Here is a 144179-nt window from a genome sequence, read left to right as displayed (position 1 = left end):
TTGAATAAAAAGATATATTATCAGATGTATGGAAAATCTTGCTAAGTGTTATTAGTCTTAAATGTGACTGTTTGCCAGGAGCTAAATTTAGGAAGAAGCCATTCCTTTTTGTGCAGCTATAGAGAAAAATCTAAGGGGTGATGATTTCATTAATTTTCCGAGCATTACAGCCAGCTGGCAGAGGCTTTACTATATTATTGTAGCTTACTGCCTTTGAAATTACTTTCTATTCTTAAATTAACCTGTCTGAGCTAAAATGACACAATAGTGATAATAGTGTGATAAAATTGACTTCTTTGTGTAATCTTAAAGCATCTTAACTAACTTAAATAATAGTATTCTGAGTTTATGACTGCTAAAACTACTCCATAAAAAGAGATTGGTGTTAGGAACATTTATAGAGCTCCTCATTAGTTTTATTGATAGATAAAGAACCTTTAAAATTGAGTCTTATATACATAAGAAGAGACAGAGATTTTAACCATCAAGAAGATGGGATCTATCTATGTAAAACCTCATTATCTCATGGCCTTATTTGTACTGTAAAGAGCACCAAGCTTAAACCAGATGGTCCAGAGTCAGGTGAGAGTCCTGTCATTTTGTCTGTATGAACTTTGGTCAGAGGGTAAACTTCTTTGGGTCTGGAGACTTTCTTCTGCAAAGTGGGGATGTTAATACTAATGCTACCTTCTTCACAGGGCATTACAAAAGAAATATTGGAAACAAAGGAAGCACTGCCTCATGTAGCTCTAAGGATTTATCTCATGGAGAAGGACAGGAGAGAAGATGGTTGTAGTAGATGGTTACAAATACCCTACAGGTTTCCCAGAGTCCTGAGCTGGGAGAGAGATATATGTGAATAAAAGGAGAGAAGATGATCAACAAGTACACAGAAGAAGATGAGTGTCATGAGACTGTGAGGAGGGTGCCACCAGGGAAGAGGCTCAGTGAAAATTTATTAGGGTAAAGGAGTCAATACACTAGTGAGTGGATAGATAGAATCATGGACAGGTAAGCCTCTGCATTTCCCTCCAAAGAAACCATCAGATATAATCTTCTTTGGAATACCTGCTTAATAGACAAAGGCTTTAGGGTGGCCTATAATCATTTAGGTTTAACATTTAACTTCTTGTATATTTTAAACTATGTGTGTAAACATATATGTATGTGCATGTGTGTGGGTATGTGGAGACTAGATGTCCACCTAGGAGTTGTTCCTCAGGAACCTTCCACTTTGTTTTTCAGAGACAGTGTCTCTCACTGGCCAGAAACTCATCAAGTAGGCTAGGCTGCCTGACTAACTATCCCCAGGAATCTTTTTTCCACCTTCTCTGCTCTAGGATTACAAATATTTACCACCACACCCAGATTTTTATGTGGGTTCTGAGGGATCAAACACAGGTCCTCATACTTGTACAGCACACACTTTACCCACTGATCCCTTAAACTTTTACATAAATTCCAAACATTGGTGTTTCTTGGATATGGCTAATGGTAGGTGAGCTAGCGGAGCTGTGTTACCCTGAGGAGATGCTCTGCTTTAATTAAGTGGAATTGGAATCTTTCCTTGGAACATAATTCTGCTTTAAAAGTGACAGAAAATGTCTCCTCTCTTTGATACATTGAAACGCTTTTCCAGTGAGCATGTGAGATGCCTAGACAAGTGGAAGTCTTTTCTATGTGTCAGCTTGTGATTGCCAGCATGTAAAGTTGCCACAAAACATTACAATTCATGTTTAACCTGCAACAATAAAAGTTAGTTTCCATTTTACATTTCAGAGACCCTCCAAATTATACATATGAGAAGTAGATTACTAAGACTTGCTTGAGTCAGTGTTTGGAGATAAGAATACAGCCAAACTTCACAAGGTTCCAAAGTGTTACTTCAGGAGCAAATACATCCACAAGAATCAGTTTTCTGTGTGATGCTGGTGAGATAGAGTGCTAAACTATTAAAAGAATACAACATCAGGGACTAGAGAGATTGCCTAGTAGTTAGAGCACTTGCTGCTCTCTCAAAGGACCAGAGTTCAGTTACCAGCACCCATGTCAGGTGGCTCACAACTACCTTTAACTCCAGCTCCCCGGGATTTGAGAACTTTTTCTGGCCTCCATGAACATCTGCACACATACACACACACACACACACACACACACACACACACACACACACACACACACACAAATAAATAAATTAAATATTTTAAACAAAACAGTACCTGTCCATAACATGTTCTCATTGAACAATGAAACACCATCCAAAACCATGCACTACATTTTTCATGATGTGGCCTAGGAATCCTTATCATGAATAGTCATGATTCCCACCGTTAACATTCATCCACTTCTTTCTCTGTACACCATTCATTTCTCAAGCACCAATATGTACTACAAAATTCTTACTATGTACTAGACTAGTTATGAGCCCTGGAAATAATGGGCCCCTGGTCTGAAAGAGCCTGGCTACTGGTTGTTTAAAGCAGGAGGTCACATGAGTTGTGTCTTAGTTAGGGTCTCTATTGCTATGATGAGACACCATTACCATAGCAACTTTTTTAAGGAAAATATTTATTTGGGGCTGGCTTAAAGGTTAAGAGGTTTAGTTCATTATCATCACAGAAGAAAGCATGGCAGCACACAGGCAGACATGGTACTGGAGAAGAAGCCAAGAGTTCTACATCCAAGCAGGCAGGAGGCAGAGGAAGTGACACTGGGCCAGGTTTGAGCTTCTGAAAACTCAAAGCCCACCCCCAGTGACACACTTAATCTCATAAACTAATGATTTGTCCTTTCAGCTGAGTCTGGTTAGCCCAAATAAGATACTTAGCTCAAATAAGAAGACTTAAAAACATAAAAAAACAAGAAACCTTTATTCTGATTATACTTTCTGGAAGATATCTTTATTTTCTAGACCAATTGCTCACTAATTAGTATCCCAAGAGTGCATGTGCTCTAAATTGTGTCCTTGTAATTTTTAAGAGCTAAAATGGCTTGGGAAATTTTCTAATTTGATTTCCAAGAAAACCCAGTACAAATATGGTCAAAATGAGATGTCATTTTAAGACTAAATTTAATAAGAAACATTTAGTATAGTAAAGTCTATTTTTGTACTAAATATTTAATATCATTTACTAAAAAATTAGTATGCAATATAGATTTTAAAGATTAAGCAAGGTGCCTTTGTAGTCCTTCTTATATCCACTTACATTGTACGCCATTCATTTATAGTATCCATTCAGACATCAAATTAGATAAATCCCATTTAGTAAATCTCCACTTTTTTTCCACTGTTAGAGAAAATATTGGCCCCAGAGCACCCAGTAAGTTACTGGTAAAAGAGAATTCTAATCTGTTGATGATTGACTTAAAATTTTCTCCTGCATTTCCAATATCGACATGGATGGTATGTGCACAACCAGAAATAGATCTTTTTGATGATGTCCCAAACAGGAAAGACAGACAGATATACAGAAGGATAGAAAGAAGTGAAAGAAAACAGTGTTTATAGTTGGTATTTCTCTTCCTTCAAGCACCAGTGTTGATGAAGGTGTGGCTCTAAAGTAAGCTGTTATTTTGCTGCCTCTTTGAATGGCAAGGATGAGGATGCAATGGGAGAGGCCACTGGGGTCATCATCTCTGTAATCATCAGCCTCTTCAGCAACAAATAGGCTGCCCTGTACTTTTTGTAAAATGTTACAAGTGGGGGAAGAATTTTATCTCTTTGAAATTTAGTGCCTTCTCATTTTTCTATATCATTTGGAGGAAAAAAAAATTAAAGCAAAGTGTTCTGCTTTAAAGGTACTGAGTGAATTCTTTTTTTTCATGAGAAAAGAAAAGCAATTTTTAAATGATAAAAATAGCTTCTTTGTACGAATATATCACATACTCAAAGACATTTATATAAGAAAGAAAAGACTCATCCTCTGAATTAATATCATTTAAATATACAGGAGGATAAATGTTGCAGACAGAACAGGAAGGAAGTAGTGTGGATAAGCTGAGAACACAAACCCTTATGTGCAGTCACCTAGTCCCAAAGTCTGGACACTGATCATGTTTATGAGGCTTTAGGCTCCTGGTAGGATCTGAGACTGATAATCAATGGCCTGAATCCATGTCTTGAAGAGACAGGCATTTCTAAGCTTTTTAAACTTTTTAAACTTTTCTGCCTTTCATTTCATAGTTTCCAATGTCATGTTCACCACTAGGTAAAGCAGGAAGCAAGGTAGATATAGAAGATAGCTCTCACCTTTGAGACAGAAACAAAATCTTACAATTTTCTTTGTCTTTAAATCTTCAAATCATAGTTACACTTTGCACCCATATACTTCAAGGAGACTCTTTATCTATTATTTACATATAGCCCACTATCAACCAGTACCGAGTATCTTGATGGAAAATGTCACAATCATACCATCTTCATGTGGTCTTCAGTTTTACCAACCCCTGTGCCAGTTCTACAGCTGTACCTGTTTTAACTCTAAAATGAAGATCACTGGCCTTTTAAAGACATTCCCACCAAGATAAGAAGCAATAAGAGCACACATATTTTATGATTGTTCTTATGGATCCAGTCATGATAATGAATGCCAGCTTGTCTTTTAGCTGATACACTGTTGCTTTGGAATTGGGCCATACTAGAAGATGGAAACAGTAGAATGGGGAATGTTCTGGTGAAAGCTTTAAGTGTTTTCAACCCATTGTTCATAGAATTTTGATCTATGAGGAAGCTAGCACCAAGGGAGCAATCTCATAGGAAACCCAAGGTCAGAGCAGAAATTTAGCAACATTTTTGTCTGTGGTAGTATAGAAAGTAAAAAGCTATGCCTAATGAGCTTGAGGATTTAGCTAAAGAGATTTCCAAAGAAAGCTGTTAGTTACTATCCAGCTTCTTTTTGTCATTTGTACAATGTGTGAGGTGAAGAAGACCAGGGAGAGGGAAGTTAAGTCTGAAAGCTCTAAAATAATTCACTTAAACCAGCCTACCAAAACTTTTCAAAGCAATGAACTAGAAAATACTTTGAGTAAAGGTCAAAAGGCAGGACCTGGCATGAAAAAGGCTAGCCCAGAGTACAAAAAGAAGTCTGATGTGTGACTGTAAACCTTTTTGTTAGAACCTCACAAATCTTAGAGTTGAATCCATCCAAGCTGAAGACCACTTAAGGAGATGAAGAGTGTACTAAAAAGATTTTTCCAACCAGACAATAGAGCTCACAGGAAGTGGAAGGGTATGGCAGAAGCCAAGAAGGTTACCTAGAGAAAGTTTGTGAGCATGTTTTTTGCTGTTGTTTTTATCTAATAGATTTAGTCTCCACATGTTTCATAGAAAGTCTAGAAATTACTCAGAAGAGACATATACAGAAAAATGAGCTTGAGGATTTAACCAAAGAGATTTCCAAGGAAAGCCATGAGGTACCACCCAACTTCATTTTATCATCTATACAATGGTTTAACCACTTTGGCCAAGGTTTAGAATGAAGCTAAAACTTTAGCTTCTCAGAATTTAAATACTTGCTTTTATCGAAATAAATACATACATACAAAAACAATAAAACAAGTAAAAATAAAAATAGGAATGAAATGAATGCAAAGGCTAAAATGGTGAAACTGAGAGTCTAGGGGCCACCATGAGAAAGCATGAAGAATTATTTCAGAGATTAGGTCTAACCATTACCCTCCAGCTTTTGACTCGCTGAATTGTAGAATTATTAAAGATAACACTAGTATCTTCACTCCTGTTGTACTAAACAGAACTTTACAGAGTGGTTATTTTCTGCCTGTACCACAGCTATATGTTGACAGAGAAATGCATAATTTGCCTATTTTTGTTTCACAGTCCTGCACATGACAATAGATGGCACTTAAGTAATTCTTCTTTACTGTTGATAAGCAGCGTCTCCTGCCCGTGTTGTATATTGATTTTCTCCAAATTGAAACATTCCCTCTTGGAAGGAGGCTGGTGAAACTTTGTAGAAGAGGGATTGGAAAGCTTGTGAGAGCTGCAGGACCAGGAAGTGGGCTATGAGATTGTGTCTCCTTGAAACAACATGAAAACTTCACTCAAGATACTCAAATAATATGGCTACTTAAGTAAGACCTAAACAAAGATAGCACCAATAGACATGTTGTTACTGAAGAAGAAATCCTACAACACTATACCCCTAGACTAATAACTGCAGTATTGTGAGTTGATAGTACACTGTGTGAAAAATGTATTGCTGTAGTTGATATAATAAAGCTGAATAACCAATAGCTAGGAAGGAGGTGTAGGTGGGATTTCTGAAGAGAGGATTCTAGGAAGAAGGACGGAGTTGACAGCCATACAGAGAGGAAACAGGAGGTACAAGATGGAAGAAAGGTAATACTATGTGATAGAATGTAAATTAATATGAATGGGTTAATTTAAGTTTTAAGAGCTAGTTAGGAACAAGCCTACACTATAGGTCGAGTTTTCCTAATTAATAAGAAATCTCCACGTCATTATTTGGGAGCTGACTGGCAGGACAGTAAAAGACTCATTATACTAAGGCAAAATTAGTCTTTCTCTGGGGTGAACAGCCTAATTGTTTCATGTGGTAGTTTGAATGAAAATGCCCCTCATAGGCTTGTAAATTTGAATGCTTGGTCTGCAGTTAGTCAAACGAAGGATCAGGAGGTGTGCCTTGTTGGAGGAGGTGTGTCTCTGGGGGTGGGCCTTGAGGTTTCAAATGCTGGAGTTAGACCCAGTGTCATTCTCTCTGATCCGCAACTTGCAGATCAGATGTAAACTCTCAATTACTCCAGAGTCATGTCTAGCTGCCTGCCACCATGCTTCTCACCACAATGATCTTGGGCTAGCCCTCTAAAACTGTAAGCAAGTCCTCAATTAAGTACCATCCTTTATAAACTGTCTTTGTAATGGTATTTTGCTAAAGCAATAGTAACCCTAACTAAGACAGTTATCTAATACCAAGTGGTTAGCTGTGAGGACATTACAGTAAGGTCATACAAACAGTACTAAATTGACTTAGCAGGTTGTATTTATATATTTATAATTATATATATATATATATGTATATAATACTGTATTTGTGTATATGTAATAATAACAACCAAAGAAAAGAAGCCATGAATAGGAGAAGGACTTAGGGGCCCTTAGAAGGGTTAGAGGGAAGAAAGACAAGGAAAGACAAGATGTAATTAATTGTATTTTAAGCAAAAATTTTAAAATTAAAACTCAGAGCTGGGTGGTGGTGGTATATGCCTTTAATCCTGACTCTTTGGGAGGCAGAGGCATGTAGATCTCTGAGTTCAAGGACTGCTTGGTCTACAGATACAGTTCCAGGACAACCAGGGCTACACAGAGAGAAACTCTGTCTGGAAAAACAAAACAAAACAAAAATCAAAAAAACTAAAACACTTGAGTAGCAAGTGACACTTAGGAGGCCTGGGAAATAAAGAGAAAACACAAGTCTCAAGAAGTCCCCAAACTTAAAGGATTCATAAAACTGCTCTGCAAGGCTATATGAATAGTAACATTTGCTGTAGAGAAAAGACTGTCCTCAATGGGCTGAGCTTCCTGCAAGCTATGCAGGCAGCCGATGGACACAGGTTTTCTGAGTTCTGACCTACCTTGGAGTGGCATGCTATGGGCTTTTTTGTGATGCATCTGCTTTTCAGTCATCCAATGTGGTAATATTTTGTTTGTGCTCTAACAAATAAAGCTTGCCTGGAGACCAGAGTATGGAGCTAGCCACTAGATGCCAGATAGTGGTGGTACACACCTTCAATCCCAGCACTTGGGAGGAGGAGGAAACAGGAAGTGATTAGGGGTAGAGACAGGAGCCTTGGCCCTTTCAGTTTGAGGATTCCTAGAGGTAAGAAGTCTTTCTAGTGTCTGGCTGCTCTGCTTCTCTGATCTTTCAGCTTTCACCCTCAATATCTGACTCCAGGTTTTTATTAAGACCAATTAGAATTTGAGCTACAATCCATACTTCTTTAAGTAACTCTTCACCCACATTCTAGTGAACTCACTTGTTCATTCACTTAGACTTGGGTGGAATCACTTTTTTGGCTTATAATCTGTGCTTTATCTGGGTAAATGGATGTTAGCTAGCACAGTCTGTGCTTGAACTCCCTATGTAACTGACACTGGCCTTGAACTCCTGATCCTCCTGTCTCTACCTTGTAAGTGTTAGGATTATAGGCATGTGCTACCATGCCCCTAGAAAAACTATACTTGAGGAATTCAATCCACACTTGGTCTAGCTTACATGAAGAGATTTTTGGACTGTAAATTGTTACTGTGGTGGGGAGAGTTTAGAGGTCCTAAGAGCAGTGAGTAGATTTTGGATTTGAGATCAATTGATTTTGTTGCAGCCAGAAAATAGATATGATGGACAGCCTCTAATATGGCCCCTACTGATCCTCACTTCCTAGAATTTATATCCTTTTTATGATTCCTAACTGTTGTGTGAGCTGAGCTTATTGCCTCACATCTAACAAACAAAATGCTGCAGACCATAGGACACTCTATTACTTTTCTCATCACTATGACTGACTATGTGACAAGAAGCAACTTAAGGAAAGCAAATTTTATCCTGGCTTTTGGTTTGAGGCTAATCCATCATGTTGGAAGGGCAGAGAGGTTGGAGTAACTGAAAGCTACAGTAGGAACTTATAGCTGCCTTGCCATATCTGTGTGGATCAAGAAGTAGGGTATAGGAAGTGGGGCCAAGCTATAAACATCAAGGTCTATAGATCTACTTTTCTAGTTAGTTCCCATTGTCCAAAGGTTCCACAGTTTCCCCAAAACCACCATTAGCTGAGGACTAAGAGGTCCAGTATGGTATCTGTGGGGGACATTTTACATCTAACCAGTAACAGATGTTAATTTTGCTGCCTGATAGCCTGGGAAGCTCTCTTGCATGACTTACCCTGTGGGAAGTAAGCTGTCATGCTATAAGGCAATGGCAGGCCCTTGGGAGTGAGCTTGAAAGCTGTTTTTCAGAAGCCTGTTAAGAGTTTTGAGAATAAGCTCAGGAGAAAGTCCTCCCATAGCCAATCCTTGAAATAACTGCAGCCCAGCCAAACCTTGATTATAGCTCGTGAGGGAACCAGATCCCAAAGTACTCAGCTAAGCTGCTGGCCGACTTCCACTGCACAGAGCTTGTTGAAAGATAAATATTTGCTGTTTCAGCTTTTAAAAGATGAGACAATAATTCATGCAGAAATGAATAAAAAATACATTAGCGTTTTAGACGACATACTATACTATAATATTCTAGTTGCTATTATGCAATGTTCTGTGAGGAAGCAATTCGCATCTGCTCAGTAAGATGACATTATCAATCAGTTCATCATCCTCCAAAGAGCATCATTTTCTAGTTTGTTGTCTTACATCTCTGCTGGCTTCCTGAAGATTTTGTTTTACTGTTCTATTAGTTACAAAATGATAGCTAGAGGGCTGAAGGTATAGCTTAGTTCATAGAGTGACTACCCAGTCATAGGTTTGATGGTCAAAGCTCCAGAAACCAGACACAATGGTATACATTTGCCTTTCCACTGGGGAATCGGAGACAAGATCAGGAGTTCAAGGTCATCCTTTGCTATGTAGTGACTTTGAGGATGGCCTGGGCTACATGTGACCCTGTTTCAGAATGATAGAAAGAAAGGGAGCATTGATTGCTATGTGAGATCACCTTAGACAATGGATACCAACTTTAAAGGGGGCTTTCCAAGAGTCACACCTTAGTAGGTCGTAGGCTGGAACATTTTACTCTTGTGGTGTCGAACATCTGACCTACAGCCTCAGAGCAAGTGCCTACTATGTAAACCTCTACTACTATGGGTCTGAGCTAACCTCCACTACTGTGGGTTTGAAATTTGAGCCCAGTCCTGACAAAGAAGGCCTGAGCTCATCTGCTCTGCAGGAATAGAGCAGAGAACTGCGAAGGTTGTTGGTTCTGCCCTTGAAAAAAGGTGGCAATAGCTGACCTCAAATGCTGTTCCCCATGTGGGAGATGCTTGAATTAGCCAGTTGCTTTTGATTTTCAAGATCAGGAGCACCTGACCACAAGGGAAAATCAGAGAGCTGACTGAGGCATTTGGCCAAATGCAATGGAAACTCCTGGTGATACCTGTAACCAAGACAACCATGCCAAGGGACAGAGGGTGGCCATGTGAGAAACCACCATGTGCCAGAGCACCTAGCCAATGCCTCACAAATCCTGGGTCATCCTGACACTGGTCATAGCTTCTGCTATTTTAAGGAGGTGGTAGAGTCTAAAAATAAAACAGAATTTCAGATTTGGTTTTATTTGAAGAATAACGTTGGTTTTTTGTTCTGAGACACAGTTTCTCAAACTCACAAACTTCATGTTTCAGTATTCTAATTGCTGATTGCTAAAATTAGATGTGTATCTACCAAACTGATTTGCTGTTCCCTCCCCCACCATTCCCCTTTTCTTGCATTTCTCTTTCTCTCTCTCTCTCTCTCTCTCTCTCTCTCTCTCTCTCTCTCTCTCTCTCTCTCTTCTTGTTTTTGTTTTGTTTTTTTCCAGACAGGGTTTTTCTTCAATGACTCAGGATAGTAGAACTCATTATAAGGCTTATGAACTGGCGGCAAGCCTCCTTCCTCAGACTCCTGAATTTACAGATGTACCCACCATGCCTGGCAATAACATCTTTTTAAAAGACACTAGGAACTAACATGATTTTGAAGTAGGATTTCAGTTTAGCTTTTTAACTAAATACTGATTTTTATTGTTTTCTTATTAATTTTACAACAGACTTAAATTTCTCCAAAATTAAATCCCTTATATTTCTTTCTTTTAAATTTTAACATAGTTTTAAAAATTAACTTTCGGAGACATGTCCCATTTATTATTATTGTTATTATTATGAATCATTTGTCATTGTTCTTATACCTAGGCTATACATTCAGTTACAGTATGATTGGCAAGCCAAAATTTATCTTTTCCACTGGAATCTGAGGTTTTTGAAAAAGTTATTTCCAGTTTCCTCGTCCTCTTCCTCCTCCTCCTCCTCTTCCTCCTCTTCCTCTTCTGTCTTCCACCTGTAAAGAAAATTGTTTCTGGTAAGATAGCTAAGAAAATAGCACATGCAAGCATGAGGACATGAATTTGATCTCTAGCAGCAGCACCCAAGTAAAGAGCCAGGCATGGTAGCATGTGTTTATGAACTCATCACTGGAGATGCAGAGGTAAACAGATCCTGGTGTTTGTTCTTCCAATCAGCCTAGCCTTTTGGCAAGCCCAGGCTAGTGAAAAATCATTGTAGGAGGGAGAGGGAGAGGGGAGAAGGGAGGAGTGTGAGGAGAGAGAGAGAGAGAGAGAGAGAGAGAGAGAGAGAGAGAGAGAGAGTAGATCCTTAGATACAATACCAGCCTTTTGCATATGTCCATACACATGTGCAAAAACATGCCTGAGCACCAAACACAAACAAACTTTGCACACACAAGAATAAGTATGCGTAGATGCTTGTACATGCACACACACATACACAGGAAGAAAAATTACAGACAGATAAACACATACACACATACACACACACACATATACACAGAGGAAATAAAATTAATTGGGAAGGAAATATGAGCAAGCTTGTTTCATTTCTTTTCAACTGCTCAACTCTCAACTGCAAATTCTCTTCCTTCTTTATTGATATGTGCAAGACACAGGAAAGCTGTGGCTGTTTGAGAGTAGGCAGTAGTTAGATGGAATTGCAGAGACACCTACCAATCTGTATTGTGTGGAGTCTTTTAATTGTGCATAGGAACCTCTAGAAGCTTGCTGGAGAGAATTATGGTTTGGAAGATTTATGTCACATTTTAATAATAAAATTACTCAGGAAAAAGTGCTTCCCTGTAAATATTCTCTAGATTTTCACAAATATCTGAGACTTTGCGCGCAAAAATCAGGGCAAAATTTGTATCAATTACATACTAACATACACATATGACTCATGCATTTGATCATCCACATGCCTCTCAGATTTATTCTTATCCTCTCTGGAAAGTTTCATAAGAATAATTCTACCATCTCCTTTCAAAGCCTGTTATATAGACCATGAAAACAGTGTATGGAAACCCCATATTAGCTATGGGGGTTCTGTTACTATGGTAGAGTGGCCATTGAAGTAACTCAGTTGGCATTCAGGTAAGCTATATGTCCCGTAAGAGTTATTTTATTTGTGAATATAACACCACAAGTGACTTAGTTAGAGTTTCTATTGCAGTGAAGAGACCCCATGACCGTGGCAACTCTTGTAAAGAAAAACATTTAATTGAGGTAGCTCGCTTACAGTTCAGAGGTTGAGTCCTTATTGTCATCATGGTGGTGCACAGCAATGTGGCGGCAGACATGATGCTGGAGAGTAGCTGAGAGTTCTACATCTTGTGCAGGCAGTAAGAAGTGGTCTGAGACACTGGGCTGTATCTTGAGAATATATGAGAACTCAAAGTAACACATTTCCTCCAATAAGACCACACCTACTCCAACAAGGCCACACCTCCGAATAGTACCATTCCCTTTTGGGGCCATTTTCTTTCAAACCACCACAAGTGACCCAAATCATACAGTATTAAAAACCTTAGGCAAAGTAAAATACTTTCTGAGTAAGCATGAGGACCTGAGTTCAATTCCAACTATTCAAGTTAAAATCTGAGAACAGAGCTGTGTACCTCTAGTTCAAGCTCTGGGGAGGTGTAGACAGGAGGATCCATCCATAAAGTACACCAGCCAGCCTGTAGCATAAATTCTAATTGGTCTTAACAATAAAAACCCAGAGTCAGATATAGGGGTAAATGCTGAAAGATCATAGAGACAAAAGAGCAAGTCTCAGCTACTTCTTACCTCTAGAAATCCTTAGACTGAAGTGACAGGAAGTTAGATGGCTGGGCAGAAAGAGGAATATAAGGCAGGAGGAAACAGGAGCTCCCTTTCAGTCTGAGGATTCCTAGAGGTAAGAAGCTTCACAATGGCTAGCTGCACTGCTTCTCTGATCCTTCGGCTTTCACCCTGATATCTGACTCTGGGTTCTTATTATTAAAATCAATTAGGAATCACTCTACACCAGCAGTTTATTCAAATTAGTGAGCTACTTTTAGTGAGAGACCTGCTCAAAAGACAAGATAGAAAGACTGAGGAAGACACTTGGAACTGACCTCTGACCTACACATACATGCATGTATACACATTGCATCCTTGAACACATGTATATGCACACACGCAAACAACTTGTGACAGCACATTTGAATAATTTAAATGTTCAGTTTTCTTCAGTGTGAGATTTTGCATACTTCTTAAGTGAGATGACTTTACCAAAAAATTCCCTGAGATTATTTTAATAATCCGAAGTATGGGTTGGAAGTTTTGGTTGTTTTATGTGTCTATCTTCTTGGAAGTTCAAGCATACAGTTGGAATATTTCTTGGAAGAAATGTTGGTTAATATTTAATAAAAATAATACCACTAAGGTTGTGCAGTCACGGCACTTGGGAGGCTGAGACTGGAGAATTGTTATGAATCCTGGGCTAACTTAGACAATTACATAGTGAATACTGGCCAGCCAGAGCTGCAAGTTAAGACCCTGTTTTACAAATCATCCCCAGATGTAGCATGAATCTTAGAGGGCCTTATTAATAAAAACAAACCCAGAGCCAGGTATTGGGGTGAATGCTGGAAGATCAGAGAAGCAGAACAGGGCACAGCCACCTCACCTTGCCAGTTCCTCAGCTGATGGACCTCAGCTGAACTGCTTTTCAAAAGCCTGAAATCTTAACCAGACCCAAAGCTTCTAGTGTCTGGTCTTCATGCCTCATATACCTTTGTGCTTTCTGCCATCACTGCCTGGGATTAAAGGCTCACTTTCTGGCATTAAAGGCATGAGTCACCATGCCTGGCTATTTCCAGTGTAGCCTTGAACTCACAGAGATCCATGCCTCCAGAAGGCTAGGATTAAAGGTGTGAGTGCCACCATGTTCTAGCCTCTGTATCTAGTGGCTGTTCTGTTCTCTGACCCCAGATAAGTTTATTAGGATGAACAATATTTTGGGGAACACAATACCACCACATTTTCCCTTTTTTGTCTAAAATTTAAAAAAGCTTATAACTAATACAAGAAAAACTATACCCAATAAGTATATATAATATATACAGTCAAGAATTACATTAATGATGTCTAGTCCATTAATATTTGACAAATTCAGAGAAAATAATTCCATTATCTATCCTATTCTGGTAAGTCCAAAATGTACCTGATTCACTTTCTATCCTAACTTATATTTCTAATAGAACTATCTTATAATGTCTTTCAAATTTATACACTTACACCTCTTTAGTGAGTTTCTTTTCTGAAATCCTTAACAAGAAAAACTGTAAGAAAAACTACTAGCAACAAACCTGCACATGATTGTCTGTAATTGACCATGACAACCAATGGACAAAGTGTGATTGAAATGCTACTTTCCCTGTAATGATGGAACTGATGACACAAATCTGACTTCAGAAGCCACCTCTCTTTCTAGATCAGTAGCCTGGTGATGAAAGTCCTCATGGCCTGAGAGCTCCCCCCAGAGGGAGAGCTGGAGAGAGGCAGCACAGTTCCCCTTCTGATTGCTCTGTATCCCAGTTTTCTCCTCCCAATATGAATCAGAGTGAAGTGGGAGGGCCTCAGCTCCAATAGTATAATGCTCACCAGGAAAACCTTAGAGAATGTGTTTAAGAGAACATAAAAGCTGTTAATGAGGCTGGGAGGGGAATAGGCAAGATAGAGAGGTCAGTGGAGGGGTGAATAGAGCTATGGTATTCATAAAATATTCCCATGGTATTCCTGAAATTCCTGAAAATTCCTGACTCCTATGTCCTCTCCATAAAAGGTGTATATGGTGTGATGCTTGGGAGCCCAACTTTTACTCTTAGGATTACTCAGCAACACTCACTGAAGTAGTTTGGCACAAATTGCCCAGGCCATTTGTTTTTCAAGACCTTTTCAGTAATGGAACTTGGAACTGCCGAAGCCCTGCACTGGTCTGGGTCAGTGAGTTTATATTAACAGTCCTGATTCTCCACTGCCAGGTCTCCATGGTGTGTGCATGTGTGTTCCTCATATGGCAAACAAAGAAAAAACAAAAATACTGTGTTTGGAAACACAAGTAAACAGTGTGAGGACTTCCTAAATTTAATCTTAAGATATTGAGAATGTTTCAAGTTTACAGTTTAATGTACAGGATGTAAAAAAAAATTAGGAAGCATATTCAAAGTTGTCTTAGCACCTTCTTGGTTTGGATTTCCCATCATGAGAGACCACTTGAACAGATCAAGGACAGCAAGGCAGGGGCTTCTGTTTGCTGGCTGATAATTTGATAATATTGACACCTGTCTCCTTTCACAGTCTAATTCTTCTGCCCCTCATAATATACCACAACTGTTTCTTAGAGCCACTTCATACAGAAGCCTGGAAGAGTGAAGAAAGATCTGATTGATCACAAGATTTCATCAGATGTCAAAGCTGGCCCTGGCTAACTTCTCATCTACGCAGAACTGTCATGTTTAATTTCTATGCTAGCATCTTCTCTGTGCTGGGAGTTCTATATGCAAGCCCTGCATCAGCATTGAGCTATGACCTACCTGTGTCATGCTCCATTCATTTCAGCTGAAGGAAGGAAATTAAACTAGATGGTTGAAAGCGGAAACCGCTCAAAATACATACACATTAACTGAAGCCTTTTGTGTGGGTGCATTCGAGAAGCTTGAGCAATCATTAAAAATGATATGAAAATGGAATTGATCTAGACTTCACTGGTATAACTTGGAAACATGCCTCCCTCCACTGTTCCTTGGTCTATGCATTATTCTTCCTGCCTCCATTTCTAGCAATCACATGCAGCTGATCTCATTAAGGTTCAATGGGAAAGAGGAGAAAATTTCATAAATTTCCTAGTTTCCTTAGAAATGGTACCTTTTAGAAAAATTCATGATTCTCTATAATCTGCACAGTAATTAATTGCTGAAAACAGAGAGAGCTGATGAACACACATATGCAGCTCTTTGCTTACCACCACCTTTCACAAACTAAAAATTAGTCAAAATTCAAAATTTGGGTAATGTCTTATATCCATCAGGACACACTCATGTAGTATAAATCTGTACATTTGGGATCTATTTCACAGAACTTCACATGTCCTACCATCAAGCTAAATTTCCAGTTTTAAGTTCTATTTTTAACATTTAAATGCTCTGGGTCTTCCCATTGGCTTTTTAATAGCATTAACTATGTTGGCAACTAAGTAAAAGACTGATTCCTTAGATACTTGTTATCAAATACACTCAGAAAAACAAAACAAAACAAAGCACTGTGTTATTTGCTAGAGGTTCCCCAAAGCTATGGGACTGAGGTCATTAGATATCAATGTGCTGAGCAGTTAGCTGCATTTGACCCTGTTCTGTCATTCACTTCTGCAGCTGCGTGTTTATAATCTAATGTCAGCACATTGATGGCATCCAGGTGGGGAAGGCTTCTCTATTATTTGATAATGAAAAAATATCAGCCAGCATAGATAAGGATAGAGGAAGGGGAAGAAGGGGAAGAGAGAGAAGGAGAATAACAGACACAAAATAAATTGGCCAGGAGTAGTCATTCTGAAGCCCTCAGTGATGTCTATTCTGTTTGTATTTATACTTTGGTTCTGAATGTGAATCCCACACTGGTTTTGCTTGAGAGAAGAGCACATATTTCATTGTTGTGGTCATCCTTTTTTTTTTTTTTTATCCAAACAGTATCTTCTTACATGGAAATGATGGTTTTAGCTTGCTAATACTATAGCCATGCAGGAGGTTTTTTCTTAGAATATTTTTAAATTATTACAAATTTTATTATGTAAAACATTTTATGCATCCATGATTTTCTTCATATTTATTAATTTGGAGGAAAGAAAATATGCTCATAACATATATAACATATATATATATATATATATGTAATTAAAACTGTTATGTTTTCTTCATACTCTTATTGGAGTACCCACTTGGAACTAACTTTCCTAAATTACCATCTACTTTTCCTTTAATCTATATTTTTACTTGTCTTATATGTAATATGTGCAGTAGAATGCATGCTATAATATATATTAATGTTATTTCTTGGTTAAACTAATTTTTTTTGGACTTAGAGAAAAGCATTACTTCTATGTCCATATGGAGAGAAAGTTCTGAGCATCAGAAGCCTTTCCAGAATGCTGCTGGAATAACAAGTTTTCCAAGTAGGGAAGTGAAACAGAAGCTTCTGTCTTGTTTCCAGTCATACCTCTCTACACACTCATCAATGTTATTATTCTAGGCAGGATATGCTGAATCTGTGTGCTAATTCACTCTCCACCATGGCAAGTAGGAAATAGGCTTATTGCTTTAATGCCACACTTGGAAGCAATGGAATTTTTTGAAATGGCTTAGTGGTTAGGGTTTGCTGCTCAGGCATGCGGGTCTAACTGTCCATGTCAAACCTGCCTGTGTCCACATATGGCTGTTATCTAAGTACTGGACATCAAAGACAGGAGGAAACTGGAGGCCTACTGGACAGCCATCGGAAACTGTGAAGGTCAGTGAGAGTCTGTCCCAAGAAATGAGGTAGATAAGTGATTTAGGAAGACATTCAGATGTCAACTTCTGGCTTCCACCTGCACAGGTGTGCTAATTTGTCATTCACAATGATGGCCACTGGCTTCTGATGGCAACTGAACATATGAAATGTGCCTTCTGTGATTCAGCAACTGACCACTAACTTTATATAATTAAAATTGAAATTCATTAGCCACTCACAGCTGGTGGCTGTTCCTGAGTTATATCATTATCAGAAACATCTTAACACTTTGTGAGGCAGAGTGTTGACTTTTGGTTCAAGTTCATTTCATTGAAAATTAAATATTAGACAGTGAAGAACTCAGTCTTAAGATAAAATACAAGGAAAGATACCAGTAAATGGCTCATGTGGTGACTTTCATGTTTTAATTTCTTTCAGGGAAGAGGACTAAATACTTCAAGCATGCAGCAATGGTCTTTGTGGAACCATCTACCCCATGAAGAGGAGCTGGCAAAGGACAGGACTGTCTGGGTTCTATAATCTCTTTTGATGCTGATAGCCACCTACTAGCATACCAGTCACAGGTACTTGATATTCACACTAAAGAGTATGGAGCAGATAAGTTGACTTTATCAAATATAAATTCCTATGGCTTTATTCTCTTATGATTGGAATCAAATGTTACCTTTCTTTTTTTCTTTCTTTTCCTTCTTTCTTTCTTTTTCTTCTTCTTCTTCTTCTTCTTCTTCTTCTTCTTCTTCTTCTTCTTCTTCTTCTTCTTCTTCTTCTTCTTCTCCTTCTCCTTCTCCTTCTCCTTCTCCTTCTCCTTCTCCTTCTCCTTCTCCTTCTCCTTCTCCTTCTCCTTCTCCTTCTCCTTCTCCTTCTCCTTCTCCTTCTTTCTTCTTCTTCTTCTTTTTTGGTTTTTAGAGACAGGTTTTTTTTTTCTGTAGCTTTGGATCCTGTCCTGGAACTCACTCTGTAGCCCAGGATGGTCTCAGACTCACAGAGATCCTCCTGACTCTGCCTCCCCAGTGCTGGGATTAAAGGCGTGCACCACCACTGCTCAGCTGAATGTCACTTTTTTTTATTGCTCCAGTAATGTGTACAAACATCACTCAAATACCCACTGCCAGTGTATCTTTTATGCAGTCCATATTTGTTGAGTGAATGGATGCATTTGTAGTCTACTTGGATATACAACTCTATTAGCCCTCTAGTCACGCTTTAAAAAATTATTTTCATTTTATTCTTATGTTTTAATGCCATCTTCCACACATGTGCAGCACATGTATGTCAGTGCCCATGGAGACAAGAAAGGGCTGTTGAATTCCTTGGAATAGGGATTACAGGCAGTTGTAAGCTATTCTACATAGATACTGGGAAATGAACTCAGGTCTCTGCAAGCTGCTCCAGTCCTAACTCTCTAATCTTAAAGCTTAACATTTCCCTATACCTGAACTTGAACAGTGGTTTTAAATATGAGTGGTTTTGATACAGGAGAAATATATTGCTTCTGAATAAAAGATTGATGAGCACAAATTTCTGGTTTCCATTTGCTAGATAGGTCTACTTCAAGAGCTGGCCAGAGGTGTGTGGGCTTCCAGTCCTCGGCTGACCTTGAAGAAAAAGCCCTTAGGATGCTCTCACAGAACAGGAGATTGGGAGAAAGCAAAGAAGTGCCAAAATGTATTGGAAGCTTAATTTCCTAGACTGCTCATCTTCACACCCTGTCTGAAAGGTACTTTCCACACCTCAGTAGTATTCACTACTTTGCCCACTCCAGTTCAGTTAGTAAATTTCTCTTTTGTTGTATTCTGAAATAGATATTTTACTTATGAGTGTTTAATATTGCTGTTTTGAGAATTAATAGTTAATTTTTAATAAGATTATTTTTAATACAACAAAACTGTTCAGTTTGGCAATGACGGAGATTGTAATAGTTTCATTTCTACGACTGAGATAAAACACTGTAATCCAGGCAATCTATGAAAGAAAGCATTTATTTGGAGTTATGTTTCTAGAAGATTAAAAGTCCGTGATAGCAGAAGAGAGGCAGGGTGGTTGAGAGCGCACTTCTTGAACCATAAGCAGGAGGTAGAGAGGGACTGAGAATGGGGCCAGTCTTTTGAAATCTCAAAGCTCACCCCAGTGACACACCTTCTCCAACAAGACAACCACTTCTAATCCTTCCAAACAGTGCCACTAACTAGGGCACAAGTATTGAGACATCTGAGTCTATGGGTGACACTCTCATTCAAACCACCACAGAGATACTGCCTTTATTGCTGGCACAGTGTTCTCTGTATCTCACTAACAGTGTAATCTACTCTCTTCCCCAGGATCAAACATATGTGAAAATACTGAGAAAATAGTGTGCAAATATCAATACTTAATATCATGATGAGGAACAATGCTGAGGATAATTTAATAATCATGTTTTATGGTGCATAGCAGTCTTCCAGTAAACCAGAAGCTGCTTAACACTTACTCTGAGATATTACTATCATTGCTTGATCCCCAGTACTAAGTTAAGTGAGGTATGGTGGTGCACGTCTACAATACAGCACTTGGGAGATGGAGGCAGGGAGATTAGAAGTTCAAGGTCATTCACAATTGCATGATGAATTCTGTGAGTTCTAGGCCACCCTGTGGATAGAGACTTACCAAAAAAGAGGAAGAGAGAAAAGGGGAGGGTGGAGAGGGAGAGAAGGGAAAGGGAGAGAAAGAAAAAGAAATGAATATCTTTGTGCATATGTAAATATATGCATATATTTATGTCTATCATAAAAAAAAGTAGAAGGAATTTACATGCCCAACATCAGAGAAATTTGTTAAGAATTCCACCAGCAAGGAGCACATTGATAATGTGACACTGAACACTACAGAAAAATGCTTTTGCTGTAACATTAGGCTAATGAGGAAAGCAGAGTACAGTACCTGTGGACAATGTTGAAGTGTGCACCTGTGTATAGAAGGTACATTCTTCAAACACAGTTACTTCATTTAAAAAAGGTTGACACCTGTAAAGACTCCAATCTTGAGGTCAGAAGTGGGTTTGAAGCTCAGTACTTCTATTAGCTGTGTACCACTGGCCAGTCAGAATCCTGTCTGAGTATCCAGTTCCTTTTCAGGTCAGCTGTTGTGTGTATAGGAAGGGGTAAATTACATTAAGCAGTTTTTTGTTGTTGTTTGTTTTTTCTGAGATGGGGGTCTCATGTAGCTCAGGCTGGCCTCAAACTCTGAAGGTAGTCAAGGATGAACTTGAACTTTGATCCTCCTTTCGCTACCTCCTATATTATAGGTGTGGATCACCAAGTCTGGTTTGGATGGAGCTGGGGATCAGACCCAGGGCTTGTCCATGCTAACAAGTTCTCTGCAAGCTGAGCTGTATCTTTAGTCAAAGCAACTTTGTTTAGAATCCAGGGCACCACAGTGCTCACTGCCAATCCATTTCCCTTACAAAATACCAGCGACTTTCCAAACCTGAGAAATTTCCCTCAAATTTTATTCCATTTTGTGGCAATTTTCACACCTGGATTTTTTGGTTGTTGTTTTGTTTTGTTTTTCGAGATAGGGTTTCCTCTGTGTAGTTTTGGTGCCTGTCCTGGATCTCACTCTGTAGACCAGGCTGGCCTCAAACTCACAGAGAGCTGCCTGGCTCTGCCTCCCGAGTGCTGGGATTAAAGGCATTTGCACCACCTGGATTTTTTTTTTTTTTTTGGCTACATCTCCTTGGATCTCTAGCAGATGACAAGAAATCAATGGTTAGTATGATAAATCTCCCTTAATTGGACAATAATCTTTGTCACTGAGTGGATTTTAGAATGATATGAAACACCTCCGACTGAAGGTCAGGTCAGTCTTAATCTACAACAGAATCTGGACACCTCAGAATGCTGTATAATCTGGTTTTAACCAAGAACCAGTACAGTTTATATTCTTTGAATCCTGCTACACTATAATCTAAGGTGTACTTAGATTATACTCTTTACTCTGGACATTTTTCCCCAGGATTTGAAGGAGATGGTGAAAGAAGCAAGCAGATGCCATAACAGGCTGCTTAGTCTTCTTTCAGAGATCAGGCGTCAATTTCAGTTTCCTGAGACTGAGCAAGCAGTTTCTGGGAGGGCCATACACAAAAGAAAATTAATCACTGATGCCCCTGCCAGCAGGGAAAGGGAGATAGGATGTACCAAGCCTGGGCCACTGAGCTAGTCCCCACAGTCAGTAGTTGCTAGGCCAGCCTGCCTCCACAGCAGCTCAAGGACAATGCCTGGAACTTGTCTAGGCCTGCCCAAAAGTGGGTAACTGTAACTCCCAACTAACCCTAGTCAAGTAAAAGTTATTAACATGATTGCCTTTTGCATAAACCAATCCTGAATCTGTTCCTATGTAGTCTGTAGACCCCAAGACCTCCCTTGCTTTCCCACTACAAAAACTCTGTCCCATTGCTAGTCAGGGTCTCTCCTACTCTGCTGCTGCATCAGATGGACTGAGAGGCCTGGGTTAGCTCACAATAGTAAAAATACTCCGTTTTTGCATCAGATTTGGTCTCTTGATGGCCTTTGGGGGACTCTGGGTACAACATGTGGGATGTCTCCTAAATATACAGCACTTTCAAGATACCCAGAAACTTACTACATAGCACATATGACTGTGTGAAATAAATTAACTTTATTAGTGAGAAATAAAGGGTGACATTAGACAATGTAACTTTGTCATGTAGTTATAGAGATCAGAGAGAGCTTGAGAAAATCAAATGAAATTAAAATTATTTTTCCTGTAAGCATATATCTTGAATTACTGAAGGAAATTAGTAACTTGTTTCTGTGTATTACTGCATGTGTTAATGGATATTTTCATTGACTTCGTGTTGAATTATTTCTGCCAATTTTTTATAATTTGTATAATCTAAATTGGTTTCTTGAAAATGGTGAATAAAAACATTTTAATTTATATGTTGCTTTTGGAATTGATCTGGGAGAATATAAAATCCACTGAAATGTTTTCTGTCTCATATGGTCCTAAATTCTGTTTTGTGTACTACTTAAAAAAAACACTAAATGCCTATAACAAAGGTATTTTCAGAACAATTGGAAGAGCTGAGGTTGCCAGTCACACATTCTTTATTCCATTGGGAAACTATAGATGTTCTTGAAGCAACAGAAAAATCTTTTAGGGCTCCCCTTTTTTATTCAAGATGGAAAAATAAAACATATGAAATTGAGAAGTGATATGCTATAAAATTCTGACAAATTACCAAGTGCATGCTTCAAAAAATCCAGGAAGTCTCTAAGGAGATGACTCCACAGTTAAGAGTGCTTGTTGTGCAATATGATGCCCTGAGTTAGAGTCCCCAGCACCTAAGTTTGTTTATTTGTTTGTTTTGCTTTGTTTTTGTTGTTTTTTAAGCTGGAAAAATGCAGGTGTGTCTGTGTGCATGTCTGTAACCCCAGTGCTATGAAAAGCAGAGACAGGAGGGTTGCTAGGCTTGCTATCTCTTGTCTCTATCACCAAGTATTAAAGTCTTTGTCTAATACCATCCTCTCTTTTCACTTATAAAACAAATTCTTTAAAATACTCAAGTGTGCTAAGTGGTAAGCTTCTAGGTGTGTTGATAATGCATTATATGTTGGCGATGTTTCATCTCTGAGCCTTGGGGAAGAACTCCCAGGTTTACTGAGGGACTCTTTCAAGGGAATAATACAGCAGGACACCCTTTCTTCCCTGGAATCCAAATATGCTCATTGGTACACATATTTATGTAACACACACACACACACACACACACACACACTCACACACACATATATGTGTGTGTATATATATATATATATATATATATATATATATATATATATAGAGAGAGAGAGAGAGAGAGAGAGAGAGAGAGAGAGAAACCAAACTTATATTTGAAGCATCAAGGAAAAGTTCCCTGAGTCCTCCATGCACCTGTGCTAGTGGAAGAAAGAATTACATCTGGCAACACAAGGTTCCAGTAGTCAAGAAAGATGACTCCAAGTGTTGGTCAGCATACTTGTTTTGGACCTGTGAGCATTGTTTTCCTCCTCTGACAATATACATTCTCTGACTTAGGGAAATTTAAAAAAGAAGGGGTATGAGCCTTCAGATTCTGGGCATGAGGCTGGCATTGGTCTTTCCTTCCTTCCTTCCTCAATATCTGAGTCTTCTCAGGTGTCTTTGTGCCAACTATCTGCTTTCACAAATGCAGTCACTCAGTTCCTCCACTCTCTTTTTTTAGAATATTTTAGCTATTATCTTCTCTTGTGACTGATTAGTTAGTAGTAAGACTATAAAATGTCCCTTCTCCACCTGAAAACTATCTATCATGTTTCTGCTGAGAAGACATTACAACCTTTGTTTTTCTCTTGACTATCTTACATTTTATGAACCAAATTTCTTTGTTTTAATCAATTTCTGGTAATTCCCTCCTACAAGCCTGTTTTAGGAAGCCCTTGCCCTACTCCACTTGGTTTTCATTAATTCTCATTTAGGTATGCACATATGCAATGGGCTCTTCCTCATTACATACTGCAACTTTGCACATTCAAATTTGATTCTGCCGTTAGCAAACAAGCTCTTTAAATTGGGTTTTATTTTTCTTTCTGGTTCTTTGTAGCTGGAACACATAGTAGGTCCCCAACACAATAACTTAATTAAACTAAAGCATAATGAATAAATTATCATTTAGATACTATTGAAAATTAATTGGATTTTTAACAAGAATAGATTTCCAAGTTTCAATTTTATGCTCCAAGATTACAGATTTCATGTGAGGAACTTTGGAGCTGGTAAGCAAGGTGATAAAGTCAGTGCTTATTTATTTGATTCATAAGCAGAGAAGCTATTCTGTAGTTGAATTAATGGCACAAAAATACTTTCCCCTGTCTTCCACAGACAGGCCTGTGTCTTCCGATTATTGCTATAGTCACCTTTCAAAAGCTTCATTCTTGCTTATTAGCTGTAAATTTAGGACACTCTGGAAGTTGCGGTAGGTGGAAATGTATATGTGGATGTAGGGAGATCCGTTTTATTTCTTTTATTCATGTTTTAAAACTAGCTTTTAGTGCTATTTGGCTTGCCCACTGCCATCATTGTAAGAGAAAAATAAAGGCAATATTATTATGATTTTTAAAAACTGAAATTCAGAGACTGAGTGTTTGACTTTGCTGATTCAGAAACAAAATTTCAGGGCTGGCAAGACAGCTCAGCAGCAATTCTTGGGTATTTTCAGGTTTCCCTTTCATTCTTGGGTATTTGACTCTGGTCTTTTCTGATCAGTTCTGAGGAGGCATCCCTGTGCATCTGTCAGCAATCTTTTGCTTGTAATATCAAATCTCAGTTTAGACTAGTGTGGAGTAGAAAGGATTTCCTCCAGCCCATAGGGCAAGACCAGAGCAGGAGCACAAGCACATTACCACTGGATTCTTCCTTGGTCTATGCTCTTTTTTCATATTTATTTTTTCTCTCTCTCATATTGCAGACATGATTTTTGTTAGTATTAGTTAATTGCTGTTTTGACAGAAAGTGGTTTCTTCATTGATTTGCAAGGAATTCATCATTTTTCAGAAGTCCAGCTCACACAAACAGCAATGTCAGACCCATTCCAGACTCACAGAGAAGAAAATTGATTTGCTCAGCCTGATTCAGGTGCTTTTGGCCAGGCAAATCAAACATAATCAGGAGGTGGGGTAAGATTGTAGTATAAGAAAAGACACATACTAGCCATGTATATTTTAAATGTTGGAGAGTACCTTGGACTGGCCCAAAATTCAGTGGTTTGATGCTATTTTTGCCTCAAAATTTTGTTAAATGAGCCATTTAACATTTATCTCATCATTTGAAAGTGAAAAAAATTAATTTTCAGTTCTCATAATTAACTTAAAAATAGAACTTCCTCAGATACCTTTTCTTCCTCTTTTTATAGAGGAAAACAAAACTCTAGTTCATGGTTGTTTTTCCTTCCATCTGTTTTTCTTTTCTTTTTTTTCATTCTCTTTTTTGTGTATATGTGTGTGTATTTGTGTAGGTATATATGTATATATTGATATGTATATATTTCACATATACATGTGAACATGTGTGTGCCCTTAGTGAGATCTGAGGATGACATTGGGTCTCTTTCTCTTTCTCCACTTTAATACACATGAGTGTATGTGCGTTCATGTGTGTGTGCACAGAGAGAGAGAGAGAGAGAGAGAGAGAGAGAGAGAGAGAGAGAGAGAGAGGAGGGAAGGGAGATGGAGAGAGAGGTCTCTCACTAGCTCACCAACTTACTAGACTGGCTGGTAGTGTCACTGAGATTACAGGCACAAAGCAATCATACTCATCTTTTTACATGGATGCGAATATCCATGTCTGGGTCCTCATGCTTGCACAAGAAGTGATCTTCCACACTGAGTTATCTCTGAAGCCCCACAAAATACCACTGTAATGATTGCTGATGGTTTCCAGTTAAAGTATCTCAACTTGTATCATGATGAATGCATGAAAGCACCAAGAAACATCTCAGATAGTCATGGAAAGCTGCATACTTGTTCAAAGCAATTAATAAGGATAGAGTTAATCATTACAATATAAAACTATAAACCCTGATTAAACAAAGGCTTTATCCAAATTTATGCTAATTTTCTGAAATGCTTTGGTGGACTAGTTCTCATTTCTTGTTAGAAATAAAAATGAACATGAATATTGTTTAGGAACAGATTCTCAAGATCAGCACAGGACTTGCCATTGAGCTCTTCCAAGGAGGAATTTCAGTGTTCCTATATGGTCTCAGTGTTTAGTTAAACTGGAATTGGACAGTCTCTGTCACACTCTTCTCATTTCTTTAAGTGAACCCTGGGGAGCTTTTGGATTCACAATTGTGACATCATCAGAGCTGAATTCAACATAACAGAGCTGGGAATAATGACCTATTTGCTTCTCCATAATCAGAGTCCCACAGTTGAAGGGCCCAGGAATATAAAAATATAAAATTATAAGCTTAAAAGGTAAAAACTGACAGTCATCAGCTCTAAAGTTTAACTGTTAACAATGGCTCTCTGCTTTATAGCCAGCTCCTCTGTCAACAGCCAGGGGTTAACTTTTAAACCCCTTGCCCCTTATAGCCAACAACTACCTGGACCAAAGTTAACTTTTAATAGTTGTTTCTATGTGATTCCTAGCATGCATCCCATACCTGATACTATAAAAGGGAGCCAGTATCCACCTCCATTGCCACATCCCCAGAATTCCAACATTGGCTGTGGTCTCAGCTAGCTGGTAAGCTTTTGCGCCCCCACGGTGTTTTTTTTTTTTTTAATTTTTTATTTTTATTTTGATGGAATAAGGTTTACTTCTGGTTTAATAGACTTTGGTGGTCTGTCCCTCATTATTGTGTGACCCTGGACCCAACACAGTCATCCACATCCCATTCTGTTTTGGTTCTATTTGGCATCTTTTCAAATCTTCTTAGAGTCAGGTCAACTGAGGCAGTTTGAGAAGAAAGAGAACAGCTCTATATTCAAAGTCTGTGCTGATTTCTGAAGACAGAGCCATATTCCATGTGGCCTTAAGATTACCCCAGAGGTAGAAGAAGGAGAAGCACTGAGGAACTGGAGTTGGCCAAGAGCCTGAGGCTTTTTCTGTCCTCATTAAGCACTGTTTATACTCTTACCTGTGGCTTCAGGCCCACTCACCTCCTTAAGACTAATCAGACCTTGGATGGGAGGCAGAATGAGGCCTTACCCAGGCTCTGGGGTATGATTTCCAGGCTGTTCCTAACACCGTGTCCTGGCTCTACCTCTACATAATAGAGTCTGATATTTTAGTCTTTCCTGATCAGTGTAGTAGTATAGGATATTCGTCCCCTGGAGTGCCTAAGGATACTTCTAAAAACTGTAGATAATGAACTTCATTCAGGACTATTAGATCACAATACCTAAGCTAGTTTAAAAAAAAAAGTATGTTGAAAAGTATGTGCCAGTCAAGTTTTAGTTGATAGTTGGTATTTCTAGTATTTTAATATATATAATATTTTCATTAATTATTTGAGAATTTTATACATGCAAACAATATATTTTGATCATAGTCACATCTCCACTACTCCCCCAAAATCTCTGGCCATTTTTCATCAGTCACTCTCACTTTTGGAGAAAGGTACAGAATAGCTCAGAATTTGTAACTTTCTCTTTGATCAGAGATACTCTTTTAAGACATCACCTATGAATTTGACTCTAGGTACATTGCTGCCCTCATTAGTCTTGTTATCAACTTGACATATCTGATAAGACGGAACCTCAAATTAAGAATTGTCTCTAAAATCTTGTCTTGTGGATATGTTTATGGGGAATTTTCTTTCTCTTTTTAAAATACTTTAATTCTTTGATAGTGTTAATACAACATATTTGGATCATACTCACTTCCAATCCTTCCCCTCACTCCTCCCAGATCCACACTCCATAAGACTTGCACAACTTCCTGTCCTTTTTAAAGTTATTATATCTTATTGACTCCAGTTAGTGTTGTGAATATACTAGATGTGTTTTCTGTTCATATTTCAGTGTTAAATTTATTGTTGACATTTACTTAATGATCCTGTTCCTCAATTTTGTCTTCCTTCCCTGATTTTTTTTTGCATTGCATATGATCCATTCTATTGGTGAGGCTTTCCACTGAAGTTTTTATTTGATGTATTGTATTTTTCATCTCCAGCATCATTCAATTTTGTGGTTATCATCAGTAATTTTGTATTTTCATATCTTAGATCAATGTCCTTATTTAATTTACCTTGAATTTTATTTCCTTTCACATGCCTTCTTAGGATTGATTGTACAAACTTACAATAATTCCTTTGAATTCTTTGGTAATTCTTCCAATTCATTTTCAATTGGTACAGTTCTTATGGGGAATTAGTGACTTGAAGAGGAGATGTTATTTTGGTTTTTCATGTTGTTTCGGTGCTGTTGATTGCACATATGGAGTTAGTGCATTGGCTGCGTTTTCCTTTCATTCATATATATATATATATATATATATATATATATATATATATATATATATACACACACACACACACACACACACACACACACACACACACACACACATACATCTTGGTTTTTCGAGACAGGATTTCTCTGTGTAGTTTTGGTGCCTGTCCTGGATCTTGCTTTGTAGACCAGGCGGGCCTCGAACTCACAGAGATCTGCCTGGCTCTGCCTCCCGAGTGCTGAGATTAAAGGCACGCACCACTGTCAATTATAATTAGCTTTTTTTTCTTTCAGTACTGGTACTTGCAGTGTTCAATGTGAAGAGTAAGTCTCACTAGGGTTGAATTGTCCTTTCCCTTAATGGAGCTGGTTTTTAGGGCTGGGCTTCATCTATAGTCTTCTTCTGAGGATCAGGTATTGCCTTATGTTAGCTAACACTACCTTGTTGAATTTGTAGCTTTCTCAATCAGTTGTAGATCTCTCTATATGCCTATGGGACTTTCCCAGAGTCAGATCTGATCCCCACCGTAGGTCCAAAGCTTTCTCCAAAGCCACTGCAAACTGTAAATTTCCCCTAGCATCCATAAACCTTGGCCTGTTCAGGACTCATCCACTCCCTGTGTCCTCAGCAGCTACTGGAGGTGCTGGGAAGTGTGGAGATTGCAGCACACCTCTGTGGGGGTATTTGTTGATTGAAAATTGATGTAGAAGAGTCAGCACACTGTGAACAGTGTCATCTCTGGGCAAGTGGACCTTAGCTGTATAAGCAAGGTAGCTGAATATGAGCCTGGGAGAAGTCAGTAAGCAATGTCTCTTCATTGCTTTCTATTTCCTTTGATGATGAACTGTAACCTGTAAGATGAAAGAGACACTTTCTTTCTCAAGTTGCTTTGGTCATGATGTTTATTATAGCAACAGAGACAGAAACTAGGATAACTGTGCATCTGTGATGATTTTGCAAAACCCTCTAATATTCTAACTGGAAATATATTTTGTATTGCATGTTGACAAAATTTAATCATGTTACTTATTATACCCACACATAAACATTACAAAATGCAACACCAATGAAGGGCAATTAATTTTCATTATTATAATAATAATTATTCATTATTCTCATTAAGAGCAATTAATATGAATAGCAACTTAAATGACAGCAGTAACAATGGTGATTGCAACATCTGGAATTTTCAAGGCATCTTTCTCTATGGAGCCTAAATATGATGAAATAACTGAATGATGTTTTTAAAAACATTTACTAAGTGCTTTCCAGCAAATGACAATTACATTTATAAGAAACATATAATTGCCTACAAGACACCTCTGTGATGAAGAAACTGTTTTCTCAAAAGTGAATGGAAATTAGAAAATTAGCATACCTTATATAAAATCAAATAGTTGCAAGTTTAATAAGCAGAAGTAAAAACAAATGAAATTATGTTTATTACACAATAGTCAGAGCTGATTTCAGCAAATTCATTTGCAGTGCTATAGAGGTTAGGCTGTACAGCTAAAACTTTTGCAAAATGTTCTTGTACCAAGACTGACATAAATTTGAATCGGGGAGTCACAATATACATTCAATAAAAAGACAGATTAGAAATTATTTATTTAGTGGTTTTAAATCCGAGAAGGAATTTTTTTTATTTTTACTTTTTGGATTTTTTACTTTTCCTTTTATTGAAAATAGACTTTTATCCTCACACATTATATCTTGATTACAATTTCCATTCTCTCTACTCCTCCCAGTTTCTCTCCACTTCTCCTCCCACTCAGATCAACTCACTTTCTGTCATTCATTAGAAAAGAATAGACTTCTATGAAAAAATATTAAATATAACAAAAGAAAAGATACTAATATAAAACAAAAATTATCACATAGAAGTAGGACAGGACAAACCAACTGAAGGAAAAGAGCCCAAGAAAAGACACAAGAATCAGAGACCCATTCATTCGCTTACTCAGAAATCACAGAAAACCACTAAACTGGAAGTCATAATATACATGGAGGACCTGATTCAGATCTCTGCAGACCCTGTGCATGCTGCTTCAGACTCTGTGAGTTCATATGAGCTTTGCTCAAGTTGATTTAGAGGGTCTAGTCTTCTTGATGTCTTCTATCCACTCTGGCTCTTATACTCTTTCTGCCTCCTCCCTGTATGGTTCCCTGAGCTCTACAGAGAGGAGTTTAATGGAGACATCCCATTTAGAGCTGAGTGTTACAGGGCCTCTTTCACTTTTTGCACAATGTCTGTCTGTGGGTCTCTATATTGTTCCCATTTGCTTTATGTGGAAGCAAGAAAGAATTTTATGCCTTTATTATAAGAAAAGGGCTATTTCTGTTTTTGTAAGTGATACATTTAGGGAGATGTTTATGTCCCACCAGAAACTCCCAAATACCCAGCAGCCACTTCCCAAATAATTGAATTAGAGGCTTATTATTACTTATAAATGCTCAGCAAGTAGATCAGGCTTATTCCTAACTAGCTCTTACACTTAAGTTAACCCATAATTCTTATCTATGTTTAGCCATGTGGCTTCGTATCTTTTCTTGGTATGACATTCTCATCTTGCTTCCTCTACGCCTGACTGGTGACTTCTGGTTCCACTCTTCCTCTTCCCAAAATTTTTAGTTTGATTACCTCACCTACACTGCCAGCCTGGCTACTGGCAAATCAGTATTTTATTAAACCAATTTGAGTAAAAATAACACAACTCAGATATTATCACTGAACTACTTAGAGAAATGTAGGAAGTTTTCTCACCCAAATAAATATGGTAGTGTAGGATGAAACAATTCTAAGAGTCCCTACTAAGATTTATTCCTCACACTGAAAACTGCAAAGTACCATCACTGAAAGAAAAAAGATAACAAGAATTTTTAAATAAAATATACAAAAGAAAAAAAAGGAAAATTCAACCAATGAACTAAGTCCACTTCTGGGTCATCAAAGGCCAAGTGGAACTTAGTTTTGTCTTCTAAATATTTCAAATATCTTCCTATTTAATTTTTTTATAGATGAGATTATAATCTGTTTGAGAACACATTAAAATTTTCTAGATACAGCATAAATGGCTGGGTATAGTGGTTTAAGGGACATACAAATTTGTTTTTAGAAGTTACAATGCGGGGTTAGAGAAATAGTTCAATGTTTAAAAATAATTACTGTTCTCAGAGAAGATCTGAGTTTTATTTCTAGTACCATGTGGTGATATTTTATTTATGCTCTAACAAATACAGCTTGCCTGAAAATCATAAGGAGGAGCTAACCACTAGTCAAACATAGAGGGCTGGAGTTCTGTACAGACAGATAAGAAGTGATAGAGCTGGGCAAAGTGATAAGGCAGGGTGGAGAGAGGAGCTTGCTCTCTTTTTGTGGAAGGTTTCATAGGTGTAAGAACTAGTGGCTTACTCTCTGCCTCTCTGATCTTTCAGCTTTTACCCCAATATCTGGCTCTGGGTTTTTTATTAATAAAACTATTTAGCAATTCATGTTACAGCTGACTAAAGGATAGATTATTGAATCTATTCTGAAAAGGAAAAAAAGAGAATATGGATATGATAAGACAAAAAGGTAGACTATTGAATCTACTTTTAAAAGGCAACTACTAATTTTAAATATTTTAAATTGGATTAGATTCTTGTATATTGTATACAAATTACGTATATTGATACAAATTTGAGATTTATTTTGTTAGAAAATACTGTACATATGTTTCTAATCTTGTTCAAGGTATTGTACCTATACAGTTCATTTAACAATGTAATGCAATTTTCTAGTCCTTGATAGTTATTACCAACTATTTAAGATAATAAAGAAATGCAGGCTAGTAGTTAGTCATAACAATTGAACTTGTTGTCATATTAGGTATGTTTTCAAGATCAAGCAGAAATATATTTTAGATAGACATGCCATCTTCAAACACTTCAGAGATCTATAAAATATGTCATGTAAGATGTTTTTTTTTTCTTTTTTTATATGAGACATATCTGCTCCTGGCAGCACCAATCTACTTCAAAGAAGATGATGGGCACTGAAGACACTCCATATGGAGTTTACTTTCTTTGTGGCAAAAGTTAGCCACTGGGCAAGAAAATGCCCTTGCATCAACTGCTGACAGTATGCTGTCCAAAATGGACAAGCAGGACACAAAACAAAGGACTGCTGAACCTTGCCAAGACAAGATAGGAAGGCTCTTTAGAAAATCTGACTTCACAGATGAGTCTGTAAGATATGCTAGGAATATAGGCCAAATAAGTATGCCCCAACATTGCAGAGGAAACTTGGGTGACTGTCCAGGAAGCTAGCTGTTTCTGTCATTTCTCACATTTTTTTTGGAAGTCGCTTGTTTGCACTTCCTGCTTAATTAGTTAATATTATTTCCTTCTCAGGTCTCTGAGGGAGTTGAAGAATAGATGTTGTAGTTATAGTTTTCTTTGTTAATAAATTCAGAAAAGAAACTCATTACAGAAGTGTAACGTGTTTCAGTTTGAAAGACATCAAAAGATTTTCAGTTGGTAATGCAATTTAGGATAAAAGGTGAATTAGATACTGTCCTTTGGATTCACAAAGATAGGATAGATAATGGAGTATTTCCTCCAAATTTGTCAAATTCAAATGGACTAGACATTGTTGATGTATTTATTGCCTATGTGTATATGATGCTATATATATATATATATATATATATATATATTACTTATTGTATATAGCTTTTCTTATATTAGTTATAACCTTTTTTATTTTAGACAAAAAAGTGGGAAATGTGGTAATATTTTATTTGTGCTCTAACAAATAAAGCTTGCCTGAAAATCATAAAAAGGAGCTAACCACTAGTTAACCATAGAGGTCTGGAGATCTGTACAGACAGACAGGAAGTGATAGAGCTGGGCAGAGGGAGGAAATGATAAGGTAGGGTGGAGAGAGGAGCTCGCTCTCATTTGGCAGAGGATTTCATAGTGGTAAGAACTAGTGGCTTGCTCTCTGCCTTTCTGATCTTTCAGCTTTTACCCCAATATCTAGCTCTGGGTTTTTTTTTATTAAGACCATTTAGCAATTCTTGTTACAGCACCCGTCTTCTTTGATACCATTTTCTAACTTCTGTGGGCATTCACACACTCATGATCCACTCACATACTAATGAAAATAAAAGTGAATCTTTAAAACACAAAATTGAAATAATTATTTTTATTATAACAATAGTATTTAATTCATAATTTTTTGTATGCATAATAATTTTTATATCTTTGAGATAAACTTTTTAATATGTCTTAATCATATTATTTTCTCCAGCAACACAGCTCTGAGATTCCTGCTTCCAGTGATCATATATTCATGAGTATCCATGTTACAATAATCAATGGCTTGATATAGGAGAGAAGATTTTCAGAAAACCTGCTATGTGTTTGAAAGTCAGCAAATGTATCCAGGCTGAAGAGTATGACTGTTGTCCTTCAAGGTCAAAGTAAAATTTCTAGGCTAGAAACTTTGTCATTCACTCACCTGCTCCTTCCTCCAGCATTAATTGACAGCTTTCATGTGAAAGGTACTATACTAGGTGCATGGGCCACAGACAGGAAAGCAGCCATAGAAGACCTCAACGAGCTTGTAGTTTCAAGGAAGATGCACTCAACACTAGTACGAGGTGGTATCTATAATATGACAACATAACCAAGGGGATACACAACAACTGACCCTTTAACATCTTCTCCTGGTGGTAAGTGCAGCATCACATGGTGGCTGAGCATGAACTTCAGAGTCAGATACTTATGTTGAGACCCTACTCTGTGGTTTATTACCAGTGGACCTAGGGAAGTTACTTTATTTCCCTTTTGCTGTCTTCAACATCTGTGAAATAATAATACTGACCATTGTGACAAAACTTAAGTAGGTCAATCTATGCTTTAGGTTGAGCCATACAATGTTGCTGATTTTATGATTTTTGATTTAACAAATGACATTCAAAATACACTCACCTTTGAAATTAGACTTCATCAAGGTTTATCAAGAAAAGCTATTAAGGCCGGGCGGTGGTGGTGCATGCCTTTAATCCCAGCACTTGGGAGGCAGAGCCAGGCAGATCTCTGTGAGTTCGAGGCCAGCCTGGGCTACCAAGTGAGTTCCAGGAAAAGGCGCAAAGCTACACAGAGAAACCCTGTCTCGAAAAACCAAAAAAAAAAAAAAAAAAAAAAAAAAAAAAGAAAAGCTATTAAGAATGCCAAAAACAAGCCACAGATAAAAGAGTCAATAGGAACAAGGCTCCAAGTACAGCATCAGAAGAGGTTTGAACTTCCTTGTCTACCAGTCATGGCAGGCACAACAATAACCCACTCAACATTGTCTCTTACCCAGGGCAAGAATGAAAGTTTTAAGGAGTTCAAAGTCGCACAAGGAGTGGGCATTTCTTTATCAGAACCATCAAGTCTGTACTCCTCTGAGATGATGGATATATTTCTGTGCCCAGTGTAATGAGGCTCAAGTGGCAGTTCTATCAGTGGGATATTACTGGCTTAATCAACAGATTGAGTCCAGACAAGTGTTCATTATGGGGACCAATATGAAGGACCTGGAAATTCAATCAGCAGTCATGATTCACATCCAGAGTTTTTAATCTCAGATAGAGGTGTCCTTCACCTGCCAGTCTCAGTTTTCCAAGTGGCAGGTGAAATGTTCCGACAATTGACAACTAAACCAGTCAGGAAAAATGGAGGGCAGTCAGTCCAGAGAGTTTTCCCTTTTAGCCACTAAATGCAAGGGCCACTTTCACTTTTACAACTGCATAGCTGGTGTGGAGGGAACCATGAGAGAAAATCAGTAGATACTGTCATGTTTTAGCTTAATCCTAAGTTTTAGAGAAACTTCTTCCCCATAGAGATAGATGCCCCCTTTTTCTGTGAAACCAGGATGTCACTGATACCATTTCAATTGTACAAGACATTTATTGAGTCCTTCTTTTCTCTGTCATGCCTGAGTTCAACTGCACTAAAGAGGAATACTAAGTTGCATTCCAAAGGCCTTCATCAATCTGATGTCCCAGTGTCCAGGAAACCTCAAAATCAAATAGTTGCTTTTGAAAGTCAGGACCTGGTTGCCATGACTGTGAGACAGCCCCATGACACCCCTCCATAAGGAGTCTCCTATTGTGTGAAGCTTGTACTGGTGACATAATTAGTTAGAGGCTGCTTTCTTAAGTGGGTCATTAGGGCTGTTGGATCTCCAAAGTGAAAAGTTTGAGACAACTTCTTTCCACTAATCCTTTGGAATTGTGATTAGCTCGTGTTAAAAACCAAGCAGAGCCGGGCGGTGGTGGCGCATGCCTTTAATCCCAGCACTTGGGAGGCAGAGCCAGGCGGATCGTTGTGAGTTCGAGGCCAGCCTGGGCTACCAAGTGAGTTCCAGGAAAGGCGCAAAGCTACACAGAGAAACCCTGTCTCGAAAAACCAAAAAAAAAAACCAAGCAGAACAACCAGGTAAGACGTGCTGACTTCACTACCTGGTAAGTTGAAGTAATGTGCTCAGCTTCTTTGATAATGGATACCTCCACCATTCCCATACCATGACTCTTGCTTGTAATTGTCTCAGGAAGATGCAAGCCAGGGTAAGGTAATTGGCCTGGGAAGCTTAGAATTCAGTCCTTGAAGAGCTTCACTGATGTTTGGTTTTGGTTCTGGAGTCATTAGGAGCCAGCGAATCATATCTTAAAATTGTAAGCCCCATTCCCACCCCAAGGAAGTCAGGCAAGAGTCTGGTTTTGGAGGTGTTAATTTGCATCTGAAAGAGACAGTCCTGTATTCTTTTGCCATTTTTGGAAATTCAAACTACTTACTGTAGGACAGGGCTTCTCTGCCAGTCAGTCACATCCAGATATCAGAACATCAGACAGAGAAGGCAGGAAAGATGACTAGTAACAAAGTGTTTCTGTGAACTTGTGTGAATTTTATTATCATATGTGATATGTCAGTTGAACATTCAGTTTTGAATTAAGTTGTCAAACTATTTCCAAAGTGCTGGAACAATTTGTTACTATCTCCAGCCATGCATGGGTGATTCAGTTTACTTACCCTTGTGGATTTTAAGTATTATATATCGGGGGGCGGGGGTGGAAATGCTTACTAGGTTATTAGAATTTTAATCTTTCAGGGAAAAATGCTTTTCTTTTTCTCTTGTATAACCTTTAATTCATTGAATTGGAACTACAGGAGTCAAAAGAAGAACAGAAAAATAATTTTGCTTGAGAACCTACAGTTTCCCAGTGGAAGCAGATCTGTAAAGGATAAGCATGAAATAATAAAAGTAGGCAGTGCATTCTCTTTTTTTGCAATGTGTAGTGTAGGAGCAGCATGAGATGAGGAATCTGTGGGTTAGTTTGATTCCACATTTCTATATTGTATGCATAGGCCACAGTATCACATGACCCCCATAAACATATACAACCAAAATTTATCAAAAGTCAATGCAAATTTAGATATAAATTAAGTCAAAGTGCTGAGAGCAATTTTCTGAGCAATTTTTTTTTAAAAAGGTGTAGGTACAATTGAAAAATAAATAAAACAGAAGTAAAAAAATGTTTAAGACAATCTGGCATTAGAAAGGTGTGGACCTTTCATGGTAACACACACCTGTGACTCAGCACTTGGAAGATGGAGACAAGAGGACCAGAAATTAAAAAACATCCTAGTCTATCTAGCACATTCCAGGCCTACCTGGGTTCTATGAGATGCTGTCTCAAAAACAAACAAACAACAGCAACCAAAAATACAACAAAATAAAAAATATATATTAAGAGAAACAAGATATTCTGATGAGGGTAAAGCCCTGGAAGAGTGGAGGGTTAAGTAGAGGGATAAAAGGAGAGAGAATTGAAGAAAGATCATAAGCCATTGGAAGAATCTAGGAAGACTTTGCTGAGTTGATATCACAGTATCATTGAAGTTGAAGAGTATATGCAACACTTGACTTGCATTTTAAGCCACTGACAAAATTGTAATGAAATCTCAAGTGATCAAAAATGAAGAGACTTGTGGGGGAGCAACTGGGATAAGGGGAGCAAGGGATGCTGAGAGCAGAGCTCACTGGAAAGGCTTTAGAATGCCTCAGCTTTCCTTTTTCTAAGTAAACAAATAATACAAGTTGCAAAGACTAGCAACAAATTTTTATCAAAAACATTTTACAAATGTTCATTGTAGTTATTTCTAAGTAAGAAGACTAAAAGCTAGTTTTGTTTCTTATTTTCTGTCATTTTCCTATTTACAAGCAGCTTGCTGTATAAAACTACAATGCTTACCTCTTAATTTGTCTGTAGCCTACTCTGACATCCTCTTTTGTATACACAAGACTGACCTTCAGTTTGACCCTTTGTGATGGTATCCATCTACTGTAAAAAAGAAGCTTTTTTGTGAGGGGTGGAAGCTACACATACTTGTAGAATAAGGATGAATATTTAGAATGCAATTAGAAATTGCACTGGTTTGAGAAAGTGGAAGTATTAGGTTCTATGGCCTCACAAGTCAAGGGTATCTGGTTGGGTTTACCATATCCTCATGTTCTCTGTGCTGACAAGTAGATTTATATAGACATCTTTGACTAGTGTGGACAGGCTGCAACCTTGATTTGCTCTATTCCTCCAGTTCTTGACTATGGTTCTATGAGAATCGTTAATAGTCTGGTCCTTCTTAGCTTTGTTTGCCTAAGGAAAGTTCACTATGGAAAATAACTGTTCAAGTCTTACCAATTCCATTACAGTGTCTGAAGAGTTCTTTCTCTTCTATGTGCAAAGAAAACAAAGCTTGTAGCTTTAGCCACACCCTTCTCCATCAACCTTAAGCAAATAGCTGGGCACAGATTGACTTTTCAAATATTCAGAGGAAAACTACTACCATGTTACCAATCATTAATAACACCTTGAAAGCACACATTTTTTTTGGTTGTTTTTTTGTTTTTTTTCGAGACAGGGTTTCGCTGTGTAGCTTTGCGCCTTTTCCTGGAACTCACTTGGTAGCCCAGGCTGGCCTCGAACTCACAGAGATCCACCTGGCTCTGCCTCCCGAGTGCTGGGATTAAAGGCGTGCACCACCACCGCCCGGCGAAAGCACACATTTTTAAAATGGTTAGTTACATTTTAAATAATGGAAAAGGATCAGTGATACCAATATTCATTTCATGCAGTCTCACAGTTATTTCAAAAAAGAGGATGTTACCAAGAGCATGTCAATATGTCCTGCTAAACACTGAGGATCTTTCTCACCATTCACCATGTGTTAACAGAAATGTCTAGGTTGTCTCAAACAAGTCATAAACCTTGAATTCTCTACTTAAGGATCTGAGTTGAAGTAAGAAGAACTACATCCATTCATTACTGCTCCTACATAGGTGTTGCAATTAAATCACTCTTACTATTCTACAAAATTCCTGATGGGGGAAATATTATCATTCCTCATCTTAGAGAGGAACAGTTCTCAAAGAGACTCTTCAGTGGCAAGCAACAATAATTGGGTGTTTCTACAAGGCTCATGGATTTTTATAGCATGCCACAGCACTCCTCTCACATCTATATCCTTTTGTTCTGTTTTTCTTTTTGTTTTGTAACCCACTGAGCCTAGCCAGGGCTGCCAGAGAGGTCATTAGTGTGAAACTACCCATGAGGGATGAATGACTCATCTGTGACTACCTCACTGAAGACAATGACTTCCTCTCCCTTAGCAGCCCTCCATTTCTACTCCTAGGAGCAGTAGATCCCAAAGACTCGCTTCCTTGTGTATGACTGAATATAGCTGGATCTGGTCTTGTGCAGGTGCTCTGTAGGTCACCACAACTGCTGTGAATTCAGGATTGTAGTTGTAACACCATGCCCATATGACATCATTTCCAACATTCTTCCCCAAACCTTGAGTTGTGCATTCTTTCCACCTCTTCTTCCATGTTCCCTGAGCAGTGGAAGAGGTGATAATGAGTGGTACTGGTGAGGTCTGAACACTCAACAGTTACTTGTTCTTACCACCACCACCAGCCATGAGTATATATTAACCACTATTAACAGGCTTCTCTGACCAAAGTGAGAGATGCACTATTGACTCATTTTTCTTGATAGATTTTTCTTTTCATTGACTCTATCAACTTTCCCTGTACATTTTTTTAGATTTATAATTTATCTTTTGGTTTTATTTAATAAAATAATCAGATATACTAAATAGCTAAATGTAAAATAGCTGAAGCAGAACAACTGTAAATACATTGTGAACTGGTATTGGTTGTCAGCAAATTTTGTAAACATGAATCAACAAAAGAAACAATCAAGAAGAAGCACAGACTGAGGTACAGCCTCATTTGAGCCATTTGCTTTTCAAAACATTCCCTGAACATAGTCTGATAAGCAGTAATTATGGAGCAGAACATAAAGTAATTATCATTCTGAAAAACATACCCATAATGTCAACTTTTTTCCCCAAAATTAGTTCTGCTATTTTATATTTCTACTTCCCAGGAAATAATTGTCAGAGTGAATCAACAGCACACGCCCAAGCTTTCCTAGAAACAGGATTTAGAGAGGTTAAAACAAACAAACAAACAAATAAACTTTAAAAATCCATTTAATAAGGGAGTAGATTATTTGTGTGTTACCATAGGCTGGGATACTTTACTATTTTTGTTTTTCTTTTGTGTGAAAGTGTATATTGTGTATGTGCTTGTTGTATGTGGATGCACGTGTGTGTGGGTGTGTGTATATATAGACTTGAGATCAGTGTCAGGTGTCTTCTTTAATGGCTCACCACCTTCTATTTTTTAGAATTTCATATACACATATTGTCTTCATTAGGGTTTCTATTGCTATACAGAGACATCAACACAATCTCAACTCTTATAAAGGAAAACAGTTAATTGGGATGTGTAGATGTAACCAACGGTCTTATTAAATAAGAAACACAGAGCCGGTTCAGAGAAGAAAGCCAAGAGGTCAGAGCTAAGAGCCTCACCCTTCCTGATTCAGGGATCCTCTTCAGCCAAGAGAGCTCTCCGAAAAAAAGAACCTACTTCCTGTATGTGTCTTTATATAGTCTAGCTGTTCTGCCTTCTCATTGGTTGTAAACCCAAACATGTGACTGCCTTGTCACTGCCTGAATGTACCACCCTCCAGGTCCTTAAAGGCGTGTGCCACCGCCACCATGCACTTGCTATGGCTCTAATAGCTCTGACCCCCAGACAACTTTATTTATTAACATACAATTAAAATCACATTTCAGTACAAGTAAAATACCACCACATTTCCCCTTTTCTATTTTAATAAAAAGTAAAAAAAAGAAAAGGTTATAACTAACAAAAGAAAAACTATATACAAAAGTACAATGACTATATACAATATATACAAGTAATAAATGTCTAAACAATGTCTAGTCCATTTGTATTTGACAAATTCAGAGAAAATAATTTCATTATCTATCCTATTTTGTTAAGTCCAAAATGTATCTAATTCACTATCTATCCTAATTAATCTTAAACGATAACTAACTAACCTTCAACTATAACTAACTAATCTTCAACTCCCTCAGAGACCCAAGAAGGAAATAATATTAGCTAACAAAAATAAAAACAGAAAGTGCATGCAAGCAACTTCCAAAAAATTTGTGAGTTGACAGAAACAGCCAGCTGCCTGGACAGTCACCTGAGGTTTCTCCGCAATGCTGGGGCATCATCTTCAGCCTATAGGCTTAGCATATCTGACAGACTCATTTGTGAAGTAGGATGTACACAAGGTCAACAGTTCAACCTCACATTGGGTGAGAGCAGTCCATGTACCAGAAACACCTGAATTCCACTAGTGTCATGTCATGATTCAGGATTTTAAATTCTGGAAATTGTTGATGGTTTTTTAATTCAGCTGTCCATTCTTCTTGGCTGTGTATATATATTGCTTCATCTCAGCATCCCGTTCTTCTCCAAATCCCTCTGTCAAATGCCAGTTTATTATTGGGAGGCATGAGCTTAGTTACTCTTCAAGAATAACTGTTTCAGCTGTTGTTCCATTGCACATCAGAAGCCATCGGCCCACTGCCTATTCAGCTGCTTTCGAAGAAAGGGGCACTGAACCTTTTCTGAATTGCGAAGGCCATTTCAGGGATGGTGCCATATTGTCCTGGCCTCAGAAGATGCCTTTTGATAAAGCCATAACCACACTTGTTTTGGCAAGAATCAGTAGTTTTTTGTTTCATGTCCTGTCTGTCCATTTTGTCAGCAGTTGATTCGAGGATACTTTGTTGTCCAGTGGCTAACTTTTGCCACAATGAAAATTAGCTCCATATGCAGTTTCTTCAATGCCCATATTTTCTCTGAAGTAGATTGGTACTGCCAGGAGCCGACATGTCTCATAATCATAACAAAAAGAAAAATTTTCTAAGTTATTAAAACATTTTAAATGCCATATTCTGTAGATCTCTGAAGGGTTTGAAGATGACCTGTCTAAAATATATCTGCTCAATTTTTAAAACATATCTAATATGACTACAAGTTCTATTGTAATGTCTAACTACTAACTTTCATTTCTTTATATCCTAATAGTTGGTAATAATAACATTCAAGGATCAGAAAATTGCATTGTTAAATGAATGGTATAAATACAATTAGAGATATACATATAGCATTTTCTAACAATATCAATTTCAATATATATATAATTTGTATACATTATAAAACAATCCAATCCAATGTAAAGTATTTAAACTAGTAATTGTCTTTTTCTTCTTCTTTCTTTCTCTGTTTTTTTTTTAAACAACCTTAAATCTAATCTGCTTAGCCTTTGTCCTAACCTGTAGCTAGAGTTTTCCTGACTGGCCCACAGTCAGGACAAACTCTCTCACCCGCCAGTCCCACAGGCATTCAGACCCAACCAAATTAACACAGAGACTTATATTGGTTACAAACTGTATGGCCGTGGCAGGCTTCTTGCTAACTGTTCTTACAGCTTAAATTAATCCATTTCTATTAATCTATACCTTGCCACGTGGCTTGTGGCTTACTGGTACTTTACATCTTCCTTGTCCTGATGGCGGCTGGCAGTGTCTCCCTCACCCAGCTTCCTATTCTCTCAATTCTCCTCTCTGTTAGTCCCGCCTATACTTCCTGCCTGGCCACTGACCAACCAGTGATTTATTCATTGACCAATCAGCAACACATTTGACATACAGACCATCCCACAGCACTTCCCCTTTTCTTTTCTTAAAAAGGAAGGTTTTAACCTTTACACATCTCCAAAGTCAGCTTGGTATATTTGGGAATTTGGGGGTAGCTTCTCTTACTACTTCCTGCTAGAGGGGGGTGCTGTATCTTATGGGGACACAAAGAATATTTTAGGATTATGGAGTAGTCCATGAGGGTGTATCGTCTGAGCCAGTTGCCTTGAAACAGTTCTGGATATTAGATCATCTGGGCCATGGTGTCATTGGAGAACTTTCAGGTGGTCTTGGCTGGTCAAACCTGATGTATCTTAATCTGGAACAGATCCATAGCCTCTGGCTTTCTGTGGAAACAAAAGCAGAGTCTCCTTTCCAAAGCAACATATCCTTACATCCAAATTTTGAAGTCAAGGTACCTTTAAAATATACATTTTGGCATAACTCAACAGCTTTTGTAATCAAATGTTTTTCTTTAGTTACGAATATCAAAGAGAACATAATCCAGATTCTCTGTGTGGTAGCCATCTTTACGTGGCTTATTTTTTTATATTAGCTTGAGCCTATTGCTTTAAACTGCAGCCTTGTTAGCCTGAAATGGCGCTGGCGCTGTGGCTGCTGGCTCCGCCCACTTCAGCTTCCCAAGATGGCGGTGATACGTTTTCCGCCAGCTCTGGGAGCCATCAACTCTCAGAAATAGTGGGTCTATGCTTCTATCAAAGCAGCGTGTAGCCCAGAAACCTCTTTTTTGTTTTGTTTTGTTTTGTTTTGTACTAGCAAAGGCTAAATCCACCACACAGCTTAATGTGCCACTTGCAGAGGCCTCATTCCCGCCATACTGCAGGTCGAGCATGCACGCACGCTAGGAATCTGCCAGTAGCTCAAACCGGCAGCTGCCGCTCATTTGAGAGAGACAATTAGGAAGCTGTTTTTAGCTCCATTTTAGAATCTTTTTTGTCAGTTTTTAGGTGGAAACTCTTGCTACCACGTTGGACGCCATTTGTAGCTAGAGTTTTCCTGACTGGCCCACAGTCAGGACAAACTCTCTCACCCGCCAGTCCCACAGACATTCAGACCCAACCAAATAAACACAGAGACTTATATTGGTTACAAACTATATAGCCATGGCAGGCTTCTTGCTAACTGTTCTTACAGCTTAAATTAATCCATTTCTATTAATCTATACCTTGCCACGTGGCTTGTGGCTTACTGGTACTTTACATCTTCCTTGTCCTGATGGCGGCTGGCAGTGTCTCCCTCACCCAGCTTCCTATTCTCTCAATTCTCCTCTCTGTTAGTCCCGCCTATACTTCCTGCCTGGCCACTGACCAACCAGTGATTTATTCATTGACCAATCAGCAACACATTTGACATATAGACCATCCCACAGCACTAATCCTTGACAAAAACTTGTAAACAACTCCCCTAAACAATGAAAATTATCCCAGACCCAAAACCCATTAAAAAGACCAAAAAACCACCTGCCCCACACCACCTCTTTGGGAATGTGGGCGTCGTATTCTTAAAATTGCTTCCTGCTGGGTATGGGCGAAGTTATCTTTATCCTGAAAGAAATATTTTAGGTTAATTGTCAAATTCTAGGAAAGGTAACTATGTCCTTCATTATCCAGTCTGTGTATAATGCCAAAGTTCAGGGTTTATCTCAAGTCCTTATTCAAGTAGTCTTTGAGACTAGATCATCTCAGCTAGTCATCTCAAAATTGCTCTGAGCACCTTGTAGTTCAAAGCTGATCTGTAGATGATGTTTGTCAGCTTAGTGATATTATTATGTCCACGTGGAATTGTTGTTGTTGTGGGGCCCTAACTTCTTCCTGGAGACTTCAGTTGATGTTAGGCCTGGCCGTGATTTCCTGCAGAAAACTGATAAGAGACTCGAACACAAAGACATATATATGCAGCTAATTGAAGCCTTTTTTCTAGAATTAATTAATACTCTATATGACCATTCATATCTTAACAAAGGTTAAAATGTATATATATCTATATATCTATATATATTAATCTTGTAAATTTTGATATAAAATTTATACTTTAAGAAAAGTTTAAAGAATCAGAATAGAATCAAAGAGTTGAGATTAGTAATAGAATAGTCCCTTACTTAATTTGGCTTTTCTCCTGTCCCATAGCAGAAGATGGCTCTTTTATTCTGGCATGATACAGGGGGTTTGCATTTTCCTTTTAACAACATGCTTGAGTTTAAAGAAGGAGAGAGCCATTCTCCAACTCTAAAGTCAGCTTTAAATTTTAATTGAACTGGGACTGTTAAAAGACCAACAGTGTTAAATTTTTAGAGAAAAGCAGGAACAAACATTTAGGAAGACATAAAATTTTTTAGATAATATATACCCATACGCTGTTTCACTCTGTTTCCTGGGATAGATGATTTGTCCCTTTTCTTCAGTTGTCTCATTTGTCCAGTGTTCTTCAGATTCCTTAACCTTCATTCTCCTAAAAGACAAAAACAAACACCTTTCCCCAAGACTAATTTTGGGGATGTTCCTTTTTGGCAAGTTATTATCTGATTAAATGAAAAGACATGTGTTACTGGTAAGTTAGTTTAATTTGGATGTTCATGCTGGTTGAAGAACTATCACCTCCTCTAATTAAGAGGTTTCTCTTGTTCAAATCGAACCTTTATCAATTTTGATGGTACCCACAGCTTATCTTCTCCTGTAGAAACAAAAGCAAAACCTCGTCCCCAACGTAACACATACCCTGGTTTCCATTCTGAGGTCGGCACATCCTTAAAGTATATAGGCTGATTTAATTCTGTAGTTTTTTCTATTATCCAATGTCTCTCTGCAGCTGTTTTCCTTTCTCATTGGTATTGAGAAAATTCAAAGTTAATAGACCATTATGCAGTCTATTTCTGGGGGTTTTTGTTACCCCTCTCTGTTTATTTAGCATATCTTTTAGAGTTCTGTTTGATCTTTCTATAACTGCTTGACCTATAGGATTATGTGGTATACCTGTAATATGCTTTATATTGTAATAAGCAAAAAACTGTTTCATTTTAACAGAGACATATGATGGAGCATTGTCAGTTTTGATTTGTGCAGGTATAACCATGATGGCCATAACTTCGAGCACATGAGTGATTACAGAATCAGCTTTTTCAGAACTCAAAGCAGTTGCCCATTGAAATCTTGAATAAGTATCGATAGTGTTGTGTACATATTTCAGTTTTCCAAATTCTGCAAAGTGAAACACGTCCATCTGCCAGATTTCATTCCTTTGAGTACCTTTTGGGTTACATCCAGCTGGTAATGGCATTTGATTGTAGAAGGAACAAGTAGGACATTTCTTTACTATTTCTTTGGCTTGTTGCCAGGTTATGGAAAAATCCTTTTTTAAACCTTTACTATTGACATGATGTTTTTATGAAATTCTGAGGCCTCCAGCACATTTCCGATCAATAATTTATCAATCTCATCATTGCCTTGTGCTAGAGGGCCTGGCAGACCAGTACGGGATCAAATGTGAGTTATATATAAAGGATGACTCCTTTTTCTGATTGTATCTTGTAATTGAATAAATAGTGAAGTTAATTCTGAAGCATCAGGGATAAATTCTGCAGTCTCAATATGTAATACTACTCTTTCAGCATACTGAGAGTCAGTTACTATGTTGAGAGGTTCTGAAAAATCCATTAATACCAACAGAATAGCATACAATTCTGATTTATAAGGACTTTGAACCACTTTACTTAAATTTTCTGATTTGTAACCTGCCTTTCCTTGTTTGTTGGCATCTGTATAAAATGTACGAACTCCAGATATGGACTTTTCCCCTACAATTCGAGGCAAGATCCAATCAACTCTCTTTATAAGATCAATTCTATCGCTTTTGGGATATTTGCTGTTAATTTCTCCCAAAAAATTGCTGCAAGCTCTTTGCCAAGGTTCACTTTCTGTCCATAATTTTTCAATGTCCTCCTTACTTAAAGGTATGACAATTTCTGCTGGGTCTATTCTTGCCAAGGCCAATTCTTTCTCAGCTTCAGGTGATAATTCTCTTGGACTATTTAAGTCCTTGTCACCTTCTAAGGTTTTGAACAAATTATGCAGTTCATCATTTTTTACCCCAACAATAGTTCGTAGATGAGAAGTGTCTTCAAATAATCTTTGAAAGTCATTAAGTGTCTGTAGTCGATCTCTCCTAATTTGCACCTTTTGGTGTCTATTTTTTTTGTAGCTCTATTTTATATCCTAAATAATTAATAGAATCTCCTCTTTGTATCTTTTCAGGAGCAATATGTAATCCCCAGGAAGGCAAAATTTTCTTCACTTCTTCAAACATTCTTTCTAAAGTATCTGCATTTGAGTCAGCTAGTAAAATATCATCCATATAATGATAAATTATAGATTTAGGAAATTTTTTATGTATCACTTCCAATGGCTGTTGTACAAAATATTGGCACAGAATTGGGCTATTCAACATTCCTTGTGGGAGGACCCTCCACTGAAATCTTTTAACCGGTTGAGAATTATTATAAGTAGGCATTGTGAAAGCAAATCTTTCTCTGTCTTTTTCTTGTAAGGGTATTGAAAAGAAACAGTCTTTTAAATCAATAACTATGAGAGGTCATCCTTTTGGTAACAGAGTAGGCAAAGGAATTCCAGATTGTAGAGAGACCATTGGCTGAATTACTTTGTTAATTGCTCTAAGGTCTGTTACCATTCTCCATTTACCAGATTTCTTCTTAATAACAAATACAGGAGAATTCCAAGGGCTGGTTGATTCTTCAATATGCTGAGCATTTAACTGTTCTTCTACCAGCTCTTCTAAAGCCTGGAGTTTCTCTGTTGTTAAAGGCCATTGCTGGACCCATACAGGCTTGTCTGTCAACCATTTTAAAGGTAGGGCTGTTAGTGTTTTTGGAAGATCATCAGTTGTTGTGCCCTGTTCTTGTATAATATGGATGGCTGGTGACCACTCAGAATAATGCCTTCTAATATTTCTCTCAGAAACATGTGCTAGTTTATGATTTGTTTCTGAGATTGGAGGGATGTTAATCTGAGTATTCCATTGTTGTTACAAGTCTCGACCCCACAGGTTCATAGCTATGTTAGCTACATATGGTTTCAATTTTCCTCTCTGTCCTTCTTGACCTATACATTCGAGCCATCTTGCACTCTGTTTCACCTGAGATAATGTCCCAATACCTAACAGTTGAATGTTTACCTCCTGAAGAGACCAAGTTGGATGCCAAAATTCTGGTGCAATTATGGTATCCGCCCCTGTGTCTACCAGACCAGACAACAAAACACCATTTATTTTTATTGATAATTTTGGTATTTGTTCATTAATAGAAGTTTGCCAAAAAATTTTCTTTATGTTTTCTCCTGAATTTTCTATTCTCTGTTTCATCATCCTGACCAGCATGACTTATTCCAATAGGCATTTGGTTGTTTAATTGCTCTGAGTAGGGGTTTCCTCTACAACTGCAGAAAAAGTTTGAACTGGATTTGCTATTGGGGCCTGCATGAGGCCCCTCTGGGAGTTTCCCGAAGACTGAGGCAAAGGATTACCCTGTCTGTCCCTTGTTGATCTACATTCGTTGGTCCAGTGTTTTCCTTTACCAGACCTTCTGCATACTCTAGAAGGAAGGGGCATTCTGTTGCCATTGTTCCTTGAAGAAACACTGTTTCTAGGAATGACCTGTTTATAGTCCCTTTTCAAATGTCCTTGCTTTCCACATCCAAAACATCTAACATTCCTCAAACCTTTTGAAATTGCTTCTCCTACCCAGGTATCATCATGCTCATGAGCTTCAACATTAACCATGTCTCTAATCCAATCTTCCAAAGGTGCAGATCTTGCCTTTAATGGCCTGATTATTGTTTTGCATGCTGCATTCTCATTCTCAAATGCCAAAGTTTCAATTATTATCTTACTAGCTTCTGAATCTGGGACCATTCTCTTTACTGCTGAAGCAAGTCTTTGTAAAAAATCTGTGAAATTTCTTTTGGGCCTTGTATAACCTTTGTAAATGACTCAGTTTTTTTTCCTGGTTCCTTAACTCTGTCCCATGCATTCAAGGCTGCTGTTCAACATAAAATTAGGGTTTGGACATCATATAAACATTGTGCTTGTGCTGAAGCATATTGACCTTCTCCAAAGAGCTGATCCTGGCAGACTTGTATTCCTTTATCCCTCCACTGTTTTTCTATGTTTTTAGCTTCATCCTTGAACCAAGTTAGCCATTGAAGCCTTTGACTGGGTTCAAGAACAGCTTGTGCCAGCTCCCGCCAGTCCTGTAGTACAGTTCTATTATATGTTGACCAAGAGTTTAACATTTGCTTTACATGTGGGTAATGCATGCCATAAGATACTATTGCCTCCTTAAACCTTCATAAATCTAACATTTCAATTGGAGCCCAAATATTTTGTGTAGTCATTTGATCAGGCATTGCTGTACGGTTACTGGACAAACTAAGGGTGACTGTGTGAAAACAGGCTTTCTTTCTGTAACCCTGTGATCCAATCTTGCAGCAACTTCACTGTTAGTTTCTTCTGTCTGAGTTTTTACAGATTTATCAAGTTTTTCTAAAGCTGTCACCCTGGCACTTAAATTGACTATCTTTTTAAATACTAAGATGAGGATAAGCATAGTAATAAACTGCATAATTCAATCAACATTAATCTTCTCATATAGCTGTTCCATTGTCAGACTGCTTAAAATTGCAAACAAAGCCCAATTTTCTTCCAATGTACACAGAAAACCCATTTTTTTTAAATGTGGAAAAAAAATTTCTCTTTTAAATAGTTTTCTTTAAAATATTGGATATGTTAAGTGACTTTCCAAGTCCTCGTAGAATAATACAAATCCGAGGGAATTTCAAAACAGCCACCTAGTGTCCGAGGTGTGAATCCAGAGAGAGAGAGAGAGAGAGAGAGAGAGAGAGAGAACACGCAAGAACCATAGCCGCAAGTTCTGCCTAAGAGCTTGAATCCAGCCACGTGTTCCCGCTTGAGCCTAGTCAAGCCTTGGCTCTGGCTACCTTAAGCTCCAACCATGTGTGTTGGCTTTACAGGCAGGGGCCCTGTTCGGCAGGGCAGGCCTGAATTGTCTGTAGCACCGGCTTTAAGCAAGTAGCACAAAGTTAGTCTGGCTTGAGGCCAAGCCAACCTGGGCCCGGGCTAGGGAGCCAGCCGCCCTGGCGGGAAACCGGACCTGCTGCCAAGCCAAGTTAAGCGGTTTTTAATGGATTCTTGTCACGTTGGGCACCAAATGTAGATGTAACCAACGGTCTTATTAAATAAGAAACACAGAGCCGGTTCAGAGAAGAAAGCCAAGAGGTCAGAGCTAAGAGCCTCACCCTTCCTGATTCAGGGATCCTCTTCAGCCAAGAGAGCTCTCCGAAAAAAAGAACCTACTTCCTGTGTGTGTCTTTATATAGTCTAGCTGTTCTGCCTTCTCATTGGTTGTAAACCCAAACATGTGACTGCCTCGACACTGCCTGAATGTACCACCCTCCAGGTCCTTAAAGGCGTGTGCCACCGCCGCCATGCACTTGCTATGGCTCTAATAGCTCTGACCCCCAGACAACTTTATTTATTAACATACAATTAAAATCACATTTCAGTACAAGTAAAATACCACCACAGGGATGGCTCTCAGTTTTGGAGGTTCAGTCCATTATTATCATGGCAGGACATGGCAGCATGCAGGCTGACATGGTGCTGGAGGAGTTGCTAAGAGTGGAGAAGGAGCTATATCTTGATCCCGAAGGCAACAGGAAGTGATCTGAGACACTGGACATGGCTTGAGCATATATGAGACCTCAAAGCCCACCCCCTTAGTGACATATTTCCTCCAACAAGGTCACACCTCCTAATAGTGCCACTCCCTTTGAGTTTATGGGGGCCAATTACATTCAAACCACTGCACATATACAATATGTGTTTTAATCAAATTCACTCCTATTTTCTCCTTCCCATCCAGTTCTTCTCCTATACCTCTTCACATTTTTTCCTCACAAGTTCAAGTTTCCTATTCTCAAAATCCATGGAGTCCTCAGTGCTGTAATTTTCGTGGATGTAGGGCTGCTTACTGGAGCATGGGTAGCTTCTTAGGGGGTCACATTCTGAAGAAACTGACTATCCCTCCTCCCCCAATAAACATCAATTGACAATAGGATCTCAGCTAAGGGTGGAAGGACGTTCATGAGCCCCTCCACAAACCATGTTGGAATCTTGTCTGACTGATCTTTCACAGTCACAACCTTTGTGCATTCTTGTGTGCACTTGCCCTGTTATGTTCTGAAAGTACTGTTTCTCTGCAGCTATTCACCTCTTCTGTCCCATAAAGTCTTTTTGCTTCCTCTTTCATAATGATCCCTGAGTCTTGGGGGAAGGATTCATCTCAGTTTTAGATACAAAGTCTCTCACAGAATATGGAACTTATCATTTCATATAGACAGACTGTCCAGCAAATCCCCAGATCCTCCTGTGTCTGCTTCCCTGCACGATGGTTACAGGCACATGCCACTACACACATTTTTATTTTTATAAGGCTGCTGCAGATCAGAATGCAGGTTCTCAAGGTTGCTTACACAGGGATGTATTGCATAGCTGTTTTACCTTTGACCTGGAAGTACTACCCCCATTGAGGCTTCCAGTCATTGTCACACCTATGAGGCAGGGCCAAGAGAGGACCCTTAAGACCTGAGATTTGGATGTGCCAGCTCTCTTGGTTCCTGGATCCTGGACACTGGAGGTAGTCCGAGCAGAGTTTTCCAGAGAACACTGATGGACAGCACTACACCTTTCCCAGACCCTGTAACCTACCCCTTTACTTGTAAGTTACCCCACAAAACAACCCTCCCTTTTAACTACGTGGAGTTGCCTTAATACTTCCACCAATAGAGGAAGCATTTTCCAATTGAGTTATCTCTCCAGCCTCAAGCTAGGAGATTTTAAAGTGAAAATGAATGAGGTATCTGTGATCATGTATGAATCTCACAAACATGGTATGTTATCAAAACAGATTAGCTGCTGTGAGGGCGAAAAGCTAACCTATAAGCTGATCTTGCGAAGATACCTTCCTGGAATATAGGGGATGAAGAGGGGGGACTGTTGTTCATATAAGATAACAAGTCACATGCTTTCACTTCAATAAACAAGTTTGGTTGCCCAAACTGCACAGGATGTGTTTGATCACATGTAGGCAGGATACACATAAGCAGGAAGTAGGTCAAGATGCGTGCTTGCCTCAAATTGGACTGAGGTGAAAAGTACATAGCCTTGTGGGTTTGGCATTTATAGGAACCTGACTAACCTCACTCAGTACCATTTCTCTGGGTGTCCCAGATATGGACCTGGCCAGTGTCTATCTTCCTGGCCATACCAAATAAAGCTTGCTTTAATTGGTCAGTCATGGATTTAGTCTTTCTCCTTGCAATTTCAGGTTTAACAATACATAAAGTCCGTTCAGTATGATTCAATTTATGTAAAATACACACACCCTGAACAGTAATGTGCTGGAGACATGCAAAAATGTCTTAAATTTACAAGGAAGGCTGAGGATAGAAATACACAGAACAATGTTGTTCAGATCACGTCTCTTCAACCTTACTGTACATTAGAAGGAACTGGGGAGCTTTTAAAAGTATTGATGTACAGGACCCAGCCCAGAAAATTAAGTTAGAATCACTTTACTCAGCAGACTTACAGTAAACAGACACTTAGAGCTTCATTGAGGAAATTGGGCTCATCCTTTCTTAGTACCTCAAGGTCTCTTCTACAGTTATCTACTACCTATCATCAGCATTAATTTCCCCCCTCACCACAGTGTTACTCTTTTTGGAATACCCATGTACCTTAATTTTGGAGAACGTCAAAGAAACAATAAAATGGAAGAATAAAACACAGTCCCTGGATATGGTGGCTTTGGTCCCTGTCTTCTAACCTATTTGTCTTTGCTCTTGAAACCATTGTCCTGCAGCCAGCCAGAGGCTGCAGGCCTGGCCTGCCACTGGGCACCACTATGATGCCAATATATGGTGAAGAGGTGGGAGAGAAAGAGAAGTAGAGAAGTTCAGGTGCTGTGGAGGGAGGCAGAACTGGAGGTTCAATGGAGGTGAAGAATAGGCTGATGTGAGAGGCCTGCACTGCCACCTGAGGCCATGTTGATGTCTGAGAGCCAGACTGAGGTGGCTCTGTCCCTTGCTGGAACTAAGAGAGCTGACTTAGCCCTTCACAGGAGAACTGGCCCCAGTGATGTGTATGTGAGAGAGCTAGCCCTGCCCCTCATGGGGGTGTGTCCCATTGGATGCCTGGGCTTGCCAACCCAGCTACCCTCAAGCCCACATCCAGAACTTTAAGTTGACTTACCCAGATATCTACCCCATCTATAACCTGCTGGAGCATGTAAAGGGACCAGTCCTGTGGAGCCATAGCTGCAGGATCTCCATGATTCTGGGCAACAACAGGGTACTGGAGAGTAGTGTAGGTGAGGGTTCAGTATTAATGGTGTAGCAGAAGCCAGAGGCCTTGATCCAGACCAACAACTCATTGCACTAAGCATTTACAAGGAAAGCTATGTGGACAAAAGCTGTATGACACGCTGCAGCTCCCAATGCCACTGCTACAAACAAGTAAGTGATGGAGAAGCAGGAAAGATGGAAAAACAAAGGTTTTTTTTTAAATTTTTTACTTTTACTTATTTTATTTGCAGGAGAGGACATAGAAGGACTGGGAAATGAGTGGGATTGGGGTTCATGATGTGAAATTCCCAAAGAATCAAAACCAAAAAAAATCTAAAACCAACATTTAAAACAAAAACCAAAAACATTGTCCTGGAAATAATTGCTTGTGCCGTCGCATTCAGCTTGCTTATTCCACTGTTCTCTCAGTCCATTCAGGGTTTTATCTGCAGCACAGGCCCAAACAGCTTTCTTTAAGACCAGCAGTAATGATCCTTTGTGGGATCCATGGCCTGTTATTTAACTTAGTTATGTTCAGCCTTTCAATGTAAAAGGTTGATAATAGATTCTCTCTTTTTCTTCTAGATTATGGGTCCCTGTGCTGGGATCTCCCCACTTTGCTTGACTTTAAACTATGGATGTAAGCCCTTTCTAATACTCAGTGAGGCTGATAACCTTCTGTCCAGAGATGAGGGAATTCTTTGTGTGCCTTTTGAAAGTTTGTTGTTGGGTTTTTTGTTTGTTTTTTTTTTGTTTTTTTTTTTCATCCTGATAAGCCTCTCCACCAATGCAGTAATCCAAATAGGACCAAATCAGACCAAATTAGAAAAAGCCCCAGTTTCATGGATAAAGCATTCCGGGTGATTCTCCAGCCCCCCAGAGATGAGACAGGGATGAAAGACTGGAAAACCACGTGTCTGTTTCCTGGGATACAGTTTAAATACCCTGTGTAAGTGGTCTTGAGCATCTCTGGGGGAAGAGCCATGTTTGGTGGGCTTTGAGGGGGTGAGTTTGGGGAAAGAGATGAGGGAGGGGAGTTGAGATGAAGCTTCCACCAGAACACCTTTCTGCTGTGGGATGGTCTGTATGTCAAGTGTGTTGCTGATTGGTCAACAAATAAATCACTGATTGGCCAGTGGCTAGGCAGGAAGTATAGGCAGGACAAGGAGGAGAATAAAGCTGGGAAGTGGAAGGCTGAGTCAGAGAGACACTGCCAGCTGCCACCATGACAAACAGCATGTGAAGATGCCGGTAAGTGAGCCATGTGGCAAGGTATAGATTAATGGAAATGGATCAATTTAAGCTATAAGAACAGTTAGCAACAAGCCTGCCACGGCCATACAGTTTGTAAGCAATATAAGTCTCTGTGTTTACTTGGTTGGGTCTGAGCAGCTGTGGGACTGGCAGGTGAGAGAGATTTGTCCTGACTGTGGGCCAGGCAGGAAAACTCTAGTTACAAATGGCGTCCAATGTGGTGGCAAGAGTTTCCAACTAAAACCTGAGAAAAGATTCTAAAATGGAGCTAAAAGCAGCTTCCTAATTGTCTCTCTCAAATGAGCAGCAGCTGCCGGTTTGAGCTACTGGCAGATTCCTAGCATGCGTGCATGCTCGACCTGCAGTATGGCGGGAATGAGGCCTCTGCAAGTGGCACATTAAGCTGCATGGTGGATTTAGACTTTGCTAGTATAAAACAAAAAAAGAGGTTTCTGGGCTACATGCTGCTTGGATAAAAGCATAGACCCATGATAGCTCCCAGAGCTGGTGGAAAATGTACCACCACCGCCATGTTGGGAAGCTGAGGTGGGCGGAGCCAGCAGTCACAGCTGCTGTAGTTTAAAGCAATAGGTTCACAATAAGACAGATTCAGATGTAATAGTTTAAAAATGTGTGTAAAATATACGTAGGCTTGAAAGAGACAAAAAAGGTGATATATACAGTTATATAAACAAATACATAGTTTTAAAAAATAAAGTCTTTAAAGAGACAGTAAAATTAATAAATAAAATAAACCATGTAAAGGTGAATATTACACAGAGAATCTGGATTGTGTTGTCTTTGGGATTCTTAACTGTAGAGAGATATTTGATTGTAAAGGAAGCTGAGTTAAACCAATATGTATATTTTAAAGATACCTTGACTTCAAAATTTGGATCTAAGGATATGTTGCTTTGGAAAGGAGACTCTGCTTTTGTTCCCACAGAAAGCCAAAGGCTATGGATTTGTTCCAGATTAAGATACATCAGGTTCGACCAGCCAAGACCCCCTGAAAGGTCTCCAATGACACCATGGCCCAGATGATCCAACATCCAGAATGGTTTGAAATCAACTGACTCAGACGATACACCCTCATGGACTATTCCATAATCCTAAAATTTTCTTTGTGTCCCCATAAGATACAGCACCCCCCTCTAGCAGGAAGTAGTAAGAGAAGCTACTCCCAAATTCCCAAATTATATGTAATTTTACTTTGTTAAGGTTAAAACCTTCCTTTTTGAAAAAAAAAAGGGGGGGGGGGAAGTGCTGTGGGATGGTCTGTATGTCAAGTGTGTTGCTGATTGGTCAGTAAATAAATCAGATTGGCCAGTGGCTAGGCAGGAAGTATAGGCAGGAGAAGGAGGAGAATAAAGCTGGGAAGTGGAAGGCTGAGTCAGAGAGACACTGCCAGTCACTACGCTGACAAACAGCAAGTGAAGATGCCGGTAAGCCATGAGCCATGTGGCAAGGTATAGATTAATGGAAACGGATTAATTTAAGCTGTAAGAACAGTTAGCAACAAGCCTGCCATGGCCATACAGTTTGTAACCAATATAAGTCTCTATGTTTACTTGGTCGGGTCTGAGCAGCTGTGGGACTGGCAGGTGAGAGAGATTTGTCCTGACTGTGGGCCAGGCAGGAAAACTCTAGCTACACCTTTCTTCTCGCATATTGCAGTTCAGATGTATCTTCTCAACTTGGTCTGAAAATCCCAACAATAAACACAGACTATCTAATGTTTAATTCTTTTTTCCTTCTTGTATTTCTATATTTCTTTCTCACTATTGTAGCCCAGACAGGCTACATGTTTTTGATCCTCCTACCTTAACCTTTAAAATGCTAGGTTTATAGGTATATGTGGCTATACTTAATTAGTATTGCATTCTAATCATAAACTAGTTCCTATCATTCTTCCAGTTGCTTAAGATACATGCCAGTGACATCCAACTTATGCACAGATCTTCAATTTACCTTCACATTATGCAGTGCAGTGTCTCCACTCTGTCCTGCTACTATCTCAATGTTAGTTCATCTGAACTAATTCAGCAGCTCCTGAAAATTTTTGTTGTTGTTGCTGTTGTTTTGTTTTGTTTTGATTCCTCTCTTCATTTTCCTCTGATTTTCCTAAAGCAGTTGTCTTTCTTGTTTAAATCAAGAACAACAAAATAAAAACCCTCTGGCACTGTCTCAAAGTTGATCTCACTGTGGCCTATAGAGATCTGACCACACCCACCTTGGTGCTGAAGTTGCAGACCCAACAGTCCCTGGACCTCTAGGCATGTCTGGGCATGCCTGGACTTTCTCATCTTGGTGTCTAGAATCAATTATTTATTTGTTTGTTTGATTGATTATTGGTCTGGGATTGCTTCTTTCCAAACTTCTGACCTAGCTAACATTTATCCTGTGAGTAGTTCAGGCCTCAGTTTCAATGCCAGCTTTTCAAGTGCATCTCCTCCCTCTCCATCCCAGCTCACAGGATGCTTGCTCCAATTCACCCTCGCACACAACCTCCAAAACTCTGACCCTTTTCTGTTGTGATGACTATACTGCAGCACACAATTATTTATTCAGATATAAGTGTACTTGCTTTTGCCTCATTAGATTACCAGCTCCCGAGAAGGGAGGCATTTATCTTCATTCCTAATGTACCCTTAATATTTACAGCAGTGCTTAACAATCATTAGGGTTATGATAAATGTTTTGAATGGATAATATACACTAAATCAAACCAACCTTCCTGTTCCTAAATGTGCTATTTGAGAATCCATGTTTTATTTCTATACTGGATCAAGTTCCTTTTCTCATTTTATTTTATTTGCAAACTTGCACGATCATTTCATAAAATGCTAGAGTCACAGCTCATTTCCTGAATATTAAACATTCAATTTACTCTAATGTTGCTCCTCATGGAAAACCATAACTGAAGATATGTTTCTGAAGCCCTTTTCCCCATCTCTGAGGTCACAGTCTGTGATTCTCAGCACCCCTGTTATACATTTTCCTGTTTCTGGTTTCTGTCACAGAGCCCTACCCAGCTACCCTCCCCCCACCAGAGTGCACTGACCTTTGTCATTCACTGTCACTCTTGCTACCTCACTTTCTTCCTTCTCCAGTGCTTGCTTCTGTTGTCATTGGCCTTCAGGACTCACGTTCTACATAAACATTCATTCTTTTAAACTCTCTAAATCAGGAAATAAGTCATGCTGCTAGATTTGTGTTCCTTTCCCAAACTTTGAAAGCATGGACTCATCTTTTGAAAGAAAGTGTAGGTATCCTGGAGATACCACCATGAGATATTTTACAGGATGAACTTCGGATATCAATGGAGATATTAGTGAACGGTCTAGTGTACCTGCACACCTGTGTATGCATATGTGCATATACATATGTATATATATATATATATATATATATATATATATATATATGCACGTTCATGTGCAAATGAAGGCTGGTGTTACAGGTCTGGTACCTTCTTCAATCACTTTCCACCTTATTTTGGGGGACAGCATCTCTCACTGAATCTGAAACTCACTGACTCAGCTGGTGTGGCTGGCCAGCCAGCACCAGTATCTCCCTATGTGTCTCCAGCGTTGAGATTATGGGTTTGCACGTGTGCTCTTAGGGCTTTCTGTGTGTGGTAGAGATTTGAACTGAGGCCTCTGTACTTGCATGACAAGCACTTGAGCAACAGAGCAGTCTCAATAGCCCAGTCACAAGGACATGGCATAGAGGTTTGAATGAGATGTCTCCCATTGTCTAAAAGCAATTGAATATTAGATCCAAAGTTTGTGGTATTGATTGAGGAGGCTTAGGATATGTAGTCTTTTTGAAGGAGGTATGTTACTGGAGGTGGGCTTTCAGAGTTTATTTTTATTTTATATGCATTGGTGTTTTGCCTGCATGAATATCTGTGTAAGGCTGTCAGATTCCCTAGAACTGGAGTTACATACAGTTGGGAGCTGTCATGTGGGTGCTGGGAATTGATCTGGGTCCTTTGGAAGAACAGTGAGTGCTCTCAGTCACTGAGCCATCTCTCTTCTTCAGTTTTGCTCTGTTTTGTCCTCAGCTTCTGTTCCAGTCACAGTGCCTGCTGCCTCCTCTCCACCATCATGCATTCTAACCCTCTGGAACCATGAAGCCAAATTAACTCTTTTATAAGTTGCTTTAGTCATGGTGTTTTTATCACAGCAATAGAGTAAAAGTAACTAATTACACATGGTAATCCACTAGTGACACTTAAGACACAGGCAGGGCTTTGGGTGAATAGCTCACTTGTCTCTAACTTGAGATGAATACCAAGTATTATTTTAAGACGTAAATGTTCCCAAGTGAACCAAATGGCAATTGTGTGTACTTCTTAGAGAAAGGATTTATACATACATTGTAAATTATGAAGCATGCAGCAATGTTCTTATCACTTACTTCATATTGTTTCTGCTAAAAATTCCCAGAAGGCCACTTAGAATATACCAGCAATTGAGTTATGGTACATATGAAAGATGTAAAATATCACAGAGAAATAAAAATAAAATACAATATATATTTAAATTGTAAAAATGTTATTTCAAAGATTATAGTCAGGATATATCTGATGGCTAATTTCTCATATGAATATAAGATTTCTTCCCACACTTCCTACTGAGAGCTTCAAAAGGCAGTGGTTAATGCCTCAAATGTCTTTGTTCTGGGTGGCTAAATATAAAATGTCAAAAGTCTAAATGTCACCCTCAATTTCAGGATTATGATATTTACAAACAAAGAAAATACTGAGACTGCCATTAAGCTAAAAAATTACTATATTCCAATGAAATATAGCTATTATTGTAGTGGATTATGATAGAAGGGACAAATTACCTCTACTTTTCTGTATTTGAAAAAGTAAATGTGAGAAAGAATAATGTTTTGTGCTGAGTACAGATAAAAAAAATGGAACTGTTCCTCTGCAACCATCTTGAGTGTCCTGGCAGGCAAACTTTTGCTCAGGAACTAAGGTCCCACTCATTGCCCAAACTCAGAAAGAGTGATGTTGTAGACTCCATTTGTCTTAAGTGATGCCTTCCTAGCTTTGGCCATGGAGTATCTTCCTCTTCCTTCCCTACTCCAGCTCTGTAATGAATAACACTTTTATTTTATTCTTTTCAGATATCATTACAGTGAGCTCATATTCTTCATCATTTAAAGAGATCCTTTAGAGCAGCGACTACCTGATTTGTCTGGTATGAAATACTTGCTGATAGCTAGGGCTCCTTGATGATTACATTGATTTATTTAACACTGACTACTAACAAAGGGTCTCATGCTAGCCAAGTGGCTCTTGATTAGAATAGAAAGTTAAACAGTGAAGGACATAGAATGCTTTTAATGCCATTCCTCTGTGGAATAGTAAGGACATCTAATAAATGATAATGTCTATAGTAATAATAGGAAGAAGAGCAAATTTTATTGTTATTATTAATAGTATCATCATTGTCATCACAGTCATCATCATGAGAGACAGAGCCTCACTGTGTAGCCATGGGTGGTTTGGGACTTGCTGTGTAGATTAGGTTATGGTTGAACTAGCATAGATCCTCTTGCCTCCACCTCCCTAGTGTTGTGATAAAAAGAATGAGTCCCCATGCTCAGACTACCATTGAATTATTTTAGCATTTAAATATAGCATTAGAATATTAAAACCATTAAAAATAATCTATTGTGTCTCAAATTCCTCAATCAGTGTATAGCATATGTTTGTTTGGTTTAATAAAGATTCACATGCATGAAGTGTCTCAGTCTGTGTTTTTGCAGCATCATGTCTGTGCAGGAGTCTTCAAGAAGGGACCAGAGAACATTTTGCATTTCCATTATTAGAAGGAAGAGGTCAAGTGGGAGGACAGGAAGGAATAGGGAATTCAATCAAGATGGGGCTTTTGAGTTCATGCAGGGTTTGAGAGTCTAAGATTCCTCCCTATTGGTTGCTCTGATTCTTCAGATTTCTTGGTTTGTGGAGTCTGGATGATTTTAAATATCTCTGTCTAGATATTCTGTTTTTCTTCAACTGCTTCTAAGTGAATTCCCCAGCATCCTCTAACTCACTTTTAAGCTAGATAAAACACTTTTCCTAGATGCTTACTGAGGTTAGCTGTGGCTAGTAGTAACTTTAATTAAGGATGATATTGCCAAATTATGGGCAGAAAGTGAACCTTGGCAAAAAGCTTGCAGTAATTTTTTGGGAGCGATTAACAGCAAATATCCCAAAAGTGATAGAATTCAACTTATAAAGAGAGCTGATTGGATACTGCCTAGAATTGTTCAGGAAACACCCATATCTGGAGCCTATACATTTTACACAGATGTAAACAAACAAGGAAAGGCCAGTTACAAGTCAGAAAATTTAAGTAAAGTGGTTCAAAGTCTTTATAATTTGGTTCAAAAATTGGAATTGTATGCTATTCTGTTGGTATTAATGGATTTTTCGGAACCTCTCAACATAGTTACCGACTCTCAGTATGCTGAAACAGTGATATTACATATGGAGACTGCAGAATTTATTCATGATGAGTCAGAATTAACTTCACTATTCAGTTACAAAAATATAATCAGGAATGGGAAGCATCCCTTATATATAACTCAAACTGATTCCATAAGGGTCTGCCAGGCCCTCTAGCACAAGGTAATGATGAGATCAATAAAATATTGATAAGAAATGTGCTGGAGGCCTCGGAATTTCATAAAAAATATCATGTCAATAGTAAAGGTTTAAAAAAGGATTTTTCCATAACCTGGCAACAAGCCAAGGAAATGATAAGAAAATGTCCTACTTGTTCTTTTTATAATCAGACTCTGCTATCAGCAGGATGTAACCTAAAGGGTACTCAGAGGAATGAAATCTGGCAGATGGATGTGTTTCATTTTTCAGAATTTGGAAAATTAAAATATGTACAGCACACTGCTGATACTTATTCAGGATTTCAATGGGCAACTGCTTTGAGTTCTGAAAAAGCTGACTCTGTAGTCACTCATTTGTTTGAAGTTAGGGCCATCACGGGTATACCTGCACAAATTAAAACTGACAATACTATAGCATATGTCTCTGGTAAAATGAAACAGTTCTTTTGCTTATTACAATATAAAGCATATTACAGGTATACCACATAATCATACAGGCCAAGCAGTCATAGAAAGGTCAAGTCTAACTTTAAAGGATATGCTAAATAAACAGAAAGGGGTAACAAAACCCCCCAGAAACAGACTGCATAATGGTCTACTAACTTTGAATTTTCTCAGTGCTAATGAGAAAGGAACAACAGCTGTGGAGAGACATTGGATAATAGAAAAAAACTACAGAATTAAATCAGCCTATATACTTTAAAGATGTGCTGACCTCAGAATGGAAACCAGGATATGTGTTACATTGGGGACGAGGTTTTGCTTTTGTTTCTACAGGAGAAGATAAGCTGTGGATACCATCAAAACTGATAAAGGTTTGATTTGAACAAGAGAAACCTCTTAATTAGAAGAGGTGATCATCAGAAGAGTTCATCAACTAGCATGACCATCCAATTTAAACTAACTTATACCACTAACAAATGCTTTTCATTTAATCAGATGTAACCTGACAAAGGGGAACCTCCCCAAAGTTAGGCTTGGGGAAGGGTCTTTGTTTTTGTCTTTCAGGAGAATGAAGGTTAAGGAATCTGAAAAACATGGAACAAATGAGACATCCAAAGAAAAAAAGGACAAATCATCTAGAAAAAATATCCCAAGAAAAAGAGTAAATTGGCCTATTAGTATATCACATATAAAATTTCATAAGTCTTCCTAAATGTTTGTTTCTGCTCTTCTCTACAGACACTTAACACAAATGGTCTTTTTGTAGTCCCAGTTCAATTAAAAATTAAAGCTGGCTTTGGAGTTGGAGAATGGCTCTCTCCTTCTCTAAACCCAAGCATGCTGTTAAAAGGAAAATGCAAAATCTCTGTATCATGTCAGAAAAGCCTGTTATGGGACAGAAGAAAACCAAAAAATTAAGGGACTATTCTACTGCCACTAATCTCATATTTTTTTTGGTTCTATTTTGGTTCTTTTAACTCTTCTTAAGTTATAAATTTTATATCAAAATTTATAAGATTTATATATATATATTAAACTTTTGTTTATTTTTCCATAAAAATAATAGCAATATGCTATGGGGTTTGTAGCATATATTAGAAGTACTATAGCATATAATGGTGCAACTGCTACAAGAAGTGAAATCACAGAAAATTATACTGTGTGTGAAAATTGTACAGTGTGTCTTGAGGACAGATTTGACAGATATTGATGACTTCAGACTCCCAGCTGAGAAAGAAGGACATAGAAGGCTTCTGTGGCAACCCCTATCTGAACCCTCCAACAAAATAACAGTCTAGACAGAAAGCCATCAAATAGAACTCTTAAACATTATCATAAAGATGCTGAAGTATAACTCTCCACAATTCATGATTTCTGGCAGGGGTGGAGGTGAGACAGGACTCAGTTTACTTTAAGGGTCTGACTACTGGGAGACTGACCATGCTTCAGTGACTACGTAAACAACACAAACTGAATTTTTCTTCTTCTTTTTTTGCGGGGGCAGGTAGTAGGGCACAATAGTTGGTGAACGTACCTGAGAGGATTGAGAAGGAAGTGTGATAGGGTGGATGGGGTGAAATTCTCAAATAATCAATGAAAATATTATGTTAAAAAAGTGAATAAAAGCAATAGATACTACAATAAACAAGCAAAGAAAAAATAGAACTTCAAAAACATTTCATACAAAGTAGGCATAGGAACAATGAACACAATGGTCAAAGACAGGACAGAAAGCATAGTAAGCTAAACTTACCATACTATAAGTTTTATTAAATATAAATGGGCTAAATATTCAACTATAGGAAAAACAAACACCATCATCACAGCTTATAAAAACATGATTCAACTATATGATACTTATAAATACTTTAAATATGAAGAATAAAAGAGGTGAAAATTAATAGGCTGAAATGTAACACCACTCTGAAGAAAGTCAGAGTGATCATATCACTGCAAGACAAAAATAATATGAATATTAACCAGGTCAATAGAAATTATTTCATAATGACAAAGACATGCATTGATCAGAAGTATACAATAATTCATGCATTTAGTAACAAAGAATGATATTCATGAAGAAAAATATATAAATCCATAATTGTATCTTGATATTTCAATAACATCTCTAAGTACTTGGTCTAAGTGCCAAAGGGGGGAAAAACCCACAGCATATCAGTGTCTATACGATGTCATTTAAAAATTATTTAGAGATAAAGTCTTTAACATTAAATGCTCATAACACAACAAAAAAAAAATCCCTCCAACATATGATCTTAGCATCTATATTAAGAATCCAGAAGAGCAGAACAAATGAAACCCAAAATAAGCAAAAGAAATAAATGTGAAGATCAGGATATAAGTCAATGAACTAGAAAACAAAATAAAAGAGAAAAATCAATGATCTCAGAATCTGATATTGGAGAACAGAATAAATTAATAAACCATTAGACAAATTGACCAGAAAAAAAGTGACATAGGTAAAAAGATGCCTGTATTATAAATGAGAGGAGTGATACCAATATAATTATATAGATAAAAAGTAAATGGGATTATTATTTTTAGAAAAATTTAAAGTAATACATTTGATAAAGCAAATTAAACACACGAAGTAGTTAAGAGTCCCAAAATTCCACATATCAATCTTTCCTTGAAATATATCACTTGAGTGAGCATGTTGACTAAAGAAATATATTCTTGGGTCAGAGAGATAGCCCAACTGTTAAGAGAGGGTGCTGCTCTTGTTTGCTACTCAGAGTTTGGTTCTCAGCACCAATGTAGGCTGCTCATAACTACCTGTAATGTCCAGGGGACCTGACGTCGTCTTCTGGCCTCTACTAGCATTGTACTCATGTGCACAAAGCCATACACACCTACACATAATTTTCTTTTTTAAAAATCTTAAATATATTTATGGTTAAAAACTGTTCCATGAGAAAAACTACAGTTTAAGTGGCTTTTATGAGGAAGTCTACCAAATACTTTAAAAAGAAACAATAATATTTCTATAACTTTTTCCATAAAATGAAGACTATTTCTTAGCTCACAGTATAAGATTAGCATTATTCATATCCAAGAACCAAACAAATTGTAACAAAAGAAATGAAACTAATGCCCCTTAGCAAAGTTGACACTCAAATCAATTTTCAGCAAAGTTTTAATAAATAAAATCAATCTATATTTAGCAAGAATAATACATCATGATCAAACAGAGTCTATCTCAGGAATGCTAAATTGGTTTAACATTTAAAAATTGATCAATGTAATTCACAATATTAACAGACTACAAAAGAAGAAAAACACATATAATTACTGTAATTGACAGAAAAATCTTTTGAAAGAATCCATTTCATTCCCCATACAAATTCTCAGCAAATTAGAAACAGAAGGTAGCTGCTATACCTCAACAGTATGAGAATTAAGACCTGCAAAAAGATTGCCTAGCTTGGCATCCTCAAAATGTAGGAAACAAAACTTAAATCAGAAACGAAGGAGCAAACCCTATTTGTAGCTCACATGTTTGCCAATACAGAAACTCTGGTAAACACCAAAGAGACTTCTATAGCTAATGAGTTTAGCAATGTTGCAAGATATCATATTGAAATCAATCAATATTCTATACACAAGTAATGAAAGATTAGAAATTCTAATGCTAATTATTCTTTTGAAAATAGTACATAATACAGCTGGCATTAATGACTCAGTGGGTAGCAGTCCTTGGGCAAAGGCCTGATGACCTGAATTCTATTCCCAGACCCCATAAGATTAAAGGAGAGAACTCACTTCCAGAAGTTGTCCTCTCACTCCCTTATGTTTCCTGTGATGTGCTTACAACTGTACTCATACACACAAACACACAAAATTAATAACTATATAAAAGTAGTATAGAATACGGCATAACTAACAATAAATCTGACAGTTAAGAGCTGTAGAAAGCACGTGTCAGTTTCATGTTTACAACTGTGATGAACACACACAAAGCAGTCCTGATATTCATCCCCACTAGAAAGCTTGCAGCATCCCTACCTGTCAAACTTACCTATACTACAGGAATTATCATTCTATCTCTAGATATTATTGGAAGAAAAATAGAGGTTCTTGTCCACATAACCCTCCAGACAAATTTTCTAGGAGCTCTTTGTTATAGCTACAGATTTCCCTGATTTGTTTTTGTTGCTTGCAGTGCTGGGGATACTGAGGGCCTTGTTCTACCACTGAGCCACATTCCCAGCCTATCAGACTTTGTTTTGTTTTTTAAGACAGGGTTTCTCTGTGTAGTGTTGGTGCCTGTCCTGGAGCTCGCTCTGTAGACCAGGCTGGCCTTGAACTCAAAGAAATCCACCTGGCCTCTGCCTCTGAGTGCTGGGATTAAAGGCTTGCACCACTGCCACCCAGCACAAATGTGCAAACAAAAAAATGCTTAAGGGGAACCCAGACTGGGAAACCAGAGCTAATTATTTGGAACAACCCATCATGTCTCTCATTCTTACCCTCCCCTCTTAGATAAATAATTGAATTCTGTGTAGTATCTCATCTTCCCATTTCTGAAATGCCTCTTTACTTAAACCATTCTCTTGAAGCCAGAAGTCTAACTAATAAACTAAGTTACTGCAGGCTCTGCCCAAGTAATTTCTGGCCCACATTCCACAATCCTAAATTCAAAAGCTAATTGGTTCTATCTCATCAGATCTCAGGGCTATTATTCAGCTCAAAACATCTTGGAGCAGTCCCTGTTTTAGGTACTATAATGGGATGGACACTGCTAATATCAAAAATAATCAAGATAGTGTTGGAGCAAACAACCATGAGCTGACATAACACAAGTGTGAAATGCACAGCAGAGCAATGATTTCAAAACCAAACCCCATGAAAAAGATGGTAGCATTTTCTTACCTTCCTAACCCTACAAAGGGAGCTTAGGATAATCCAGCTATATTGAAACCCTTTTTCTGTCCCTCTACAATGGTCTAACCCCCCAGTGAGTAACATATCCCATCTTTACCAATATTCTTATATTTAATCTGGCTGTAGTCAGAACCTGTGGGTTCTATCTTTGGAGGCAGCATTGCATATTTTTGCTTTGCTGTTCTTTGATCTCCCACTTTAATTCTCAGAGCAAGGCTTATTCCTTCAAGTTTTTGAGGGACATCACTTTTTATAGCCTTCTGCACTCACAGTTCTCAGAAGTTTTAGTCTTTTCTAGTTCACTGTAAGATGAGGCTTTGGCACTAATTGTGCAAAGAAAAGGCACCTGGAATACACAGACTTTTACCCATGTGACTGCTTAGCATGTCAAACTTGGTGGTAATGATGCTTCAAACCTCTTAATCTAGTTAGGAACTATCAGTGATTATTATTGCCAGTAAAGGCTCCCATCTTGGCTAGTCTTAGCCAGTAGAGGCAGGTGGGATTGTGGTAGCAGTTTAATAGTAGTGAAATGTATTATATATTATATAAATGTGATAGTAGTGAAATAAATACTCTTGACTCTTTTATGATGACCACTGTCATTTTATTGTGGCTTGAATTAAAATGTGCTTTGGGCAAAAGAGCAAATTAAACAGTAGGGAGACACAGGAAATAAAATCTTTTTTTATTTATTATTTTAGATAACCAAAAGGATGTCTTCTAATTTCCCTTTTAAAGGAATTATTCTTAGAGCTGGAAAATAGTTCGGTGGTAGAGCAGTTGCCTAAAATATGTGAGGCCCTAAATTCAATTCCCAGCACTAAAAGAAAAAAAGGAGAAAGAAAAGAAAGAATCTCAAAATAAACCTTCAAATCTAGAAAAGTCTTTAACAGGTTCATGTATTTACTTTCTTGTCTTAATCACACTTGTGATAATTTGTTCTTAAAGGCTGTCAAGACGAGAATTCTTGGCATTAATGTTTTCAAGTTGAATCTCTCAGATTGCCTGTATGTCTATGCTAAGTGTTGGTTTGGTTAAATTTTGTCTTATTTTCTGCTTTCTTCACAGGAGAAGATCCAAATTTCAATTGTTTTATTTCTGTATACCCTAAGAATTTTTCATGAGTTGTTTTCTCTTTCTTTGTGAGTAACCATAGCTGTATTTTGTCATGTTTCTTCTAAAATGTTTTCTTTTCATTTCAGTAAACCCTTTCCTAAGGATAGGATTGGAAGCTATGAAACAGTAGTCTCAAATGAGCTTTATTTATTTAGATAAAACCCTATTTAGCAACATCACTATGCCATCTATACATTTATTATAAATTATAATAAATTTTGTTATAATAAATTACTTGTTATCCATTTTAATATCGGCCATCTTGGGTAATCACTCAGCATCTGATATTATAAAAGCAATTTGAGGTGTTCTCTGTTCACTTAAGCAATGAGCACCTTGCTTCAATTGAGGTTTGAGGATGGCGGGAGAGGGCAGAGAGAGTGGCGAATTTGGTGAAACTACTGACACCAGAGTTTCAAATGACAACTTTCTTTTCTTAGTTGTTCAGTTCCTGAAATTCTCACAAATCCTTTCATATGAAAAACACTTCATTGCAAAGTAAGGTCCACAAACTCACAACTTCTGAACATGGAAAGGCTACCTACTGATTATATATAGAGAGGAAACTAGCACTTCTGAGCCTGGGCTGCACACAGACGCACAATTGCTTAGAAGTGACTCTACCCAGCTCATCCTCGAGACAATTAAAACAGAAATTCTAAGCATGGCTCTCCCAACCACATGAGCATTTTATACACTCCTGGTCATTCAAATATGGGATCTGCTCCTTTGCTATGTTTGCAAGTGCTGAGTATACTTTGGGCAGTTTGAAATATCTCCTTACCTTCATGTCTGACAAAGGCAGTGCTGCCATCTTAATTTTATTTTTTACAGATAATAATTATTCTATAATCATTATTTATGTTAGTTTGATTAATAATGTAACTTAATAATAGAATATATATGTGCTGGATAACTTTAATTGTCAACTTGACACACCTAGAGTCATGTGAAAGGCAAGTCTTGTTTGAAAAATTGCTGAGACCAGATTGTGTTATGGGGCATGACTGTGGTAGATTGTCTTATTGTTAGTTGAAGTAGGAGGGCACAGTCTACCATGTGTGGTGCCATCTCTAGGCAGGGATCTTGGGTTGTGAAAGAAAGGTAGCTAAGCCTGAGTCTGAACAAGCAAGTTAGTGAACAGAGTTCTTTCAGTTTCCTCTTCAAGTTTCTGCTTGAGTTTCTGCCATGACTTTTCTCAATTATTGAATATAACCTGGAAATGAAAACCAGATAAACCCTTTCATTCAGTACGTTGCTTTTGGTCATAGTGTTTTGTCACAGCAACATAAAGGAAACTAAAACAATGCATTATCTTGCATTAATTCATTTAGATATGATTTATTGTGCCTAATATGAACCAGAAAATGTTCTCAACACCAACCAGAGTACTGATAATAAAATGTGGAAAGTATCAAAAAGGAAGTGATAAAGATAGATGGGGGGGTTGGGGATTTAGCTCAGTGGTAGAGTGCTTGCCTAGCAAGAACAAGGCCCTGGGTTCGATCCTCACCTCCAATAGATAAATAGATAAATAAATAAATAAATAAATAAATAAATAAATAAAAAGATAGATGGGGGAGGACAAGGGTCTTTGAAAACACTGCTATGGGGAAGGTCTCTTTGAGGAAGCAACAAAGACCAGGAGGAAGAAGGGGAAAAAAATCATTCCTGTAGAAGTTATATACTGAGCCATTTGAAGTTTTCTTTTTCTTTTCCCCCCCAGAACTTCAAGGGGCAAACTTCAAGAGCAAATTCAAGGCACTGTGACAATTATTTCTCTGCATTACCTGCTTTACTCTTGAGCTAGGTCTGGATCTGACTGAGTAGATCACATCTATTATCAGAGTTTAGGCCAAGGTTTTTTAGCTCTAAGTAGATCTCCATACTGTATTTCAGCATCCTGAGTGAGTGTTTCCTCATGGGATAGATTACGATAGTCACCAGTAGGGTATTGTTCTTTATTGTCCAAATAGACTAATAGCATGGTTAATATAAAGTGTCCTTATAGTTGGAAGGTTTCCTGTGTTCCACCTGGCCTGTGGTTGGGACAAATCTCTTACCCACAGCCTTTTATAAAATAATCACAGGAGGCTTAATATTATTTATAACTGCTCGGTCATTATCTGTGGCTTATTACTGATTAGCTCTTACACTTAAATTAACCCACAATTCTTATCTATGTTTAGCCACATGACTTAGTACCTCTTTTCAGTTCTGCATTATCATCTTGCCTCCTCTACTTCCAGCTACATTTGCCTGCCCAACATGTTGGCTCAAATTTCCACCTAAAACCTTAGAAAACTTTAAAAAGATTCTAAAATAGAGCTAAAAACAGCTTCCTAGTTATGTCTTTCAGGCAACCCATGAGCTACAGTATGGCAAGTTGGCAGTGTGTGGGCTTGACCTGTAGCATGGCAGATTCCTGCCATGTTACACAGAGGTGTCTCCAAGCCATGCTGTATGCTGCATAGTGGATTTAGCTGTTGCTAGTACAGACCAAAAAAAAAAAAAAATAAGGTTTCTGGACTACACACTACTGGTTGGAGGCATGGATCCACTGCCTCCCAGAGTTGGTGGAGAGCATGGCTCCCAGAGCTGGCGGTGAATTACCTCTGCCATATTGGGAAGCTGAGGTGGGCAGAGTCAGCAGCAAAGTCTGCTGCCTTAGCCCTAGCCATGCAGTTTAGCAGTTTAAAATCTCTCCTGATCAGAGAAGGATTATAGATTCATAATGAGACAGATTCAGTTAAATAAAACTCTAAACAGTTTACATTGTGTGTAAAAATGTATGTAGGCTTGGAAGAGAGAGGAAAAGGTGTATATGCAGTTATATAAAAAATAAATAGTTTTAAAAAATAAAGTCTTTAAAGAAACAATAAGAATAATGTAAAAGTTAAGCCATATAAAGATGGAAATAACACAGAGAGTCTGTATTATATTGTCTTTGGGATTTTTGCCTGCAGAAGACATTTAATTATAAAGGCTGCTGAGTTAAACCAATATGTATATTTAAAAGGTATCTTGATCTCAAAATTTATGTCTAACGATACATTGTTTTGGAAAAGAGGTTCTGATTTTGTTTCCACAGAAGATGAGAACCTATGGATTGCTTCCAGGCTCATATGGTTTGACTAGCCAAGACACCCTGAAAGGTCTGTGATGATACAATGGCCCAGATGATCCAACATCCAGAATAGTTTCATGGCAACTGGCTCAGAGAATACAGCATCACAGACTACTCCAGTTAGGACTTGACCATAAGTCTTCATTTTCTCAAAATCTCCATAAGAATGCAGCACCCCCAACCAGTAGGAAGTAGTATGAGAAGGTATACCCAAATTCCTAAACTATTGTTTATGAATGTTTATTTTTATTTAAGGCAGGTTGATTGTAAATAGAATCTATTTCTAAAGAAGAAAAGGGATGATATTATAGATATGATAGGATGAAAGGGTAGATTATTGAAGCTACTTTTAAATAGCAACAACTTGTTTGAAATGTTTTACATTGCTACAGATTTTAGTTTATTGATACAAATTTAAAGTTAATTTTGTTATACTGTATGTATATTTCTATTGTTGTTTAAAGTATTTTGTTTGTGCAACTCATTTAAAATTGTAGTGTATAGTTGAGAAATATAGATTAATAATTAGTCATCTATGATAATCAAATTTATAGTCATGTTAGTTAAATTTTCTAGGTATACATAGTTATATTTCATTTAGGTAGGTAATCTTCAAACACTTCAAAGACATATAGAATATAGCATTTAAAGTGTTTTAAGAACTTAGACTTTTTGGACAATGAGACATGTCTGCTCTTGGCAGCACTGATTTACTTCAAAGAAGAGGATGGTCATCAAAGACGCTCCATATGGAGTTTATCCTCTTCTTGGCAAAAATAGCCATTTGAGCAAGAGGCTGCTCTTGCCTGGACTACTGACAATATGTTTTATAAACTGAACATGCAGGACCCATAATAAAATAACCACTGAATTTGCCAAAATGGGGCAAAATGATTCTTCAGGTTCCTGCTTCTCAGAGGAAATTGCCCGACATTCTACAGGACACAGAGAAATGTGACTGGGAGACTCTAGGCCTGTGGGCTGAAGATGAATGCCCAATGTTACAGAGGAACTTTGGATGACTGTCCATGCAGCCAGCTGTCTCTTTCATTCTAGATTTTTAGAAGTTGCTTACATTGCTCTTCCTATTTACTTAGGTAATATTATATCCTTCTGGGGTCTTTGATGTAGTTGAAGACTATATAGTTATAATTTTCCTTGGTAATGATAAAGGTAAATTAAATATGAAACTTTAGAGTCACAAATATAGAATAGATGGAATATTTTCTTTTATTTTGCCAATCTCAAATAGACTAGATATAACTGTAATTCTTGCTTGATAACTGTTCTATTATATGTAGTTTTACTATGTTAAAGTTAAAACCTTCCTTGTTGATTAGACAGAAAAGGGGAAATGCTATGGGATAATGCTTTTGTACACTTGTTTAATAAAACACTGATTGGCCAGTAGCCAGTCAGGAAGTATAGGTGGGTTGAGCAGACGAGGAGAATTCTAGGAAGAGGAAGGACAGAGTTAGGAGAGATGCCAGCCACCACTGAAGGAGAAGCAACATGCCAACAGACTGGTAAAGCCATGGAATACATAGCAAAACATAAATTAATAGAAATGAGTTAATTTAAGATATAATAGATAGCTAGTAAGAGACTGGGTAGGACATAGGAAAACTTCCAGCTACATGTCCTTAAGTTGTTGAGTGATCAGTTCCCTCATGATACTTTTAATTTGGTTGTCCAATACACTTTTTTCCATTGGAAATAAGAAATCACTTATTTTTAAGCTTCTTAAATATCTCTTGATTTAATTGACCTCTGTTCTTATATTGTAGTATATTTCTCTATGTTGTATCTGCTGTCTACCAACCCCAAATCCTTTCTTCCTTTTTAACAGAATTCCAATTTTGTCTGTGGTGTCATAGCATGAGGCTAAAATTCACATTAATCCTTCAAGCATCCCCTGCAGGCGTCATCTTGTCCTAATGAGTAAATGGAACTCACTGGGTGACAATACAGGGACAGCTGTTGTTCTTGATAAAGTAGGCCAGACAGACTACTATGTAATTTTTTTTAAGATGGGTTCTCTAATAGCTCAGGCTGGCTTCAAACTTAGACATAGTAAAAGATAACCTTGAAGTCCTCATCCTCACTCCTCCTGCCTCTGCTTCCCCTGTGTTGGGATTACAAAGGTGTGCCACTGCCATGCCTTGTTTATACAATGTTGGGGATAGAATTCAGGGTGTTTGTATCCATGCTAGGTGATCACCTTATCACCAGAACTATATCCACAGCCCTCTATTTTGTTATTTTTGCCCTTTATCCTTCATCCATTCTTGTTTAGTATGATGGCTCAATGACCACTGAAGAGAACTGCATCTTGTAATCACAAGGACCAAGGGCTTAGTGTAAGGAGATTAGATCAGAAGTTATAGACTGCCTCATTGTGTAATGACTTTGTTGATCCACCCAGTGGGAGATGGGCTGGTCAGCTATGGACACACTCTGTAGAAGCAAAATGCTGAGTCACTATGAGTTTTAGTTGTCTTTAGCTAAAGTCATTGCTAACTGAGAGAGGACTGACTGCCCCCTTATTTGGGGCTTGGCTGCCTCATAATGCAGAAAGTACCCCCTAGAAGCAGACATTCCTGAACTCATCCCAGTTCTGCTTCTCCTTAGCTGTGTGATCTTAGATACATTGTATTATTTTAAGTTAGTTTTTATCATGTGAAATTATCACAATATTAAAAGAAATACTACAGGTAAAGACATTTTAAAAGAACATATTCTATTCACATCCTTTCCAATGTCACCCAGCAAAACACTGTTTTAACATAATTTAAGAGTGTTTACTAACTCCATACTAGATAAGGCTCTTGGCTTGAATGTTTCTAGAACACTACCTCATTATATATAATATGAAACACTGGGAGCTAAACTATCAATTAATGAGCCTTTGCTTTCACATAAACAAAAACCATATTAAAGAATATTTTGATCTAAAAATAAGTCTTCCCACTGAAATAGAAACACTTGATTTTACTGTTATTAATCTCTATTTCCTTGAAGTTTTTGTCATAGAGACAGAGGTAACTGCATATAGGCTGCTACAAAACACCAAATAATACAACTGCTTTGAAGTAAAATATTCCTTTTTTTCTCTTGAGACAGGATCATGCTGAATAGGCCCATGACATTATAGAACTTGAAATCCCCTGTATCCCCCCACAACTGGAATTTCAGGTATGTGCCACCATACCCATGACAATTCCTTTCAAGTAGGTAAAATTCTCTTCACTTCAGGAAGTGGGAAGGAGTAACTTGAAGGAAGCAAAGAAGGAATTTTGGTCCCAGATACCCAAGATCCACAAGAAAAGAGAGTAAGGGAAAAGAAGGAGGGATTTGAGTACCAAATGACTCTTAAGTTGTACCTGGAGTTTTGGCATTTCCTAGCTATTTGGCCAGATAGTAAGTGTCTATTCAGTGGAGCCACACTAAATGTTTAAAAGGATAAAGATTAGGAAAAGATAGAGTATGTTTTAGTATGAAGTATTCATTTAAGTTTAAAGAAATGCTGTTATGATTGTAAATAAATTCAGTAGGCATAGCAGATACAGACACTTCTGTGTACTATGGGATGTTTTGAAAGACACACTGTTCAGGCAGCAGCATTTAGTCACTTTATCTCACTGTGTAAATCTGACCATCCAGACAATTAACACTGTGATTTGCTGGAGTTTGATACTCTAAAGCATTTCAAATTGTTTCTAAATCCATATCCATTAAAAACATAAAACTCAGTCCTTGAAAACCCTTGGAATGTTCTTCCATTAAATTGACAGGAAAGGAGAACATAATTTTAAATTCCTTTGGTGGATATATATATTCTATATAAGAAAGGGAGATAGAAAGGTAAGCAGGATGGCAAGAAGGAAGACAAGAAGGAGAGGTGGCGAAGAAGGGAAGGATAAGGGGAGGAAGGAAAGGACTTCTATTTGAAAGGTAGCTAAGGGAGAAAGTATCCATAGCAGAACCAGCCTAAAGCTTTCCTCTGCATACTGGGTGGATGGGTTGTATGCCTATTTAGCCAAGAAAGGAGACATTGGATTGATTATAATCAAGATAAGGAAGAGAGGGGGTGAATACTGTGTGCCAATAATTGTGAATTGGTCCCGTGAGCTCTGACCATTACTTTCCCATGTACTGAAGTTACAGCTCTTTCTTAGACTCTGCTCCTAATCTCAAGCCCCAAGACATCCATAAAGAGGAAGCAGTAATTATAGCAACATATAATCTCAGAGCTGTGTGTAAAAGATCAAACAGAATTCTAAAAGGCAAATATTGAAGTCAGTCAAAGCCCTAACCAGACAAGCTAGCTCAGTCAGCATGGGCAGCTATGGAGACAGGATTTGGTTTGAGAAAGTCAGGAGATGAAGATCAAGAGAGGCAGAGGACCAGACACACAGTGTAGGAGATGGATCTGTCATCGCAGTGTGACGTTCCAGAAGGCCATCAGGTGGTGAGCAGGGAAGGATGAAACTAAATATCTCCATACTTACTCTCTTAAGGTGTAATACAAAAGTTTAATTTTGACAGGAAAGAGACATTGAAAATTTTAGCATCAGGAAATTTTGCACGGTTAAGGAAATAAATACATTTAAACTGATTTAATCACTGTATATGTATATATCAAAAAATATATTTCTTCTTTAAACCTGTACAATTATTATATTATATGCATCAGCTAGCAATGAATTTAATTATTACAATGAATAAATAGTCAAAGTACTCAGGAAGCATCTGCTTTGACCAGGCCCTGTGCTGGGTGTCCAGACAGAAGAAATAATCGACATGCAGTGAGGCAGTGATGTCTGCTCTCAGCATGTGTACATGGGAGGGGTAGGTAGGCAGCAAGCCTAATAAACTACTTGCAGAGTGTCTAGAAGAGTGGGTAGTAAGGTGGCCAAAAGCAAAGCAAGGTAAGGAGATTAGGAGCATTAAGGCCAGGGAGCGATCATGGTTAAACAGAACAGTTTCTGGAAAGGAACAGATAGACAGACATTTTTGTTTACTTCCTTTTTGTTGTTTTGTTTTTTGAGACAGGGTTTCATGGAGCCCAAGGATATGATGACCTTGAACTTCTGATCCTCCTGTCTCTGCCTCCTGAGTACTACAACTACAGGTGTTCACGATTATACCTGGTTTGTGTAGTGCTGGGATGAAACTTAGGGCCTCCAGTATGCCAAGCAAGCACTGAAATACGCCTAAGACAGTCATTTCAATACATGTCTTTCTAGAAGGAAAGAACTTTAGGCAGATGTGTCTAAAAGGGACAAGGTGACAGGATAGAGACAGAAAGAAGGAGGAGTGGAAGAAGGGAAGGAACAGTAGGAAGAAGTAAGAAAGGAAACTGGGAATGGGAGAGGACTGGGAGAGGTGGATAGAAGGCAGATCGCTGGCTATGTGTATCCAAGAAACCATAATGAACAGCAACTGGATTACAAGTAGATGAAGTGTAACCTCCAGTTATATGTTGGGCTTGTGCAAGTATACCAAGGGAGGTAAAGTAGGCAACAGGAAAGGCAGATGAGGTAACCGAGCATTTACAATTATGTATGCCACCTAAACTGTGGACTTTGCATAGAATCTATCATGCTGCAGAGGAATACAACCACATTTATCAGTGAACAAACCAGTCTCAGTGAAGCAATAGACTCCAGTCACACAGCTAATAAAATATGATAAATTATTTGCATTTGCACATGTATGTGTGTGTAGTATATGTGCATATGTTTATGGTGGGGGTACACATGTGTAATGTTAAGATTATAGTCTTAGGTGCTTCCCACACTGTTATGAAGGTGTGAATAATGTGTATTTAATACATGAACTCATCACAGTCCTTGAGGATAGAGTAGTGAACAAGGCAGATGCACCAGTATCTTTATGAAGAGCCCAATGGAAGAGATGGATGTATAGAAATACCACATGCAAAAGTACATCATTTTAAGTTATGACCAGATTTATAATAGGGAAATAGAAGGTGTTAGGAAAATGCATTAACATTTTTTTATGAAGAGGTCAAAAGAGAAACAGCCTTGAAACATAAATGACAATTAAGTTGGAGTCTGATGGAGACCAATAATTATTCCACCACAGGGCAGGGAAGATTGTATCAAGCAAAGACAGTGCATCTTTCTGGTTCAGAGAAAAGTACAGCACCATGCTCAGGAAGATTGAACAGTGAGAGATGCCCACAGGCTCATGGCAAGAGCAGGTAGTAAGGTTGGAACACTGGGGGGGCGGCTTGTTTAGACTTCATCTAGAAAACCACAAGAAGCAGTGGGTATATTTTAAACTGCAGGTACCAAGATTTAAGTTTTTGAAAGTCACATTAGTCACTCTGTGTTTTAGTTATGGTTTCTATTGCTGTGATGAAACACCATGACCAAAAAGCAAGTTAGGGAAGAAAGGGTTTATTCTGCTTATCCTCAAAGGAAGTTAGGACAGGAATTCAAGCAGGACAGAGGCCTGGAGGCAAGAACTGATGCAGAGGCCATGGAGGAGTGCTGCTTACTGGCTTGCTCCCCATGGCTTATTCAGATTGCTTTTTTTATAGAACCCAAGACCAAAACCTTGGGGTGGCCCCATCCACAATGGGCTGGCCCTCCAACATCAATCGCCAATTAAGAAAATGCCCTACAGGCTTGCCAGGCCTTAAGCCACAGGGGTTGTTTACTTACCTTTGGTGATCATACAACTAGGACAATAGAAACAAAACTAAAACAAAACTCTTTCTATCTTCTGCAATAACCTCTGAGAGTTGGAAGGAGAGGGTTGCTACAGATGCCCCACTTAGTGTTGAACAGGGCCTTATTGTCTGTGCTTTGATAAGTTTGGGTCTCTGTGTTAACACTATTGCAAATATTTCTGTGATGAGCTTGAGAGATGGGTATGATAGGTTTGTATTATACATATAGGTATAATAATATGTCATTTGAAATCAGTTTAATACTATGTCCGTTTAGCAGAATAATAGTGTGACATCTCCCCTTTGGCCCATTACCTGCCTAGCTACAGCCTTTTTGTCAGATAATGATGCTAGGTATAGGTTCCATCTTGCGGAAATGACTTAAATTAGAAAATAGTCTATCACTCCCATTCTGTTCCTGCCACTATTGTACCAGTAAACATGTCTTGCCAAGCCAGTCATTATTGTAACTCACAGAGTTCACAGCAGTGTAAGACCTGTGACTACTTTTTTCCTCTGATAGTGTACATAGCACCTACAATTGCTAGCCAGGAAGGATGAAATTCCCAGGTCAGAATCAGCTTGATTTCTTCATGTAATATTACTTAAGTATGTAGTGTCTTTAGCAATAAAGTTTTATTATCAAGTTCTGGAGTGTAAACCAATAGCATTGACAATAGCCTGTAATGTCAGGGTTTATGGGACCTAGCTGGCCAACAGCTCTAAAAGAAGTAACTCATACCAAGGATTGGGCTTTTTTTATTTATTAGCCTATAGTGTCTAGTAGGGTAACTTCAACTAAACCCTGCCCTGCCCTGTAAAGCTTCTACAGTAGTAGGTTTCTATATGGCCTTTTTCATGTTATCTCTCTCCATATTCTCTCCTCTACTCTGCCTTCCCATCCCCACCCTAATTCAACTCTTCCTACTCCATTATTACCTTTTAAAGTTTTTTTTGCCACTGTATTTTATCTCCCTTCCTTTGAAAATTCTACCCCACCCCTACATGGTCCTTTACTAATTTTTTGACCTCTATGAGTATTAAAAAAGAAAAACATATCTGAAGATTCAAGGTTAGCTTCCATAAGGGCTAGAGAAAACATGCAACATTTTTCTGGGTCTGGACTATCTCACTCAAAATGACTGTTTCCTATTCTATCCATTTCCCTGTGAGTTTCATTTTTCTTAACAGTTGAATAATATTAACTTTATTGTATTGAGATATATCTCCTGCATTTCTAGTGTGCTATTAGTTACATGTCTAAGCTAGAGTCATTTGAGAGGATGGAACCTTATCTAAGAAATGCCTCAATAAGATTGGGCTTCAGGCAAACCTGTATATTATTTTCTTAATTAGTGGCTAATGAGGGAGAGCACAGGCCATTGTGGGTGGTGCTGGTGGTCTAGTGTTCCTGGGTTCTATAAGAAAGCAGGCTGAGCAAGACATGGGGAATAAGTCAGTAAGCAGCACCACCCCCAAGACCTCAGAATAAGCTCCTGCCTCCGGGTTGCTATCCTGCTTGAGTTCCTGCCCTACCTACTTTCAAGAATGAACTGTGAACTTCTGTATGGAAGTATGAGTGAAAAAATCCTTTCCTCCTCATGGTGCTTTTGGTGATGGTGTTTTATCACAGCGAGAGTAATCCTAAGATATCTAGTGTCTCCAGGACTTTTTTCATGAAGGGTTGTAGAGTTTGTTAAATACTTTTTCCTGTATCTAATGGGTTGATCATACAGTTTCTGCCCTTGAGTCTATGTTGTGCATTAGTTTTGCTAATATACTTCTGTTGAACAATCCCCATATCTCTGAGATGAAGCCAACTTGATAATGATAGATAATCTTTATGTATTCTTGAATTTGGTTTGCAATTATTGAAAATTTTTATGTTTATGTTCACCAGAGATATTGGCCTATAATTTTTTAGTTGTTGTTTCTTTGTCTGGTTTTGGTAGCAGGATAATACTAGTTCTGTTAAAAGAATTTGAAAATGATCCTTAATTTTTTCATTTTACAGAACAAGTTGAAGAATATTGGTCTTCTTTTGTTTCTTTTGAGGCAGTGCCTTGCTATGTGGCATTGACTATCTGTTGCTGTTTGTTTTTCTCTTTTGGGAGCCCACCACCCAGCTTCCAAATAAATCACCATGGAGGCTTATTCTTAATTATGACTGGCAGGCCTTAGCTTGGCTTGTTTCTTACCAGTTTTACTTAACTTTAAATTAACCTGTCTGTCTTTTGCCTCAGCTTTTACCTTCCTCTATTTTTGTGTACCTTTCTTTCTTACTCCATTGCCGGTTGTATAGCTGGGTGGCTGGCTCCTAATGTTCCTCTCCTCCTCTCGCTCCTACATCTCTCCTCTCCAAGATTTCTCCTTCTATTAATTCTCTCTTCCTGCCAGCCCCACGTTTCCTTTATCCTGCCTCATTATTGGCCATTCAGCTCTTTATTAGACCATCAGGTGTTTTAGACAGGCACAGTAACAGAGCTTCACAGAGTTAAACAAATGCAAAATAAACAAAAGTAACACACCTTAAAATAATTTCCCAACATTTTTCCATTTTTTTCTAAACAAAAATGAAAGATTTTATCCTTAGTAATGTAAGACTGTATACATTAAGAACAATTATCAAGTAAAGATTACATTCACAATGTACTGATTTCCAATTCATTTGTGTCTGGTACACTTAAAGAAAATACTCCATAATCTATCCTATCTTAGTAAATCCAAAATTTTATACCTAATTTACTTCCTATCATATCTAAGGAAAACTGCAACTTTATCTAGTCTTCAGCTCTACCAAAGGCCCCAGAAGGATATAATGTTGCTGTTTATTTTTGCTTTTTTTGGGGGCCTGTCACCCAGCTCCCAAATAAATCACACACAGAGGCTTATTCTTAATTTTAAATGCCCAGCCTTAGCTTGGCTTTTTTCTTGCCAGCTTTTCTTAACTTAAAACTAGCCCATCTGCCTTTTGCCTGTGAGCTTTTTCCTTTTCTTGCTTCTGTATATCTTACTTTCATTCTTACTCAGTCAGTTATATGGGCTAAGCAAATTGCTTGGTGGATAAAACACTTCTTGTGAAAGCATAAGGACTGAGTTCAAATTCCTGTATCCACTTAAAATCTAGGAATGCCCATACTGAGGTGTTTTTAACTCTAGTGCTGTGGAGTTCAAATGGCTAGGAAGGAACAACAGCATATGCCACCATACCCAATTCCTGTAACTGTTGGATAGAATATTCTTCAAGTGTTTGTGTTACCTGTTTGATCTAGCATTCAGTTGAAATCTTAATCTTCTTTATAACCTGTCTAGATGATCTGTCCAGTGGTGACAGTCAAGTTGGAAGTTTCTATTATGGTTTTGGAGCATCTCTATCCTTTAGCTTTATTAACAACCACTTTATAGACGTAGTTGATACAATGTTACTTACACACACACACACACACACACACACACACTTAACCTTGTTATATCAACCCAGGGAATCCCATACCCTCAAATGGCCTCTGAGGGCACACACACACACATACACACATGGTATACAGACACAATACACACACACACACACACACACACACACACACACACACACACACGCACATAAAAACACACAAATAAAATAAAAACTAAAAACATTGGTGAAAGAATTTAAAAATAACGCAAATGGAACTACTATACATGTTCATGGACTGAGAGAATTGATGCTGTCCAAATGTCCACATGACTTAATATGATACATGGATTCAGTACAATCCCCATCAAAATATCAATAAATTTATACACAGAACTAGAAATAAAAATCCTAGAATACACATGGATTCATAAAGGACTCCATGTAGCCAATACAATCTTAAGTAGAAAGAACAAATCATAAGGCATAATTCTACCTGACTTTGAAATATACTACAGAGCCAAGTCAACCATAATAGAATTGTACTGGCATGAAAACAGACACAAATGCCGTTGGAACAGAATAGAAAGTCTAAAACTAAATCCATGCATCTAGAGCCAATTGTGTGTATGTGTGTGTGTGTGTGTGTGTGTGTGTGTGTATGTGTGTGTGTGTGTGTGTATGTTGCATATGTACTACATACATGTTTTTGTGTGTGCATGTGTGTGTGCAAGTGTTCATGGAAGCCAGAGATTAATATAGGGGTCTTACTTAGTTCCTCTTCACCTTGTGCTTTGAAACAGGATCTCTCATTGAGCTGAGAACTCATTGATTGGCTAGATGAGTTGGCCAGAAAATTCCCTGGATCTCTCTGCCTCTGTCTCACCAGTGCTGGGGCTGTGGTGTTCCATTACTTTACCTAGCTTTCACATTGGTGCTGGGGACTTGAACTCAGGCCCCTGTGCTTGCCTGGCAAGTACTTTACTGACTGAGCTATTTTCTCAGTTCAAGCTACCTGACTTTTTGACAAAGATTCAGAGTATTAAAAAAACATAAACAAAAAACAAACAACAAAAGCCCAGAACCTACTTGTGCTACCAGGAGAGCTAGTGTTTGCACCACCGTGGAAACAGTAAAACTAGGACCTCGTCAACTCAATCTAAATGGGCCACCTGAAATTGTAGAACCATGAGTCAAATACATACAAAAAACACTGAATAATATCAGTCTTGGAAAGGATTTTTAAGAAAAGATCTCAAAAGCACTTAGGGAGCAAAATAAAAAAAATGGAGGAGTTAAGTCAAGATTTAAAGCTTCTGCATGACAAAGAAAACCAGAGTGAAGAGAATGGAAGAAAATACTTACAAATTATAGTTCAACAAAACAAAGGGCTAATAATACTCAAAGGCTGTGAGAAACTCAAACAACTGAATAGCAAAACAAATAAATAATCCAATTAAAATGAGCAAGAGGAGCTGGATGGTGGTGGTACATGCCTGTAATCCCGGCACTCAGGAGGCAAAGCCAGGCAGCCAGGCAGATCTCTGTGAGTTCAAGTCCAGCCTGGTCTACAGAGTGAGATCTAGGACAGGCACCAAAATTATACAGAGAAACCCTCAGAAAACCAAAAAAAAAAAAAAAAAAAAAAAAAAATGAGCAAAAGGTTCAGGCAGGCATCTCTTTAAAGAAAGGGGGATGGATTACCTGGTCATAAAAAACATGAAATCCTGTTTCTTATAAAAACATAGATAAGCCTGAAGGACACTCTATTAGACACAAAGCAGGTACAGAGGAATGTATGTTATGAGATATCCTTCATTCTTGTGTGTGGGGATGTAGGGGGCATGTTCAACAGCACTGGGACTCACTAAGGTTGAGAATAGTTGCTAGATTCTAGAGAGAAAGGGAAGGGAGAGAACCGGGAAGAGGTTGGTCAGAGGTTATAGTATTACAGTTAATAGAAGGAACATATTTTCCGATGGTTTAAAACAGGAAAGTCTCAAATGACTGCATTGTGCATTTCAAATTAAGAAAAATTTGAATGTTCTCACAATAAAGAGATGGTAAGTACTTACAATATTCTAATTGTCCTGGTTTGATCATTAAATAAGGACTATGTGTAGTAAAACAGCATATTATACTCCCTTAACCATATACAGTTACTGTGTATCAGTAATCTTTTATGGACTCAAGGTAAGAAAAATGTATAATGGAGAAGGGAAAAATGGAATAAGTCTTTTGAGAATCCTGGGACACAACAGCAGAATCATAGAAGAATTTAAGGAAAAAACTGTGTCAATGACAATATCTAGGAATCTGATTTGCTGGTGGAAAGCAAGGTATCTAACTCCTCAATGACAAAGGAACAGAAAATAATCTTATCTTCTAAACTGTTTCAAATCTTAGCATCATGTCTGTCTAGTGTATCAAATCAGAGCCAATTGTTTTTTTCATTTCTGACTCCACCGTGTGTATTTTCATTAAGCATTACAACTTGATGTCCTTAGGGAAAGGATAAAAAATGCAGAAACCTAACTCTCAGTCAAAACACTAATTTTCTGCTTAGTTCTTGGGACCTGAATCCTTCCCTCTTGTTTTCTTGGACATGTATAACTTCATTCACATGGCCAGTATTTCTTGAAGCCTTCATACGTTCCAAATATTTGGCTATTAAAACCCAAGTTAGTGTTTAAAATGCTAACTGTCCTTCCTTCAGAAAATTCTGTGTGTTTTTTGTTTGTTTGTTTGCTTTATTTTGACTTCCTCTAATGTCCTGCAAGCCTTTCATTCAGCCCCTCCTGTGAGGGTGGCTTTGTTTGTTTTGAATTCCTACTATTTGTTGGATTATTTGTCCCCTTCCCTGACTATCTTTAAGGACTCATGTCTGTTTTCCCTCTGCCAAACAAGGGGTGTTTTGTAGTTAAGAGGGCATTTTTTTTCTGGTAGATTTACATTGATTAGCTCCATAATCAACAGTGCAAAACCTGGGTAAGTGCACAGGTTCCAAACAGAAAAACAAAACAAAACATCAACTGTCTCTGGGTTCAAATACACTAGAGATTACTACAGAGAAAATACGATTGTAAACATTGTAATTATAGAAAATAAAGATTTTGTTTTAAAAGTGCTGATTCTTTCAGAATATGTTCATTCTAGTGTTTCAAATATTCCCACTCTATTCCTTAAGTGGCTCCATTTAAAGTGACTCAGGGAAGCGCTCAAACAGTTCAGAAAGCCATGCTTCATCTCTACTCTATAGATCTAGAAAATGCCCTGCAGTTTCTAACAGTGGCAATGGCTCTTTTCTATGGTTTTATAGTGGCTCTTGAGTGGTACCCCTCTGTGGAAACATAAAAACTAAATGTATTTCCTGAAAAGTATAAAAAATAGAGCAAAATGCTGGTAGAAGTAAAACACTCATCTCTAAGAGCCACATCATCAGCCTGGCACTGGAATGACTGCTGATCTCTGAAATGAAGCATCTATTATGTTCACATTTCATCATTAGCCTCAGATCACCAGTATTCTCACATCTGATTGAAGTGGAGTGGAGGCAAATCAGAGAGAGTGCTGTGAAGGACACAGTTTCCTGCAATTCTCTGTGATATTTGATAACAGATACATACAGATTCCACTGTGGCTGAAACTGTGGTACTTAAAAAGTCAGCCCATTAAAGGCCTTAATCCTGAAACTGAAGTCAGGATTAGTGCTGGTGATGTCTTTCTGTATACTGTGAATGTGTTGCTCTGATTGATTGATAAAACGCTGATTGGCCAGCAGCCAGGCAGGAAGTATAGTATAGGTGGGATAAGCAGAGAGGAGAATTCTAGGAAGTGGAAGCCTAAGTCAGGAGATGCTGCCAGCCATTGCCACCATGAGAAGCAAGATGTAAGGATACCGGTAAGCCATGAGCCATGTTGCAAGGTACAGATTTATAGAAATGGGTTAATTTAAGATATAAGAACTAGATAGTAAGCAGCCTGCCACGGCCATACAGTTTGTAAGTAATAGAAGTCTCTGTGTGTTTACTTGGGTCTGAATGGCTGCAGGAGCCAGGTGGCCACAGGAAACCTTCAGTTACAGGTTAGGGAAGACATTGTATGCTTTATAAATAGAAAGGGTTACATCTATTAAAACCTCTTTCAAGCTGGGTGGTGTTGATGCATGGCTTTCATTTCAGCAATAGGGAGGCAGAGACAGGCCAATTTGAGTTCTAGGCCAGCTTGGTCTACACAGCTAGTTTCAGGACAGCCAGGGCTACACAGAGACACCCTGTCTCAAAACAACAACAATGACAAACAAAACAAACAGCCAACAACAACAACAACAAAACTCTTTCAAATTTAGTGACCTCAGTCATTTTTACTACTTACATTGTGCTTCCTTAACTCCTTTGTGAATGAAAATAATAAATATTGGTTTCCATGAGCTGGTGATATAGATTAGTTAGAAAGATCTCCATGCCTAAACATAAAGAATTGAGTTTGAATCCCTAGCAAGATGTAGCATGGCATGATGGTTCACTTGGAAAGCAGAGGCAGATAGATGTCTGTGAGTTCAAGGCCAACCTGGTCTACATATAGAGTTTAAGGATAGCTGTAGGGGAATATTATTTTAAGGTGTGCTACTTTTGTTTATGTTGCATTTGTTTGACTCTGTGACGCTGTGTTACTGTGCCTGTCTAAAACACCTGATGATCTAATAAAGAGCTGAATGGTGAAGCAAGTGAGAGAAATAGATGGGGCTGGCAGGCAGAGAGGATAAAGAAGGAGAAATCTGGGAGGAGAAGAACAAGAGGGATCAAGGAGAAGGATGTCAGGGGCCAGAGGCCCAGCCACACAGCCTGCCACTTATTTTATATTTAAATATGTATACTTGTATGTTGTTGTGGAATATTGTTTAAGATGTATTATATTTGTTTATGCTGTGGAATATTTGTTTAATGATTCGAAGATGTGCTGCATTCTTTTATGTTGCATTTATTTAACTCTGTAAAGCTGTGTTACTTTGCCTGTCTAAAACCATGTGATTGGTCTAATAAAGAGCTGAACAGCAAATAAGTAGGCAGTAGAGAGAATAAACAGAAGGAAAAATCTAGAGAAGAGAGGAGTGAGGAAAGGAGAGGAAGAGGTCAGGGGCCAGCCACACAGCCACATAGCCAGCCATGGAGTAAGAAGGAAAGAAAAATATACAGATTAAGAAAGGAAAAAAGCCCAGAGGCAAAATGTAGTTAAAGAGAAATGGGATAATTTAAGTCAGAAAAGCTATCTAGAAACAAGCCAAGCTAAGGCTGGACACTCATAAGTAAGAATAAGTCTCCATGTATTTATTTGGGAACTAGGAGTAGAGCCCCCAAAGAGTAAAAAAAAAGCCAACTGCAGTGTGTGTCTGTATATAAGTATGTGCACATGAGTTCAGGTCCTGTGGAGAGCAGAAAAATGTGTTAGATCTTGAGAGATGGAATTATAGGCCACTATGAGCTTTGCCAATGTGGGTGTTAGCAATATTATATTGAATATTTAGGCTTACCTGTGTTTCAGCTTGTTCTTCATAAGCAGTATGCCAATTAAGAAAAGCTGCAGGTTTTCTTTAAAAGCTTTCATTAAATGCAACCAATCATAGTAGCTTTGTAAATGCATTGTCCATTGTCGTAGCAGCTGTTCAAAATATGGTGAGTCAGGACCTGATTCATTAGCGGCTTTACGAATCAAAGACAGATCCGTAAGAGGGGTGGGTACCCAGGGCTGGGTGGCAGCATTAGGTCCTACACTAACTGGAAGGGGAAAAGATTAGTAGAGTGATACTTTATCGTTGGAGCTTGCATAAGGGGCTCAGGTACCAGGGCCAGGCAGGCTTTAGTTCCTGAGGTTGGTTTTGCCTTAAGGGAATCACAGTGATGCTCTTCAGGGCATGAGGATGAAGGTAGGTCTGCCTAAGGATACAGACTTTCCTTGTTGGGAGGTGAGGTGGGAGGGGATTGTTTATGAGGTTTCTTTGGTGGGTTGTTCTTATCCTCTGAATCTGGCTCTACATATGAAGGTGGGAAGTCAAGCAAGAGGGTATCCATCTTTTGTGTTTTACAGTGATCATTAAGTTTTAAGAACATCATCCATGGCACCTTCTTTTATGCAAGCTCTACTGCTTAATAAAATAGGAATAAATGATGCATATGGAGATTTACCTTCCTGAACTTCTCTTTTTCTGGCTAGGAATAAAACACGCATCCAAAGGGCTGAGGCCCAGATATTATCAGGAGATATCCAGGGTGCTATGGCAGAGGCTTCAGCCCAAAAGCTAGTCAGGTTTGCACACTTGATGTGAATATCCCTAGTCTGCAACAGAGCTTTAAGTGCTAATATCTGAGGTTCTTTCGCAGTAGCAGGGAAATTGCCCATTGTTAGTTAAAGGAAGGGTAAAAAAATGCACTCCCAGGGAGTACCTGAGACAGCTGTCAGCAGGAGTTAAAAAGCTGCAGCCTCTCCTGATCAAAACTGCAGCTGCTAAATGGGACTGGGTGCTTCTGAAGACTGAGAGTTAAAGGCCGCAGAAGTCCTGGGAACTGAGAGAGCCCCACTCTCTCACAGTTGCAGCCCTAGCGTTGAACCAGGTGCTCCCTCTGCAGAGGAGTGAAAAGGCTGCAGCAGTCTGGTGCCGAAAAGCCCTTTAGTGATTGTGCTGCAGCCGCAGCCACCTGATGCCTAGAGACCTGGCAGGAAGGTCCCACCTTCTCTCCTGCCAGTAGACTAGGCTGGCACAAGAGAGTGCTTGGATTTTAGGCGGATGTGCCTTATCTCCACCCCTGGGAAGGTGGGAGAAAGTGATAGTGCCACTGCCTTAGTAGGGGGGAACAGCAAGGTGGCTTATATGAGGTGCGGGGGAAGGGCAGGACAGCTCCTGTTCAGTTTGGCCTTAGAGGCGGCTTATCTCAAAATGGGCAGAGGCAGGACAGCTCTTGTGAGCTGCTGCCTGATGGGTGGGGTGGCCCAGCTCAGCTATCACCTGAGTCTTGTTTTCCCTGGGGCACTCAGATCGTGGCTCTGGTGCCCTGATCATGGTGGCTGCAGCTCCCCATGGCTCAGGGTGTGGCCACGCCGCCACGCCAATACCCCACAGCTGCTGTGGCTCTCCAAGGAAGCTGCACCAGGCTGCACCACGAGGCTGGCAGCTGCTGTGGCTCCCAGCAACTCTGGCACTCGTGGGCGCAGGGCATGTGTGGTCACAGGACGTGCACGGCTGGCAGTCGCTGTGGATTCCCCCTGCTTGGGCACACGGGGCAGCTGTGCAGTGCCTGGTCAAGGCGCTGCCAGCGGGTCAGCTGCACAGTGCTGGGGGCTTCCACAGGCAGGTGGGGCAGCCTTGCTTGCGGGGCCAGGCAACCACTTGGGGCTGGGCAGCCGTGGCCTGGCAACTGCTGGGGCTCCCACTCTCTGAGGCTTATGCGTGTAGATTTAAGCTGGTCAGGTTGCTACAAAGATAGGCAAATAGCCTGCACTTGCTCATGGCAGCAGAAACAGGCTGGTGCGGATAGCCAAGGCTGGGCAGGGCAGCCTGCAGTCAGCTGCAAAAGTTTCTCCCTGTGCTCGCTGGGGGCAACTAGGATAGACGGGGGCACAGCTGTTGGGCATAGCCTTAGGCCGCCAGCCGAGACAGCGAAGGCCTCTCTGTGTGCTCACTGAGGGCACCAGGGACAAGGACAGATGCTGCTGCTGGGTGGGACTGCAAGCAGCCAGCAGCAACAGCTAAAGCAGCTCCCTGTGCTCAGAGAGGCTATGGGACTGGGACAGACCAGAGCAGGGACAAAGTCTGGCGAGACAAAGGCGGGGACAAGGGTGGGCAGGAAAGGTGGGAGATGATAGGACTAAGGGAACTGGGTACCATGAGAGGAACATTCCCACTCCTCCCAGGGGGACAGAGCAGGGGATTCCTGCAGGGAGTAGACAGAAAGCCTCATAGTGAATTTAAGATATCGGTCACTGCCCTTATGACTCACATAACCAGATTCAAGGATAGAACAATAGACTAACAACCTTTGACCACACCTCAGAGGGGCTGGCAGGGTCCCTCCAGTGGGCAGAAAGCCCTTCAGTTTCTCCTGGAGAGTAGCCCCAGGCAATAAACCTCAGCTGGTTCAGAGTCGTGGATGGTCCCGCATAAAATGAAAGAAAAGGCGTGTTTGCGTGTAAGTGCTTTGTGGGTGACTTCCCCACATGGTGTCTCTGGAGAGAAAAGACCGTTCAGGTCAGTTCTTGATTCCGTTTTTTGGGTGGCCAGCCCTTATGTGGAAACGCCGGGATGAGTCAAAAATAAACAGTATGTACCCTAAAGATGAGTGAGGGGAGGGAATGGAGAGAGAGAGAGAGAGAGAGAGAGAGGGAGGGAGGGAGGGAGGGAGGGAGGGAGGGAGGGAGGGAGAGAGAGAGAGAGAGAGAGAGAGAGAGAGAGAGAGAGAGAGAGAGAGAGAGAGAGAGAGGAGAGAGAGACCCCAACACTCACCAGACCAGTTGGGGAGGAAGAACGAAGAACTGAGAAGGAGGGGGCTACTTACCTACTCACCGACAATCAGCTGTAGGGGGTGCATCACAACACGGAGTCATAACTGGAATCAGGACAGGAAACTGGCCAGCAAAAAATAAAGAATGTCAAAAAAGAAAGTTAAAGAGGACCCAGAGAGCAAGCCCCAGGAATGGGTCCATATAGTCCACGTTGGTGCCAGAATGTTGCTTGCTCTGCAGGTGGGGTCCCACTGTCTCTGATCCCGGGGCCAAGGGGTGAATGGATTCAGAACCAAACGACACAGGCTCTGGGAGGTTGTAAGCAATCTCCTTTATTAAACAAAGGACTGAGGTATTTATGTGTGAACTTTTTGGTGGGCTCTGCTTCCAGCTGCCGTGGTGTTTTCTGGTTGGCTCTGGGTCATTATGTCAGCAGTGGTCATCTTGAGGGTCCAGTTTAAGTGTCCTCTAGGTCAGGATACTACTGCGCATGTCGGAGCTCTTTGTTAGCTTAAGGAATGGCCCAGTGCTTTCGGCCTTACCTGTCTCAGACATTATAAATACTTAAGGAAATGAAGATTTTTACTGCAGACTTTTCAAATTAATTTAAAAGTTGTATAAAATTACATTTGTCTAAGAATCATTTTAAATATCAAAAAATTCAGATTTTAAAGGCACAATCAAGGGCTAGCCACTGCTACATAAACTTTGGAGGTGGAAAGTTTACATAGTAAAAAACACCAAAAACTTCATCTCTTTTATGATATTTTGAGTTTTTAATGCTGATACAACCCTAATTTTGATCACATTTATGAGCTAAATTAGAACTGAGTACATGATTATAGAGGAGTACTTCAAATAGTAAGTTATTTATTTTAACTCCGTAATTGCCAGTGATTAATTGTTTTTCCAGGATTTTTTTGTTTGAATTTCAAAAGTTATCGTATTATTTCCCTGAACTGTAATTGCTTCTAAATTATGAATGAAGCTCTAAGCTCCCCATTAATCACATCCCAGTGAGCTCTTTTAAACAACCCTTGAAAATCTCAAGGTACAGACATAGTAAGAACCTGTTAAATTCTTCAGCATGGCCTCCATGAAGAGCTGCCATGCATGATTGATGACTGTGGGTTTTTTGAAGTTCTTTCGGTTCTGTGGGGCCAATCATCAAAGGCATCAGGCATTCATCTCTATTGAAGAACTGACTGAGATTCAAAAACTTAGATTATTCTAGTGAATCTCTGGTCAATAACTTTTATCTGAGCTTCTCTGGGAAATTAAAAACTCCTGGTCTGGATGATGAAAAAAGGCATAGAAAGTATCAGGCCAAAACCATCTTATTTTATCTGCATTCATTATGTATTGACCAGAACCAAAATGACTTAATGAAATGTATTAGTAGGGCAAGGAATCCAATGAGTAGTTTATGCATGCTTTTGTGTCATGATAATATAATTCATGTCTTCTAATTTTCATTGTTTCGTGTACGTGTGTATGTTTGTATGTCTTTATGTGTTTGTAGATGTAAAGGTCAGAGGATGTCATGTGGGAGTTGTTTTCCTCTTCTACTATGTGGATCCCAGGGATCAAAATCAGGTAGTTAGGATTGATAGCAGGAACTATTACATGCTCACAATTGACTTTTAAAGGAAGCAAGTTACTCTATGCAATAGCCCCTTGCTCATTTATTCATTTAAAAAGCAGCCTGAAGTTGTGACTCAAGAAGGTAAATTTCATTTCTCCTGAGAAAGAGAAGTTGTTTTTTTTTTTTAAAGTATCAACCCTAAATAATGAAGTAAGCCATGAAATCATGTTGCAGTGAGAGATGGAAGAGACATAGAAATATGTCTGGTGGATAAAAGCTGTTGGAAGCATGTTGAAATTCAACAGAACAGTTGAAATTCCAATGAGGCTAGAATCTATTCATGAAGCCAAAGAACAAAGGGCAAATGTCAGAGAAACCAGAAGTTCAAAATCACAGTTAAGTCTGTCTAAATACTATCATTTAGATAGCTAATCCAAGTGCCTCCCAACCCTTCCGCCCACCCTAATTCATTCGTAAATGAAAGGACTAACTGCTCTCCTACATTTTTACTATAGCAACATTGTATATTGATAATTGTAAAATTTCATCCACATAGAAAACATTCTTTCAGTAGTATTTTTGAGACCTAACTGAAAAATTGCCTTAGTAGAGATCAAAGAGACATTTTTAAGCTTGAAAGTTGTGATTGTTAGGTTATTTATTTATTTATTTTTGAGACAGGGTTTCTCTGTGTGCCTTTGGTGCCTGTCCCGGAACTCACTCTGTAGTCCAGGCTGGCCTGGAACTCACAGAGATCTGCCTGGCTCTGCCTCCCAAGTGCTGGGATTAAAGGAGTATGCCACCACCGCCTGGCTGTGATTGTTAGTTTAAACTGTAAAGGTGATACCACTTCTGAGGAATTATCTAGATCAGGTTGACCTGTGGGCATGTCTGTACAGGAATGTCTTAACTGATGTGGAAGATCATCCTGAAAGTGGGCAGCATCTGTCCCTGGTTTTAGGTCCTGTACAGTATAGGAGTAGATAAATCAAGCTGAATACTAGCATGCATTCTTTATTTTTCTCTGCTCATCACTGTAGATGTAATATGACCTAATGCTTTTAGTTCCTGTCCTGACTTCTCTGAAAAAAGGACTATGAGGTAGAATTGTGAGCCTATTTACCTTTCCGAGAAAACTAAGTGTGTGCATCAGTAAGGCAGAAGAAATAAACTGAAAAAATTGTGAGACAAATTAAACAATGGTGGTACTAAGATGAGAGACTTGAGGCACTCTAGAAAATGGACCTGCAGGAATTAATCACTTGAGGAGTGAGGGATGGGTGGCAGCAAAAGGATGGGAGTAGAAAAAGTTCTACTCCAGATGAACTTGCTATAGAAACTCTGCACATAAAGTCCAAACTCCTTTCTCCCTCTCAGAGAAAACATTTCCTGCATAAAGTCTTTATCTTTCTGAGCTGCATCTCTTATCCTTCCATCTTATGCTTTGGGGTCCTACATGCTGATTTGCCTTTGTTTGTACTGTACCCTCTATGTACACATTTTTTAAAAATTTAGTATGATTATTATGGTGGTTGGGGTGAGAATGTTCCCCATAGGCTCAGGTATTTGAACACATGGTCTTCACTTGGTGGCACTGTTTGGGGGGGGGAGTGCAAACTTGCTGAAGGAAGTGTGTCATTGTGGGTGGGGTATGAGAGTTCATAGCCCAGCCTCACTCCCAGTTCATTCTTATTGCTTTGTACTTGTAGTTGAAGGTATGATCTCTCAGCTTTCTGCTCTGGCTTCCTGGTGCCATGCCTCCCCATTATTGACTCTCCACCTGGATCCTTAAGCCCGAATAACTACTTTTCTAAAAGTTGCCTTGGTCATGATCTTTGATCACATCAAGAGAATGTCAGTGAAGTTGCTGCCCAGACTGAGGATGAAATCGGCCATCTGTCTCTCTATCACATGAACAGCAGGACTCAGACCATAGGCTGTTCCAGAACTCCATGTGTTAGGTATTTGAGGACAGACTTTGTAACATTTACACCATGAAAGACATTTCTTTATGTCTTTCATATGGACACAATGACAAACCAAAAGGCTCTATTTTTTGTGGTATCCTCACCACCTCTACTGACCAATATTTTGAATGACAGAAATCCATGAAAAAATAAGTCAAAAAGGAAATAATTTGAAGAAGGAACTAAAATTAAGCATCATCAAAATTTGATGACAGATTCTCAACTTTTTATTAGGTAAAAAAAATCGAACAAGGCTTTCTTTATTTCCTGCCTAGCTACATTATTACTAAGCCTGCCTGATATTTCTTACTTCACTGCCATCAGGGTATGAGGGTCTGATGAGCCAGACATGCAATTCTCTTCATCTCAGTAGATAAGCTATTGAAGATAGTCACCCTCAACATATGGGCATGGTAATGATCAGTTACATTTAACCAATGCAGTTCACTGAGTTCCAGCAAGTCATAAAATCAGGAAATATATTCTTGGAAGGGATACATATTATTTGCTCAAAAACTCTCAAGAAATAGCAGTTGAGTGTTGGCAGCAGACGCTGAATAGGCCTTGTGCATAGCCTGTTTGCTTGCCCTAAGTTGCCCTAAGGTGCCCTTTTGTCCTTCCTCTTTTCCTGTGGTCAGTAAGTCACAGGATGTTTACGATATAGCTATTGCTGGAACATTGCTTCAAGAATCAGTGCTCTGCTGATTGTCTTGTGGTCTTCCTGTTTGGCTAAGCTGCTGGGATGCGGATGGGAACCTGAGGAACATACCCTGACCCCATGGAGAGTAGGAAGTAGCAGGGCATATAAGGCTGATGGATAGTCAATAAAGGGGCTCTCTTTGAATGACGAACCATGGTGTGTCCTGAGTGCTGCTTAACCTCGACATCCCTCGCCAGTTCTCAGTCCCAGGCCATGCGGGTCGCGGCAGGTGGAGGTTCCATCAAGACTTGGAAAGAAGGGGTAAGCGTATGAGGCTCACCTTCACAAAGGAAGGGGGAGGATTGGATGTAACAGAGTAAAATAGGGTACGTACCATGGGGGATTCCACAGCTAAGGCTCAGTTGGCCACTGAGTTGAGAGAGCTGTTGCAGAAACAAGGAACAGGTATTAAGTCTAGTACCGCACTCACATTTGTGGACACTATAGCTGAAGCTAGCCCGTGGTTTCTGACAGGAGGAGGGTTGAATATCCCTGATTGGGAACAGATGAAACGTGATCTACAGAAGGCATTTCAGGTTACGGGACCAGAGGAGTTTCCTATTGCAGCCTTTTCTCTTTGGAGGCTGGTAAAGGATGCGCTATTAACTGACAAGGTGAAAGTGAAGGAACAATTAGCAGAATGTGAGCAGGCTTTCGCCGATGCCCAGGAAGCTGAAACTAATGAATCTTTAAAAGTGGAAAAAGAGGAAGAGAAGGCTATGAAACCCCACAACACTTGCAGTTCAGGATGATGAGAGTGACCTTGAGTCTATATATGATTTGTTGGATGAGGAGGAGCAGTTAGAGAAAGAGATCGAAGAATAATTACAATGGCGGCTGCAGAAAACAAAAGTAAAACATAAAGAGCCTTCGGCTCCGATCTGCTGTTGTCCGCCTCCTCATAATCCATACTGGTTGGATAGGGACAATCAGGGTGATAAGGAGGAAGGGAAATGGAGGGGAGTTATCTGGCAGGATACTGTGCAGGCTTATCCCGTTTCTGAAACTGTTAATGCTGCCGAACAAGCCATCAGGAATCATGTACCTTTGACATTTAAAGAAATGAAACAATTAAAAGAAGCAATGAGCAGTTATGGTCCACAGGCTCCATTCACTGTGACACTTTTTGAGTCCTTTTCAGCTAGTTATTTAACACCTAGCGATTGGCAGCAATTACGCCGTGCTGCCCTGTTTGGAGGAGATTATCTCTTGTGGAAAAGTAAGAATCACGAAAGATGCTTAGAGCTGGCACACATTTATGCGTGGGCCGGTCAACCCCAGAGGAATTATGACATGCTAGCAGGCGCAGGGCAATATACCGAAATCTCTGCCAAACCTTGCTGCAGGAGAACAAATTTCAAAGGTCTTGCAAGGTCCGTCAGAACCCTACGCAGATTTTGTGTCACGGCTTTTGCAATTGGCAGGAAAGATCTTTGGAGATTTTGATCAGGCTATGCCGGTAGTTAAACAGTTGGCATATGAGAATGCAAATAAGTATTGCGAAGAAGCATTAAGAGTGAGCAAAGGCAAGAGTTTGAATGACATGCTTCATGTCTGCAAAGACATAGATGGTAATCATATTACTGGACAAGTTTTAGCTGCTGCCATAAGACATGGCTTGCAAGGCATGAATGGCTGAGGTGCTCGATCTAAAGGATGTTTCCAGTGCGGGCAGGAAGGCCATTTGAAACGTGATTACCCACAAAATAATCCAAACCAGTCACCTTGAATATGTACCAAATGTAGAAAGGGTTGGCACTGGAGTAGTGAATGTTGATCTAAGTTTGATGCACAGGGTAACCTACTACCTTCGGCAAATGGAGGATGGGGCCCGCTCCAGGCCCAGAAAGCCAGAGTGTACAGAGCTATGCAGTCCCAAACAGTAATCCCAGGCAGTGGTCGCCTCCATTTCATTCCACAAAACAACCCCTTTCAATTGACCAACTCAGTCGAGGAACACCAGGAAGTGCAGGACTGGACCTCAGTTCCACCGCCAGAGCAATCTTAACCCCTCAAATGGGACCTCAAGCACTACCCATTGGAGTTTATGGCCCCTTACCAAAAGGATCTGTGGGACTGCTTTTGGGTAGAAGTAGTGCATATATAAAGGGCATAAGGATTTTGCCTGGAGTGATAGATAATGACTATGATGGAGAGATAAAAATCATGGCAGAGGCAACACGGGGGTCTTAGTGATCCTGCAAGGGGTGTGTATAGCTCAACTACTTCTGCTTCCTATTGTTTCTACAAAAAATAGAAGTTTATGTGTAGCCTGGGGAAAGGGAGGTTTCGGGTCCACTGCTACTGCTCAAGCATTCTGGGTAGCCCACCTAGACTCTAGGCCTAAATTAGAATTAAAAATTCAAGGTAAATCTTTTGTGGGGATTCTTGATACTGGGGCAGATGTATCCGTTATATCCAAAGAATATTGGCCTGCACGATGGCCTCTGGAGGATTCTACAGCAGTGTTACAGGGCATAGGACAGACCAGACCACAGAAAAGTGCCTGCATATTGAAGTGGAGTGATCAGGAGGGGCATGAAGGACATTTTCAACCTTATGTTGTATTAGGTTTACCTACTAACCTGTGGGGAAGAGGTGTTAGAAACCATGGGAGCAGTTCTCACTACTCAAGCCCAAAAGGGAGAAAATCCGTTTGTTAATAACATAATGATGGATATGGGATGGACACCAGGAAAAGGGCTAGGAAAGGGAGAGCAGGGTTGTGTTGCTGCTCTTACTGCCGCCGATGAGGTCACCAGACTACCTGGAGATCGGAGAGGCTTAGGACATTTTTAGTATGGGTCACTGGTGTGCGGCCTTCTCCCACACCTATTCTGATGAGCCTGTGTGAGTAGATTAGTGGCCCTTACCACCAGAAAAATTGAGGGCTGCCCATGAGTTAGTGCAGGAACAATTGTTGGCAGGGCATATTGTCCCTTCCATGTCCCCCTGGAATACTCCTATTTTTGTTATCAAGAAAAGGTCTGGAAAATGGAGACTTTTACAAGATTTGCGTGCAGTAAATGCCACTATGCAGTTAATGGGGGCTCTTCAGCCAGGCCTTCCCAGCCCAGTTGCTATCCCCAAAGATTAGCATATGATAGTGCTAGATTTGAAAGATTGCTTTTTTACTATTCCTTTGGCTCAGCAAGGTTGCCAGTGTTTTGCAATTTCCTTCTATTAATTATAAAGAGCCATATAAGTGGTATCATTGGGTTGTTTTACCTCAAGGAATGGCTAATAGCCCTACTATGTGTCAAATGTATGTTGCAGAAGCCATACAACCCATTAGAGCAAAGTTTCCATATGTATATATTATACATTATATGGATGATATATTATTGGCAGCATCCACCCAAGACTGTGTATTACAAGTTTATGCAGATTTGCAACAAGCACTTGCAGCTGCAGGATTAGTGATTGCCCCAGAAAAGGTACAAAATATGGCTCCTTATCAATATTTGGGATATACTATAAATTCTGTAGGGATATTTCCACAGAAATTACAATTTCATATTGCAGAATTAAAGACATTGCATCATTGGCAGAGGTTTTTAGGGGAAATTCAGTGGCTCCGCCCCTCATTCCAAATACCCACTGGAGAACTTAAGCCTCTTTATGATGTTTTAAAAGGAGATTCTTCTCCAACTTCCTTAAGGACCCTAACAGCGGAAGCCAAGGCCGTTTTAGGAAAGGTAGAACAAGCACTACAAGAACTCCAAGTGCAAAAATTGATTATACCAAACCCTTATTGCTAATTCTTCCCTCTGAATTTTCACCTATAGGAGTATTTTGGCAAACAGGGCCCATATTTTGGGTGCATTTATCTGCATCCCCATCTAAAACTTTGAATGCATATTATGAATTAGTAATTCAACTCCTATGGAAAGCTAAATATATGGGGGAATCCTTGTTTAGAAAGTCTCCTGAGTGCATTGTACTCCCTTATACACAAGAAATGTTAACTTATTTGCAAAGAGAACATGAAGCTTGATGCCTTTTCTTGTGTGCTTTCACAGGCTATATAGATAATCATTATCCAAAACATAAACTTATAGAAAGCTTTAAAGTGTGTAGTTTTATTTTTCCCCATATTGTAAAGCAGGAACCTATTAAGGGTGCTCGTTTAATTTTTACTGATGCATCTAAAGGAGGTTTTGCTGTCACCATCATTGGGGTGAGGTAACTTGGGTGGCAGTGCCCTCCATGTCTGCACAACAAGCTGAGATTACAGCTTTAAAATTGGCTTTGCAAGTTTACTCTTTAGAACCTATAAATGTCTATACTGACAGTTGCTATGTGGCCAAAATGATGCATAGTATTGAAATCACTCCATACATTGGAAAACAATTCGCAGTACATTCTCAACTACAGACCATTCAAAAATTAATTTGGGCTAGAAAACATCCTCTGTTTGTGGGCCATATTCAAGGGTACTCTGGTCTTCCAGGGGTGCTTGCAGAAGGCAATGCCGCTGCAGATGTAGCTACTCATTTCACTTGTGTAGTCACCACCTTTGATCAGGCATTTCAATTACATCAGAAATTCCATCTCAGTGCACAAACTTTACAGCATCGTACTGGCTGTACTCACACTGAGGCCTTAAAAAATGTATCTACTTGTGCCACTTGTGCTCCTTTTATTCATGTACCATCATTAGGTGTTAATCCTCATGGCCTATGTCCCAATGATATCTGGCAAATGGATGTCACGCATATTTCAAGTTTTGGAACTTTATCATATGTACATGTGTCTGTGGACATGTATTCTCATTATATAGTAGCCACCCTTCACAAGGGGGAGCGTGCACAAGATGTAATTAAACATCTTTTGGCTGCTTTCTCATATATGGGAGTTCCACACTGTATTAAAACAGATAATGGGCGCCAAAGTTTTCAGAAATTTTGTTCACAATGGAATATAATTCATAAAACTGGCATTCCCTATAACCCTCAAGGACAAGTGATAATTGAACGAGTGCATAAACATTTAAAGACTTATTTGCAAAAAACAAAAGAAGGTGAGATGTACAGGGATGTACAGGGACCACAATTACTCCTTTCCATTATTTTGTTTATTTTAAATTTTTTGCTTGTGCATATTCATGGGCGTACTGCTGCTCAATGGCATTTTTCGGGCCCCTCTCCCTCTGAGGTTCTGATCAGGTAGAAGGATCTTTCCACAGGCACATGGCAGTCCCCGGCACCGCTATTGGCTAGGGTGAGGGGAGCAGTTTGTGTATACCCTCCAGGTGCTGAGAAACCAATCTGGATACCAGAACGGTGTGTTTGGCTTGTGGAAGAGACACAGAAATCTCAATATGAGGAATCTCATGATTCCAATGGTGCTGATGGTCCTTAGCCCTTGGGTCTACACAGAGCTTTCATGGAGCCTGGTTAAGAATCCTCCAATTTTGTTGCCACTAAGTTGTGAAAGCTCTGTGTTTCCTGTTGTCTTTGCCTCTAATTGGACTATTGGAACTGCAGCTAGTAATGTTAAACATGATGTACAAAGCATAAATGTCACCATGAATTTATGTAATTCCCTATGCTTTGCTCAAAACATTACTGCAGGATTCAATAATACCAAATTTTTTCTTTATTCTCTGGAATGGCTCAGTTGTGGGAAGGGAGGAGTTAAATTGTTCAACTTTGAATTGCAGCCTAAGTAATTGCTGGAGTCCTAATGTCACACATGCTGTGGTGGTGAGAATTCCTGCCTTTGTCATGATGCCGCTGGGACAGAATGCAGCAGAATTTCCCTTGCAACTCCATCACAGCAGACGGGACCTTGGCATAACTGCTGCTGTAATTGCTGCCATTGCAACTTCGGCTGTTGCAGCCACTGCAGCTGGATTGGCTATTTCCCAGGGAGTGCAACAGGCTACTACTATTAATGCCCTGTTGGAAAGAGTGGCTGGTGCTTTGGACATCCAACAGACATTAAATGGACAATTAGACAACATATGTTATGTGCTTATGGGTTTTCTGAAATATGTGTAACCCCTCATACTGTTGTGAATGTATCTGCTAAGATTAAAGAATTGAATGATTACTTAAGAGGGCCATGGAATGCAACTTTTGTAAATTTTACTTTGCAATTAGTTCATGCCATTGTTCATATTAATGAAAACAGAGTCACTCCTATTGATCAAAATGCATGGTGGCAAGCTGTCAAAAATTGCTGGATGGGTTACTAGGTGGTCAGGGTCCGTTTCCCTACTTATCCTGTGTATATTGGGTCTTGGGCTCGGATTCTTCATGGTGTACCGATGGCATCTCCAGTTTAGTCGAGGCCAACGGGCAACCAAGCAAGCTTTATTAGCTATGCAGCCCCCTGAATCTGCTCAGGTGTGGTTACATATGTTGGAAAGAGAGTACCCAAAGACAGGCAACTCCTGTGCCATGCTGACGACCTAAGACAGGGGATAGAAGGGCCTCCCGGAGGACGGGTAAGTCAGACAGGGTGCTACAGGTGACCTAAGACAGGGGTTATCTGTGTGCTTTAAAAAAGAAAAGGAGAGGACATGTTGGCAGCAGACGCTGAACAGGCCTTGTGCATAGCCTGTTTGCTTGCCCTAAGTTGCCCTAAGGTGCCCTTTTGTCCTTCCTCTTTTCCTGTGGTCAGTAAGTCACAGGATGTTTACGATATAGCTATTGCTGGAACGTTGTTTTAAGAATCAGCTCTCTGTTGATTTGCTTGTGGTCTTCCTGCTTGGCTGAGCTGCTGGGATGCAGATGGGAACCTGAGGAACATACCCTGACTCCATGGAGAGTAGGAAGCAGCAGGGCATATAAGGCTGATGGATAGTCAATAAAGGGGCTCTCTTTGAATGACGAACCATGGTGTGTCCTGGGTGCTGCTTAACCTTGACGTCCCTCGCCAGTTCTCGGTCCCAGGCCATGTGGATCGTGGCAGTTGGGTTGAAACTTCTCTGACTGATGGAAAGATGTTCCCAATGGAACCTAAAGGGATTCTTTAATACTCTTTCTCGACTTTGATCTCTTTAGCTTTTTGATCTTTGCTTGTTCCTGGTGCCAGATAAAGCAATATTGTATAGACTGACTTTCCATGCATGTTCATGAATGGTTCACATAGTAGCTCTTGGATGGAGGAAGTTTGTCATTCTGTTTAATTAAAGAACAGAGGAAGACCTTAGTAAGGCAGTTTGGTCACCTTGGCCCAAAGCTCTAGTGCTAAGCTAAGGTGAACTTTCTGCTACCTTTCCACTGAAACCAAGCCATGGAGACTGAGGCAGTGACAGTTAAATTCTAAAGGACTGTTCAAATTTCAGATACTTGGTATCACACATCTAAACTGTTAGTGAGAAGGCAGGTACAAGTCGTCCAACTAATTTTTTGCCCCCAGATTTGTGGAATTTTCAGTCTCTCATCAGTATTAGGGTTGGGGATAAAAAGACTTGCTTTGTCAAACATTTTAGTGAAGGCCACATGACCTTAGAGGAAGTATCCCTTTTACAAGCATCTCTGGGGCTAGAGGAACTTTGCACCTTTTAAGAAATAGTAGATTTACTACAGTTTATGTTCTCATCTCGGAAGTTGTGTTTCCACCATGGGCAATATTCTTCTCTGCATATTTGTTCTCCCTCACATTCATTTGGTTGGAAATTCCATGCAATTTTTGATGGGAACAGTTATTTCTAGAATGGGCTTGACCAGATTATAAATGCTGCCAATGGAACAGCTTGTACAAATAGACGTATCTTTCTCTCACTTCAGAATATACCGCTCCATGGTTTTTAAAGAGCATTTATCAAGAGTCCCTAGACAATCCTCCAGCTTACACTGCACCAATTAATTTTATGCAGTGGAGAATCTGAAGGGAGTCTCTTCACTGCCTCTCTGCCACTTCAAACACTGAGTTATTTCACTTTTAGCAATAAATGATTGAAAGCAACAGACATGACTGATTTTTTAAAATGATGGGAAGGTCCAACTGATTATTTTTTTTTGTTAGCATAGCAGAATTCTTCAGCCTCACATCCACTCATATTTTGAAGTCTTACCTCACTGTGTCATATCCATGTGTCATCCTCCATTTGGAAAGAACTTGAGAAAATAATTAGGTTATCTGGAGAAAGGAAACAAAAATAAAAGTACAACTGAGTTCTGGAAAATTTGTATCAATACATTTTAGTTCTAACTGCCTCATCTATTTAGATGGGTCAGCTTTAAGGAGCTAAGAATTAAAACATAGATTTTTTTAAGACTTATTTTGGTGACCCACAAAGTACATTTGCTTTTTCTCAGAAATCCATACTTTTGAACTTACAAAGATTTATTTTTCCATTTACAAGGGAACAAACGTGTTACCAGCTTCAATGCATGTTAGATGAGATGAAGGCTACCCCATCTGCCTTGAGCCTTCTTCCTTCTGAGAATGAAGTGCCTGTTATTATTTTTACTATTGTTATTATTATACAATTGTTGCTAAGGAGCTTTCCCATTATTATTTTATTATTGTATCATTATGCAATTGTTATTCATCAACTTTCCCATTTTTTTACGATCCCCAGAATTTACTTTATAACATTCAAGGGACATTTAAAATCACAGCTTTGGAGAGATATTTCAGGGGTTAAATGTGCTTGCTCCTCTGGCAGAGGACAGGAGTTCAGTTCCCAGCATACACATGGAGCAGTTCACAACTGTTGGTCACTTCAGATCCAGGGAATCTGACACTGTCTTCTGGCCTCTGTTGATATCCCATACATGAGGTATACTCACACAGACACACAAGAATTCATATATTTTATTTTACGTCTATATGTATGTTTACCTGAGTGCACACTTGAGTACTATGTACATGCAGCATGGACAGACAGCAGAAGAAGCCATCAAATTCCTTGGGACTGGAATTAAAGGCAATTGTGCGCTGCCTTGTGAATGCTGAGAGCTGAACCCAAGGCCTGTGGAAGAACAGTAAGTGCTCTTAATTACTAAGCCATCTCTCCAGCCATTTGTTTTATTTGTTTGTTTCTTTAGTCAAAACTTTGAGGGTCAGTGGATCCTATCTCAGTTCTAGCCTACTCACTCACCCAGTCTCTCCACACACCTGCACTAATCTGTCTTTGTGATACTGAGAGACAGCAGTCCAGCAGTGTCAGATGCTCCCTCCAATGAAGGTCCTCATTACACTTCTTTCCATACACTTGCCTCATCACATTGTCTCTGACACTTGCAGCAACTTCTCTGGATGCCTACAGCATATTCAAATTTCTTCTCAGCCAAAACAAAAGAAGACAATGGATTTTTTTCAAATCTTAGTCTGTGTAACCTTTCCCTTCATTTTGTAGACAAGCTTCTGGAAAGAGTAGGTGCCTTCCCCCTAGTACTATTGTGAAATCATCTTCCACATCCTGCAATTGTGTGCCAATGTGTCCAGATGTTTGTTTTTAATATAGCCCATTTATACTATTTATGCTAGCATGATAGAGAACATACTTTCTTTTTATTCATTCTGAAACATTGTCAGTTAAGGTCTACATTCCCTTGCCTGCTTCTCTGGACTTTGTCTTTTGTGTTCTATGTCTCCATTTCTGTTTCATAGTTTTAGTCTTTCTTCTTCAGATTCTTATAGGCTAGTTTCCTTGGAGGTCTGGGCTTAAATACATTTCTGTAGGTAAGTTGCCCCAACATGATCCCTGGATATCCAAAATATCACTTGCTCTTCATCATTCTTTGTCAGCCACATTTAATTAATTATTTTCCTAGCATACTCTTGGCCTTTTAAGCACTAAATTTTCAATTGCTCTGTGTACCTTATTAAATATAAGATCAATTACAACAGGCACAATTTCTAAATGTAGTTGTGTTCTCTTTGTTGTTTTTGTTAAGTTTGCTTGACTTTTAAAAGTGTGAATAATTGGATTTTGACTATATTTCTTTTGTAGGCTTCTAATAATTTAAAAATTTAAAAACTATAGTAGTTTGATGTTATCAAATTTTGGCATAAAATTAATATTGCCTTATAGAGTGGTGAGAAAATATTTTCCATCTTTCCATGTTAGGAAGAAGCTGATCAACTTCATATTATTGCTTTCTTCAATGTTTAGTGGAATTTAGTAGTGAAAACATCTGACAACTTTTTGCTTAACTCCTCAATTCAGTTTCTTTGATAGATTTAGACTATGCTGCTTATCAGTTTCTTCTCAAGAATTATTTAGTAGTTTGTAGTTCATTTTTTCATACTTGCTGGCCTAAGGTTTTTTATATTACCCTTTTTCTATTATGTGTATTTTTTTGAGGAATAGATATTACCACCTTTTCTTTTAATGACATGGGGGTTTTTCTTCTTTTTATCCTTTTTTTCTCCATCTGCTGATGAGTTGAGGTGAATATCAAATATTTTGGAGTTTAATTTACCTTTCAGGTTAACAGCTATAGGCTGCATTCTTCCTGTTACCTTTGTGTTTTCAGGTTCACTTACTTCTACTCTTGTCTTTACTGTGCTATTTTGTTATGTTCATATGACATTTGATGAGCTCCCCTCCTTTTCATTCTGGAGATTGATGTAAAATATATGTAATTTCCCGACCCTGTGAGAAGTCTGAATGGGGTGCTTGTAAGAAGTGCTTACAACCTGAGTTCAATCCCCAGGATTCAGATGGAAGGAGAGAAATGATTCCCTCATGTTGTCCTCTGATCTCCACATACATGCCATGGCACACATACACCCCACTCCCCGCACACAAAATAAATACATCTTAATTACTAAATTACTAAATTTAAAAAATTAAAATAAACTAAAATACCTATATTATTTAATGCTGTTATCTGTGGATAAAAAAAATTTCTTTTAAGCATTGTTAAATCTGTATCTAATACATTTTGTAAGTGAAGTTTTCACATTTTATTTAGTTCAAAACATTTTCTACTTTTCCTTGGGTTTCCTCTCTGACCTACTTGGTATTATGTTCATTCTCCAGTATTGGATATTTCCTGAAGATCTTGTATGACTAACAGGTTCAAAGCATTGTGGTCAGAGTATGTACTGTGAATGTTTTTAATTTGTTCAAACAGACTGATTTTATGAGACAGAACTGGAGCTTTATTACTGTCATCATGCACTTTGGAAGGCTGGATTCTGTTGGAATGAAGCTATCCTAGATAGTAGGAGAATTGTTTAAATGTGCTGTTCAGGTCTTTAGTAACCCCATTGGTTTTTGATAAATCTCTGTTGTTTTTTGAGAAAGAATGAAGCCCGTAGGCTGTAATTGTAGACTTACTCATTTCTGCTTCTACTTGTTCTGCTTTTCCTTCATAAATTTCCATGCTCTGTTTTGGGTTTACCACCAGTATGTATGTCTTACTTTCTGGAATAATTTTCTTTACTAAAAATCCCTAATGATTACCTCTTTAGCTTTACTGTTTGTCAATTTGTCTTTGCTCTTCTCCTTCACCCCACTTTCCCCTCTTTTTCATCATGTTCCTTTTTTAATGTACTTGATTTCTAATTAACCAAATATTTTCCCAGGAACATATCATCTACTTAGATGCCCCATGAGGAAATCTCATTTCTCAGGCCTATTTCTTTTCACTGGCATGTGCAATTGACTTTTATTTTATTTATTTATTTATTTTTTTAATTTTTATTTTTTTTTGGTTTTTCGAGACAGGGTTTCTCTGTGTAGCCTTGCGCCTTTTCTGGAACTCACTTGGTAGCCCAGGCTGGCCTCGAACTCACAGAGATCCACCTGGCTCTGCCTCCCGAGTGCTGGGATTAAAGACGTGAGCCACCACTGCCCGGCGCAATTGACTTTTAAAAGCAACTTTATTCTGTACACATAATTCCCCTTGGCCCCTGAATGTGATACACTTGCATCTCTTCTCATTTCATTTTCTTTCCTCTCCCCCTCTCCTCTTTTCTTCTCTCTTCTTTTCTTCTTTCTTTTCCCTCCTTCCTTCCTCACTACCTCTCTCTGTTTGCCTTTTGAGACAGAATCTCACTATGTAGCCTGGAATGACCTCAAACTCACAGAGATCCACCTGCTTATGTCTCCCCACTGCTGAGATTAACCGCATGCCTCCCCAATCTGTTTACAACAGCTATTTTAGCCTAGCAGTGGTAGTATAAGCCTTTATCCCAGCACTCATGAGACAGAAGCAGGAGGATCTCAGTGAGTTCAAAGCCAGCCTGGTCTGTTACACAAAGAAACCCTGTCTCAAAAAACAAACAAACAAACAAAAACCCCAGCTATTTTAAAGTCTCATGTGATTGCTCCAATATCCAGTCCCTGTCTGTCTGGTTCTAGTGACTATTTTATTGACAAGTGATGTTCACCATTTTGTTCCCTTTCATTTGAGTCTTTATCATGTTTGGTTGAATAACTAAAATGGAGTGGGAAAGACCTACAGAGTTTGAGGTAAATAGCACCTTGTCCCCAGAAAGGACTTTGCCTTTGTATGGTAAAATTATCAGTATGGAAAATAGATTTACTGAAGTCAGTAGTTAGCCTGAGCTTTGAGGTGCAGCACATATTTCAACATCTTGGTGTCAGTGACCATGAACTGGAGCACAGTGTGCTCCTGGGAAGCAGGAGGACTTTGCTCACTACTCAGTGACATTCTCAGTTTCACTTGTTGGCTGGGGAGTTCAGTTTCTCTCCTATTGGTTGTCGGCATGAATGTGGAAAATTGTTTGGAGTTAGAGATATAAAAGGGCTTTGGGACTAACTTTCTATTTCTTTTTCAGTGCTGGGGATGAAAGTCAGTGCATGATAAGCAAATGTTCTACCACTGAGCTGTATACCCCATGCCCAGGAAAATTCTTTGTTTTGTTTTTCTCATCAGCTTCATCCAGGTCTGTATGCAATCTTGGGCAGGGGTTTTTCTCTACCTCCCTGTTCTACTCCTATAGCAGCAAACACCACACTGTTTTTCTAGGTGGTCTTGGACAGGGACATCTTGATCTTCCTCCAAGAATGACAGGTCTCTTTCTGCTGTGAGTGGAGGATGTTAGTTTCAAGATAGTTTCCTGCCTTCTTTTGGTATGAGTTCAATTCAGCTGATGAAACAGAATGCCACCAACCAAATGACAAGTAAACATTAGAAATGAATTTCTTATAGTCTTATAGTCTGGGAAGTCTAAAGACAAGGCCTCAGCAGATTCAGTGTCTGATTGGACCCTGTTCCAGGATTATAGATGGTCATGCTCTTTCTGTGGTCTCACACCAGTCAAGACTTCTCTGGGTTCTTTTACAAAGACACTATTCCCTCCATTAAGACTCACTCTCATGACCTTAGCTTCTCCCCCAAACTACTTCTTTGTATGTCATTATGCCGAGGATTAAGTTTCAATATATAAATTTGTAGTGAGAGACAAAAACATTCAGTCTATTGTGCTTCAAAAGAAGACTGTTTACTTTTCTATGTCCAGCTCAGTAATGATGGGTACTTGACTGTGTTCTCTGGAAGAGTCTTTCCTCAACTCTTGAACCAGAGACAACACATCTTTACTGATACCCTGGGGATGAGAGCTCATTATCTGTACTCAGCAGATCAAGGCTTTAGTTTTGTAAGGGAGAACAGCACAGAAATGTAGGCATAGCTTTGGCCTGGCTAGTAGTGTCTGCCAATCTCCTCCTTTATGTCTGTGTCCTGCAGTGTGAGGCTTTGTCTTGTCACCTACATCATTCTGATCAACACTGGGTGGAGGCCTATGCAATGGAAAATATGAGTGATATGACCTCTCATGTATCTGCTTCCACTACCTACTCTAATGGACATGCTTGGCCATACTTTAAGAATTCACTCAGCTTTAGTTAATATCTCTTTTTAAAATTTAAAATTATATTTCATGTGTGTGGGTATTTTGTCTACATGCATGTTTGTGTACCATGTGTATGCAGTACCCATAGAGACCAGAAAAGGGGGTTGGAATCCCAGGAACTGGAGCTACACACCAGTGCCATGATATGGGCACTGGTCATTGGACCTGGTCCCCTAGAACAGCACTGCTCTTAACCACTGAGCCATCACTCAGTCCCTAGTTGATATCTTTATATCTGCTTGCATGCCATATACCCCATACTCTGCCAAAGTGAGAACATATGTGTATCTTGTCTATTGTTTTCCCTTTGGTGAAGACTAACCTTTGAAATTCAGCTTTCCACATTGCCTTGCATTGTGTTTGTTTCTTTCTGGTTTTTATGTATTGAACTGAATGTGTTAGGAGGTAGGGTCTTTGGGAAGTGTCAGGTTATATAACAGAACCCCGAGGACAAGGTTGCAGTCCTTAGAAGCAGCACAACAGCTTTGGTCTTCTTTCCCATCTTTACCATGTGAGGACATGACAAGAAGTCCATCTACCAACCAGAAAGAGGAAGGCCCATCTCCATCACACACTGGTCTGTTTGGTCTAGAAGTCTAAGGACTGTGAGACATGCTTATTTGTTATTCAAGACACTCAGGCTCTGGTATTCAGTTATAGTAGACAAATGGATTAAGATGCCGAAATGCTACAACTATCTAAAGAGCTCAATACAACTCACCTTTCAGGAAACCATGTGGCTTTCCTAAGGTGAAAGAAGAAAAAGTTTTGCATCTTTCAACATCACTGGGAAAACAATCTTGAAGTGAATGCCAGTCTACTGAGAGGAGGACGTCAAACTTCAGACACAAAGCTTTCACTCTTTCTCTAGCTCCAGCTCCATTTGTCAAGCTTTACTGCCCCCTTTTCCAAAATTCTGGTCAGAATCAAGACTGCTCCAGTGACAAATGCTAAAGGTAGAGGAAGCCTCTATGTCGTAGACCAAGCTGTGAACTTGGAAAGACTGAATTTATAACCTGTTAAAGCCTCTTCATGACAAACTGTAACCTTCCTTACCTCCCTCTATCCCTCTCCCCTTCTTTCTCCCTCTCTCCCTCTCTCTTTGCTTTCTTTCTTTCTTTCTTTCTTTCTTTCTTTCTCTCTTTCCCTTTTCTTTCTCTTTCACAGATCTTATGTATCCCCAGGCTGGCCTTAAACACTCTTTGTAGTTGAGGACACTAGTCAACTCCTGATTTCTTGACTCAATAGAACCCAGAGTTCGCATGTGCTAGGCAAGCACTCTACCAACTTAGTCACATCTCCTGCCAAGAATACTCCTTCTCTTTTGAACAGTGTAATTCATAGTTAAAGAATCCAGAAGCAATAACATTGATGGGCAATAAAAGAGAAAAGATAGAAGAAAGCCAGAAAGGTGAAGCTTTAGACTCACTTAGGTAAGGTACAAGGATTTTGGAAGTTAAATTGCATCAGGCTAGGACTCTGTTATCATTTCTGCAAGTGTCAGAGAATTGAGTGTGTTGATAAGATTAGACAGTTTGGAGCACAGGATACCTGCTATTAGTTTCTAAATGTAGTGATAGATAGAGATGACATTGTACTCTGCAAAATATGTAATTAATGCAAGCATGGAACCATGTCTTCTCCTTGAAAAATGTAACTTTGGTGTTTTATATACATTTGTTAACTTCTTGCAATTTGACAGTGTTAATCAGTTTTTCCTGCCTATGATAAAATACCCAAGACAAACAACTTAAAGGGGGAAACATTTATTTTGACTCATGGTTTCAAAAGTTCCATCTCATGATTGGTCAACTTCATTCTTTTGTGCTTGAGACAAGAAACAATATCATGGTGAGAATGTCTTGACCAAAGGAGGAGAGTGCTCATCTCATGGCTGCTAGGAAGCAGAGAGAGCTTGTTTAAAAAGAGTATCACAAATCTGCTTCAGCTGCCAGAATTTAGTGCCTGGCTATAGTCCAACTGAAAGGATAGCAGAACACCTGAGTGCTATGAAAGAGAAAGATATAAATCCCCAAAATATTTACTTTAAAAATATTTGTGTTAGAATTTAAGGTCACTTTTCACACTGACTGAGACATTTCCTTGACTCAGTTTGTGCAGTTATGTGCTACAGGCATCACTACATGTTAGGTTAACTCTGTGCTTAGAGTTGTTTCCATGGGGAACATTGGACCTTGGTCATCATCCTGATTTCTAGGCTCTCATGATTCTTGTGTATATTCTCACAAGTCAGCTTCTATAAAGGAATCATCAGTCTAAGATAAGGGACAAGCAAATTGTTCTTGACATATTGCTTCCAACCATTATAATCTTCCAGATAATCGATTCTTTTTATTGGAAGATTCAAATGCAGCTCATAGGAAGAATTCTGAGTCAACAGAGTGGAAGTAATTTTATAATGAAGCCTATCTGCAACATGGATATTTTTAGAAATGTACATATAAATTATTTTTTATATCTAGCACCAAAAGCTGACTTATTCAAATTGGTTGTATCCACATTAAGGAAGAAATTAATAAATAGCCAGTTCTTTCATGGCTTACTTACTCTTTCTCTCTCTGTAAAGGAAACAAACATTTTAAGGCTTTGAAAATAAAACTTCCATATGAATTTAGAACTTTATCAGCAAGCATATGTAAAACAGTCTTACATATCCTGGTAATTTTTCAATTTTAATATTTTTTAAACAAAGAATACTATATCTGGGACAGAAAATTTATAAGGTAAATATAAAAAATATTATAATAGTAAAATTTACCTGTCTTTATAGTTATCCTAGGGTGATCAACTCTTTCCCCAACCTACTGTCTAGACAGAGGCTTTGGTAAGAATGAAATCTAGACAGTCATTTTGTTTCATGAACTGTGAAAGGCCGACTGGATTTGAAAGTTATACTCTGGCAAATGGGTAAATGCCATTCAAATATTTTTTGCCTCTATTTGAAAAAAAATCACTAGTCCTTCTTCAGACCAAAGGAATTTATTATTGCTGCTATTTTGCCATTAGTGGGACAGGAAATGAGACATCTGAAATACTTATAGTGGACACTTCTGACCCTTGTCTCTCTGAGTTTTTCTAAATTCTTTTCCATTTCATGCTATTCAATTGTCTGTTTAAGCAAGTGCCCATCAAGGAAAACAGTGAAAGTAGAGCCGGTGTTAAAGGAAGGCTGATTTGTGTCAGTCTGGGCCAGAGAGATTGGGGCAAACTGGTCAGAGTTTCCACAGTCACAAGAAACCAGAGTCCTTAGCAACTAAGAAAACTATGACTTCTCAATTGAGGAAGTGTGGGGACATTAATTCTGAAAAATCTCTGAATTGTGAATCCAAATTTTCTTTGATATAAGATAGTACTCTGACATCTCTAACCTTCAGACCCTAGGACACAGCACTATCATCTACAAAGGTCATACCTGAGGACCAAGAACATGAACCATGCAAGCAAGTTACAAAAGCATATCATAAAAAAGAAACATCTCAATGTTTTAAGCAAGTTTACAACTTCAAATTGACTGTTTTCATAGTCATGTTTGGGTGTATGCAGTGTGTGGGGCATAGGTTCGATGCACCTATACGTAGAAAAAGGACACTTGTACAGCTTAAAATTGCTTGACTGTGTAATTATCTTCTATAAACCAACTTCCTTGAGTCTCAAGAAAGCACACCTGTGTTTTGATGTTTATTTTAAAGACAGAAACCATGTACTTTTCTACTAGGGATTTGGTCAAAGAAGCCACATTTAATCTTTTTTCCTGGCTTCTATAAAAATTCAGGTTAAGTTCCTGTATAATCTAAACAGACAGGGATAAATTAGATGGAATTTTTTTAAAGCACTCAAAAATTTAATTGTGCTCATTACACTAAACTTACATAAACCAGTATGTGTCTCAATTTATTTTAAAGGAGTCTCAGCTTTAAAGGTTAAGGCAAAAAGAAGCCTCTAGTTAACCTTCAATTAGCTGTAGCTGCCTAGCACTTTCTCTTAATCAAGATTTCACTCCTTTTTGCATTATTTTTATGACATTTACTTTTATTTAGTTTCTTTAATATATTTCTCTGTTTTATGGACAAAAAGTGAATCCAAACATGGCTGTGTGATCTTCATAAAATCATCTACCTGAGGATATTTTCTCACTTTTAAAATGACAATAATGAGGTCAGTCTTACAGTGCTGTGCAAGCTTGCAATGAACCCATACATAAAGGCATGAGGCTATTGGAAAGACTGAAGTTTTGGGGGTCAGGATGATGTAGTTTCCATCATGTTGGAGCTTGGGACACTGGGGAAGCTATTCTTTGAGCTGTTTCATAGTCAATAAAATAAAAATGTAAATTCACTGACTCAGAATGACTAATTAGAGCCTGAGGTATCCTGCCATCATCTCCCTAGCAATGAGATCACAGGTACTTACTACTGTGCCCAGCTTTTTACATGGTGTTGGGGATAGTACTCAGGTCTTTATGTTTGTACAGCAAACACGTATGAACTAAGCTATTTCCCCAGCTCTCTCTCTGGTTTTTATTCTTAAAAATTGATAAAGGATAATATTAGACTTTTGTGCCTCTTTCATTATGCTTCTGGTCATCTCAGAGAAATGGTAAAGATTGTTGATAGAGAAAGTCACATTGCAGCATGAAACAAGAGTTCCTGACCCACCTTGCAACAGGTTAGCACAAGAACTTAAAATTCCTGGTGCCGAGCCCTGCTCCTCCAGTCAGCATATTGAAGACCATCACACAAGAGACTTGTTTTTAAGGAAAATTGTTTTCAAGCTGTGGTAAAATATCCATTTCAATCACAGTGGTATTATGCAAATTCATGGTATTGACAGTAATAATCCCTTTCTCTACCCTTCATCTCAAGAAACTGACATTTTGTACACGTCAAACTGAAAGGTCCCATTTCCCTGCTATTCACCGTTATGTTTTTTGGCTGGGTCTGACTAATGTAGGTACCTAACCGTACATGAGCTGCATCCTCTCTATCCTTCTGCAATGGGCCTATGCCACTTAGAACAGTCTTCAAAGTTCGCCCACACTGCAGCCAGGGTCATAATCACCTTCCTTTGTAAGACTAAACCATATTCTCACATATGTAGACCTCATTATTTTTTTCATCCACACTTCTGAAGATGGGTACTTTCCCATCTGAAGATGGGTGATTTCAAAGACCATATGGAGCATCATGAATTTGTGTGCCGTCTTTGAATAAAGTCTAACTTGTCACTCTCTAGTTCCAATTTGAGTAGGCATGCTGTCAGAGTGAGCATTTCAAGTGAGTTTTTAAAGTATTGTTAGGTAAGTTTTAGCTTCACTTGCAAGGCCATTACACCAATTTAACTGGATAATTGAAGGTTTTTATTTTTTTTCTTTAAAATATATAAAATGAGAGAAACTAAAATTGGGAAAAAATACTATTTAATTAGTTAAATCATTCCACCCACCTTGTGTGTGGGTGTGTGTATGTGGATTTAAGACTTACCAAGTCATTCCCAATAAACAACCTGTGAAAGCCACCTGACCATCAAGTCAAAAATTGTACTGGATAAGAGGTAAGCTAAAATAATGTGTTGAGCTGGATGTATGCTGTGGAAATACAGTATTTTTAATTTTACTCAGAAGATATATAAAATAGAATAGAGGATTCCTATAAGCTGGCACGGACTTCTCACTTTTCATTGGAGGTCTGAGTGTTGCTAGAACTGAATTTCTATTTGCAATGGTGTGTCAGGAGTTAGAATTCAATTTGTAGCATTCTTTTTTTTTTTTTTTTTTTTTTTTTTTGGTTTTTTGAGACAGGGTTTCTCTGTGTAGCTTTGCGCCTTTTCCTGGAACTCATTCTGTAGTCCAGGGTGACCTTGAACTCACAGAGATCCACCTGCCTCTGCCTCCGCAGTGCTGGGATTAAAGGCGTGTGCCACCCCCCCCCCCAGCAATTTGTAGCATTCTTAAACATTCGTCTTCTATAGAATACAGAGCTAGACAAAGAATTGCTAGTGGCTTGATGAAGATGTGTGAATACACATAACAATGCAGGATACTGCCACAGCTCAGGAAACACACCGCCCAAATCAAATCTGTTTCCCTCCTTTGGCATTTTTCTCAACCATATGTAGCTTTTAAATTATTGTGATAACTTTTCCAATGTTATTAATAATATGCAGCATGTATTTATCTAAGATAAATATGATTTTACTTGGTATGTTTTTGGAAATAATAGCATACAATATGTATCAGAAAAATAAGGCAATTATATAAAAATAAAACTAATTTTTAGCCATATCTGGTTGTGCCAGACTCCTTGAAAGATATATGTTTAACAGCTATAAATATTTATATTAGATCATATGGAATATAATTATTCATCTGTCTTTTAAAGAAGTATAGAACTCCTGTTCTGTTTCAGCCAGTTTATTTTTAAGTGCCATGGAGTCTTCATGTGACTCAGTGTCACATTTGCTGTCAGCCACTTGACAATGACATTGGCATCAAAATAAGTGAATACATTCATTGTTTTAATTAACAGGGAATGTGGTGGGATAAAAAGATAAATGCATAGATAGATGTAAGAATAGATAGATGTTAATGAGCCAGGTGATGCTCCCTAAGTATCAAATCAGACTTTAAAACTACAATAGATGGAGACAAATCAGACATTAAGGACAATTATTAAATTGTATGCAGAACCATAACACTGGTTTATAAGAACATGTTATATTCTGTATCTTCATAATATTGTAAAAAGAAAGCTGTGTACAGCTCTTAGGAGGAAATCAGATGTTGAAATGAAGAGTCTCACTGAATCATAGGCTCTGAGTAGATAGCAGTTATAAATCAATTACTCAGGATAATCTAAGTCCAGGAGCCACCACACTGCACTTCTACATGAGGCAAGCAGGCCCCATCCCTGCTCCTGCTCATTTACTTATCCACAAAGCCACTCCCCCAAATTTCACAAGACACTTCTGAAGAAATAGTCAAGCCCCAGCAGTTATTGATAATAACTACAAAATTCTAAGTAGAAAATAAAAGGCACTGGCATTTTGTTCCTTTCCTGTTTTGCAAACACGCTGTGTGCAAAGGCTGTTAAGCTGGAAGCAGCATTAGCCTAGGGCTGTCAGAAGACAGAGATTCCTAAGCATCATGTAGGATTCTGGAACTGTACTGGCATCTCTATTAAAAGCCCACAGCTGACTCTGCTACTCAGATGGATTTGGGAGCTGTTACCTCAGAGAGGCCCTATCAGAGGGATACTTGTTTTGGTTAGAAAACTGTCAAAAGTCAGCTCAGCCTACTCTTTATTTGAACATCATAGTCAACAGTTATTAAAAAAATGCAGATTTTGCATAGCCAGAATGTATTTGAATCAGTAATACTTTTATAAAAAGGAAAACATAACTATAAAGAATTTTTAAAAGAATGTTTGCTAAGTATGAGAAAATAATCACATGTTGTACATTTCAGCACACTTAAACCTTCCACAAACATTATAATTTTAACAGACTGCACTGTATTGAACAACTTCCTAGTGCTCCATTTCCCACACTTTTTAAATAAAGGTGTTCCCATCATGAGGATACTTCATAATCTATTCCAAAACTCTCTTGAAGGTAAATACATAGTTTGCTTTGTTTTGAGACAGAGTTTTACTATGTAGCCCTGGCTAGGCTAGAACTTGCCATATAGATCAGCCTGGCCTCAAAAATCACAGAGATATGCCTCCCTCTCTCTCCCAAGTGCTGGGATTAAAGGCATGCACCACCATACCTGTCAATTTCTGCATTATTCAATGATAGTGAATGATCTTCTGGTTGCCATATTTTTAGAGGTGTATCTTCAAAAAATCTTAGTAGTTGTGTTAATGAGTTGAAAATGTAAACACATTTATAGTTATTTTAGGTTTCTCTGAATCTCATCTTCCAAGGATTAGGACTATTTCCTTCCCAGGCATCGATAAAAGGAGGTCCCTCTGTCTTTACAACCCTTTTCCTTAATTTCTACATCTGTTAGGTGAGAGATAGGCTCTTGGTATTGCTTTGATTTGCATTTTTTCTAATTTATATTTATTTATTTATATTTATTTGTGTGTAGCTGCATATATGTGTATGGGTATGCAAATGCCAGAGTGTGCATGTGGAAGTCAGAGGACAACTTGTGGGAATCAGTACTTATCTGGGAATCAAACTCAGGTCATCAGACTTGGCAGCAAGCACATTGACTAGCTGAGCCACCTCACCAATGTTTTGATTTATGTATCTCATTTCTTAAATTTTTGAGTGAGATTTAACATTCAAGTACATGTTTATAGGTTTTTTCTTATCTTTCTTGTGAATTCATAATTTTAAAAATAGAAAACTGGAATATTCCAGCTTCTACTAGGTGTGACAAACACTGTAGTTTTTCTATATCAGCTTCTTTACATAGAAATTATGTTATAATTAATATAAGTGGTACAATTACATGAACAAACTATGAGTTGGAATGACATTTCATTCCAAGTGACATATTTTAAAGGCATACATTTTAACTTCTGTAATTCACTTTTCTAGCTTAAAATTATTGAGTCAAACCCAAAATAAGCATTAAAAACAGTTAATAAAGCATATTTTAAGTTTTTAATCTTAGGTTTTAACACAAATCTTATCAGGGTTAAAATATGAGAGATCAGAAGAATAGGAAAAGCTACAGCTAACCTCACCTCACCAACTCCACAGCTTCCAAAGAGACCTACTTCCTGTATAACCACCTCACCAACTCCACAGCTTCCAAAGAGACCTACTTCCTGTATAACCACGCCTATATGCTTTTCTGTTCTGCTCCCTCATTTGTTCTCCCAGCCCAGCTACATCACTTCCTCTTCCTGCCTAGCTCTGTCACTTCCTGTCTGTCTGTACAGACTTCCAGACCTCATGGTTAGTGCTGGGATTAAAGGCATGTATCACTATGACTGGCTTTGTTCCCAGAGTGGCCTTGTTGAACTCACAGAGATCCAGATGGATCTCTGCCTCCAAAGTGACAGGATTAAAGGCATGTGCTACCATTGCCTGACTTCTATGTTTACTATAGTGGCTAGCTTTTTCCTCTGATCCTCAGATAAATTTTATTGGGGACACAGTATATTGGGGGACACAATACATTACCACACTAGGCAGTAACCAGTTTATTACCTTATATTTTAGACCTTATCTGTATGAAAGTGTGGGTGCTATTGTGTAAGTGCATGTTTGCCAATGCCTATGGAGGCCAGAAGAAGGCAATAGGCTCCCTGGAGTTACAAGACTTGGGTGCTGGCAACTGAACTCAGGTTATCTGAAAACAAACAAGCAAACAAATACCCTCAAAAAATCTGAACAGTAATTGCTCTTAACCATTTAGTCATCTTTCCAGCCTTAATTGAATATCTTAGTTCTTGTGTGATTTAATGTGTTTGGCTCCACAACATCTGTGGGATTTCTATAAGATCTAGAATTTTCCACTGTTTCCTGTAATATTCGAGTAATAGGATCACAAAACAATATATGTGGTACTGAACTTTGTTGAACCTAGCAGGTCAGCCTTCCTTTTGGGTAGGAGGGCTGGCATGAGCAAGTCTTAATTTTCACTCTTTCAGCAATTCAAATCTTTCTTTGGATCTGGTATGATGTCATGCACCTTTAATACACATGGAAGGCAGAGCAGGTGTATCTCTGAGTTCTAGGCTAGCAAAGACTACATATTAAGACCCTGTTTCAGAATAACAACAAAAAGATTGATTGGATAAATGGCTCAGAGGCTAAGAGTGCTTACTGTTCTTGTAGAGAGACCAAGTTTGTCTCACATATGGGACAACTTATAACCACCTGTATCTCTAGAACCATGGGATCCAAAACTCTTCTTGACTCTGCCCTACATTTATGCAAGACATATACATAGTTTTTTTAAAATTTTTTTTAAAAAATCATTTGATAAATAAATCAGTTAACATGCAAATTTTGTGTTTATAGCTTTTAAATTCAAAATGAAGATTTTCTAATATTCTGCTCTAAAATGTTATGTAATTTATGAATATAAGATAGCTCTTAACTTTATTTTTTGTTTGTTTGTTTTGGAAAAGTTAATCAGACATTTCTTTGGGATTTTAGAATTTTTCTTTACAGGTTACATGTATTTTCAGCTCTAAGATAATTTCTGTTTCAGTTAAGATTACATGACCCAAGGAATAAAAAAATACTAATTTAATGTCATTTACACAATATGAATACACAAACTTCAAAAATTTTTTTTAAAAATGATATTGAAAAATTTGAAGATTTTTATATTTTCAAAATAGTTTTTTCAAAAAAATTAAATGATTTACTAATATGTGTTAGATTTGTAAGTCATAATGCTTTATAACTTAATTTTAGAATTTAATAAATTTTAATTTGTATTTTTATAAAATATTTTTATAAAACTGAAACTATTTCAAATCTATTTTCCAATCAATATCTTGATTCACACAGGCTACATACATGCACTTTGGCTAATAAATTAACTAAAATTGTAAGACATTTCCTCACCACCATGTGCATGAGCTATAAACACAGTGGTTATCTGTCTGTAGTTCCAGAAACATGATTGGAACAGGAAGAGAGGCTGGGGGCTGAACTTGGAATTTGTTCATTATGCAGTTACACACACACACACACACACACACACACACACACACACACACAACCACCACCACCAAAAAAATAGCAGGCATTAACAACCACTGGACATTAATGTCTCTCAATATCAACAGACTCAATATACCAATAAAAAGAACAGGCTAACAGAATGGATATGAAAACAGGATCTATCCTTCTGCTACATACACAAAACACATCAAAGATAGACATTATCCCCAGAGTAAAGGGTTGGAAAAAGTTTTACAATCAAATGGACCAAAGTAGCAAGCTGGTGCAGCTATCCTAATATCTAACAAAATAGACTTTAAACCAAAATAATCAAAAGAGATACAGATGGGCATTACATACTCATCAAAGGAAAAATTCATGAAGATGATGTCTTAATTCCATGACAATTACCTGTGTTTTTAAAGGAAACACATCTAAACCTTAAATCACACATCAAACCCCACACATTAATAGTAGGAGACTTCAACACCCCACTCTCATCAATGGTCAGGGTCATTGAGATAGAAACTAAAAAGAGAAATGATGGGACTAATAAACATTATGACTCTAATGAATCTAAGAGATATCTAAGGAACATTTCACCTAAACAGAAAAGAATATATCTTCTTCTCAGTACCTCATGGAACCTTCTCCAAAATTGACCATATACTTGGTCATGAAGAAAATCTCAACAGATATAAAAAAAATAGAAATAACCCTATGTATCTTATCAGATGACCCTGGATTAAAGTTGGAGTTCAACAACAACAGAAACTACAGAAAGCCTACAAAAACTCATAGAAACTGTACAACTCTCAACATAATGACCACTGAGTCAAGAAATAAATAAATAAATAAATAAATAAAAGACTTCCTAGAATTCAATGAAAAAGAATGTACAACATACCCAAATGTATGAGACAGAATGAAATGTTGCTAGGAGGAAAGTTCATAGCATTAAGTTCCTGCATAAAAAATTTGGTGAAATCTCATACTAGTGACCTAACAACACACTTGAAAAATGTAGAACAAAATGAATCAAACATGCCAAAAAGGAGTAGATAGCAGAAAATAATCAAATTCAGGGCTGAAGTCAATAAAATAGTAACAAAGAGAACAATATAAAGCATCAATGAAACAAAGAGTTGGTGCTTCGAGAAAATCAATAAGATAGACAAACCTTTATCTAAACTGGGTAAAAGAAAGAGAGAGAATATTCAAATTTACAAAATCAGAACTGAAAAGGAGGACATAACAATATACAGTGAGGAAATCCCGAGAATCATTAGGTTATATTTCAAAAAACTGTACTCTGCAAAATTGGAAAATCTAAATGAAATGGACAATTTTCTTAATAGATACTTTTTACCAAAATAAAATCAATACTAGATAAATAACTTAAATAGACATATAACCCCTAAGGAAATAGAAGCAGTTATTAAAAGTCTTGAGCCAAAGAAGTCCTGGGCCAGACAGTCTTAGTGCTGAATTCTACCATATCTTCAAAGAAGAGCTAATACCAATACTCCTAAAATTATTCCACAAAATAGAAATGAAGGAACACTGCTAAATTTATTTTATGAGGTCACAGTCACCCTGATACCCAAAACTCACAAAGGCTCAACAAAGAAAGAATTGTAGATCAATTTCCCTCATGAACATTGATGCAAAAAAACTCAATAAAATAATTGTAAACTGAAACTAAGAACACATCAAAAAGATCATCTTCCATTATCAAATAGACTTCATCCCTGAGATTCAGGGATGGTTCAACATACAAAAATCTGTCAATGTAATCCACCATATAAAAAAAATTAATACATGAGGCCATATGAAACTGAAAACAAAGGAAACTGTCAATAAGCCAAAACAGCCAATTACAGAATGGGAAAAAAATCCTCACCCACCCCATATTCAATAGAGGGCTGATTTCCAAAATATATAAAGAACTCAAGAAACTAGATATTTTTTTAAAAAAATAATCCAACCACAAATTTGGGTATAGATCTAAAGAGATAATTCTCAACAGAGGAATCTCAACTGGCTAAGAAACACTTTAAGAATGTTAAACATTCCCCATCAGGGGAATGCAAATCAAAACTACTTTGAGATTCCATTTTACACCTGTCAGAATGGCTAAGATCAAGAACACAAATGACAGCTTATGCTGGAGAAGATGTGCAGCAAGGAGAACACTCCTCCACTGCTGATGGGAGTGCAAACTTGTATTGCTACTTTGTAAATCAATATGGTGGTTTCTCAAAAAAATTGGGAATCAATATGCCCAAAGACCCAACTATTCCACTCTTGGGTGTACACCCAAAGGATGCTCAATCAAAACCCAAAGACACTTGCTCAACTATGTTCATAGTAGCTTTCTTCATAATCGCCAGAACCTGGAAGCAATCTAGATGTTCCCCACCTGAAAGAATACAGAAAATGTAGTACATTTACAAGATGGAGTATTAGTTATTGAAAACAATGACATCAGGAAAATTTGAGGGCCAATAGAAGAAAATATATACTCACTTATAAGTGGATATTAGCTGTAAAGTAAAAGATAACCATGCTACAATCCACAGACCCACAGAGGCTAGATAACAAGGAGGGCTCAAGGGAAGATGCTCAGTTCTCCCTTGGAAGGGAAAATAGAATCTCATAGGTGGAGTGCAGGTGGGTAGGGATGAGAATATGAAGGATTAGGTTGGGGGATAGCTGGAGGGAGAGAGTACTGAAAGAGATTACTGAAAAGAAGGTTTATTTTGGGGTCAGGTGCAAGGGAAACTCCTAATAATTTTCAAGAATGTCCTCAGCTAAGACTCCTAGCAAAGGATAATATATAGCCTGACATGGCTATCTGCCATGACCAGGCAAGATTTCCAGTGGAAGGATTGGGACACCAACCCAGCCACATAACCTGCATCCTACAGCCTGTCCTGCCTGAGATGTACTGGGGTAAGGGTGATAAGAACAATCCATGTGAGTCTGTTTAATGGGTAACTGCGATTTATTAAGATATAAATTGAGGAAATACACTCATGAAAACAGAACCAAGTAAACAGCTGAACTTGTCCTCTGTTCTTTCTGGAAGTGAATGCACCTGGATGTCCGGTGTCTAATCATGCCAAAAAGAAGAACATGACACTTACCTTTTTCCTTTTAAGTGGTCAAGTACCCAGGCAAGAGGTCACATACACAGTCAAGAAATTATTTAAGCAGTCAAGAAGCACCGCCTTTTTTGGGCTGGATAGCCCAAGGTCATGGATGAAGCAAATACCACTACACTTCCCCATTTGTCTAAATATGAAGGTTATAAACCTAATACAAACTATTGCTGTGGGATGTCCTGTATGTTGTGAATATATGTTGCTATGATTGATTGATAAATAAAACACTGATTGGCCAGTAGCCAGGCAGGAAGTATAGGACAGGCAGGACAAACAGAGAAGAGAGGTTGGGAGGTAGAAGCTGAAAGGAGATGCCAGCCTGCCATCCAGGGAGCAACATGTAAAGGCAACAGGTAAAGCCACGGAACACATGGCAACATATAGATTAGCAGACATGGGCTGAGTTAAGTATAAGAGCTAGTCAGTGATAGACCTGAGCTAATAGCCCAGCAGTTTAATTAATATAAGTTTCTGAGTGAATATTTTATAAGTGGTTGCAGGGTCCATCGTGCTGGGCAGGACTGGAGAAAACTCCAGCTACAAATGGCACCTAAAGTGGGGCAAGAGTTTCCACCTAAAACCTGAGAAAAAAAGATTCTAAAATGGAGCTAAAAAGAGCTTCCTAGTTGTCTCTCTCAAGTTAGCGGCAGCCTGAGTGTTTGAGCTACTAAGACAGCTTCCTCGAGTGCACACTTGACCTGCAGTATGGCGGAAATGAGGCATTTGCAAGCAACACATCATGCTGCTGCGTAGTGGATTTAGCCTTTGCTAGTACAAAAAGAGAGGTTTCTTGACAACACACTGCTTTTATAGAACTGCTTCTGATAGTTGATGGTACACATGGCTCCAGACCCAGAGCTGGTAGTAAACTGTATCACTGCCATGTTGGAAAGCTGACGGGGCAGGGCCATCAGCTACAGGTACCGTTTCAGTCTTAGAAATGTTGCAGTTTAAATCAATAGGTTCATAATAAGTCAGATTCAGATACAATAGTTTACAATGTGTGTAAAAATGTACTTAGGCCTGGAAGAGAGAGAAAAAGGAATATATACAGTTATATTAAAAAATACATAGTTTTTAAAAATAAAGTTTTTAAAGAAACAGTAAAGGTAGTATAAAAAATAAGTCATGTAAAGATGGATATTATACAGAGAATATGGATTATGTTGTCTTTGGGATTTTTAACTGCACAAAAATATTTGATTGTAAAAGCTGTTGAGTTAAGCCAATACATATATTTTAAAGATACCTTGACTTCAAAATTTGGATCTAAGGATATGCTACTTTGGAAAAGAGGCTCTGCTTTTGTTTCCACAGAAAGTCAGAGGCTATGGATTTGTTCCAGATTAAGATATATCAGGTTTGACCAGCCAAGACCCTCTGAAAGGTCTCCGGTGACACCATGGCCCAGATGATCCAACATCCAGAACAGTTTCAAGGCAACTGGCTCAGACAATCCAGTTTTATGGACTAACCCATAAGCCTAAAAATTTCTTTGTGTCTGCATAAGATAAAGCACCCCCATCCAGCAGGAAGTAGTAAGAGAAACTACGCCCAAATTTCCAAATATACCAAGCTGGCTTTGGAGATGGAATTGGCTCAATCCTTCTCTAAACCCAAGTATATTACTAAAAGAAAAGGTTTAGAGATTCTTTTGTTCCATATCAGAAGAGTCCTCTGGTGTGGGACAGAGAAAAACCAATATTTTTTATAAATGCAATCTCTTTCTAAAGAAAAAAAGGACATAGTATAGATAATGATAGGATAAAAGGGTAGATTGTTGAACCTGCTTTTAAAGAGCAACAAGTTGTTTGAAGTGTTTTATATTGGTACAGATTTTAGTTTATTGATACAAATTTAAAGTTAATTTTGTTATACTTTGTGTATATTTCTACCTTTGTTTAAGGTATTTTGTTTGTACAGCTCATTTGAAATTGTAATGGATAATTAAGAAATAGATTAATAATTAGTCATCTATGATGATTGTACTTGTAGCAATGTTAGTTAAGTCTTCTAGGTATACATAGATATATTTCAGATAGATAGGTTCAAAGACCTACAGAATATGGCATTTAAAATGTTTTAAAAATTTAGACTTTCTGGACAGTGAGACATGTCTTCTCCTGGCAGCACTGGATTTACTTCAGAGAGGAGGATGGTCATTGAAGATACTCTATATGGAGTTTAACTTCACCTTGGCAAAAATAGCCATTTGGACAAGAAACTGATCTTGCCTGCTTGATCAACTGGACATGTAGTACCCATGAGAAGGTGACCACTGAACTTTGCTTGACAAAATGGTCCTTCAGGTTCCCACTTCACAGAGGAAACTGCCTGACATTCTACAGGACACAGAGAAGTGACAGAGACTCTAGGCCTGTGGGCTGAAGACAGATGCCCCAACTTTACAAAATAACTTTGGATGACTGCCCAGGCTGCCAGCTGTCTCTGTCTACTCTCACAAGACTCTTGAAAGTTGCTTGCATCCTTCTCCCATTTCTTAGGTAATATTATGTCCTTCTGAGGTCTTTGATGTAGTTGAAGAGTAGATAGTTATAATTTTCCTTAGATATGACAAAAGATAAGTTAGATATGAAACCTTAGACTCACAAATATAGAATAGATAGAATATTTTCTTTAATTTTGCCAAATACAAATAGACCAGATATTGTAATGGTAATTCTTGCTTGATAACTGTTTTGTTATATGTAATTTTACTATGTTAAAGTTAAAATCTTCCTTTAAAAAAAACAGAAAAGGGAAAGTGCTATGGGATGTCCTGTATGCTGTGAATATTTGTTACTATGATTGATTGATAAATAAAGCACTGATTGGCCAGTAGCCAGGCAGGAAGTATAAGATAGACAGGACAAACAGAGAAGAGAGGCTAGGTGATAGAAGCCGGGAGGAGACACCAGCCTGCCATCCAGGGAGCAACATGTAAAGGCAACAGGTAAAGCCACGGAACACAAGGCGACATATAGATTAGCAGACATGTGCTGAGTTAAGTGTAAGAGCTAGTCAGTGATAGGCCTGAGCTAATAGCCCAGCAGTTTAATTAATATAAGTTTCTGAGTGATTATTTTATAAGTGGTTGCAGGGTCCATCGTGCTGGGCAGGACTGGAGAAAACTCCAGCTACAAACTATGTACAATAAGAACAAGTATCAAGTATTGTCTGGGAGAAATAAAGGGAAATAACATAAACAAAAATGAAACTACAACCAACAAGAACAACATCAAGTAAGAAACATAAAGAAACTAAAATTCCAGAACATAGGTAAATGACAAATTTTAGACATTACACCAAAAGCTATCCTATCCTGAAGAATCTGACCTAGTACCTAGTACACTCTTAGCTAAGCTATGAGAGAATTGTTGCTGTAACTACCTAGTTTTCAACCCCATCAAAGACCTGAGAAGGAAATAATATTACCTGAGTAAACAGCAAATATGAACAAGAAGCTTCTGAGAAATGTAAAAAATGACAGAGACTGCTAGCTACCTGGACAGTCACCCAATGTTTCTCTGCAATGCTGGGATATCCACTTATGGCTATAGGACTAGAATACCTGACAGACCAAATTCAGAAGAAGCAAATTGGAAAGACCATCTTACTCTGTCTTGGCAAGGTTCAACAGTCACTTTTCCTTGTGTCCCACTCATCCAGAAAGGACAGCATGCTTACTGTCCATGGCTGAGGTAAGGGCAGCTCTATGGCCATTTTTGCCAAGAAGAAGACAAACTCCATCCATATGAAGCATCTTTGATGGCCAACATCCCTTTGGGAGTAGATCAGTGCTGCCAGGATCAATCATGTCTCACATCAACAGAATTCTAGGGTATAAAAACATTTAAATGCCATGTTCTCTAGGTCTATGAAGTTTTTGAAGATTACCTATCCATCTGACATCTATTTTTGTATATCTAGAAAACCTAACTAATATGAATATAAATATAACAAGCATGGGTGACTATTAACCTGTAATTCTTACCAACCTAAATAACTTAAAGACTAAAGCTTCATATCATAAGAATAAACAGTCTGCAAACAGATGTAATAAGGGCAATGACCTCAAATTTGTGACAATATACAAAATATCTTATTCAGAGGTAGAAATGTATAGTGCAATATGACAACAATATCCTTAATGTGTATCAATATACAAAACTTCCTAAACCAAGGTAGAACTTATATACAGTATGACAAGTATAATTTTACATATTAATCAATATACAAAATATTTTAAATAGAAGTAAGAGCATATGTATAATATGATAAATATAGTTTTGAATTTGTATCAATAAACAAATTACCTTAGACAGAAATAGAAAATTAGCTTACATTTGTATCAATATACAAGAATCCATACCAGTGCAAAATATCTAAGGCTAATAGGTTGATAATTAGTTTACAAGAAGATACAATAATTTATCTTAATTTCCTGACAGAAGAGGGGGGTGGGGTTAGCTCTCCTGCTCTCATGCTCTCAGGGTCAACTCATGTGTCCTTGATCACAGGGACAGCTCTAGTGTGCTTTTCAGATGAGGTACACAACTATGGTTAAGGGTGAGGTGTAGTGGGTAGCCATTCCAGCTTTGATCTGGAAGTTCCAACCCCCATTGAGACTTCGGCAACTGTCACGCCTACAAGGTGGGGCCAAGGGAGGCACCTGGAGACCCAAGATCTGGATGGGCCAGAGCTCTCTCTGTTCCAGGACCATGAATGGTGGAGGTGGACTGAGCAGAGTTCCAGAGAATACCTCTTGACTGCGATACACCTTCCTCAGACCCCGCAACCTACCTATCCCTTAATTTGTAAGCTATGCCATTAAATAAATCTCCTTTAACTACGTGGAGTAGCCTTAATAATTTCACCAATATCTGGCACTCACATGGGGCAAATTTCAAAGGCCTGGGTGGCTCCCACCCTCAGCCTCCTCCCCAACTGGCAGGTACCCAAACCTGCCTGCAAAGTTCCATATGACCAGGGAACACCTACACAGTTCCATTCCCAAAAAAGGGAGCAGTCCAGTCTCAGTTCCCTAGCGTAGCCCCCAGACCAGTGAAAAACTGCTGTGAGTGAGGTATTCCCCTGCTCTCAGAGTGCCGACTCTGGCTCCCCACCATCTGGATTCCTGCCTTTAGCTACAGTCAGCCAAGGTCATCAGCAGGCCCTGATTCGGAGCTGTACCAATGCCACCTTCTGGCAGAAAAGTCCTACTACACCCCCAGAACCGCGGAAAGGTAATATAGGCAAAGCAGTGTCTTATTTCAAGTAAAAGTACTTGATAATTTTACACCTTAAAATTGACTAACAAAAGATCAAAAACACTGAAGACACCTTATGCTGGAGAGGATGTGGAGCTAGGGGAACTCTCCTCCACTGCTGGTGGGAATGCAAGCTTGTACAACCACTTTGGAAATCAATATGGCGCTTTCTTAGAAAATTGGGAATCCATCTCCCCCAAGATCCAGCTATACCACTCTTGGGCATATACCCAAGGAATGCTCAACCACACCATAAGAGCACTTGTTCAGCTATGTTCATATCAGCATTGTTTGTAATAGCCAGAACATGGAAACAACCTAGATGCCCTTCAACTGAAGAATGGATAAACAAAATGTGGTGCATATACACAATGGAATACTACTCAGCAGAGAAAAACAATGGCATCATGAGGTTTGCAGACAAATGGATGGATCTAGAAAAAATCATCCTGAGTGAGGTAACCCAGACTCAGAAAGACAAACATGGTATGTACTCACTCATAGCAGGATACTAGATGTGGAACAAGGATGACTTGTCTACTACTCACATCACCAGGGAGGCTACCTGGAAAACAGGACCCCAAGAAAGACACGGGGATCGCCCAATGACAGAGAAATGGAATGAGATCTACATGAACAGCCTGGACATGAGTGGGGGTAGTGAAAGTTGAGGGTCGAGGGAAAGAGAGCTTGGGGGAGCGGGAGATCCCAGCTGGATCAACAACAGAGAGGGAGAACAAGGAATAGGAGACCATGGTAAGTGAAGACCACATGAGAATAGGAAGAAGCAAAGTGCTAGAGAGGCCCACAGAAATCCACAAAGATACCCACACAACAGACTGCTGGCAATGGTCGAGAGACAGCCCGAACTGACCTACTCTGGTGATGGGATGGCCAAATACCCTAACTGTCATGCTAGAAACCTCATCCAACTACTGAGGGATCTGGATGCAGAGATCCATGACTAGGCCCTGGGTGGATCTCTGGGAGTCCAATTAGCGAGAATGAGGAGGGTTTATATGAGCGAGAATTGTTGAGACCAAGGTTGGATAAAGCACAGGGACAAATAGCCAAATGAATGGAAACACATGAACTATGAACCAATGGCTGAGGGGTCCCCACTGGATCAGGCCCTCCGAATGGGTGAGACAGTCGATTGGCTTGATCTGTTTGGGAGGCATCCAGGCAGTGGGACCTGGTCCTGTGCTCATTGCATGAGTTGGCTGTTTGAAACCTGGGGCCTATGCAGGATTGCTTGGCTCAGCCTGGGAGGAGGGGACTAGACCTACCTGGACTGAGTCTACCAGATTGATCTCAGTCTGTGGGGAAGGCTTTGCCCTGGAGGAGATGGGAATGGGGGGGGGGGGTTGGGGGGAAGGTGAGAGGGACGGGAGGGGGGAGAACAAGGGAATCCGTGGCTGATATGTAGAACTGAATTATATTGCAAAATAAAAAAAAAAATTGACTAACAAATTTTGAGTAATTCTTGTAATATGGCCGACAACATTACCTCACAAGAATTTAAAAACCTTTTTGCCTGTATGATGAGTGACATCTTCCTGGAAGTATACAACCTTCCTAAGGCATATCTGGCCTGTACCATTTTGGCATTCATTGTAATAATTTACACAGTGTTTAAACACTGGTTTAATAACAAGAACAAAGATGAGTCATTATTGGGACTGATGCAGGCTTTAAAAAATAGCAATGAAAACTTACAGAAAAAGATTCTCTCTCTGGAATCTGCTAATCAGGATTTACAAAATAGGCTTGTACCCAAAATTGATTTTATTGATAATAAATATGAATATTTAATGGATAGAATACTAACTCTCCAGAGTGAAATTGTGGCTACTCAGACAGTATATGAGGAAGAAAGATTATCATTGATTGATAAGATAAGGTCCATGGAATCATGTGTTTCAGAAGAACATAAAAACTTCTGTGATTCCATGAGAAAACTGGAATCGCTTGCAAGAAAGGAGGTTTACACCCTAGAATAGACCCTAGGTGCTCATTTGCAAGCCCTGGAGGAAACTCTCAATAAACATGACAAGGGACCTAATAAGCAGAAGGGCAAGACCATATAGGTTGTAACATCTCCAAATGGCTCTCATACAATGGCTTATCCTGTTATCACCCATGAGAAACCAGCAGATGACACACACCCTGAGCCATATATGACATAGACATTACAACCAATTTAAACAAGGGACTTTAAAAATATAAAGGAAGCAGTAGTTACATATGGGATACACTCCACATATGTAAAACAGCTTTTAAATTCATGGTCTACCTCACATAGAATCATTCCAGATGACTGGCATCAGTTAATTTCAGCTGTTCTAGAATATAGCCAGCAGTTACAGTGGAAAAGCTGGTTGAGAGAAGAGGCAAAAAATTTAAAACAACAAGGTAAAATCAGAAGTTTTGTGATCTCCCAATATCAAATACTTGGTGAGGGATGTTTCGCTGACAGGAATGTACAAGCCACTTATGATGAGCATACAACCTCCCTATGCTGTACAGCAGCTGTAAATGCTTGGGGAAAAATTCCAGAACCTGGAAAACCAACTGAGGTATACACAAAGATATTTCAGGGACTGCAGGAACCCTTCACTGATTTTTTACAAAGACTGAAACCAGCTATAACAAGAGCTGCATCAGATAAAGAATTAAGAAAAGTATTAACTGAGTCCTTGGCATTTGACAATGCTAATGCAGAATACAGAAGAATACTTACACCATTAAAGATCAGATCAGCTCCTTTGGAAGAATGGATTCAATATACTAATGGTGTTGAGTCTCTTAACTACAGTAATGAGGCTTGGATAGGAGAGACAAATCCCAGAGGTGAAAGAAGGCCCCGTAATACCAAATGTTTTAAATGTGGTACACCAGGTCATATAAGTAAAAACTGTACATGGGTTACTCCTAAAAGTAAAACTCCTTTTAGGAATAGCCTAAACAGGAGAACCCAACCACCTCCTGGATTATGGAGAAAATGTGGCAAAGGCCGACATTGGACCAGTGAGTGCAGATCAAAAATAGATATACAAGGCAACCATTTACTGGTGGGAAATGCCTCAGGGGGACTCTTGCAGGCCCCCAAATCAAATGTAGTATGAACATTCCCAGCCACTGTGGAAGAAATTCCTCTCCAGGACAACTGAATAAACCAATGCCTAATGTAAAAACTGATACTGCAATGAATGATAAAACAGCTTTGATAGATGGATCACAGTTTACAAAGAACACTATAAAACAAATATTTTGGCAGACTTCCATAAATGAACAAAGACCAAAGCTTGGAATTCAAATTAATGGCCTGGTTATGGAGGGCCTGGTAGACACAGGTGCAGATGTAACTATAATTACACCAAAATCATGGCATCCGAATTGGCCTCTTCAAGAGGAAGATGTCCAACTTTTGGGGATAGCCACCCTATCTCAGATAAAACAGAATTCAAGATGGGTTGAATGCATAGGGCCAGAAGGACAGAGAGGAAGGCTGAAGCCATATGTAGCAAATGTAGCAGTAAAGCTTTGGGGCTGAGATCTGTTACAACAGTGGAATACCCAGATTAAAATTCCTACACTTTCAGAAAAGGAATACAGGCCAATGCATGTTTCTAGGAATAATATCATGACAGGCTATAAAAATCAGTCACCAAACATTCAGGCTGTTCACAAACAGAGCACGACTGATGTTGAATTCTCAGAAGTATCAACTGCCTTACCTTTAAAATCGCTAAATAATAATCCTGTCTGGGTTGGACAATGGCCTTTGACAAAAGAGAAGCTACAAGCTTTAGAACAACTGGTTCAAGAGCAGTTAAATGCTCAACACATTGAAGAATCTACCAGCCCTTGGAATTCTCCTGTATTTGTTATTAAAAAAAAAAAAGTCTGGTAATTGGAGAATGCTGACAGATCTGAGAGCTGTTAATAAAGTAATTCAGCCAATGGGCTCCCTACAGACTGGGATGCCCTTGCCCTCTCTGCTACCCAAAGAATTGCCTATAGTAGTTATTGACTTAAAAGACTGTTTCTTTACCATATCCTTACAAGAAAATGATAGAGAAAAATTTGCCTTCACAGTACCTAATTATAATAATTCTCAACCAGTCAAGAGATATCAATGGAAAGCCCTCCCACAGGGAATGTTAAACAGTCCTACTTTGTGTCAATACTTTGTGCAGAAACCACTGGAGATAATTCATGCAAAGTTTCCACAATCCATAATTTATCACTATATGGATGATATCCAATTAGCTGATCCAAAGTTAGATACATTAGAAAGCATGTTTGAAGAAGTAAAAAAAGTTTTGCCTCACTGGGGATTGCAAGTTGCTCCTGAAAAATACAAAGAAGAGATTTTATTAATTACTTAGGATATAAGATAGAGCTACAAAAAGTTAGACCCCAAAAGGTACAACTAAGGAGAGATAGATTGAAGACTCTTAATGATTTTCAAAAGTTATTAGGAAGCATTTCCAACTTACTGGGTATCATGGGAATACCCAAAGATGGACTACAAAATTTGGCTAATACTCTAGAAGTGGACAAAGAATTAAATAGTCCAAGAGAATTATCAGCCAAAGCTGAGAAGGAATTGACTCTAGTAGAAAAGACAATTTGAGAAGCATATGTGGATCGTGTGGATCCAGAACTTAAATGCATTCTTGTCATATTTCCCTCCAGACATCCCCCAACAGGTATTTTGATGCAGAGGGAAGATATTATATTGGAATGGATATTCCTACCATGTAAACCAAATGAGAAATTAAAGACTTATATAGAAAAGACCTCTGATTTGATTCAAAAAGGTAAATTAAGACAGTTGACAGGAATGGACCCAGCAGAAATTGTAGTACCTTTAACTAATGAGGAAATTTCATCACTATGGAAAGATAATGAATACTGGCAGAGAGCCTGCAGTAACTTTTTGGGAGAGATTAACAACCACTATCCCAAAAGCAAGAGAATAGAATTCATAAAGAAGACTGAATGGGTCCTTCATCACCTTGTATGACAAAAACCAATTTCTGGAGTCCTCATATTCTATACTGATGCAAATAAATCAGGGAAAGCAGGATATAAATCAGGAGACTTAAGTAAAGTGGTACAAAGTCCATACAGTTCTGTACAAAAGGCAGAACTGTATGCCATTCTTATGGAACTGATGGACTTCACAGAAGCCCTCAATATAGTCACTGACTCTCAATATGCAGGGAGAGTTGTTCTACATATTGAAACTGCTGAATTTATTCCTGATAATACAGAATTAACTTCATTATTCATACAATTGCAGGAAATCATCAGAAAAAGGGAACATCATATATATATATATATATATATATATATATATATATATATATATATATATATATATAAAGGGAACATCATATATATATCAGATCCCATACAGGTCTGCCAGGACCTCTAGCACAAGGTAATGATGAGATTGATCAGTTACTAATAGGTAATGTTCTAGAAGCCTCATAATTTCATAAGAAATACCATGTAAATAGCAAAGTTTTGAATAAGAATTTCTCCATCACTTGGCAACAGGCTAAGGATATTGTGAAAAAAAATGTCCTACTTGTTCCATCTATAACCAAACTCCATTATCTGCAGGGAGAAATCCAAATTTATACAAAGAAATGAAATTTGGCAGATGGATGTGTTTCATTTTGCAGAATTTGGAAAATTAATGTATGTACATCATACCATTGAAACCAATTCAGGATTTCAATGGGCAACTCCTATGAGTTCTGAAAAGGCTGATTCTGTGATTACACACCTATTAGAAGTTATGGCCATCATGGGAATACCTGTAAAAATTAAGACAGACAATGCCCCAGCATTTGTCTCCAATAAAATGAGACAATTCTTTGCTTATAACAACATAAAGCATGTTACTGGTATACCACACAATCCCACAGGCCAAGCAGTCATAGAAAGATCCAATTAAACTTTGAAGGATATGCTAAATAAACAGCAACAGGTAACAATGATTCCTAGAAATAGATTGCATAGTGCTTTATTAACCCTGAATTTTCTCAATGCTGATGAGAAAGGAACAACAGCTGTGGAGAGACATTGGATGACAGATAAAACTCCTGAGCTAAACCAACCCGTTTATTTTAAGGATGTGCTGACCTCAGAATGGAAACCTGGATATGTTCTACATTGGGGAAGGGGTTTTGCCTTTGTTTCTGCAGGAGATGAAAAGCTATTGATACCAACAAAATTAATAAAAATTCGATTCAAACAGGAAAAACCCCTTGATGAGAAGTAAAAGATCATCCACCAATGTGACATTTCTACAAGTTGTAAGAAAAATTTAACAATCAAAGGTTGGGGTAGGATTCTGTTTTTGTCTTACCAGGATAAGGGAAATACCTATCTTCCAAAAATCATAAGGCCTTGGATATCCGGATGTCTAGAGCAGAAAGAAAGAATCTATTGGTACCAATCTACACACGGTAAAAATCTCACTATCTAACATCTATCTCTCTATCAATCTAGTAAAGCTGTGGTTCCAATTCAATTATAGCCAAGCTGGCTTTGGAGATGGAATTGGCTCACTCCTTCTCTAAACCCAACCATATTGCTAAAAGAAGAGTTTGAGAGATTCTTCAGTCCCATATCAGAAGAGCTCTCTGGTGTGGGACAGAGGGAAACCAATAAAAAGGGACCATTGTCTTCTAGATTCTAATTCTCTCCATGCTTACTCTTGATTTCTCAGAATCCTTTCTTACATGCTATGTCTTCTTTAAATCCAAACCTTCCATTTTGATAACAAGTAAGTTTTTCCAATAGCAATCTCGGAAGTCTCCAGAAGGAAGATGGGGCCCCAACAACAACAACTCTACCCAATCCAGAATGATGCCATGGTAATCATCATCATACTATACTTCTTGCCAGAATTTCAGACAATCTTACCCATTACTCTAAGACTTGCTGCAGAACCTACAGCTAGTCTAACTGAAATTTAATTATCTGAGCTTTCTCACAGTACCCAGCAGAGATAACTTCACCCCCTAAACAGCAGGAAGCAATTCTAAGAAAACGATGCCCCTTCTCCCTTAGGTTTCATAATTCTCAGGGTTATGGATGATGGTTATAGTGTTGGGGGTGGAAGAAAATATTAGACTCAGTATTCTAAAAAAAAAAAAGGTGGAGAGAAGAAATGGAATGGATATGTATAAGATATTATGGTAGATTATTGTATATACTAGTAAACAAATTTAGTAAAATAGCAGCCTTAGATAATTTGCACTGTTATGGATTCTTATATGTTGATACAAATGTAAACTATTTTTATATTCCTGTTTAAGATAATTTGAATATTGATACAAATACAGAACTATATTTGTTATAATGTACATATATTTCTACTCTTATTTGAAATATTTGTATATTGATACAAATGTAAATTTATATCTGTCATACTTTATGTATGTTCTACTTCTGTTTAGGATATTTGGTATATTGATACATATTTAAGATTAATGTCATATTGCATATCACACTATATATTCCTACCTCTGTTATAAATATCTTGTGTATTGTCACAATTTTGAAGTCATCATTCTTTACCATACACTTGCTTACAGACTGTTTACCTCATTTACATGAAGTCTTAGTCCTTAGGTTATTTCGGTAGATAAGACTTACAGATTTATAATCACCTATGCTTGTCATCTCTATAGTTACATTAGTTAGATTATCCAGATTTACAGATACATAGGTCAGATGGACAGGTAATCTTCAAACACTTCACAGAGCTAGAGAATATGGCATTTAAATAACTTAGAATTCTGTTGACATGAGACACAATTGCTCCTGGCTGCACCAATTTGATCCCGAGAGAATGTTGGGCTTCTAAGACATTTCCATTTGGAAGTTTGTCTTCTTGGCACAAAATGGCCTACTGGGCTAAGAACTGCCCTTGTCTCGACATCTGACAGTACAAATGCAATGCTGTACTTTCTGGACAAGTGGGACACAAGGAAAGCGACCACTGTACTCTGCCAAGACAGGGTAAGATGGTCTTTCAGAATTCCTGCTTCTGAAAATGGTCTGTCAGATATTCTAGGCCTGTAGCCAATTTGAATGCACCAACAATGCTGAGAAACATTAGGTGACTGTCCAGGCTGCCAGCTGTCTCGGTCTACTCTTGCAAGATTCCCGAAAGTTGCTTGCATCCATCTACCATTTCTCAGGTACCATTATATTCCTTCTCAGGTCTTTGATGAGATTGAAGACTAGCATTTATAGTTATAACTTAGAATATTTATAATATTTTAGATAAAACATATTAAGTATTAAATTCAGGTTCTTTAGGATAGGACACCTTTTGGAATGATCTTTGTAACATGCCATTTACCTATGCTCTATACTTCTCTGGATTTTAGTATGTGTTTCTTACTTGATATTGTTTGCATTGGCTGTAGTTCCATCTTATCTAGGTCATTATCCCTCATTATTCCTGGACAATATTTGATAACCATTCCTTTGTATATAGTCTTGTATTAGGTTAGAACCTTCTTATTTAGACCAAAAGGGTGAGGTGTAGTGGGTAGCCATTCCAGCTTTGATCTGGAAGTTACAATCTCCATTGAAACTTTGACAACTGTCATGCCTACAAGGCAGATCCAAGGGAGGCACCTGGAGACACGAGATCTGGATGGGCCAGCACTCTCTCTGTTCCAGGTTCCTGAACGGTGGAGGTGGACCGAGCAGAGCTCCAGAGAACAGCTCTGGACTGCGATACACCTTCCCCAGACCCCGCGACCTACCTATTCCTTAATTTGTAAGTTATGCCATTAAGTAAATCTCCTTTTAACTATGTGGAGTGGCCTTAATAATTTCACCAATAGTGAGACCATCTTTCCCAAGTGTGGGGAGGGGGGTGAACTCTCCCCTGAGGCACAGGGCTAGCCTGCCTACTGAAATATCCAGGGGGGCATGGCCAGCCTTCACAGGGCCAAACAAGTGTGGAGCTGGCTTAGCAAAGCATAGTTCCAAGTCTCCCATGCTAACATGGTCATGGACATCACCACAGACCCCAGCTGCAACAGGACCATGGACCAGACATGGTCCTTGGTAGCAGCTTAGGCCCAGACACCATCATGTCCTCAGTGCCACCACAGCCTCCTCAGATCAACAAAACCTCAATAACATCCTGGACCCCAGGCATCAATATGGTCCCAGGTAGCTAGTCTAACCCAGGACATCTAAAAAGCCCTTGGTGGCAACTGGATTCATGGACACCAACCCAGACCCCACCTCCATAGGGCCACAGACAAAGACATGGACCTAGGTTGTGGCCTATGCCTAGACATCTCCATTGCTCCAGGTGGCAGCATCAGTCACCCAGATCAGCATTGGTTCCAGCTGCAGCATGGTCCTCAGATATCATCATGGTCCAAGGTAGTGTACCAGACCCTGGATATCCACATGGCCCTCAGTGACAACAGAAGCTCCAGACATCAACTCATACCCTAGCTGCTTAGGACCATGGACCCAGGCACAGCCCTCTTCAGCAGCCTTGGCCTGAATGACACCATAGCCTCTGGTGACATCACAGGCCCCTCACATCCAGATGAGCTTGGTGATAGCATGGCCCTTGAATGTCCTCCTGGTCACAGGTTTTGACCCAGACCCTGGGCATCTATGTGGCCTTTGGTGGCAACTTGAACCATGGACAAAATACAGACTCTGGCTGTGATAGGACCACAGACCCAGACATGGTCTTAGGCAGGAGCCTGTGACTAAATGTTACCATGTTCCCCAGTGGAAATACAGGCCATCTGGACCAACATGGCCCCAACAGCAGCAAGGCCCTAGGATACCAGCATAATACCAGGCATTAGATCTCTGGCATTGGCATGGTTTTCAATATTCTCAGGAGCCACAGACATCAACACAGACCCTGGATGTGACAAGACCAAGAATTCAGACATATCCCTTGGCCACAGCTCTGGTCCAAATGATACCATGACTCCATTTTACAGCTCTGGCCACCCAAATGGACTGGCACTGGTAGCATCATAGCCCTTGGACACCAACATGATCAAAAGTTGCAGCCCAGACCCCAGGCATACATGTGAGCTCTGGCAACATCATGGGCTAGGGACATCAATATAGATCTAGGCTGCAGCAGAACCACAGACCCAGACATACTTCTTCGCATCCAGCTCAAGTCTGGATGACTATGTAAGCCATCCAGTTTGACATGGACACCAATGGCAGTGTGGACCTTGGACATCAACATAGCCTCAAATGGCTGGCTGCCCAGACCATAGGCCCTTGCATATCTCCCAGTGATGACAGGAGCCATAGACCTCAACATGGCCACCCTCAGCTGCTCCAGAGCCCAAGAACAAGACATGGCCCTGGGTCATTGTCCAGGACTAGATAATGGGCATGTCATTCTGTATGTTGTGAATATGTGTTGCTTTGATTGGTTGATAAATAAAGCTGTTTGGCCAATGGTAAGGCAGAATAAGGTTAGGTGGGACATTCTAACTAGAAAGAGGAGAAAGACAGAGCAGAGAAGACATTGCCAGCCACTGCCATGAGAAGCAAGATATAAAGATAGTGGTAAGCCACAAGTCATGTGGCAAAGTATAGATTTATAGAAATGGGCTAGTTTAAGATATAGGAACTAGATAACAAGGAGCCTGCCATGTCCATAATGTAAAAATCATATTAGCCTGTGTGTGTTTATTTGGGTATGAGTGTCTGCGTGACTGAGCATGACACAGGAAAACTTCCAACTATACCTAGACATCTTTCCTGACTCAGGTGGCCAGCTGGCCATTCATTTCAGCCTATTCCTCACCACTCTCACCTCTCTGGATCTGCCTCTATCTCTAACCCACAAACCATTCTTCCTCTCCTTCTCTTCCACCTTCTCCATCCTATATTCTCTTACCACAGTGGTGCCCAACCACCACTGCTAGGACTCTCAGTTGGGTCAAAGGCGGTGCTTGGTTGAGTACTGCCATAAGGGATGATACAGAGTTACTGCCTTTCCTCTCTCCTGTGCCCAAGACTCGAGACCTCTGACAATACTTGGTACAATGACACCTGATTGCCTGGCATGAGAAGAACTGGTGACCTCTGGTTGTTTGTAGCCCCTGAAGACCTAAAAGTCTAGGAGGGTGCCAAATGTTTCCATCACCCATATAGTCCTTAGTAGGGTTGGCCTTGCCAAAAGTCTATTAGCCAAAGAATGGGCATAAGTGTCATTTTACAATATCATCATTTGTGTCAAATGGTTACATTTCCCTACACTTTGCTTTAGATTTCAGTCTTGAGGTAAATTTTGCATGTAAATTACAAGGAGATTAAGGCATGAGGAAGCAGGAACTAAAGGCTTTTTGGCAGAAGTGTCCCTTTTGGCTTGAGGCTTTTTTGGCTAGAGCCTTTTTTGGTGAGGACTCATAGGATTTTAGTCAGAGGATTAATGGAATTGGTGAGGTGAGATGTGGCAGTGGCTTGTTCCTTTGTCTCTTTGATCTTTCAGCATTTACCCCAATATCTGGCCCAGGATTTTTTTATTAAAAGACCTATTTAAAATTTGTGTTGCATTTGACACCCAACATAGGGCACAAATTCACAAAACAGCTGCTTCCCTGTGGCTCAGGCCAGAGCTACACATGGTCAGAATCTCCACACCACCTGTGCCAGTCTCCCTAATCTGCTGGCTCAGTTTTTGTTGCAGCCACTCAGCAGAAAACTCCATAGGTTTTGGGGCTCAAAAGAAACCTGCAGGAGTTAGCCACTTTAGCACATTTCCTCTGTGCACATGGCTCAATTTTTTGCTTCTTTCCTCTCCTGGTTGGGTTATGGCTTTCTCTGGGCCCCCTCCTTGGGCTGCTGCCACACTATCATCTGAATCATCACTGTCAGCAGATTTGTGAGTCAGTTGGGATTTCTTAAAGGGAGAAATTAGTTTAAAGAAAGTTTTTTTCCCACATTGAAAAATGGAAAGCATTTTTATAATGGAAGGCATTTGATCTCTGTTTGACTATACATTAAACAGTCTGAAAATGGAACAACTAAATGAAAGGATAATTAATGCTGATGAGATAGATGTAATATCAATTATAAATATTACTTGTTTGATCATTTTTGTTTTATTATTAAAAAAGTTTGTTAATATAAGTGCCAAGACAAAAGTTTTAGAAAAACTTTTTAAAACAGTTCATAGAGATATTCAGACTCAGACAGAAGAATTTAGAGAACCAATCTCAACATTGCATTATAAGGTTACAGAGAAACAGCCTAAGGCTTTCAAACAACTCACCTTAATCTATCCAATAACTTTACAGGAACTACCTAGTGACAGTCTCAAGGCTATGTAAGAGCTGACTGGACTCCTGTACAAATGTTAGATTTGAAGAGATTCAAAGAAGCAATAGTCTTGTATGGCATCCACTCATCTTTCTTGAAGCAGAGGTTAAACTTGTGGTCAGCTTTTGGTAGAATTATCCCTCAAGACTGGAGAGATTTGGTTATAGCAGTCTTAGAGGCTGGTCCCCAATTCCAATGGAAGATCTGGTGGAAAGATGAGTCTAAGACCACTTAACAATTACAGATCCAAGATACAATTAATATTGAATTACAGGTGATATAATTGGAAGATCTGCCAAGATCAATTTCTTGGAGAAGGTGATTATGCTGTTATACAAAGACAATCTTTATATGATGACCACACAATGGCTTTATGTTTTCTGGAAGTCTTGAATGCTTGGGACAGAATTGAATAAGTAAGAAAGAAAATTGAGTCATTTACAAAAATACAGGACCCAAAACAAACCTTCACTGATTTCTTAAAAAGATTGACTTTAGCAGTAAATAGAATGATAGCAAATTCAGCAGCTAGATATAATAATTGAATCTCTGACTTTTGAAAATGTTAATGCACAATGCAAAAGGATAATTGGGCTATTATAGGCAAGATCAGCATCGTGGAAGAATGGATCCAAGATACAATTAATATTGAATCTCATGATCATGATGATGCTTGGATAGGAGAGGTGATTTCGGAGGGTTGAAGAAAAATTGAAACATAAAATGTTTCAATTGTAGTAAATAAGGTCACCTAAAACGGAACTGTAAATAGGGCCTTCCTAGAAACAATGTTTTTGATAGGAATAATCCCAATAGAATGTCCCTCCCTTCTGGATTATGCAGAAGGTGTGACAAAGCAGACAGACATTGGACTAATAAATGTAGATCAACAAGGGACAGTTGTGGTAATCCTTTGCCATTGGGAAATACCCTGAGAGGCCTTTATCAGGCTCCCACATAAAATTCCATTCAGTCCTTTCTTGTCATAATGGAAGAAACTCCTTCCCAGAGCAATTAAAGAAAGTAATGCCTATTGTTAAAAAAAATAAACATACTGTTTTGGATGATAGAACAACATTAGAAAAAAAATACAGAGAAACCATAAATCAAAATGGATAAGATTAGATTTGGGTCTCCCACAGTTAGGGTTGGGGAAGGGTTTTGTTTTTGTCTTTCAGAAAATGAGGCATCCAGCTAAGAAATCTGAAGACAGCTAGACAAATGAGATATCTGAAGAAAAGGGGCAAAATCATCCAAAAAATGTCACACAAAAAAGATTTTGTGCAGTGAACCATGACCACACCTAACAGTGAATTTGAAGTCTCCAAAAAGATGATGGGACCCCACAATGACAATTCCATCAGGACAATTAAACTGACAAACACCACCCAAAGGTTGGCTTTTCAAGAATAGAACAATTTCAAGATGGCTAGCTGAGATAATCCAGCCCCACAAATTACTACAGCCAGGACTTAAGACAAGCCCTTCATTTTCCCATTATGCAGGGACTAGACAACAAATGATATAGTTGCCTCTCCCTGGACTTTACAATTAACCCAATATTTTCTTTTCAGGATCCCCTAAAGATGCCTTCACCCCCAGAGAACAAGAAGTAATTTTAAGAATACAACATTTGCATTCCCATGTGTAGATGTAAACAACCGTCTTATTAAATAAGAAACAGAGAACCAATGCAAAGAAGAAAGCCAAGAGGTCAGAGCTAAGAGCTAAAACCTTACCCTTCCTCCTGCAGTGGTCCTACCTCTCTGAACCAGAGCTACCCCTGTGTTAAAGTCTTTATATAGAGTTCCTGTTCTGCCTTCTCATTGGTTGTAAACCCAACCACATGACTGCCTCATCACGGCCTGTCTGTATAGACCTCCAGGTTTTCTATGATTAGTATTGAGATTAAAAGCTTGTGTATCCAATAATGGCTGTATCCCTGAACACACAGAGACTTACCCAGCTCTGCCTAACAAGTGCTGGGGATTACAAGCATAAGCCACCACTTCCCTGCTTTCCTATTGTTTGCTAATAGCTCTGACCCCTGGGCAACTTTATTTATTAACATACAAATAATATTTTAATACAAATAAAATATCACCATATTTCCCCTTTTCTATTTTAATAAAAAGGAAAAAAAGAAAAAGGTTATAACTAACATAAGAAAAACTATATACAAAAGTACAATAACTATATACAATATATACAAGTAATAAATACCTAAACAATGTCTAGTTCATTTGTATTTGACAAATTCAGAGAAAATAATTCCATTATCTATTCTATTGTATATAATTCACTTTCTATCCTAATTAATCTTCAACTATAACTAACTAATCTTCAACTCCCTCAGAGACCCAAGAAGGAAATAATATTAGCTAACAAAAAAATAAAAACAGGAAGTATATGCAAGCAACTTCCAAAAAATTGTGAGTTGACAGAAACAGCCAGCTGCCTGGACAATCATCTGAGGTTTCTCCGCAGTGTTGGGGCATCATATTCAGCCTATAGGTTTAGCGTATCTGACAGATTCATTTGTGAAGTAGGATGTACACAAGGTCAACAGTTCAACCTCACATTGGGTGAGAGCAGTCTATATACCAGAAACACCTGAATTCCACTAGTGTCCTGTCATGATTCAGGATTTTAAATTCTGGAAATTGTTGATGTTTTTTTGAATTCAGCTGTCCATTCTTCTTGGCTATGTGTGTATGTGGCTTCATTTCAGCATCCCATTCTTCTCCACATCCCTCTATTAAATGCCATTCTACTGTTGAGAGGTGTGAGCTTAATTACTCTTCAAGAATAACTGTTTCAACTATCTTCCCATTGCACATCAGAAGCCATCGGCCCACTGCCTGTTAAGCTGCCTTCGAAGAAAAGGGCACAGTACCTTTTCTGGATTGTGAAGGACACTTCAGGGATGGTGCCATATTGTCCTGGCCTCAGAAGATGCCATTTGATAAAACCAAAACCACACTTGTTTTGACAAGAATCAGTAGTCCTTTGTTTCGTGTCCTGTCTGTCCTGTTTGTCAGCAGTTGATTCAAGGATACTTTGTTGTCCAGTGGCTAACTTTTGCCACAATAAAAGTTAACTCCAATTGCAGTTTTTTCAATGCCCATATTTTCTCTGAAGTAGAATGGTACTGCCAGGAGCCGACATGTCTCATAGTCATAACAAAAAAGAAAAATTTTCTAAGTTATTAAAACTAAATGCCATATTCTGTAGATCTCTGAAGAGTTTGAAGATAACCTGTCTATCTAAAATACATCTACTCAATCTTGAAAATATACCTAATATAACTACATGTTCTATTATAATATCTAACTACTAACTTTCATTTCTTTATATCCTAATAGTTGGTAATAACAACATTCTAGGATCAGAAAATTGCATTACATTGTCAAATGAATGGTACAATTAGAAATATACATATCTCATTTTCTAACAATATCAATTTCAATATATATATATATAATTTATATACAATATGAAACGATCCAATCCAATGTAAAGTATTTACATTTTTCTTTCTTTTCTTTCTTTTTTTAATAAGAACCTTAAATCTAATCTCCTTTGCTTAGCCCTTTTCCTATCCCTTGACAACAACTTGTAACCAACCCCCCTAATCAATGAAAATTATTCCAGACCCAAAACCCATTAAAAGACCAAAAAAAACCCCCACCCACCCCACACCACCTCTTTGGGAATGTGGTCGTTGTATTCTTGAAATTGCTTCCTGCTGGGTATGGGCGAAGGTATCTTTATCCTGAAAGAAAAATTTTAGGTTAATTGTCAAATTCTAGGAAAGGTAACTATATCTTTCGTTATCCAGTCTGTGAATAATGCCAAAGTTCAGGGTTTATCTCAAAACCTTATTCAAGTAGTCTTTGAGACTGGATCATCTCAGCTAGCTCTCTCAAAATTGCTCTGAGCACTTTGTGGTTCAAAGCTGATCTGTAGATGATGTTTGTCAGCTTAGTGATGTTATTATTGTCCATGTGGAATTGTTGTTGTTGTGGGGCCCCATCTTCTTCCTGGAGACTTCAGTTGATGTTAGGCCTGACCGTGATTTCCTGCAAAAAACTGATAAGAGACTCGAACACCAAGACTATATATGCGGCTTTTTAGAATTAGTTAGTACTCTATATGACCATTTATATCTTAACAAAGTTTAAAATGTATATATCTATATATATTAATCTTGTAAATTTTGATATAAAATTCATACTTTAAGAAAAGTTTAAAGAATCAGAATAGAATCAAAGAGTTGAGATTAGTAATAGAATAGTCCCTTAATTAATTTGGCTTTTCTCCTGTCCCATAGCAGAAGATGGCTCTTTTATTCTGGCATGATACAGGGAGTTTGCATGTTCCTTTTAACAACATGCTTGAGTTTAAAGAAGGAGAGAGCCATTCTCCAACTCCAAAGTCAGCTTTAAATTTTAATTGAACTGGGACTATTAGAAAACCAATAGTGTTAAATCTTTAAAAAAAAGCAGAAACAAACATTTAGGAAGACATAAAATTTTTTAGATAACATACCCATATACCATTTCACTCTGTTTCTTAGGATAGACGATTTGTCCCTTTTCTTCATTTGTCTAGTGTTCTTCAAATTCCTTAACCTTCATTCTCCTAAAAGACAAAAACAAAAACCTTTCCCCAAGGTTTTTTGGGGATGTTCCTTTTTGGCAAGTTATTATCTGATTAAATGAAAAGGCATGTGTTACTGGTATAAGTTAGTTTAAATTGGATGTTCATGTTAGTTGATGAACTATCACCTCCTCTAATGTCTCTCTTGTTCAAATCGAACCTTTATCAATTTTGATGGTACCCACAGCTTATCTTCTCCTGTAGAAATAACAGCAAAACCTAGTCCCCAATGTAACACATATCCTGGTTTCCATTCTGAGGTCAGCACATCCTTAAAGTATATAGGTTGATTTAATTCTGTAGTTTTTTCTATTATCCAATGTCTCTCTGCAGCTGTTGTTCCTTTCTCATTGGCACTGAGAAAATTCAAAGTTAATAGAGCATTATGTAGTAAATTTCTGGGGGGTTTTGTTACTCCATTTTGTTTATTTAGCATATCCTTTAGAGTTCTGTTTGATCGTTCTATAACTGCTTGACCTGTAGGATTATGTGGTATACCTGTAATATGGTTTATATTATAATAAGCAAAAAACTATTTCATTTTAACAGAGGCATATGATGGAGCATTATCAGTTTTGATTTGTGCAGGTATAACCATAATGGCCATAACTTCTAGCAAATGAGTGATTACAGAATCAGCTTTTTCAGAACTCAAAGCAGTTGCCCATTAAATCCAGAATAAGTATCGATAGTGTGGTGCACATATTTCAGTTTTCCAAATTCTGCAAAGTGAAACA

This window comes from Peromyscus californicus, unplaced genomic scaffold (assembly GCF_007827085.1).
Source record: "Peromyscus californicus insignis strain IS unplaced genomic scaffold, ASM782708v3 Scaffold_9__1_contigs__length_137607984, whole genome shotgun sequence".
Taxonomy (NCBI): Eukaryota; Metazoa; Chordata; class Mammalia; order Rodentia; family Cricetidae; genus Peromyscus; species Peromyscus californicus.
This window is presented reverse-complemented; position numbering follows the sequence as displayed.